General features: G+C 37.3%; 6 protein-coding genes across 7 annotated transcripts; all 6 read right to left on the bottom strand.

Annotated features, from left to right (window-relative positions):
- Positions 1-22,790: 22,790 nt before the first annotated feature.
- On the bottom strand, positions 22,791-23,720 carry LOC127665918 (olfactory receptor 186). The gene has a single exon (XM_052158541.1). It carries the CDS (start codon positions 23,718-23,720, stop codon positions 22,791-22,793), a length of 930 nt encoding a protein of 309 aa, XP_052014501.1.
- Positions 23,721-32,716: 8,996 nt separating this feature from the next.
- On the bottom strand, positions 32,717-33,643 carry LOC127665933 (olfactory receptor 187). The gene has a single exon (XM_052158564.1). It carries the CDS (start codon positions 33,641-33,643, stop codon positions 32,717-32,719), a length of 927 nt encoding a protein of 308 aa, XP_052014524.1.
- A 13,084-nt stretch (positions 33,644-46,727) lies between these two features.
- LOC127665978 (olfactory receptor 186-like) lies at positions 46,728-47,651 on the bottom strand. Its single transcript, XM_052158621.1, has one exon. It carries the CDS (start codon positions 47,649-47,651, stop codon positions 46,728-46,730), a length of 924 nt encoding a protein of 307 aa, XP_052014581.1.
- A 15,852-nt stretch (positions 47,652-63,503) lies between these two features.
- LOC127665985 (olfactory receptor 187-like) lies at positions 63,504-70,291 on the bottom strand. Of its 2 annotated transcripts, XM_052158632.1 has the most exons (2): positions 69,410-70,291; positions 63,504-63,539 (listed from the first exon to the last, which is right to left on the bottom strand). In XM_052158632.1, the coding sequence occupies exons 1-2, from the start codon at positions 70,289-70,291 to the stop codon at positions 63,504-63,506; spliced, it is 918 nt and encodes a 305-aa protein (XP_052014592.1). The 2 variants fall into 2 exon arrangements, with proteins under 2 accessions (XP_052014592.1, XP_052014591.1); XM_052158631.1 differs by lacking the exon at positions 63,504-63,539 and having other exon boundaries at positions 69,368-70,291.
- Positions 70,292-93,538: 23,247 nt separating this feature from the next.
- On the bottom strand, positions 93,539-94,457 carry LOC127666000 (olfactory receptor 187-like). Its single transcript, XM_052158666.1, is given in 2 exon segments — positions 93,539-94,076; positions 94,078-94,457. Coding segments are annotated over 2 exon segments (918 nt in total).
- Positions 94,458-118,859: 24,402 nt separating this feature from the next.
- On the bottom strand, positions 118,860-119,789 carry LOC127665982 (olfactory receptor 187-like). The gene has a single exon (XM_052158628.1). The coding sequence runs from the start codon at positions 119,787-119,789 to the stop codon at positions 118,860-118,862; it is 930 nt and encodes a 309-aa protein (XP_052014588.1).
- Positions 119,790-141,850: the final 22,061 nt, after the last annotated feature.

Here is a 141,850-nt window from a genome sequence, read left to right as displayed (position 1 = left end):
AGAGACATCAGAAGGAAATATTTTCATTCTTCCCTTAATAACTGTATAAAACCAAACCCTGAGCTCACAAAGCACATTTGTTGATATGCCTTGTACAGACAGATACCTCTGAACAAAAGGTAGTTAAATTCAAATAGTGGTCAGATGATTTGATGCCATAGCATCTGTTGTTTGGCTGGGAATAAAAAGTCCTGGATAGTAGGGATATTTTATCCAGGTTTCTTACGTATAAGAAATGATCAACCTACAGATCTAAACTTACTATCCATCTGCGCTAAACGATATTACACACATTTTCATATTAAAGCTGATATTCTTGTCCTAAAGGTCACTTTATTTAGAAATAAAGAGGGGTAAGCATGAGGAAAGAAATGAGTGATTAAACTTTTACAGACACAGTGAGAGATGTCAGTAGACAGGAATTGACTGGACTTTGTGCAAAAAGCTAGAAACTTTGGAGCATTCAGTTCAAGATGAAATGTTTTCCTTAGACCCCTCCTCTCACAGTTCAGGAATCTATACAGAAGGGAAAGCAGACACTTGTAAGAGCTAGAGGCTGTGGATGATTCCAGGAAGATAGTGTCTTTAATATAAGAGATCTGGTTCACCACTCTGGAAATCAGTTTGGTGATTTCTCAGAAAATTAGACATAGTATTACCTGAGGATCCAGATATACCACTCTTGGACATATACCCAGAAGATGCTACAACAAATAATAAGGACACATGCTCCACTATGTTCATATAAGCCTTATTTATAATAGCCAGAATCTGGAAAGAACCCAGATGTCCATCAATAGAGGAATGGATACCGAAACTGTAATATATATATATTACATATATATATATTGTATATATATATACATATATATGTATATATATACAATGGAGTACTATTCAGCTATTAAAGACAATGAATTCATGAAATTCTTAGGCAAATGAATGGAACTAGAAAGTGTCATCCTGAGTGAAGTAACCCAATCACAAAAGAACGCACATGGTACGCACTCACTGATAAGTGGATGTTAACCTAAAAGCTCGAAATAAACAAGTTACAATTCATAGAACACAGGAAGCTCAAGAAGGAGAACTGAAGTGAGAGTGCTTTGGTTCCTCTGAGAAATGGAACAAAATACTCACAGGAGCAATAAAGGTGACAAAGTGTGGAGCAGAGACTGAAGTAAAGGCCACCCAGAGACTGCCCTCCCTGGCGATTCATACTATAAATACTCACCAAACCCCTGACACTATTATGGATGACAAGAAGTACATACCAAAAGGAGCATTCCATGGTTGCTTCCGAATGGGCCCTGCCAGAGCCTTAGATATAGAGGTATATGATAGCAGCCAACCATTGGTCTGGGCATAGGGTCCCCATGGGGGAGTTGGAGGGTGGTCTTGAGGAGCTGAAGGGGTCTATAGCCCCATGGGAAGAACAGCAATGTAGGCCACCCAGATACCTCAGGACTCCCAGGGAGTAAACCATCAACCAAGGGATACACATGGTCCCAGCCAAAAATGTGGCAGATGAATGGCTTGTTGGGCATCAGTGGGAGGAGTGGTCCTTGGCCAGGTGAAGGCTCAATAGATGCCACAACAAAGAAAAATCGAGGGATGGGGGAGGTGGGAGTGGGTTTGGTGGAGGGGCATATACTTGGAGGCAGGGGGTAGGAAGAGGGGTTGGGGGTTTTCAGGGAGGGGAGAAACCAGGAAAGGTTTTACCATTTGAAATGTAATAAAGATTATATTAAATATATATATATATATATATATATATATATATATATATATATATATATATATATAGAGAGAGAGAGAGAGAGAGAGAGAGAGAGAGAGAAGGTTCACATATGACATATGAACTCACAGAGACTGTGGCAGTAAGCACAAGACCTGCACAGGCTCAGACCAGATGGGCTCCCAGTACTGAGGGGGGCAGCTGCCTCTGGGTCACACTCATAATCAAGAAGTTATGTGCAACTGATAACCATTGGCAAAGTACTCTTCTCCCATAGAGTCTCATTGTCCATCTCAATCACGTTCCAGGATAGGCCCCGTGCTCAAGAGTAGTTGTCCAACACAAAAGGAACTCAGTGATATTTTGGAGGACAGTTTTTGTTTCCTTTTTTATTTATTTAGACATTTTTGTGTCTTATTGTTCATTATCTGCAAGGTATTGGTTTGTAGATATAGCACCTTATCATTTGGTATAATTTTATTGCTATATTTTTTTTTTTACCAATGTTTGCCGTTGGTGTCTTACTGGATATATAAATCATAATCCAGGCCAAGCCTCATGCCCAGAAGTAGTTGGCCAACCCAAAAGGAACCACAATGGCATTTTTGTGGACCTTTTGCTTTCTTTATCCTTTATTATGGCATATTTGTGTCTTACTGGGTTTTGTTGTAGTTGTTTAGTTGTTTGGTTGGTTGGCCGGTTGGTTGGTTTGGTTTTGGCTGGTTCGTGTGTGTGTGTGTGTGTGTGTGTGTGTGTGTGTGTGTGTATGCATGTGTGTGTGTGTGTGTGTGTGTGTTTATGTGGAGGGTTGTGTCTCTTCATTTTTGTTTTGTTTTATTTTGTTTATTTTTTTTCTTGTTTTGTTTGAAAGCTGTTTCCTGTATAAAGGAAATACAGGGACAAAAAAATGGAGCAGAGACTGAAAGAAAGGCCATCCAGAGACCACCCCACATAGGGATCCATTCCATCTGCAGACACCAAATCCAGATACTTTTACTGATACCAAGAAACATTCCTGACAGGAGCCTGGTATAGCTGTCCCCTGAGAGGCTCTGCCAGCACCTGACCTATACAGATCCAGATGAGCACAGCCAACCACTGGACTGAGCACAGGAACACTGAGGGGAGTGTTAGGGTAAGGACTGAAGGAGCTGAAGGGGCTGCAACCCCATAGGAAGAACAACAATATCAGCTAACCAGACCCCTGAGAATTCCTAGGGATTAAACCAGTAACCAAAGAGTACACATGGAGGGATCCATGGCTCTAGCTGCATATGTAGCAGAGGATGGCCTTGTCAGGTATCAATGGGCAGGGAGGGCCTTTGTCCTGTGGAAACCTGATGCTTCAGTGTAGGGGGATGCTAGGGAAGTAAGGCAGGAGTGGGTTGGTGGCTGGGTAAGCATCATCTTAGATGCAGAGGGAAGGAGGGTAAGATGGGGTTTTGAGTAGGAGAAACTAGGATGGGGGACAACTTTTGAACTGTAAATAAATAAAATAACCAATAAAAAGGAAAGCTAGAAAGTAAAAGAGAAAAAATTTATGTTGGGGGTTAGTAGGAAAGTAGAGAAGATCTGGGAAGAATTTCAGGAAAGAAAATAATTTTCTTTTAGTTTCCCATTAAATCATTATAGTTTGCACTGGATACTTAATTAATTTTTATTATATGTTTTGGAGGGTATATAGAAATAACGGAATTAGCTAGGTACTGATGATAAGTCAGAAACGTGAGGACTATTTTTGAAAAAAAATTCAACATACATCAAAAAATATCCAGATTAAACTTACCTAAATGTGTCCATTGTGTTAAATAGAAAGTATTTTATAAGATATAAAGTATTATTCTCATTGAATCTATGATTTGCTTTTTTGAAGACTGTAGATAATTGTGTTCAACATAGGAACTATGACAGTGTAAAATAAGGAGTCAATCTTCTTCTCAGCATCTGTTTATCTAGAGGCAAGGTGTACATACATGAAGGGAGACATAATACAAGCACGCACGTAGGAGATGGGCTCTACACATAGAGAAGGCATTTTTATGCCCTCAAAACACTTACTTTATAAGACTGTAAAGAGAATACATGGATAAAAGACTATAACAGTCACTATGGTGGATAATCAAATTGAACCAGCTAAACCAAACATCAACAGAAAGCTAATAGAAGCGTCAGAACAGAAAAATCTTTTTTAAAAAGCATAAGGTCACAATAAAGTGATGTATTGCATTGGAATTACAGAAAGTTTGTCTGAATATAAATCTCTCAGAAGTTAAGACATGACGAAAACCACCCTCAAATGACAAAATCACTAGGTGGAAACATTGGCTATTGGTCAAGATTATTGGATAAAGTAAAGGTTTGCATATAGCTATAAAACATTATGTCTGGTATTCAGAGAGAGAGAGGCAGAGACAGAGACAGAGACAGACAGAGAGACAGAGGGATGGAGGAAGGGAGAGATAGAGAATGTTGTGGTCTCAAATGACAAGGTGATCAATAAACCAGAAGACAACCAACTATCCATAAAGGTTGAATTGCTGAGGAATAAGTACATGGGTCTGTGAAGGTAAGTATCACCCTGAAGTTGATCAGACTGAAATACCCTGAAGTAGAGATGAGGTTGAATGCCAGGAAGAAAGGATTTCCCCTGTGGTTGATGTGTGAATTCAAAGTTAAACTGTCAGCAGTGTTACATTTTCCATTTCCATGATCTTCTGAGTTATCTACCAAAATAAATACAAAAGAAAGTTCATTATTTACAGAGTGAAAACTGTTGGAGGGGACGTGAAATAAAAGTATCCATTTATATCAATACACTAAGTATTATTATATGATAATTTATGAAAATTAGGGAGAGTTGAGTGAATACCCTGTTTCCATGTGTCAGACAAAAGATTTTTTAATATACTCTATAATTGTCATAAAGCTAGCATATGCTGGGGTTGACTGAGATCATTGAGCTAAGATAATTTTGTTTTTCATCCAATAATTTTCTTTTAGAAAAGTACTTTAAGTGTGTCAGGATGGCCGATTGGTCTAAGGTGCCAGAAAAGTACTTTAAATAATTTTTCAAAGCCAAGAATATAAGTAGCAGAAATAAACAGTAATTGCAGTGATTAAGTATGTTTTAGTTTGGCTGGTCTTCGTCCTAGGCAGTACCAAAATACAACATAATTATTCTCAATTCTATTTTTGGTCATAACAATAGGAACAGTAACAGAAATATTATCTGTGTATTTTCTGTTACACAGGTACATGTGTGTGTTTCTGTGACATAATTATTATTAGCAATGGATACAAAACTTAAGATCCAACTCTTGACTTGTGTATTCTGTTTTTGTTTAAATATGCAGTCAATTGAAAGAAAATAAATTTTTTACATAGAATCAATCAAGAGGTGTATTCTATAGGAAAATTACAAGTATCTTTTTAAACAATGTTTTAAATTAATATTCTGGTTTTCCATAAATTACCTTGTGAGGTCTTCACACATAGGTTCACAGATAATTAAAACTCCTTTCAAGAGACAATTACAACTGAATTAACCATGAAAACTGTGGTTTTAAACTATGGGCCTACAACTAACATCACTAGTTTAAATTGAAATCTAATGAGCAATTAAATTAAGTGAAGGTCATGGAAAAAGAGAACAGCAAAAATAAAAACAAAAGACCTCCATGAGAGGTGGAGAACTTTATGCCCCAACTTAAATGCCTTTAAGATCCCATGACACTTTGAGAAATGCTGAATTCCTTTCAGTAACTAGGGGCTCAGGAATCTTGCTTTGTGGAATAGTGGTCCTGCGTACAGTTGCCAAACAGCCATAATTCAAAAGCTTTGAACATTGCTAAAACTACAAGTTGTAAAATATAACGTAATTTAACTCTGCTTCTGTGTGTGTTTGTGTGTGTGTGTGCATATTGAAAGAGATATAGAAAGAGAGATGTGTGTGTGTATAAAACATAAATATTAGTGAAAGTGATATAGCACAGTCAGTGACTATCATGTCACTGTGGGGCCCACTTATCACTTTACATCACTGGTTTGTTTTTTGTTGGTTTTTTTAAGTGTAGATTTCCTGCTTGGTTTGGATTCTACTGTCTTGGATTATGGTTTCCATTCATTTTATTTCTAGTCTGTATATATCTTTTCATGTGAAGTGAGTTTCTGGCTGAGAGCAGTTTGTTAGGTATATTTACTGGGCAGTGCCTGTCCTTGAAGTGGAGGTCATGTTCATTTTCTTTATTATTATAAGCAGTTTACTCATTCCCCTTGTGTTGTTTTCCTTCTGATTGTTTTGAGTAATTTGCATTTTTATTTTCCTCCCCCCACCTCTTCGTCCACACTCATCCCAGAGGTATACTTGTATGCTGATTGATCACAGCTGGTTCTTTCCTAATTTTTCAATTTGTTCTCCTAGTAAGACATTTGTTTCTTTCCTGTGTTGTTATGATAATATCTGTAATATTTCTTTATCCCTTTGTAGAACTGCTTTAAAGAGGTCAGCTCAGAATCATTGGAAAATTCCATCACACCCCTCCCCTCCTAGAAGGGACAGGACAGAGAGCATGAAGACATCCCTCACTTCCTGAAAGACCACTTGGGGCGACTGACCATGTGCCAACTCTTGCTACCTCATTCTCTAAGGACCAATCAGTTTAAAAGTCACACTGTTCTGCCAATCACATTCTACCAAATGACTGCTGCTCTGTACAAAACTGGCCAAATGGGCAGCTCAGGGGTTGCTGCCTCTCCTTCAGGTGCAGGACGACCCCAAAGCTGGAACAATAAATTCTTTTGCATAGAAGTGTTATTCACTTGGAGGTCCGCAGTAAGCTAAGGCTCATCAGAGTCTTATATTTGGTGCATTGGCTGGGAATCACCAGTGGTGAATCAGAGGTCTCAAGTAGGTACCATGGTGGTTCTTGTTTGTCTTGCTGTTAATTAAAGTCTGAGTCTGTAAGTCTGTTTAAACTTTTAGTTTGCTTGAAAGCAGCTCAGGGTTCAGAGAGCCCATGGTCTTTGGGGCAGTCAAGAATAATGGGCAGACATGCCTTAATGTTGAGACCACAGGGAACATGGAGGATCCTCCAGATCCCCTGAAAGGAGTTGGAAAGACTTCCCTTCATTAGACCTGGATTCTTCTTCCCCTGACAGAGGCAATTTGTCTACATCTTGATTGTCTTTCTGTGTGTTCTTGGACTGGGACTAACCACATTTTTTGGACATGGGACAGCAACATTCCACTATCCTGGGGATTGTCCTGAATCATTGGGATGATTTTCAGCATTGGGCATGTAACCTGTCACTGGAACTAAAGAAAAAGAATCTACAGATGTTGTGCTCATCAGAATGACCCATCCAGTGGAATGTCTTTAGGGCTGGGTCTGCTATCCATCCAAGTCCGGTGCCCTATATTGTGGTCTGGAGGGACTTATTAACTGACCCTCCCTCTTGGATTCAGGGTTTCTTCCCAGCAGGATTCTGGCGCTCCAGGCACAGACTGTGCTGTCCTCAGAGCTGGACCAGAAGAAGGAGGTTCTCCAGGATCCAGGGACATCAGACCTTCTCCTTTTTGATCCTCCTCCTCCTCTGTATCTCACTGCCCTTGCCCCTAGTGCTCCCTTGACACCCCAGTCAGATGCTTCTTTATAGGTCCCATCTGCATAGGCCATCTACCCCTCACTTCCATGAACAGAGGGGGATCCAGGTCCCACCATGGGTACCCAGAGCAAGAGAGCAACCCTACCAGAGACAACAGTGGCCTTCCCCCTCCAAGCCTACGGTCCCATAGATAAGGATGGGCATCAGGTTACTCAGTATTGGACTTTCTCTTTGGCTGACCTGTATAACTGGAAGGCTCAGCACTCCTCTTTCTCAGACAACCCTAAAATATTGATTATTCTTTTGAGACTGTCTTGATTACTCATCAGCCCACTTGGGATGGTATCCAGCAACTCATAAGAGTGCTTTTTACAACTGAAGAGCTGAAGAGAACCATCAGGAAGCCAGGAAATATGTCCCATTGGCTACAGGGGCACCCTCAATTGACCAGGCTATCATCGATAGTAGGTTCCCTTTGACTAGACCAGACTGGGATTTTAACAAGACTGTAAGTAAGAAGCATCTTAATGTCTACTGCAAGGCTCTATTGGCAGGTCCCAAGGGCACTTCAAAGCAACCCACCAATTTGACCAAGGTACAGGAGGTATGACAGGACTAAAGTGTGTCACCCTTGGCTTCCTTGAGTGGCTCATGGAGGTATTTTGCTAATATATACCCTATGATGCCAGTACCAAAGAGCACAAGGTCACTGTGACTATGGCATTCATAGATCAGACTCCAAGAGACATTAAGAAGAAAGAGAGCAGAGGGATTGCAAGATAAGTTTTTGAGAGAGTTAGTGCAGGTAGCAGAGAAGGTATATCTTAATAGCAAACTGAAGAAGAAAAGGAGAAAAGAAAGCAAAAAGAGGCAGAACAGAAAGAAAGAACTTAGAGAAAAGCATCAAGACAAGAAACTCCAGAGAAATGTAGTAACAGTAGTCAGGGGAAACAGAGGAAACCACAGGCTAGAAGACAGAGGCCCCCACCTGAGAAAGACAAATGTGTTTTCTATAAAGAGCCATTGGGCCCAGAATTCCAAAAACAACAACAAAACAAAAACAACAAAAACAAACAAACAAAAACTTGGAAGAAAAGTTCCAAGAAGGTGTTAGCCCTAGGCAAAGAGAGGCATGTGTCCTCTGGCTCCCATAAATATGCCAGGATTAATGTGTATCCACAGTCATATACATGGACATGCATCATTTACACAAACATACTATACATATATATATATACATGTAAAAAGTACCACTTTGGGAGGCAAATAATGAGTAGTCAGTAAAAAAATTATGGGGAGCATGCCACAAAACTACATTGTTATGAATCCACTATTGAGGAATGAATGCTATAGAAAAATCATCATTGAGATTAGAATATATCCAAGTGGTTATGAGCAAAACATTGGTAGAAGTTTAGCTGATAAATTTGGTTGTGATGATTTTGTAGACAGAAATGGGAAACATATTGCTGGAGAGCAAAGGGAATATGACTGCTATTTAACACTGAGGCCCACAACTGCCTGTGTCCTACTGTTTGTGAAATGAAGACACAACAATGAACTGAAGTATTTGTGTAATACATTTCTAAGAAACATGTTAATGCACAGTAGGGCCTTTTCTATGTACATAGTAGGTACAAAGAAATGGACAATTTCTATTTAGAATTTGTAATTAAACAGGAAGCAGAACTTAAAAATTTGGCATATTCTCTTTGGCCTGTATATATTAAACTTTGTCAGAACATGCATTCATCAGAGCCATAGACGGCCATAGCCAAAAGCCAGTCTCAAAAGGCAATTAAATATTTGATTATCTATGCAGAATTCAGATTCTAGTTTTCAGGGGAGAAAGCAGTGAAGCATTTCCTTTTATGAGATGTCCAGAGTGCAGTAACCTTGAGGGGAGAACAGTTTAAAGAATCTACACCTATTTTCTATACAGAATGCACATGCCCTGTGGGAAGCTACGGAGATGTGGCTGCTTCTACATAGATATCACAGGACTCTTATAAATATTTACCTGGCAGAAAACTGATTCACTTCTATTCACTGTATGGAGTTCCTCATTGGTACAGAGATCAACCACAGAGATTCCTAACTTTAACCGGATGTATGTGCCCAGGCAAACACTATTACATAGCAAAGTTGCTGCCCAGAGACTCAAATATGTTATTTCCAGGCAGAGTCATTCTGGTAGACCATGGTTGATACCTCTAACTGCTACGTAAAGTCATTGATATGTGACTGAAGCCTGGGAAGGCCACCAGCACCCACGCACAATCCCTGATATCTATTATCAGTGGTGTTATGGACACAGGAACAGTGAAATCCTGAAACCTCCAATCTATAAACCATAGTATCTAGAAGACAAAGTATAGAGAAAGGTGTCTGCTTTTTTTCCATTAAGTTTTTTAAATTCTATTTTTGTGTGTATATATGTCTGTACATGTGGTGAATATGTGTGGTATATGTATATGTGTGTGCTGGTGTGTGTAGACACCAGAAAAGAATGTCCATCTTCTACTTTTTTATTGGTTATTTTATTTACATTTCAAATGCTGTCACCCACCCTACCCAGCCTCCCTTCCACAGAATCCCCATCCCATCACCCATCCTCTTTGCCTCTAAGAAGATGCTAGCCCACCCACCTACCCACTTCCTGCATCACCTCCCTAGCATCCCCCCATTGCTGGGGTTACAAGCCTCTACAGGACCAAGAACCTCCACTCCCACAGACGCCAGATAAGGCACTCCCCTGCTGCATTTGTAGCAGGAGCCGCAGACCAGCCCACATATGCTCTTTGGTTGGTGGTTTAAGTCCCTGTGAGCTCTGGGTGGTCTGGTTAGTTGATATTTTCATTCCTATGAGGTTGCAGTCTCCTTCAGTCCTTCACTATCTCTTCCATTAGGGTTCACAAGCTTGGCTTCTTCTTCTGCTTTTTATTAATCAGCTTCTGCCCTTTCTTTGGGGGAAGGTGCCTTTCTTCAATCCAGAGCTCACAGTTTTTCTGACTAGGTACCTATTGTCTTCCTATTCCCTTGCCCCGAGAACTGAATTTACATGCACAGATGAGATGCTTATCTTGTCACATGGGTCTTGAGATCTCAACTCTGCTTCTCATGCCTGGCAGCATGAGCTGTTGAGTAATGAGAGATAGCCTGGAAATAAATTGAGGATTTCAATTCTGACTCTCCAAATGTCAAAAATATGATAGATAAATAACCACTGTTTATAAACCCTTTATTGTATAGTATTTTTATTATGTTAAATTGAAAAGACTAAGACCTCTGCTTATTGTATTTGTATGGAGACTAACACTTATGTAAGTCTAGGTTTAGAGATGGTGAGTTGACTAAAGAAGCAAGTTGGGAGCTAATTTTATGTCAGTTGCATTGGGCCACAGGATTCCCAGGATGGTACATAATATTTCTAGATGAATCCATGAGACTTTGATTTTTTTTATAGAGATCAATATTTAAATTCCTGGATTGAATGGAGAAAATGACTGTCCAATTTGTATGGGGATTTTATTTTTTGTGGGATAGAATGATAGGTTGAGTTTATATTACACTTCATTCTGAGCTAAATTGTGAATCATCTGTTTCACCTAGCACTTAATGGTTGTCTGTTCTTTCGACTTATACTATAATTCACTGAAAATGTATACCATTCTGAATAAGCAGACCAAAGATTAGCAGGTTATAGGATAAAGATGGAATATCTCTGCTTCCATGAAAATCTGAGCCAAGGTCTTATGATAATACCATTGTAGAGATGAAGGTAAGCAGATAGATATAGGTATATGAATGGGTGGAAATACACACACACACACACACACACATTTCCACACACACATATGCACACATTCTCTCTCACACATACAATCTCACACATGTATATAAAGGAATGGGGAGAAGATAGAGTTATATTTTATTCTTTTTTTCTTAAAAACCTTCACAAACATGACATTTCAATGCAAATTTATTAACCTTCTTTCTGTCAAAAATAGCCACAAATAATATCACCACTATTTGTTGTTCCTAAGTAAGTTTCATGTGGATGGTAGCTTCTCAAAAATGATAACTAAATTACTTATATGGTTTATATAATTCATATTATATGTTTATAATTTATAATTTTATAATATAAATATAATTTATAATTATATATTTACATATAATTATATAATTTAATTGAAAATAATTTTCCAAAAGTTGAGACATCTAGCTTCTTTAGAGAATTTGTTTTATGAGAACAAAGATTCCTAGGATCAGCCTAATTTAATGGAAGAAAAGGATTTATTGGATTTTTATAGGACAACTTATATTTCTGAAGAAAAAATGCTTTTAAATAAGCAACTAGTTCATCCTTTGGGGTAGATGCCTTAATCCTATATGCAACACTTACTGCAAAATGGAAGGCAAACACAAAAGAGAAAGTAGAAATCTTCAGAGTATTCACAGGTGCTGTTTAAGTGAGAGATATGTGACAAATACAATTAAAATACACATAGGCTTATAAATGTTGTTTCTCCAATTGTTTTAAACCACGATCTTCTCTGTGTGCTCTCTCAGAAGCATTGGCATGTCTCAGTCAGAAAGAAGCCAGTGCCAGAGCTCATTCGTGTTAGCTCCAACATGCTCTATGGATGGTTCAAAAACTGGTTAGAATGAGAATTTTAATAGAAGACCCTAATGCTTTTATTAAATCAGTCTTAGCATGTGGTTAATATTCATCATGGGTAGTTCACAAATTAGAATTTAAGAAGCTCTGCTTTAATTTTATTGAAAAATTTTCATATGATATATTCTGATGACAATGTTTCCTCTTAAAACTCCTCCCAGTTCCTTCCCACCCTTCTACCCACTCATCTTCATACCCCCTATCTCCTTCTATTATCTTTCTAGAAAGTAAGGAAACAGGCAAACAAAAGAAACAAACAAATCAGATTTTTAAAAAGATAAAACAATAAAACACACACACACACACACATGAACACACACACCACAAAGACACAAAATCAAAAACCCTAATACACAAGCAAAACCAGCAAAACAAAACAAAAACAAAAAATGATAACAGAAAAACCCAAACAAAGCAATGTGAGACAATGCCTACAAAAATATAATTGAATTAATTTTTTGCTGGCCATCTAATGTTGGGCATGTGTGAAAGATGCTCCTTTAATGTGGTTTGTTTTTGTTTTCCTTGCACATTCATTGATTTTACCTAAATCATTTTAATTAAATTATTTTAGGTATATTCCAAAGGTACCCTCTTTCCTGTCCTGCCTTCCTGAGTTCTTCACCCCTGGTGCTCCACCACCTGCCCACCTGCCTGCCCACCTACTCCCACTTTACCCCCACTAGCATCCCTCTTCCCTGGGGCATCAAGTTTCCACAAAATTAAGCACTTGCTTCCTCCCCGACAAGGCTGTCCTCTGCTACACATGTGCCTGGGGCCATGGACCAGCCCACGTATGTTCCTGGGTTTTTGGCTTAGTCTCTGGGAGCTCTGACATGTCCCTGTTAGTTGACACTGTCTAAAGGGTTTCAATCCCCATCTGTTTCTTCTGTCCTTCCCCTAACTCTTCCATATGGGTCCCTGACATCAAGCCAATGTCTAGCTGAAAGTATCTGCATCTTTCTTAGTAAGTTGCTGGTAGAGCATTTCAGAGGGCAGCCATGTTAGTCTCCTGTTTGCATGCACAAAATGGCATCAGTAATAGTGTCAGGATTTAGTGGACATGATGGATACCAATGTGGGCTGCTCAGTGGTCAATGGATAATCTTTCTTTTAGTCTCTACTCTGTTTTTGCCCCTGCATTTCCTTTAAACAGGAATATTTCTGTGTTAACATTTTCGAAGATGGCCTCTGCCTCAACTGGGGGCCATGTCTATCTACTGGAGGTGGTCTCTTCAAGTTCCATCTCCTCACTGTTGGGCATTTCAGCTAATGCCATCCCCATTAAGTCCTGGTAGCTTCCAGGTCTCTGGAACATTCTAGAGGTTCCCCCTGCCCCTTAACCCCCACTGATGCATATTTTGATTCCTTCTCCTGACCCTCTAGGTGCCCCTTCGTCCCTTTTGTCACTCCCCATACTTCTTGCTGCCCCAACTTTTCTACTCTCCCATCCAGTTTCTTCCCTCTATCTGCCTCCAATGATTATTTTGTTCCCATTCTAAGAGGGTTTCCGGTATCCATACTTGGCCCTTCCTTTTTGTAAAATACACTATAGTTTGTGAGTTGTATCACGGCTATTCTGAATTTTTTTTTGGCTAATAGGTACTTATCAGTGAGTACATACCACATATGTCCATTTGGGTCTGAGTTACCTCACTTAGGATGATATTTTCTAGTTCCAGCCATTTGCCTGCAAAATTCATGATGTCCTCATTTTTAATGGCTGAATAAGTACTCCAATGTATAAATGAACCACATTTTCTGTACCCATATTTTGGCTGAGGGATATCTGGGTTGTTTCCGGTTTCTGAATATTACAAAAAAAAAGGCACCTATAAACACAGTGGAGTATGTGTCCTTGTGGTATGGTGGGACAACTTTTAGATATATGCCCAGGAGTGGTAGAGCTGGATCTTCAGGAAGAACTATCTCTAATTTTCTGAGGAACCACCAGATTGATTTTCAGAGTGGTTGTACTAGTTTGTAATGCTACTAACAATGCTTGTCTTTTTCCACATCCTCAACAGCATGTATGGTCACTTGAGTTTTTGATCTTAGACATTCCAATTGGTGTAAGGTGGAATCTCAGAATCGTTTTGATTTGCATTTCCCTGATTATTACGGATTTCCTTAAGTGCTTCTCATACATTTGAATTTCCTTTTTTAATAATTCTTTGTTAAGCTCTGTGCTCCATTTTAAAATGGGGTTATTTGGTTTTTTTTAAGTCTAATTTCTTGAGTTCTTTGTATATTTTGGATGTGGATAGAGGGAGTTTGAGTAGTGTTGGTATTAGTTATTCTTTGAGGGTCTTGTGGAATTTTGCACTAAAACCATCTGGCCCAAGGTTTATGTTAGGAGACTTATAATGACTGGTTGTATTTCCTTAGAGTTTATAGGGCTATTTAAATCATTTCTCTATCTTGATTTAACTTTGGTAACTGGTATCTGTCTAGAAAATCATACATTTCATTAGGATTTTGTGGGGTACAGGTTATTGAAGTAAGACCTAATGATTCTTTGAATTTCCTCAGAGTCTGTTGTTATATCTCCCTTTTCAGCTCTGATTTTGTTTGTTTGGATACTGTCTCTTTGTCTTTTAGTTAGTTTGCCTAAGGTTTTGTCTATCTTGTTGATTTTCTTAAAGAACCAGCTCTTGATTTCATTGATATTTGTATTGTTTACTTTGTTTCTAATTGGTTGATTCGCACCCCGAGTTTGATTATTTCCTCCCTTCTACTCCTCTTGAGTGTGTTTGCTTTTTTTCCTAGATATTTACAGTGTACTTTTAAATAATGGTATTCAAATTTTCTAATTTCTTTATGGAGGTACTTAGTGCTATGAACTATCCTCTTAACACTACTCTCATAGTGTCCTTAAATTTGGGTATGTTGTGCCTTCATTGCCATTGATTTCTAGGAAGCCTATAATTTTGTTTTGCTTATGTATTCCTTGACCTAGAATTTATTGAGTAGGAAATTTCTCAGTTTCAATGATTATGTAGGTTTTCTGTTGTTTTCATTATTGTTGAAGACCAGCTTTAATCCGTGGTGGTCTGATAAGATACAAGGCATTATTTCAGTTTTCTTATACTTGTTGAGGCTTGCTTTGTGATTATTTATATGCCCATTTTGAAGAAGGTTCTATGAGGTGGTAAGAAGTTATATTCTTTTGCATTTGTGTAAAATACTTTGTAGTTACATCCATTTGATTGATAATGTTGGATATTTCTCTGGTGTGTGTGTGTGTATGTGTGTCTGTGTGTGTGTGTGTGTGTGTGTATTTAACCTGTCAATTGGTAAGAGTCTGGTAATGAAGTCTCCTACTATAAATGTGTGAGATTTGATGCACAATTTAACCTTTAGCAATGTTTCTTTTTCAAATGTATGTGCCCTTGTGTTTGGGGCATAGATGTTCAGAATTAAGACATCAACTTGGTAGATTTTCCTTTTATTAGTGCAAAGTGTCTTTCCCTGACTCTTTTGATTACTTTTGGTTGAAATTCTATTTTATTAAATACTAGAATGGCTATTCTAGCTTGTTTCTTGGGTCTGTATGCTTGGAGTAATTTTTTCCAGCCTTTTACTGGGAGGTAATGTCTATCTTTATAGCTGAGGTGTGTTTCTTGTATATAGCTGAATGACTGATCCTGGTTTTGTATTAGCACATCTGTTACCATGTGTCTTTTTATTAGAGGAATTGGTTCCATTGATGTTGACAGAGATATTGATAACCAGTAATTGTTACTTCCTGTTTTTTTTTCATGTTGGTGGTATCTGTGTGTGTGCGTGTGTGTGTGTGTGTGTGTGTCCCTTGGTTATGCTGATATGTAATTACTTATTTCCTGTGATTTCTTGGATGTAGTTATCCTCCTTTGGTGGAATTTTTTTCCTTCTAGTATTATATGTAGGGCTGGATTTGTGGGAAGTTATTGTTTAAATTTGAGTTGTTTTGAAATATCTTATTTTCTCCATTTATGGTGATTGAGAGTTTTCCTGGGTTCAGTAGTCTATCTTGGCTGCCATCTGTGGCTTTTTAGAGACTGCAAATTATCTGTCCAGACCCTTCTAGCTTTTAGAGTATCTATTGAGAAATTGGGTGTAATCCTGATAAGTCTCCTTTTAAACATTATTTTGTCTTTTTCCCTCAATATTTTAATATTCTTTTTTCAGTAAGGGAGTCTCACATACTCGTATCTTAATATTCAAATTCTCATTCAGGAACAGTTCAATTAGGGAAGTAAAAATGGCAGAAATGCAAACCATTTATCTTTATCGCTAGTGTAGTATTTGGGTTATAACAACTTTACCTTTATTAATATGTACCTTTTATTAAAAAACGTAAACAAATGCCATTATCAGATCTAAACATTTCCTTTTAATGACTTTTATTAGATAATTGGATTTAATACAGGAATGATGTCTGTGTCAAATACAGGATCCATCATGTCTAATCATCTCCTTGTAGAGATTCAGTATGCACAAACATAAAAAGAAGGGAGTTATAAAATAAAGGCAAAGATACAAGGTATGTGGAGAAGGCTTTTTTTTTTTTAAAGATAGTTCACTAACCAGAGGGAGATTAAATACATAAAATCTAGAGTCTGTCCTGGTGTTCAGCACGAAAGCAAATCTGTGTAAAATATGGAGCTACTGGCAAAAAAGTGATGTGATATATGTGATTCTTTGAACTACAAAGTCACAGGAGATGAGGGAAAGGTAGAGCTGTCATGCAGAGACAAAGCTTCTCCTTTTTTCTTTCTTTTTTTAATTGGATATTTTCTTTATTTACATTTCAAATATTTTCCCCTTTCCAGGTCTCCCCTTCTGAAACTCATTATCCCATCTCCCCTTCCCCTGGCTCTATGAGTGTGTTCTCACCTCCCCATCCCCCGCCCCAATCCTGTCTTGCCTCCCTGGCATTCCCCTACACTGGGGCATCGAAAACCCTCAGACCCAAGGGCCTCTTCTCCCACTGATGTCCAACAAGGTTATCCTCTGCCACATATGTGCCCAGAGCCATGGGTCCTTCCATGTATATTCTTTGGTTGGTAGTCTAGTGTCCAGGAGCTCTGGGTGTCTGGCCAGTTGACACTGTTGCTCCCTCCATGGGGCTGCAACCCCTGCCCCCCCCAGCTCCTTCAGTCTCTTCTCCAACTCCTCTATCTGAGACCCCCACATTCAGTCCAATGTTTGGCTGCAAGCATCTGCCCCTGTATTTGTCAGGTTCTAGCAGAGCCTCCCAGAAGACAGCTATGTCAAGCTCCTGTCGGTCAGCATTTCTTGGCATCCACAATAGTGTCTGGGTGTTGGGAACCAGAGAGCTTGGCTCAACGCCCCCAGCTGAGGTGTTTGCACAGGTTTCTTGAGAGCAAAACATCCGTAGCTTAGCTTGATTCCTGCCTTCCTGCCTGGTGTGGTAGGGACTTTCCAGGTGCCTGACCTATGACTATAATTGTTTTCTCCTGTTCCTTCCCTGGCCTCCAGTATATATATTGCTGGTCTCTCAGTAAGGGGGGGGGGGCATTCTCCTTGCAGAATGACTTGTGTCTGTGTTTTTTTTTAATCCCCCTGGGAATAAACTACTTGAAGAAGATCTTCCTGCGTTGCGTCATTGTCATTCCTTGCTGGCGAGGGTGGTCGCGACATCTGGGTTTGGTGTCCATATTTGGGATGGATTCCCCAGGTGGGGCAGTTTCTGGATGGCCTTTCCTTCAGCCTCTGGTCCACAGTTAGATTCTATATTTCCTCCTGTAAGTTCGTTGCTCACTGAGAGAAGGCTTTCTTTATCTCCTTGAAAGACTTTCTTTTTATGATGGTAAATTTAATACATGTATAAGAGACTAGAACTGTCACAATGATGACTACAAGGACAGAACCAAGCAAGATAAAGAGCAGTACAAAACTAATGGAAGGAACAGAATAGGGACTCTTCAACAATGGCATAAAATCACAATAAACGTGATGTATTACAGAAATTTAACTTCAATAAAAAAAATCTCATGAATTAAGGAATGAAGAAAGCCACCTACAAATGAAATAATGACAAGCCAGAAACATAATCTATTGTTAATAATCGCTAGATAGATGTCTGCAGATAAAAACAAAACAACCATATGCCATTTCAATCAAGAGAAAACATTTCGTTTTGCACTGACGGCAAAGGAAAAGAATTGTTTTAGGCATTCTGAGAGAAGGAGATCTTTATGTTTTGGAATAACAACCTGTATTTTGGGTAACATAGTGGATGATACAAGTATCTACAAAAGCTAAACTACCAAGTAATAAATACATAGGTATCTGAAAGTGAGGATCTTTCCAGGTGGGAGTGCTCAACATTTCCCAGGACTATAATGAGATACATCACAAAACAACTAAGAAAAGCAGGATTTCCCCACTGACCTTGTTATGTAAAACTGAGGCAAATTCTGTCAGCAGTTTTGCATGCTCCCTTTCCATGGCTTGACCAGACTTTCCCTGAGGTGAAAAGCAGCGAGCCTAAAGAAATTTAAGTATTAGAAAGAGTAAAAAAAAAAAAAAAAAATAGGTAATAGGAAAGAGCCAGAAACTTTCTATCAAGATCTTTGTAGATACATAGTTCATTTACAGATGCAAAGAGTTAGCTGTGAGTTACATTCAAATTTTAGTTTCCTTTTAACTTCTGAACTGAATCAAAATTTATTTTAAGTTTTAATTACAAACTTTGTGTTGTTCATACATATAGTACCAGTAGCCAAATGTTCTCTACATGTTTTTATCTTTCCTTACTTTGGCTGTTATACAAATTGGAACCAAATTACTAAAAGCATCCTGTTAAATTTTGAAACATAAAGATAAAGTAGGCAATCAAGTGACCAAACATTTGGACCATGCAGAATGGTTGATAAATAGCCTTATATCCACACACAACTTGGGAACAAAATAACAAATGGAACAATTTTCCAAAACCCTCTAAAACTAAAGAGATTTTAGAGTAGTCAGTTTGTTATTGACCTGAAGTTCTACAGGATTTGCAGATAATTTTAATCTCTTGCTAGTTCCTGAGTCCTATATCCATCCTGATTATTTTCAAAAAATTGTTTTAGCAAATATGCCTCTTTTTGTGTCTGTAGGTCTATTATCTATCTATCTGTCTATCTATCTATCTATCTATCTATCTTTCTATTTATCATCTATCATATTTCTATTTATTTATTTTGACACAGTGTGTGTCTCACCATGAAGCTCTTCTTGACTTTAAACACACAAAGATTCATCCACCTTTGGTTCTCTCCTGAATGGTAGTCTTAAAGTTATATGCCACCATGCCTCACCCTCTTTTTCTTGGAATCTGTGTTTTCTAATCTACAAACATAATGTACCCAAGTAATACTACATTTCTTGATTTGCGACATTACTGAAGAATCTTTTCATCTCCAACACTTCTTTAGAAAGAATAATGTCACGTCAAATGTAAAAGCTGAAACTAGTTCTATAAATAACCAATAATCTGAATTTGGGGTTGGATGTACTTAGTTCTATGAGTTGAAATATAAACACACTTAAATTATTATGATTAAACAAATTTTAAGTTTTTAATTAAGCAATATAACCATTATAAACATCCTTTCTTTTTTTTTTAACCAATATCTTGAAAGAAAGTCCAAGGTTTCATCAAGTCCAACCTTAACACAGACATGAGAAAAATATAGGCAACAGTGTTTCCGTGCAGATTCATTTTGAAGCTGCATTTCTCAAGCTGAGGAGAGGTTTTATGTACTAATATATTATAAAAACAAGACCTCAGCAATGGGAGAAGTATGGGCTGTTACCAAAGACAGTGTATAAAGAAATCGATTCCCTAAGAGATTCTCTGGGGAATCCCTTTAGGACAGTGACTGCTCTCCTAGGCATTGTAAAGTTGGATCATCCATAGAGAAACTCCAACAGTTCCATTGGGTTTTGCAGCCTTTGGAATCGTAAACAACATCACTGCACACCATTGTCCTTTATTTATTTTTAATGTTTATATTGGTTATTTTATTTATTTACCTTTCAAAAGTTGTCCCACATCCTGGCCTCCCCTCCACAAATCCTCCCATATCATCCCTCCTCTCTTTTGCCTCTATGAGGATGCTCCTCCACCCTCCCACTCTCTCCTGCCTCATCCCTCTATCATTGCCCCACACTGGGGCGTCAAGTTGTCACAGGACCTCCCATTGATACCAGATAAGGCAGTCCTCTGCTACATGTGTAGTTGAAGCCAAGAGTCTCTCCATGTGTACTCTTTGGTTAGTGGTTTAGTCCTTGGGAGCCCTAGGGGTTCTGACTAGTTGATATTATTGTTCTTTCTATGGGGTTGCAATCCCCTTCAGCTCCTTCAATTCTTGGATCCTTCCCCTAACTCTTCCATTGGGGTCCCTGTGCTCAGTCTGATGGTTGACTGCAAGCATCCGCATCTGTATTGGTCAGGTGCTGGCAGAGTCTCTCAGGGGGCAGCTATACCAGGCTCCTGTCAGCAAGTGCTCCTTGGCATCAGCAATAGTGTCTAGGTTTGGGGTCTGCTGATGGGATGGATCCCTAGGCAGGGCAGTCTCTGGATAGACTTTTCTTCAGTCTCTGCTCCATTTTTGTCCCTGCATTTCCCTTAGACTGGAACAATTCTGTGTTAAAATTTTTGAGATGGATGGGTAGCAATATCAACTGGGGGACATGCCTAAGATATATATTATATTAAAATTTTGTGAATTTAGAAGAAGACTTGACAAATCTCTGCATCAAGTAAATAATGGCTGGTATGTTTAGACAAATTTTCATTTATATAGAAAATATATTTCTCCTGCTTTGAGTTGTTTATCTCTGAAATAATCTAAGTGTGATTTTAGTAAGGCCAAAAAAGGTCTAGATGCTGTCCTGGTACCAACCCCAGATGGAGCTTCCAGAGAATGCTAGCTCAGATTCCAGATGGATAGCTTTACTTTAATCTAATGGGAAAGTGTACTAATGAATGTCAAGGGGATGGAGAAGAGCAAGAAAATAGACAAAGAATATCGATGGCAGGTGTTTAGAGCTCTGCCTCCCAAATGTGACTACCACCAAGCTTGTAAGAGAGCATGTTTTACAACTGCAGATTCTGTTTCAACAGTGGGGTTGGGTCTCAGGCACCTTCTTTTATTCTACAGTGATCCTGTGGACACTCGCCAAACACAGACATAGCTAGAAAGGTGTGAACACTGAGTAATCCAGTTGCAAGTGTACATTTCCAAGAAAGAGAGAAGCAGTTGAACAACTTTTCCATTGTAGGTCAATGACTACAATGCAGCTCCAGTGCAGAGGAAGATTTGGCAACATTATTGCTAGTTAATAAAAGCATCCCGGGTTCTTTCCAAATGATTAGATAGAAAGAAACCATGCCACAGCAAACAGGGCCATCTAGGTTGACCACTTTAAGTGTGTTTAATGATATAAAAGAATGATAATAAAACGTGCAGAATTTCCTGTAAACATGAAATGTAAACAAACAGCTTAATTTACTTATTTTTGCATTTACTTAAATCTGAAACTTGAATACAGGTCTAAAGCTACTAACATAGTAAAATATTGTTTGTTTAAAAAAGTCAATGACTATTTTTTTGAAGACTAATTGTTTTGAATTGCCAGATTGAGACCATTTCCTTGGTATTGTGCAACTTTTCTTTAAATCTATACAAACTTAACTCTTCCATTTTATTGGTTAGTTCCTGACATGTATGATATAATTGAAAACAACTATATGAAACCAAAAATTATGTGTGGTAAATGTGGGGAAATTTGGAGGGAGAAAACAGAGTAGATATCATACGCCCTTGTATTGCAGTATAAAATTAACAAAAACAATGAAAAATTACATAATTATATGTAATATCATTAAAATATATAAGTATATACAAATAAAGAAACCAAAACAACACAACACAAGAGGTCTCTTAAGACATCACTAACAAATAAAGGATAAGCTTCCCTTCCCTGGACAGAAATGAGGAAAGTCAAAAGAATGCTCATAGAGTTTGCCCTTGCTTTTACTGCCATTTTCTTCATGATTGCATTTCATTTTCTGTTGTTTTTTTTTCCCTATGACATATGGTATGACTTTCTATAAGCACTGAGAGTCAAAGGAATTACTCTGGGGGAAAAAAACATGTGAAGAGCTGTTCGATATCCTGGGATTTGTTTTCCTGTGCTTAAACTAAAAGAAAGCTAAGCTTACAAAGGATAAACACATGTAAAGTGTTGAACCTAGATGGCCATGTTTGCTGTGGCATGGTTTCTACCTAATCCTTTGGAAAGAACCCAGGACGCTTTTAGTAACTAGTAAATTAGAAAAGCCACACAAAAGAACACACACCCAGCGAAATGTTTCCTTTCTTTTTTATTTAGCATGTCATAAAAACTTAATGAGATCCTTTCACATTTTCAGACTAGAAATCCCAACATTTTAAGAATTTTATTAAATATGTCACCTTATCATTGTTTCAATACTTAGACTCATTTAATCAGAGTGTAAAAATGTGATAATGACAGTTTCAAAAATCTTTGAAGTTGGGCAGTGGTGGTGCACACCTTTAATTCCAGCACTTAGGAGGCAGAGGCAGGCAGTTTTCTGAGTTCAAGGCCAGCCTGGTCTACAGAGTGAGTTCCAGGACAGCCAGGGGTATACAGAGAAACTCTGTTTTGAAAAAAACAAAATAAAACAAAACAAAACAAAACAAAACATCTTTAAACATTTTCTAAAACAAAAACATACCGACACTAAACACGCCTCTCTAATCTCTTTTTCAGTGAATCTGTGACTTGCTTGTTTCTCAGGCTGTAGATAATTGGGTTTAGCACAGGAATTATGACCGTGTAAAACAAAGAGTCCATCATACCTTGCCCATCTGTTTGTTGAGATGCAGGGAGCACATACATGAACAGAAGAGGCCCATAGTATAAAGACACGGATAGGAGATGGGCTCCACATGTGGAGAAGGCCTTCTTAATACCTTGGAGAGACTTCATTTTTAAAATTGTAAACAGCACGAGTGTATACGAAACCAGGACAGTCATAATGGTGAATACCTGTATTGAACCAGACAAAATAAATACTAATAGAAGGTTAAGAGTAGGATCGGTACAGGAAATATTATATAATGGTATAATATCACAATAAAAGTGACGGATTATGTTAGATTTACAGAAGGTTAATCTGAATAAAAACAATACATGAAACAAGGAATGAAGAAAGCCACCTACAAATACTGAAACTAGTAGGCGGATGCATAGTCTATTGGTCATAATAACTGGGTAAAGTAATGGTTTGCATATGGCTACATAGCGATCATAGGCCATTGTACCCAACAGAAAGCATTCTGTGGTCCCGCCAAATGCAAAAGCAAAAAACTGTATCATGCACTCAGAAAGCGATATCATCTTGTTCTTGGATAGCAAGTCAAACAACATTTTAGGAGTCACTGCTGACGATATCCAGGTATCTACAAAAGCCAAACTCCCAAGAAAAAAGTACATAGGGATATGCAGGTGGGGGTCACTCCAGATGAGAGCAATCAGACCTAGGTTCCCCACAACAGTGATGAGATAGATCATCAAGAATAGCAGGAAGAGGGGCACCTGCAGCCCCTGATGATCCGTGAGTCCTGTGAGAACAAACTCGGTCAGCAATGTTGTATTCTCTTTTTCCATGTGCTGCTCACTGGACGCTGCCTGAAATGAAATAAAATATGTATCATGGAGCATTCGCTAATATTTTAAGGTTAACATAGGACCAGGATTTGATATGAAATTGCATATTTACCAGAACAGTCTTTTAATTTTTCAAACCTTCTGGAACTGGGATTACAGGTGACTCTGAGGCACCACTTGGGCACTTGAAATTGAAATGGGACCTCCCTGCAAGATCAGCAAGTACAACAATCTCCAACTCCTCTCTCTAGCTCCAGTTTCTCCATTTTCTATTTTAGCACCAATTTCCATTTATTTAACTCAGTTCCTACGTTAAACAAGAGCCCTACATATCCAATGGAGAGAAAGCAAGGAATGTATATCAAGCACAGTGATCAAAGAAGGCAGCAGGAGTGAACCAGAAGGCTGCATATTGTGAACAATAAAAAAAGGAGAATAAGAATAGTTCAGAAATAAAGTGCCAAGTGCAAAGACAATGTGCTAGGCCAGTGGTTCTCAACCTTCCTAATGCTGCTTTAATAGAATTCTTCATGTTGTAATAACCCCCACCCATGAAATTATTTTTGATGCTATTTTATATCTGCAATTTTGCTACTTTTTATGGATCGTGATTAAATATTTGTGTTCTCTGATGGTCTTAGGCATCCCTGGGAATGGAGTGCTCAACTCCCAGATTGAGAACTGATGTTCTATGGAAACAGGATGGGTGGGGTAAAAACGGCTAACACTGAAAATATAGAGATTGTTGGTGACTTCAGCAAGAGGACTTTCCTTTACTGAATGGAATTTAAAATCATAGAATAGCAAGATGTTAATGTAAAAGGAGTAGCATGAGAATAAAAGAAAAATAATGATACAGTACACTCCATCACGCACAGAGGGCAGTAGATCCTCTTGACTCTTGTGTAAAATATTTTAAGCAAGTTCTCAAAATGGAGAGTAGGCAGTTAAAAAGAAATTGAGATTAAACAGAGATGGAAAAAAGAGAAGAGTGATGAAAAGGCTAAATTTTTGTGGAATAAGAGAAAATGAAAGGCCGTGGAAAATGGCAAAAGTCGCAGTCAGCAGTTGATAAGTATGATAAAAGCAAACCATGGAAAGAAGGGAGAGCATGGAAGGTTCACAAGGCAGAATAGTGGGAAGAGCTCAGAGGTCTGAAGGGAACCTTTGTCCTAACCATGTGCTCATTAATACCTGCTTTATTAGAACCACTTCAGATTATTTAAGAATTCAAGTCTATTTTTATTGAATGTATTTATAATTAAGTGGCTTCAATTTGAATTTTCCTGTTTTTCATAATCATGTGACAGTGTCTGAAGGTTCATTCTATACTTCAACTTACATTTTTTTTATAAATAACAGGGGCCAAATATTGACTAGCTACAGAGTATATGAAGAATATGTTAATTATTGCTTATATAAAGTAAAATTTTATATTGGATGAGTTTGCTTACTTGCTATCTCAAATCACAAAATTATTGAAAATCCTCAAATAAAGTATGTATAGGTATCTTTCACATAACATATGTATGCACACACATATATATATATATATGTGTGTGTGTCTGGGTATACATACACATTGTCAAATATACACAATACACATTCTCCTATGAATATATAATTAATATTACACATGTTAATTATTCTCTTATAAACATCTAATTACTATTACATATAAATTACTCAACTATATTTATACAATAATTTTCCAGTTTTATCATATAATTGTTCATCTACACATAATTATATTATGAGGAGTCATAAACAAATTACTATTTAATAGGTATTTAAGAAGTAGATCTTCAATTTAAGCAGAAATAGAATTGCTCTTTATATCATAATTGTCTAATTATTTCTTTTACAAGAATCATGTCATCAATCTGAAAGCTGACTTTTGAAGCACTCATATTTTACCTCAACACAACTAATAAGGTTGTCATAAATATGGGGGGTGACAATAAAACTTGTTATATGGAATAGTTAAGCCATATTTCTTGTCAATATTTTAGTCATAAATATAAAACATACAGATTTTCAATTTTGCTTTTCAAATAAACCCCTGAAAATGTTTGCATTTTCCTTATCAATTCTAAAATTACTATAAATTTGTAGACTTTAAACATTATACATTTTTAATCTTCTTTACAAAGATTAATATTAGGAAATATTTTCAACATTACCAGTATCTTCTAAGGAATTGTAGAAATCCTTTAAAAGTGCTGGAATTTTTCAAAAGCAGAAATAACACATGACAGTGCAGATGTGAGGAGATGTGCAGTTCACTGACTCACTTGGATGGCTTCACTTACAAAGCTAAGGAAAATGCTGTTTATAGCACTGTTCATGCAACATAGAAGCATCCAATTGCACACTTGTACTTTTCTTTTTCCTGAGGAAGAAGATATGAAGAACTGAAAATCCCCTCAGAGTGCCTTAGGATTCCCTGTAGGATAAAGGGAAGGTCATCGCCTAGGCATTGATGATAGAGGTGTGTGCCAAATTCAGGTCTTCCCAGAGGCTCAATCAACATCAAATTACTCCAAGCAAATCTAGCTTGAGAAATTAAACCTATACATAATGTCATCGTGTTTCATCATCAGTGAGATGCCTGATGGCTTTATGGCCACTTTGGTTTAAATGTAGAATTAAATTCAGTTAGTCCTTTGATGTCATGATGTCTTGACTAATCAAAACATAATTAAACAGCTGTCTACATTTTCTACAAGAGAAAATATCAAAAAGTAGCATTGTTCTGCTAATGCAAGCAATATCTTACATTTGAACATGTCTTAAATTCCTTAATTGAATCATAAATTTGAAAAACAAAATTATAATAAGCCATGGAGAAAGATCAGAGGAAAAACAAAAACAAATATTATATGTTAGCAACCAATAGCCATGCTGTCCAAATAATTCCATCAATTTGAAGATGCAAAGACCAAACACTTACTTCTAGGTGATTCTGTCATCCAGAATTTATTTGAATGACCAAGCCTTTAATAGATGCCAATCACAAAAGAACACACATGGTATGTACTCGCTGATAAGTGGATAGTAACCCAAAGTTCAGAATACCCCAGATAAAATTCACAGACCACATGAAGCTCAAGAAGAAGGAAGACCAAATTGTGGATACTTTTGTCCTTTTTAGAAGGGGGATCAAAATATCCATGGCTCACAGCCAACCAATGGACTGAGCATAGGGTGCCCAATGGAAAAGCTAAAGAAAGGACCCAAGGATCTAAAAATGCTTGCAGCCCCATAAAAGGAACAATAATATGTATCAACCAGTACCCCCAGAGCTCCCAGGGACCAACCAAAGAGTACACATGGAAGGATCCATGGCTCCAGCTACATATGTAGCAGTGGATGGCCTTTTTAGACATCAATGAGAGGAGAGGCACTTGGTCCTGTGAAGGATGGATGCCCCAGTATAGGGGAAAGGCATGCCAGGAAAGTGTGGAGGGGGTTGTAAGGAGGGGCCAAGGGGATTGGTTAGGGGTTTGGGGAGGGGAAACAAAGAAAGGAGATAACATTTAAAATGTAAATAAAGCAAATCTAATAAAAATCTAATAAAAATATAATGTGTGAGTGTGTGTTTATGTGTAAATGTGTGTGTATATAATATTTATATACATACAAATGGTTTTTTTAGATATATGACAGAGGAATGTCTCATAACATCCTTTATTTCTTAAACAGATCATAAGCTCAAAAGTCATAATTTGATCCTTGATGGTTCTGAGCCATTAGTGTTACTACCTGGATAGGCTCAATAAATTATTTCATTGAATTTAATTATATGAATTTATTTATTTTTATAGACTATTTCCTAAACCATATACTACTTTTAAATTTTACTTGGTATAACTTATTATCTAGAAATCACTAAAGTTCAAAGTATCATCTATGCTCCTGGAGTACCAGCTAACCAAGAATTGAGAGGTCAAGGTTATCTGAGCAAATAGATTAGGGATAGCCTGGGCAACAGAGTGAAACTTTATTCATTTTAAAAAGTTAAAATGAATAAAGTGCAAGCGTATTTTTAATTATAATAGGTTATAATAGATTACATACAAATACAAAGACGTTCTCTGTAATGATCTTAATCATCCATATCCTTTGGTATTTAGGAAACGTCCTTGAAACAATCCTCTTCAAATATCAAGGGACAACATGACACTGATAAAAACTAGGAGTTAAGTTCCGAGTACATTTTTTTTTTTTTTTTTTTTTGGTTTTTTCGAGACAGGGTTTCTCTGTGTAGCCCTGGCTGTCCTGGAACTCACTCTGTAGACCAGGCTGGCCTCGAACTCAGAAATCCGCCTGCCTCTGCCTCCCAAGTGCTGGGATCACAGGTGTGCGCCACCACCACCCGGCCTGACTACATTTAAATAAATTTTAAATGCTTTTTTGTGATAAGCTTAACATTCTCACAGCCAGTAAGTATCTAGTGAACAATAAATAATGATACCAGCTATACGGTTTTATCTTGTGGGATAGGACTAAGTTTCGATCAAATGGTTGGTTACTTCTGTGACATTCACATCATTATTGCACTCCTGAGTGTAACCAAGCTAGCTCTCAGGTTTCACAACTGATGAAACTGATTATTATTTTCCTCCTCCAGTTGAATAGCGTCTTGCAGTACCAGGAAAAATAGCCACTAGGGATGAAATGCCCAAGTCACTACAAGCTTCTATGACAGAAGTATATTGTAGCTCAAACTATAGAGTCTTACCATGAAGGCCTAGAGGGTTAACCAGTAGCATTTACAACAGTATAAATGTTTGGGAACTCTTCAGTCAACAATTCCAAAGGAAGACACTCATTTCTGGAATCGAGACATTCTTTTTATTAACACATGATGTCCAGTGGAGACATTGTTGCCCCATTAAGGGTGATTCTATTTTATGTACTAGGAAGTGTCTATAGTGGTAGGGAGGTTTCCAAACGGCTTCTTGAGAAAATCATTTGTTCTATTTATTCCCCTTTCTGTTCTTTCATCTATCCTACCTTCCTGTCATCATTTGGTTGTGTAGAGCCAAACTCAGGACCACTGGAAGAAGAGTCAATGCTGAGCCAACTCTCCAGCCTCTCCAGTTTCAATTCTTAAGGGCTGGCAACAAGACTTTACCAGGAGAGACGTTTCACCAACTATGGACTCTGTTTTCATTAGAGAGTGACATACTCATTGCATTTTGTGTGTTTGTGAAGATCAATTTCAAAACACTTTTTATAAGCTTCAGTGATACAAACAACCAAAGGCACAGAGCAGGAGAACTTTTAGATAGCAGTCTATGAGCCAAAGCTAAGTGTCATGCAAGGCCAAGTTAGGTCCAAGAGGGGCACGTGATTAAACTCTTCTGTTTTTTTGTTGTTCTTTTTAATTCGATATATTTTTTATTTACATTTCAAATGATTTCCCCTTTCGAGCCCCCCACTCCCAGAAAGTCCTGTAAGGCCCCTTCTCTCCCCTGTCCTCCCACCCACCACTTCCCACTTCCCCATTCTGGTTTTGCTGAATACTGCTTCACTGAGTCTTTCCAGAACAAGGGGCCACTCTTCCTTTCTTCTTGTACCTCATTTGATGTGTAGATTATGTTTTGGGTATTCCAGGTTTCTAGGTTAATATCCAATTATTAGTGAGTGTATACCATGATTCACCTTTTGAGTCTGGGTTATCTCACTTAGTATGATGTTCTCTAGCTCCATCCATTTGCCTAAGAATTTCATGAATTCATTGTTTCTAATGGCTGAATAGTACTCCATTGTGTAAATGTACCACATTTTTTGCATCCACTCTTCTGTTGAGGGATACCTGGCTTCTTTCCAGCATCTGGCAATTATAAATAGGGCTGCTATGAACATAGTAGAGCATGTATCCTTATTACATGGTGGGGAATCCTCTGGGTATATGCCCAGGAGTGGTATAGCAGGATCTTCTGGAAGTGAGGTACCCAGTTTTCAGAGGAACCTCCAGACTGATTTGAGAGTGGTTGTACCAATTTGCAACCCCACCAGCAGTGGAGGAGTGTTCCTCTTTCTCCACACCCTCTCCAACACCTGCTATCTCCTGAATTTTTAATCTTAGCCATTCTGACTGGTGTAAGGTATCTTGGGGTGACTCTTACCAAACATGTGAAAGATCTGTATGACAAGAACTTCAAGACTCTGAAGAAGGAAATGGAAGAAGACCTCAAAAAATGGGAAAACCTCCCATGCTCATGGATCGGCAGAATCAATATAGTTAAAATGGCCATTTTGCCTAAAGCACTATACAGATTCAATGCAATACCCATCAAAATCCCAACTCAATTCTTCACAGAGTTAGAAAGAGCAATTATCAAATTCATCTGGAATAACAAAAAACCCAGGATAGCTAAAGCTATTCTCAGCAACAAAAGAAAGTCTGGGGGAATCAGTATCCCTGACCTCAAGCAATACTACAGAGCAATAGTGTTAAAAACTGCATGGTATTGGTACAGTGACAGGCAGGAGGATCAATGGAACAGGATTGAAGATCCAGAAATGAACCCACACACCTATGGCCACTTGATCCTCGACAAAGAGGCTGAAAACATCCAATGGAAAAAAGATAGCCTTTTCAACAAATGGTGCTGGTTCAACTGGAGGTCAGCATGCAGAAGAATGCGAATTGATCCATCCTTGTCTCCTTGTACTAAGCTCAAATCCAAATGGATCAAGGACCTCCACATAAAGCCAGATACACTGAAGCTAATAGAAAAGAAACTGGGGAAGACCCTTGAGGACATCGGTACAGGGAGAAAGTTTCTGAACAGAACACCAATAGCATGTGCTCTAAGAGCAAGAATTGACAAATAGGACCTTATAAAATTACAAAGTTTCTGTAAGGCAAAGGACACCATCAAGAGGACAAATCGGCAACCAACAAATTGGGAAAAGATCTTCACCAATCCTACATCAGATAGAGGGCTAATATCCAATATATATAAAGAACTCAAGAAGTTAGACTCCAGAAAACCAAACAACCCTATTAAAAAATGGGGTACAGAGTTAAACAAAGAATTCTCACCTGAAGAACTTCGGATGGCGGAGAAGCATCTTAAAAAATGCTCAACTTCATTAGTCATTAGGGAAATGCAAATCAAAACAACCCTGAGATTTCACCTTACACCAGTCAGAATGGCTAAGATTAAAAATTCAGGTGATTAAACTCTTCTAATGAGCGATATTTTCTGTTCTACTTGAGATTATGTGAAAGCCTTGTAGGAAAGCAATCATATGGTCAGAGATTAGTCAGACTATGAAGAAAATATACTGTTTCAATTGTAACTTAAGATGTGTCAATAATAGTAATGGCAGAACAAGGTATATCAGGGATTCTGTACAAAGAGGACTTTTGAGTGAAATCAAGCATATAAGACAGCAAAGTAGGTCCAAAAGCTTCTCAGTAATGCATTTTGGATATAACAAAATTTTCATCTAGAGAATCATAAGAGACTTAAGAGTTAGAGTAGTTTTCACTGCAAAGGATTTCAAATCACACCAGTGTGAGATAACCATGGTAAAGAAAAAATGTAAATATGTCCACATCAGCATATAAAATAGATCTCTTCAAAAATATGCAAATAATTGGATATTAATAAGGTGTGTGGAGGCAACCTTATTGTTATGAAAATACTTTAAAATATTAAAAAGGGTTTGATGCCATTTGTTTTGTTTACAAAAATTACCCCGAAACAGTATTTGCGAATGAAGAGAGTATCTGAAGGCTATAGGATATAGGAACTACAGTTTTACATAAACAGAGATGAGTAGGCTGTGTAGCAAGTGCCTCTGCTGTATCAATAGAATTGTGCATGGCATTTCAGTGATCATAAAGAAAGGCAGGGTGGAACTATAGATGGATAGCTCAGGAGGCGTGAAAACTTGTGCAGTGTGTGAAAGGCCACCTCTCTCTCTCTCTCTCTCTCTCTCTCTCTCTCTCTCTCTCTCTCTTTCACTCTCTCTCTCTCAAACATACACATATACTTGCATGCATGTATACACACACACACACACACACACACACTTATACACTCATTTGTATGTGTGTTTTCACATTTTTCATTTCCCCTAAAATTCACCTTGTTCTACAATACTATAATGTGTTACCGTTATTTAATTTGGGAATATTCCCTTGAAGATTTCACTTTTCAAATAGACATTTTAATAATTGTGTGTTACTGGATCGTTTCACTCAATAGTTTTAGTTTACTTAATATTTTAAAAATCAACACCCATTCTTCCCCATCTTGTACACTTTTCTGCACATTTCTCTCAACGTGTGCAATGTACTGTTGGCTTTTAGAACTACTATCATACAATATAAAGCAGCACTAGAAATGGCCTTATAAGGCACCCTGGACTATAGTAGTGGCCTCTGTCCACTCAGACAAGACATCTAACTCACAACATTGCCTTGCAGGTTCCCTTGCTGTCATAATTATCTCTTTGCCCTCCTTTTTTGATTATTTCTTTTTTTTTTAGATTGATTTGCTCTAAGAAGTGAAATTAAACATGTCAATAGCTAGCCATATAACATATATCTGTTTCTGTTCACTGAAATAAAAACTTGCATCCCCTACACAGGTAGATGTGGCATTTCTCAAAACTATACAGAAGTATTCGTATTCAATATATAATATTCAAGTATTTTTTAGAAGTATTACTTTTAACATTTAATATACTTGCATAGCTACACTGAAAAAGACTAAATAAAAAACTTAAACATTGACTTCATTTGTTTTCTGGTATAATTATTCCCATATGTAATAACATTTATTAGAAAACACTTATATGCTTCTAATACATTTATATTCTAAGGAGATTTTAGGCACTTATGCCTTTGTTTGTTAGAGTTTTAAGTGAGTTACAGTAGTAAAATATTTTTGTAGTGTGAACACATAGGCACATTTAACATTTGACTTTTGATTACTACCTAAATATAACAGACAGTTGCAAGAAATCTAAATGTTTCTCTTTAATAATTTTGCCAATGAATCAATGACTTGTTTATTTCTCAAACTGTAAATAATTGGATTTAACACAGGAATTATGACAGTATAAAACAGAGAGTCTATCATATCTTGATCATCTACTTCTGAAGATGCTGGGTGCACATACATGAAGAGAAGAGGCCCATAGTATAAAGACACGGAAAGGAGATGAGCCCCACAGGTGGAGAAGGCTTTCTTTATGCCTTTGGCTGATTTCTGTTTTAAGATTGTGAACAAAATAATAGTGTAAGAGATAAGGATAGTTGAAATAGTGAAAACCTGGATGGAGCCAGAGAAAATGAAAACAATTAGGTAATTAAGAGAAGGGTCAGTACAGGAAATCTTTAACAATGATATAATGTCACAATAAAAGTGATGTATTATGTTGGAATTACAGAATGTTAACCTCAATAGAAAACCTTCATGAATAAAAGCATGAATAATTCCACCTGTGAAAGACAAGACTATCAGCCACACACACAGACCATTGGTCATGACCACGGGGTAGAGTAAAGGTTTGCATATGGCAGCATAGCGATCATAGGCCATTGCTGCCAAGAGGAAACATTCTGTGGTTGCACTGATATTAAATAAGAAAAATTGTGCCATACATTCGGATAGAGTGATCACCTTGCTCTTACCAAAGAAGTTAAGAAGCATCTTTGGAACCACTATGGAAGAAATAGATGTATCTACGAAAGCCAAACTTCCAAGGAACAGATACATGGGTATGTGAAGGTGAGAATCAGTCCAGATGAGAGTGATCAGACTGACGTTTCCCACAATGGTGATGAGATAGATCACCAAGAAGACCAGGAACAGAGGGATGTTCCACAGTGGCGGGTGTCTGAGTGCTGTGAGAACAAACTCTGTCAGCAGTGTGGCATTGTTCTCCATGGCCTCAGCAGACAGTTCTGAAATAAAAGGCAGAGAATGTAAGAAAGTACTCACCAACATTTCTAGATTGAACACTGGAGATCTGGACTTGAAAGGAATGCAAACATTTATCAGAAGGCACTTTAAATTCTATTTACCATTAGATAATAAAAAATTTATTTAGATTAATATAGTAAAATCAATTTAATTTTCAAAAGCATGAGTTGAATATTATGATAAGGACTTTGAAATACTTTAAAATATTTTGTCATGCGTATGTATGTCTGAGGGGGTTGGGAGTGTGTGTGCATGAGTGTAGGTACCCATGGAGATGAGAAAGGAGTGTGGTATCCCTTGGAGCTGGAGTTATAGACATTGACAATCCCGCAAGCTGCATAAGAATTAAGCTCCAGAAACGTGGGCGGCGGCGGCGGCGGCAGCAGCAGCAGCAGTGGCTGCTCCAGCTGAAGGGCCATCAGCAGTGGAACCAAGGCGTCACAGGGACCAGTTAGGCCCTGCGCCCACGACCACTGACCTTCGCTGACCAGCCGGACAGCAAGCAGCTGCAGTTGTGCAGCGCCTTTCCTGCACGGAGGCCACTTCAGAACTCGGCCTCCCACCAGTCAGGAGAGGAGGATCCATCTTGGTTACGTACTCCAGGAATCGGACAGACTGAGGTACACAAACATAATCCGAGGCCAACACCGCGGTGGTCTGAGCCCGACGGGCGTTGGCCTGCACCCAGGCCCTGGGCGGGTCGGGGGGCCATCGGGGTGCCAACCCAACCAGGAGGTTTTTTGCCCAGGCCTGCGAGCGCGCCGCCGCCATTTTGCCTGCAGGACGACAGAGAGCTCAGGCGGGCAGACCTGTAACAGGCATAGCCTAAGGCTAACAAAGCGGGGGTCCAGGCCCCAAAAGGCACAGGACTGACCCCAAGAACTGGGCGGCTTGGTGGGCCATCTGTGAGTCAACCCGCCCAGGTGATTGTTAGCAAAGCAGACTCTCCCGGCGCTTTCAGGGAGCGCGGGCGCACACGCCCGCCATCCTAGTCACCTGGCAAACCCAATTAACAGTCAAAGCCGTAGGGGAACTTTGCTCGGAACTTGGCCTCCCAGGCTTTTGCCTGGACTCAGGGACTGGGCGGCCAGGCTAACCTTGTGTGCGATAGCCCGGTTGGCAGATCGGCTGCCCAGCGGAGTGAGCGGAACTCAGGGGAGGTCACAGTAGCATACACCGTCGGCACTCCCTGGGAGTGCACACGGGCTCCATCTGCTCCACAGACACAATCTGGGGCAAGGCCTCAGGCAGAAGCCCTTAGCTCTACTCTCTCCGCTTCCGGATCCAGATCAGTCTGGGCGGCAGCATTACATCTCCAAGTCCTGCAAGGGGCTAGCTGGGCTTCCGGGCGGCCAGCTGGGAGAAGTCAGTGTGCTCCAGTGAATCCAGCGGGCCCCAGCGGGAGCCTTCGGGTGCCTGCTTTGGGATCTGAACAGCCTGAGCAGCAGCACACTGTCTACAAGCAGTGCAGGAGGTAAGCTGTGCACCAGAGGCCAACTGGGAAGGGGCAGCTTGCACTGGTGAGTCCAGCACTGACAAGATAAACTAACACCAGTGAGATCTAGATGGCAAAAGGCAAACGCAGGAACGTCACTAACAGAAATCAAGGCAATATGGCAACATCTGAACCCAATTCTCCTCTACCAACATGTCCTGGATACCCCATCACACCAGTAAAACAAGATTTGGATTTAAAATCACTGGTCATGATGCTGGTACAGGAACACATGAAGGTCATACATAAAGAAATTCAGGAGACAATGGATCAAAAGTTAGAAGCCCTTGCAAGGGAAACACAAAAATCATTGAAAGAAATCCAGGAGAATACAAAAGCCAACAAGGAGGAAATGCAAAAAACACTTAAAGAAATACAGGAGAACTTTGCTCAACAGGCTGAGGTCATGAAAGACGAAACACAAAAATCTCTTAAAGAAATACAGGAGAACTTTGGTCAACAGGCTGAGCTCATGAAAGAGAAAACACAAAAATCTCTTAAAGAATTACAGGAAAACACAAACATGCAAGTGAAGGAGCTAAGCAAAACCATCCAGGATCTAAAATCAGAAGTAGAAACAACTAAGAAAACTCAAAGGGAGACAACTTTGGAGATAGAAAGCCTTGGGAAGAAATCAGGGGACAGAGATACAAATATCAACAACAGAATACAAGAGATAGAAGAAAGAATCTCAGATGCTGAAGATTCCATAGAAACCATGGACTCAACAGTTAAAGAAAATGCAAAATGCAAAAAGCTTGTAACCCAAAATATCCAGGAAATCCAGGACACAATGAGAAGACCAAACCTAAGGATTATAGGCATAGAGGAGAGTGAAGATTTACAACTTAAAGGGCCAGCAAATATCTTCAATAAAATTATGGAAGAAAACTTCCCTAACCTAAAGAGAGAGATGCCCATGAATATACAAGAAGCCTACAGAACTCCAAACAGACTGGACCAGAACAGAAATACTTCCCGTCACATAATAATCAAAACACCAAATGTTCTAAACAAAGAAAGAATACTAAAGGCAGTAAGAGAAAAAGGCCAAGTAACATATAAAGGAAGACCTATCAGAATCACAGCAGACTTTTCACCTGAGACTATGAAGGCTAGAAGGTCCTGGGCAGATCTCATGCAGACTCTAAGAGAACACAAATGCCAACCAAAACTACTATATCCAGCAAAACTCTCAATCACCATAGATGGAGAAACTAAGATATTTCATGACAAAACCAAGTTTACCCAATATCTATCCACAAACCCGGCCCTAAAAAGGATAATAGGAGGACAACACCAATACAAGGAGGGAAACTTCACCCTGGAAAAAGCAAGATAGTAACCTTTCATCAAACCCAAAAGAAGTTAAGCATTCAAATTTAAAAAATAACGTCAAAAATGATAGGAAGTAACAATCACTATTCCTTAATATCTCTTAACATCAATGGACTTAATGCCCCAATAAAAAGACACAGACTAACTGAATGGATACGTAAACAGGACCCTACATTTTGCTGCTTACAGGAAACCCACCTCAGGGTCAAAGACAAACACTACCTTAGAGTAAAAGGCTGGAAGACAATTTTACAAGCAAATGGTCTCAGGAAACAAGCTGGAGTAGCCATTTTAATATCAGATAAAATTGACTTTCAACCCAAAGTCATCAAAAGAGACCCTGAGGGACACTTCTTGCTGGTCAAAGGAAAAATACAAAAAGAAGAACTGACAATCCTGAACATCTATGCCCCAAATGTAAGGGCACCCTCTTTTGTAAAAGAAACTTTATTAAAACTAAAAGCACACATTGCACCTAACACAATAATTGTGGGTGACTTCAACACTGCACTTTCCTCAATGGACCGATCAGGAAAACAGAAACTAAACAGGGACACAATGAAACTAATTGAAGCTTTGGACCAATTAGATTTAACAGATATATATAGAACATTCTATCCTAAAACAAAAGAATATACCTTTTTCTCAGCACCTCATGGTACCTTCTCCAAAATCGACCATATAATTGGTCACAAGACAGACCTCAACAAATATAAGAAGATCGAACTAATCCCATGCCTCCTATCTGATCACTATGGAGTAAAAGTGGTCTTCAATAGCAACAGAAACAACAGAAAGCCCACATACACGTGGAAACTGAACAATACTCTACTCAATGATACCTTGGTCAAGGAAGAAATAAAGAAAGAAATTAAAGACTTTTTAGAACACAATGAAAATGAAAACACAACATACCCAAATCTATGGGACACAATGAAAGCAGTGCTAAGAGGAAAACTCATAGCCCTGAGTGCCTCCAAAAAAAAAATGGAGAGAGCATACATTACCAGCTTAATGACACACCTGAAAGCCCTGGAACAAAAAGAAGCTATTTCGCCCAGGAGGAGTAGAAGGCAGGAAATCATCAAACTCAGGGCCGAAATCAATCAAGTAGAAACAAAGAGAACCATACAAAAAATCAACAATACCAGGAGCTGGTTCTTTGAGAAAATCAACAAGATAGATAAACCCTTAGCCAGAATGACCAAAGGGCACAGAGAAAGTATCCAAATTAACAAACTTAGAAATGAAAAGGGAGATATAACAACGGAAACTGAGGAAATCCAAAAAATCATCACATCCTACTACAAGAGCCTATACTCAACACAACTGGAGAATCTGGAGGAAATGGACAATTTCCTTGACAGATACCAAATACCAAAATTAAATCAGGACCAACTAGACCATCTAAACAGTCCCATAATGCCTAAAGAAATAGAAGGAGTCATAGAAAGTCTTCCAACCAAAAAAAGCACAGGACCAGATGGCTTCAGTGCAGAATTCTACCAGACCTTCAAAGAAGAGTTAACACCAATACTCTTCAAACTATTCCACAAAATAGAAACAGAAGGAACACTACCCAATTCCTTCTACGAAGCCACAATTACGCTGATACCAAAGCCACACAAAGATCCAACAAAGAAAGAGAACTTCAGACCAATTTCCCTTATGAACATCGATGCAAAAATACTCAATAAAATTCTTGCCAACCGAATCCAAGAACACATCAAAACGATCATCCACCATGATCAAGTAGGCTTTATCCCAGGAATGCAGGGTTGGTTCAATATACGGAAATCCATCAATACAATCCACTACATAAACAAACTCAAAGAACAAAACCACATGGTCATTTCATTGGATGCTGAAAAAGCATTTGACAAAATTCAGCATCCCTTCATGCTTAAAGTCTTGGAGAGAACAGGAATTCAAGGCCCATACCTAAACATAGTAAAAGCAATATACAGCAAACCGGTAGCCAGCATCAAACTAAATGGAGAGAAACTTGAAGCAATCCCACTGAAATCAGGGACCAGACAAGGCTGCCCCCTTTCTCCTTATCTTTTCAATATTGTACTTGATGTACTAGCTCGGGCAATTCGACAACATAAGGAGGTCAAAGGGATACAAATTGGAAAGGAAGAAGTCAAACTATCATTATTTGCAGACGACATGATCGTCTACCTAAGTGACCCAAAGAACTCCACTAGAGAGCTCCTACAGCTGATAAACAACTTCAGCAAAGTGGCAGGTTATAAAGTCAACTCAAGCAAATCAGTGGCCTTCCTATACTCAAAGGATAAGCAGGCTGAGAAAGAAATTAGGGAAATGACCCCCTTCACAATAGCCACAAACAGTATAAAGTATCTTGGGGTGACTCTTACCAAACATGGGAAAGATCTGTATGACAAGAACTTCAAGACTCTGAAGAAGGAAATGGAAGAAGACCTCAAAAAATGGGAAAACCTCCCATGCTCATGGATCGGCAGAATCAATATAGTTAAAATGGCCATTTTGCCTAAAGCACTATACAGATTCAATGCAATACCCATCAAAATCCCAACTCAATTCTTCACAGAGCTAGAAAGAGCAATTATCAAATTCATCTGGAACAACAAAAAACCCAGGATAGCTAAAACTATTCTCAGCAACAAAAGGAAATCTGGGGGAATCAGTATCCCTGACCTCAAGCAATACTACAGAGCAATAGTGTTAAAAACTGCATGGTATTGGTACAGTGACAGACAGGAGGATCAATGGAACAGGATTGAAGATCCAGAAATGAACCCACACACCTATGGCCACTTGATCCTCGACAAAGAGGCTGAAAACATCCAATGGAAAAAAGATAGCCTTTTCAACAAATGGTGCTGGTTCAACTGGAGGTCAGCATGCAGAAGAATGCGAATTGATCCATCCTTGTCTCCTTGTACTAAGCTCAAATCCAAATGGATCAAGGACCTCCACATAAAGCCAGACACTCTGAAGCTAATAGAAAAAAAACTGGGGAAGACCCTTGAGGACATCGGTACAGGGAGAAAGTTTCTGAACAGAACACCAATAGCGTATGCTCTAAGAGCAAGAATTGACAAATGGGACCTCATAAAATTACAAAGTTTCTGTAAGGCAAAGGACACCATCAAGAGGACAAATCGGCAACCAACAAATTGGGAAAAGATCTTCACCAATCCTACATCAGATAGAGGGCTAATATCCAATATATATAAAGAACTCAAGAAGTTAGACTCCAGAAAACCAAACAACCCGATTAAAAAATGGGGTACAGAGTTAAACAAAGAATTCTCACCTGAAGAACTTCGGATGGCGGAGAAGCATCTTAAAAAATGCTCAACTTCATTAGTCATTAGGGAAATGCAAATCAAAACAACCCTAAGATTTCATCTTACACCAGTCAGAATGGCTAAGATTAAAAATTCAGGAGACAGCAGGTGTTGGAGAGGGTGTGGAGAAAGAGGAACACTCCTCCACTGCTGGTGGGGTTGCAAATTGGTACAACCACTCTGGAAATCAGTCTGGCGGTTCCTCCGAAAACTGGGCACCTCACTTCCAGAAGATCCTGCTATACCACTCCTGGGCATATACCCAGAAGACTCCCCACCATGTAATAAGGATACATGTTCTACTATGTTCATAGCAGCCCTATTTGTAATTGCCAGATGCTGGAAAGAACCCAGGTATCCCTCAACAGAAGAGTGGATGCAAAAAATGTGGTATATCTACACAATGGAGTACTATTCAGCCATTAGAAACAATGAATTCATGAAATTCTTAGGCAAATGGATGGAGCTAGAGAATATCATACTAAGTGAGGTAACCCAGACTCAAAAGGTGAATCATGGTATGCACTCACTAATAAGTGGATATTAACCTAGAAAACTGGAATACCCAAAACATAATCCACACATCAAATGAGGTACAAGAAGAAAGGAGGAGTGGCCCCTGGTTCTGGAAAGACTCAGTGAAACAGTATTCAGCAAAACCAGTACGGGGAAGTGGGAAGGGGTGGGTGGGAGGACAGGGGATGAGAAGGGGGCTTGCGGGACTTTCGGGGAGTGGGGGGGCTAGAAAAGGGGAAATCATTTGAAATGTAAATAAATTATATCGAATAATAAAAAAAAAAATAAGAATTGAAAAAAAAAAAAAAAAAAAAAAAGAATTAAGCTCCAGTCCCTTGCGATATCAGTACTGCTCTTTACCTCTGGATCATCTCACCAGTACTGGATATCAAGGATGCTAAGTTATTAGAACACATTGGCCATTTTAAAACACTCAAATGTTACAATAAGGCATAGCACTAGAAAAATTTAAGTTTTTAAATTTAAATATGTGGCGGTGGAGAAAATAGGTTGCTGGGAGGGGGGATTACTGAGAAATGTTAGCTAGCAAACTATTGTTGTTCTGAGGCTTCCAAATCACATCCTATATCTGAGTTATCTGAGAGCAACGTGCAAAATCTGGGACATACATCCATAGAAAGTGATACAGCAATATAAAAATGATGCCTAAAAGTCTGACTTCTAAAAACCTCTGGGCAATACAAATGTGTGTGTGATGATGTGACCCTGAAAATAATGAGAGAGGGACAAGAATGATTTTTAAAAATTAGTTAAATTCGAGTGTACAGTGACACAGGACTCCTGTATGAGATGGTCAGTCAAGGGCAGGGTTTGCACTTGGTGAATGTATGCGTGGGCACTTAAATGGAGATCTACAACTATGGCACAGAAGCAACAAATAGGATGGCAGGAAGGATGACAGGAGTGGCTAAGGGTGGGATTATGTGAGACTTGCCTTTGCCGAGTACACAAAGAGAAGGAAATAGAAGTACAGAAATAAATGCAAGAAGATCATGTTAAAGACATTTTATGACAGAGGCGGATTCCATTTTCTGCTAAGCACCCGAGCCTTTTTCTGCCACATAGTAGAGGCTGTCCACTGCTGTAGAAGCCAAAGTTTTTGATAATGACTTACATTCTGACAGGCCATACTGCAGATGTGTGTCCAGATGCAAATCCAGCCAGCTAGATTTGCTTTAGAATAGCAAGTGGGAGAGACATCCAGATACAGAGTATTTGTAGTACAGAGGCAGCATCCCCTGAACTCCAACAAAACAGTGCCTCCTGACTTTTGACCCACAGTGGGTTAGTTCTACCAGCAGTTACAGCCACAGTGGGTGGTGTGTTGGCTTCCTATTTTTGCTATTCAGTGACTTCCAGGATGCCTGCAGTTATTGGTCATTCAAATCGTCAAATTTTCTGAATATTCAAATACTCAAATTTGCATGTAAAAATGTGTTAATCCTTGGTCATCAAAAGCACTGGTAGCTCCCAAGAGAAGATACAGGACAAGAAAAGTGCTGGGAATGGTGGCAAGTTTAATCCCTATGCTTAAGAGTCTGAGGCAGGAGATACATTCATTGCCTACAGAGCAAGAACGTGTCTCAAAATAAATAAAACAACAACAAAAAGTAAAATCAACTAGATAGCCTACTGTATCGGTCCTTAAAACAGGATAGACACCAATGACTGCAAAATCAAGCAAAATGTCAGCAGTCAAACTGAAAACACTGGTAGGGCAAGTGCAGGGCAGGTGAAGGCAATCTGAGTGCTGAAATGAAGAATCTTCCTCAGGAGCTTTGCTGAGAAGAGCTGTATGTGAAACAGGATGTGTGAGGGATTAAAAGGAACCTGAAGGCAGCGGGATCTCCTAGAGCAAGCTGAAGAACATAGACAGTCGCCATTTGTCTCGTGATCTTACACCTTTTTTTCCTTTTGGATATTTTATTTATACCCTCCAAATGTTATCCCCTTTACCAGTTTTCGCCTCCGCAAAACCTCTATTCCATCCTCCCTCCCACTGCTTCTATGAGGGTGTTCCCCCACTTACCCACTCCTGCCTCACCACCCTCCTACTCTGGGGCATGAAGCCTTCACAGGACCAAGGGCCTCATCTCCCATTGATGCCCATCAAGAGCTGGAGCCATGGGCTCCTCTGTGTGTACTCTTTGGTTGGTGGCTTAGTCCCTGGGAGCTCTGGGGGATCTGGTTAGTTGATACTGTTCTTCCTATGGAGTTGCAAACCCCTTCAACTCTTTCAGCCCTTCCCTCAACTCCTGCATTGGGGTCCTTGTGCTCAGTCTGATGGTTGGCCGCAAGCATCCTCATCTGTATTTGGTCAGGTACTGGCAGAGACTCTCAGGGAACAGCCACACCAGGCTCCTGTCTGCAAGTGCTTCCAGGCATCAGCAATAGTGTCTGAGTTTGGTGTCTATATTTTATGTTCAGAATACCTATACAAGTTTTAAGTAAAAGGATAAGCGCAACAAGGAGTTATGAGGAAAGAACCAAGAGAGAGAACAAAAGGACAAACAGGGATGTTTGTGTGGGTAAGAAGAGAACCAATAGAGGAAAAAACATAGCACTGCAGTGACAGGTCACAAACCATGCAGAGGGACAGCCATCAATTCCAAATAAGTATCTCTAGAAATCTTTCTTATTTCATTTGAGAACATGCTCATTTTCACTTGTTTTTGGTTTTTTGGGTTTTGTTTTTGTTTTGTTTTTGTTTGTATTTTTTAGCAAAATAAGACTGAATGCTTAATTCCTTGAAGTCCCAAATAAAAAAAAATTAGAATTTCTCAAATAAATTCCTGTTTCAGTTGTAAGTGTGAGAAAGGGTAATAATGTAATGGAGTAATGTTTCCTGTTTTTTTATATGTGAATGCTTGTATAAAACAAACATACACAGAGATAACATGTAGTTTCTATACACTTTATTCTTCTCCCCGCTGTATCTGAGTACATGTTTTTAAAGTAAATCATTAGGTGGAAACAAGAATAGTCACTTTTACTGAAATTGCCATAATAGTTTGCTATGTAAAAGCAACTTAGTATTTTGGCTCATCATAACTAAATATCATAGTTATTTAACTAGGTAACAAAACATCTCTAAGCATAAGAATTCAGGTTATACTATTTTGCTTATTCTTAATCAGAAAATAAAATATACACACATTGCTCTTGCTTTTTTCCATACTGACCTAGAATCTGAAAAAGTAAATCTAAATTTATTATATATTTAATGGCATTTTAGCTCTTCATAGAAAGGATAGAGAAAAATACAGAAATCATTTCTTTCTTACCTATAGCCTGGAAGAAGCTGAAGAGATCTTTACTGAGTATTAGGCTTTCTAAAGCAGAAACAAACCCAGTCCTACAGGAAAGAGGTAACCTAGGGAGCAGTTCCTGCTACAGTAGCTCATAGCAGAATCTTTATTCTATACAAGCAGAAAATGCCTATATAATTGTCCTTTCAACACAAGAGTCAGGTGTAACCCTGCGTGCTGAAGGAGAAACAGAGAGCTAAAATTCCCACCAGGAACTCCAGCATTCCCCAGACAGAAAGTGCAGCTGATGTGCTGGGCACAGTGGACTGGACACATGTGGAGTCCAAATGATCCCATAGGGCATTGTAGGCATTTATACTATAAATATTTATTCACTGTCCATATATTGCTTTTGATATAGAAACTGCATCTTATGCCGCCATTTTTTAAAATCACAGTTGACATTTCTAAAGGGTTAGGCAAACTTTTATTTAAACAACTTTAGGTTTGCCCACAATGCTTCATCCTGTTGTCCTCATATGAATATGATTTTTCCCATTGTTCTCATTCATTCCCTTCCCATCGCCCTCAGCATGCCCCCCCCTCGTTCTACCAGCTGGTGCCCTTGCTTCTAGTTCCTCCCCATGTTAGCATTTCCACAGCATGTATTTTGTTTTCCTGTACTTCCCACTCTGAGATCACTTCTTCCTTTCTAATATCCTCTCTTCATTTTCATGACCCACAAACACACACATAAAAGTAAACACAAATCTATGTACATAGATAAATTATATGTAAGTTCTGTATATGAGAGAAAGTACAGTCTTTGTCTTTCTCATATGGCTCATTTCCCTTGGAATAAGGATTTCTAGTTGCATACATTTTCAATCAAATGTCAATATTTTATTTTTCTTTATGACTAAAAATATTTCATTATGTATAAGTGTCACATATTCATTTGTTCATGAACACCTAGTTTGGACTCATTTTCTGGCTATTGTGAAAGGTGTAGCAATAAACTGGGATGCACAAGAATCTCTGTGACATAGTGATTCAGATTCTTTAGTGTATATTTTCAACGACTGTATAGCAAAATCACATGTTATTTCCATTTTAAATTTTTTGAGGAACTCATGTTTTTTTTCTTTATAAATTTACATTCCTATGGGCAGAGACCCGAGCTTTGCTGTTTCTGCATGTCCTCCTGAGCTTTGGTGGTCATTTGATTTCTTTGTTTGTTTGTGTTTTGTTTTGTTTTTTTTTGAGACAGGGTTTCTCTGTGTAGCCCTTACTTGTTTTTTTTTTTTTTTAATTTTATTCCTGTGTAAGTGCAATCAATAATAACTACTCCACACACTCAATATTATGCTCTCTTGAAATTCCTTCCACTAAATAAATTAGCCCATTATTTTTTAACACAGCCTACATAAATTCACAAGACATAGGCAAAAAAGATATTTTGCAAAAATACAGTCCAAATGCTCATTATCCCAGTTGCTAATACAGTATTTACTTGCCTCTGAAATGCCATGAGCCAGGTCCCCACAGTACACATTACTCTCAGCACTACTGTCTTCTAGGCTGTGGACCTCAAAGTCAAAGTTAATGATATGCCTCGAAATCACTTAAGACTTATGACTGCTACCCTACAGTGTACTTGTCCTGTTTGTTACACCATGTTCTAAGAGAGTAATGTAGCTATCAACACTTAAGCCTTGTATTTCCCATCTATTCGTAGCTGTATCTTAAATTATGTACTCTTCCATATCTCTAAAGCAGAATACCTTACATTGTATCATTTGTTGAATGCAGTAAATACAGAGTTTGAAAGCAAATTTCTAAAAATCCACCATAAAGGCTAAACTAACCATTTATGAATATTTGGTTTTAAGCAATGATCTTTGTAGTACTGCTTGTTATTTCTGTCAGTTGTGATCAGTTGGAGCCACTGAGGTAAGCACTTACAAAATTCTATTAATGATTTCTATAAAATATCACTTTCCATCCTTCCACTTAAAAAATTCTATTAATTTATATAAAATATCACATTCCTTCCTGCCACTGTGTGATGGTTTCATCACTGTTGAATAAAAGAAAGAGAAGAGTCCTCTTTATGGACAGACAGACGCAGTCATACATAGTTATAGACACACACAGCAATATGCAATGGCAGACACAGACAGAGACATAAGACAACCTTCTCCAGGCAGGTACAGATTTTCAAATTCACATAATAGAGAGACAGAAGATAGAAGACACCAGGAACATGAAAGAGGGAATTCAAATCTGGACTTGCTCTTTTAAAAGACCCCAAAGTGCTTCCAATTCTTTCTATAATGTGACAGTGATGCATTATTGGGGACTCAGAGTTAATCATTAATGTGTTAAATCCAAGCACTGGGCACCTGCTATAATAACCTGCTAATCTCATTGCATTTCACCACTTTTCTATTCAAAGGTTTGAAAGTCTCACATAGTTATAAAAATGCAGATGGTCAGGTTCTTTACTTGGATACCCCGTGTCTGGCACCACCTTCTGTGTTAGTTACTTAAGTATCGCTGTGATAAAACACTATGACTAAAAGCAACGTATGGAAGAAATGGTTTACCTTGACTTATATGACTTATAGTTCCAAAGGGTCAGAGTCCATAATGACTTGGTAACCGGAAGCTGAAGCAGAAGGCTTGCTGATCACATTTTGTCAGCATGCCAGAAAACAGAAAGAACTGGAAGTAGGGTAACTTTAAAAGTACATGCCCAGTGATGTACTTCTTCCAGTAAATCTGCTGTCCTAGAGATTCCAGGATATTTACAGACAGCTTCATCAGCTGGGTACCGAAATGCTTAAATACATGAGTTTTGGGGAACGTTTCTTATTCAAACCACCCCAGACAACAATAGTTTAAGCATTTTATTAGACAAATCATCTTAAATCACAAAACATGATTGAAATTTTTATTTATCCATTGTCAAAGACAAGAAAATTAAAATTCAAAATGCTTTGAACATTTCTTTAAAGCATTAAAAAAAAACAGAGAAAAATGTGACATTTTTAATGCTAAATAAAAAAACAAGTACTTTGTGAGGTCTAAGCTTCTTTCCTTAACATTTTTTTCAGAGAATCCATGACTTGCTTGTTTCTCAAGCTATAGATAATTGGATTTAACACAGGAATTATGACAGAGTAAAGCACAGAGTCTATGATATCTTGATCATCTGCTTCTTGGGACCGAGGGAGAACATACATAAAGAGAAGAGGCCCATAGTATAAAGACACAGATAAGAGATGGGCACCGCAGGTAGAGAAAGCCTTCCTCATGCCTTGGACAGATTTCCTTTGCAAAATTGTGAACAACACTAGTGTATAGGACACAAGAACAATCACAATGGTGAAGATTTGAATTATTCCAGCAAAAACAAATATCAGTTGAAAATTAAGAGTAGAGTCAGTACAGGAAATCTTTAGCAATGGAATGATGTCACAGTAAAAGTGTTGTACTATATTGGAATTACAGAAGTTTAATGGAAATAGAAATCCCTCGTGTATTGAAGCATGAATAATTCCACCTACAAAAGACAGGACTAATAGACATATGCATAGTCTATTAGTCATAATCATTGGATAAAGTAAAGGTTTGCATATGGCTACATAGCGATCATATGCCATAGCTGCCAATAAGAAACACTCTGCAGTAACAAAGACTGCAAAGGAATAGAATTGTATCATGCATTCAGAAAAGGAAATCATCTTACTTATCTGTAAGAAATTGAGTAACATCTTTGGCGTCACTGTGGATGATAGACAAGCATCCACAAAAGCCAGATGACCAAGAAAGAAGTACATGGGGATATGTAAGTGAGGGTCATTCCAGATTAGAGCAATTAGACCAAGGTTCCCTACAATTGTGATGAGATAGATCAACAGGAAGAACAAGAACAAGGGCACCTGTAGCCCTGGAGAGCCTGTGAGCCCTGTAAGCACAAACTCTGTCAGCACAGTTGAATTTTTCATTTCTGGATCCTCAATGGATAGCCCCTGAAAGAAACACATGAAAAAGAATGCTTACCAGGACTTATAAATCAAATATTAGGAGAGTACATTTGATATAGACTAATATCCATATCAATATAGCATTTTATTTATTTTTAAAACTAGCATTTGAAGGAGTTATGTGGAAGAAGGTAAAAGTATCTATAAAACTAATTTCTTACCCATCTTGTACTTAATGGCTCTTGGCTACAGAGTGTTTGTCTTACAGATTTTTTTCATGCAATCCTTCACCTCTTAGATTTTGTTATGAAAAGATAGAAATGAAAACACATAGACCAAAACAAAGCAAACAACGAAAATAAAACTCTAAGCAAAAAACATGGAGATAGTTTAGCCCCTGCACACTGCACCTTCCAGAATGATATTCTGTAAGAGTACTAACTGCCTTCATCTATAAGGATTTGGGGTTGTAGTGTTTCCCCTTAAAAGACATTCTTGACTCTTTTTCATCTTTTCATGTCAACCAACCGTATTCTAACAATTTCTGTAACAGATTCAAGTTGGAATCCAAGGGAAGGTAAGAAAGAAAACCTCTGAGAGGCTTCACCTAGCAGCCAGTGGAAAGTGATTCAAAGATTCACAGGAAAACATTAGATGAAGCTTAGGGATTCCAACACAAGAGTTGGGAGAGAAGGGTTGAAGGGTCCTTAAGAGGACAGGGACTCAATGGGAAGACCAATGGAGTCAACTAACCTAGACCCTTGCAAGGTCTCAGATACTGAATCACCAACCAAAGAGCAAGCACAAAGCAGATTTAAGACCCCTGCATATATGTAGCACATGAGCAGCTCGGTCTTCATTCAGTTTACCCCAAAAATTGGAGCAGGGGTTGTCCCAGAGCCTGCTGCCTGCCTGCCTGCCTGCCTGCCTACCTGTGGATTTCACACCCTGAAATAGAGGATGTGCCTAGTACTGCAGCAACTTGATGTGCAGAGGTAGGGATAGGGTGAGAGTGAGGGGTGGAGGGTAACAGTGTGTAGGGTGGCACACAGAAGAGGATTCCTTGACTCAAAAAAGAAGGGGAAGGTGGAATGTGGGGGAGGACTTGCTTGAGTGGGTACTGGAAGGACAGGATGGGCTGAAAATAAAGTGAATAAATGGGTTTAAAAAAACCTGATCAAAGTCATACATACCTGTAATCCCCACACTCAAAGGATGGGAGCATGGAAATCATACCTGGGACATGTAGGAATATAGTGTCAATTTAAAAAAATAACTAATCCGAAAAACATACTATTCAAAATGCAACTAGAGTTGAGGATTGTGACTCCAAGGAAAAGACAGATATGAAGAATTAACAAAGAAAATGATACTGTCAAAAGTCAAATCCAGTGCTCTAGTGGGATAAGCAATAGAGATCCCTGATAGCTAAAATTAAGAAACCTGGGGCCTTTGCTGAGAATAGGGGTGATATCGAAGAATAGCAGCAACTGAGCAGGAGCTCCACAGTGGAGAAAGATGCTCTGCGGGAGCCAAAGATGGTGGGACAAGCTGTGGACAGCTTGTTTGCCCATTCATAATTTACAAACTGATACCAGTGGAATGTATTTAATAAATATATCAGAGGAACTAAAAGGAAGTAATCAACAGAAAAAAGTATAGGAAAATGATATGTGATATGTGAAAAGTAGAAAGAAAAATAGAGTGTCATAAAAGACAATGAAGAAAGTAAATGTGAAGCCACTAAGTAGGGCTACCAGAGCAGGGATGGAGCTGAGTGCAGGACACCTGCATGCCCGTGCTCAACGGCTGTCTGCTCTTCTGCCTGCTGCTCTTTGATTACTTGATTGCTGCCAGTTCTGAGTATTTTTTATTTTACTTTTGAAAAATTTCAAATACATTTCTCTATAAATTTGTTCTTCCAAAAGGAATTGGAGTTAAATTTTATGTCATAAATTGTGTGCTACAATAGCACACTTACATGTTTTACTGATAGTTCTTTGCGTATTTAAACCATAGTTTATGATGTTAAACCTAAAGTTAGATCCGTTTCCCTAGATAACTTTCTGGTTTTATTTGATAGCATTTTCATCTATAATAATTTATTTTTTTTCTGGCAGAGAAAGATTGTGCCAAATATTTATCCTTTATACAGCAGATACATAGGATGCCATTATCTTTAGTCATTAAATGAATAATGGTATAGGATGTGTTTCTTTACATGTCACAAATGTGTGTGTATTATATATATATATATATATATATATATATATATATATATAATTATGCATGCCTTTGTGAAACATACATCCTCTACTCTTACCTCTCCCTTATGTGTGCATCTTTCTCTGTGTGTATGTACGTGTATATATGTTCAAATACATTATTCTCAGAACTTGATAATATAGGGTAATTATATTTAAGTAACCAAAAGATTTCAATTAAATATGCAAAGTAATAATTTCTATTGGAATTAGGAGAAAAGCATTCATATATAAGAACAATAGTTACTTAGGTCTTTAAAATCAGTATCTTAGTTCAACAAAGCTGAATTTACCATTCAATGTACACTATAACATCACTAGCAAAATAAATTATTGTTAAACTATTTTGTTACTTCATATTTGTGAACAAAAACTAAAATATAGAGATAATCATTTATTTTTCTTATTTTATTTTATACCAAGCTAAGTTCTGGTAAGCTGAATATAAAACAAGCACAATTTAAATAGCATTTAACTCTTTAGACAGTAGATTCATATTATTGCATAAATCATCTCTCTTACCCATATTGTGAGAGATGTTGTAGAGGTCTTTAAAAAGTGTTGGGATTTTGAAAGCAGCTGAGAACTTAGCAGTGTAGAGCTATTGGAAGGCTGGTAGCAGTTCTTAGGACAGTGGTTTGTCTCAAAGCTTTTATTCCATAAGCACAGGGGAAAACTGCCAACTGTATACTTCCCTTTGACTCAAGGTCAACCAATGGCAGCCCTGAGAAGAGAGCTGAAAGTCCCACCTGAGATCACAAGCATTCCCTGAAGACAAAGTGCAGCACTACCTTACTGCGCACTGTGAATTGGACATAGGTGAGGAGTCCAAATGGGTCGATGAGCATCACAGTCGTTTACACTGTGAATATCCAAGCACAGTGCCCAAGCCTAGCTTGAAAAAAAAATGGAATCACCCCTCATAATACTAATTCTGATCACTAGCAACATCCTGACAAGTCTAGACAATAATTAACTTTTAAGGTCTGTATACAAATGATATGGGAATGCTGGGCTGTCTACTAGAGAGAAGGAAGCTTTCTGACCTCTTGGTGAGCCTGGTTTAGGAGTATAGGATCTTAGAAAATTCAGTGGTCTCCAAACTGCCTTGGGCTTTCAAGTTTAGGTTGAGAAAGCTCAAAGAATGAAATTCAGACACCAAAGAGCTGTGCTGCAGGGAGAAGTTTTTATTACATATTTGTAGGTGAGAGTTCATGAGGCAACTGAAGGAGGAGGAAAGAAAAGAAGTGAGGTAGACAAAGAAAGAGAAGGGAGAGGGTGAGAAAGAGGGAAGAAAGGAGGGAAAGAAGGAGAGGAGGGAGGGGAGAGGGACAGAGACAGAGGCAGACAGACCTACTGCATCCAGCACTTCCTCACATCAAAAGTACACAAAAGTCACCACTATTGTGTGCAGATAAAATAAAAATGTATAGAGCAAGCTCTACCAGCTTTACAAAGTGTGACCCTGTGACTCAGCAACTTTACTGTTACTCCAGGAAGCAATAGCTGAAGGAGGCACTATTTGAGATTACTGACAAATCTTTGTGGATGCATCAAAGTCCTGAAATCCTTGGTAGGAATAGTTAGCTTTTGGGAAATATTACTTCCACTCATCATGAGCCTTCACCAAGCCTGAGCATATTCAACATCAGGCTACCATGTGACCATGTGAGATCTGAGTTCTCTGTCATGAATTAGGGGTTATCTGACATATAGGACAATTCTCTGGACACCATAAGTTAAAATTAGGCTAAGAGATATTCAGGTTGCTGGTATTATTTATGTAAAGATCTGTGTCAATATTTACATAAAAGACAAGTATCATTGTAAGGCTATCATGAATGGTATTTATTGGTAAACCAATAAATAAATAAATGATATTTATTTATACATATATGTATATATAAGACAAAGAGACAGAGACAGAGATTTAAGGGAGTTACCCTATAATGGGGTGACAAGACTGCTACTAAACACCCTAGACTAGAAAATAAAAATTCCAGTGCCAGGAATAGTTTGCTCCTTGTTGAACAATAAGATGCCATAGATCCACAAAGATTAAAGGCAATTGTCATGACTTTTGGCTAACCCCAGAATATGGTAAGACCTAACTGCTGAAAATACCACATATCTAAATCATAGAAATGGAGCTGGTTCTCATCTGGAAGCATCACCCTTCCAGCTCATCCTCACTGTTCTACAAGATGCTATATACACTGCTATAGGAGAAAGATAATTATCAGTATTGACCAGTGAGCATTTGGAGCTATAATTATAACCAATCTAATAAGACCTGTACAATAGTGATATGGATCATTTTTTTATTGTAGATAAGGTACATTCCATAATTCCATGTGTTAAAACTTATACATGTCGTTATTACCATGCACCAAGTACCTGTGACTAGACAGATCATAGGAACTAGGCAGAGAATCTACCACTATTATTGTCCTATATTGGCATAATATTAAATTGAGTCCTAGTAACTTATTGTTATACTACAGATTAGTGCCTTTCTCAGTCCTCACCAGAAAAACTTCTTTTCTCAGTAGATGGAAAGAAACACAGAGTCACAGAACTGGTTAAGAGATAGAGAATAAAACACTACAAATTTTGCCACATTACATGCAGGTGTCTATATCGTACTTTGTCTCTGAATTCTCAGAGATTTATTGTAGGAGAGGGAGTGAAAAGATTAAATATCTAAAGGTGGTAGATGACTTAAAAGAGGCTCATTTAATTATAAGAGGAATATTATTTTATCAGTGTTTGCTGCTTTTGAATATCACAGAACTAAAGATGAGTTGATTAGAGGCATCTATGCCAGTCTGCCTGTGTTCATTACATGATAAAGACGAATAATACATCTTTACTCCATTCTTCATATGAAGCATGAATATTAATTTCATGAATTCTTCTTTAAAGTTTCTTGTTTATGAACCACCATACTGTGTGTGGCAAAAGATGGGAAGTGTTTTAAGACTTTAATCTGTAATCTAAACAAGTTTGTAGCAAAAATTAAGTATTACACAAGCTCAAATGTGATACAAGAACAATAAATAAGCTTTTAAAGACTTTAAAGTTAGTAATAATCTCAAAGTTAGTAAGTGTCATCTAAAATTTATCAAATTGGCTATTTCCTTAAAAAATTGTACAGTTTCACTTGTAAATTAGAAAGATTTCCACAAATGTTAAAAGTAAAAATAAGTCGACTCATAAAAAGAAAGGATCTATGTGCCTAAAAGTTTAGAGGTTTCTGTGTGTTATTAATTAATCCTTTCTTATCAGACTTGACACAATAGTCCACTTCCATTGGAAAACAAAACTGTTCATTTCATGTCTAAAGAAGAAAAATGGGGCAAAAGTGTGGTATCAGAGTCTCACAGTCTTTTTCTTCCACTCTACACTCTAAGAACTCTTAGATTATCCATTTACATGCTAGTTAATTCACTATTAAAAATCTCAGCTATTGATACCCTTTCCCATCTTCCACAACTACATTTCCTCAATAAAATCCCTCACATATATTTTCATAAAAACTGTTAACATTTTGATTTACTGAAACTTCCTGGATGGTGACAAGACACAGAACAGAACGAGAGAGAATGTCAAGAACAGCCCAGATGGCGAGCAAAATGAGCCTCTTTTCTCCCCCCTCCCAAGCACACTGACCACAGAGCATCCTTTGAAGCCTGCCCACTGCCTTAATCTTATACTTGCACACCTGTGTCTTCATCCTTGCTTGCAGAAAGCACAAGTAGAATTGCTGTATGAATACTCATTTACCAACAAGATTTTATAAAAGACCTTTCTTATTTTTAGCAACAATCCCAAGGTTTGCATCTGTTTACAGAAACATAACACTACCTCATCAGAACAGGAAAATGTTCTGAGTCTCCAAGTTGTCAATGACATCATATTCTTGTTATTTTCACAGGAACTACGGTACTACAGCAGCTAATACAGTTATGAAGTCATAATAAATAATGTACAAGTCTTTCCAGGACCAGGACAGGGAAGTAGGGCTTGTGAAATTTTGTCTATAACTTAAGATCTGGCCTAAAGACATCTCCAGTAGATTTTTTTTTTATTTAGGTTTGTTATAGCTAGCCTGCTAGACTTTTAGTATGTGTGTTTGTGTGTGTGTGTGTGTGTGTGTGTGTGTGTGTGTCGATAGTACCACTTTTGGAAGCAAATAATGAGTAGGTAGTAAGAAAATTGTAGGGAGCATGCCCCAAAACTACATTGTCATGAATCTACTATTGAGAGGAATGAAAGCTATAGAAAAATTGTCAATGAGATTAGAGTATATCCAAGTGATTATGATCAAGACATTGGTAGACATTTAGCTAAGAAATTTGGTTGTGATGATTTTCAGACAGAAATAGGGAGCATATTTCTGGAGAGTAAAGGGAATATGACTCTGCTATTTAACAGTGAGGACCTAGGCCCACTACTTCCTGTGACATAATGCTTGTGAAATGAAGACACAACAAACAATGAACTGAAGTATTTGTGTAATACATTTCTAAGAAACATGTTCATGCACAGCAGGGCCTTTTCTATGTGCATAGCAGGTACAAGGAAATGAACAATTTCTATTTAGAATTTCTTTTTCTTTTGCTTTTTTTTTCTTTTTTCTTTTTGGCTCTTTTGAGACAGGGTTTCTCTGTGTAGCCCTGGCTGTCCTGGAACTCACTCTGTAGACCAGGCTGGCCTCAGACTCAGAAATCTGCCTGCCTCTGCCTCCCAAGTGCTGGGATTAAAGGTGTGTGCCACCACCACCTGGCTTATTTAGACTTTCTAACTCAACAGGAAGCAGAACTTGAACATTTGGCAGATTCTCTTTGGCTTGTATATATTAAACTTTGTCAGAAAGTGCATTCATCAGAACTATAGAAGGCCATAGCCAAAAGCCAGTCTCAAAAGGCAATTAAATATTTGATTATCTAAGCAGAACTCAGAGTCTAGTTTTCAGGGGAAAAGCAGTAAAGCATTTCCTTTTAAGAGATGTCCAGAATGCATCAGCCTTAAGGGAAGACCAGTTTAAAGACTGTATCTCTTTTCCATACAGAATTCACATGCCCTGTGGGAAGCTATGGAGATGTGGCTTCTTCTACATAAATATCAAAGGATTCTCATAAATATTTAACTGGCAGAAAACTGATTCACTTTTATCCACTCTATGGAGTTTCTCATTGGTACAGAGATCAACCACAAACAGTCCCAATCTTATCAAGATGTGTGTGCCCAGGCAAAATTACTTACATGAAATTTAATTGAAAATAATTTTCCAAAAGTTGAGATATCTAACTTCGTTAAAGAATATGTTTTAAAGGAATAAAGATTCCTAGGATCAGCCTAACTGAATTGAAGAAAAGGAGTTATTGGATTTTTATACCACAACTTACATTTCTCAAGAAAAACTGCCTTTAAATCATCAAGCAGTTCATCCTTTGGGGGAGATTCCTTAATCAATCCTACATGCAATACTTATTGCAAAATGGGAGGTAAACCTAAAAGAGAAAGTAGAAATCTTCAGAATATTCCCAGGTGATATTCAAGTGAGAGATAAGTCTTCTGTGATAAATACACTTAAAATGCACATAGGCTTATGTACTGACTAGTTTTGTGTGTCAACTTGACACAGGCTGGAGTTATCACAGAGAAAGGAGCTTCATTCAGTTGGGGAAGTACTTCCATGAGATCCAGCTGTGGGGTATTTTCTCAAGTAGGGATCAAGGGGGAAGGGCCCCTGTGGTGGTACCATCTCTGGGCTAGTAGACCTGGGTTCTACAAGAGTTGAGCAAGCCAGGGTAAACAAGGTAGTGAGTAACATATCCGTGGCCTGTGCATCAGCTCCTGCTTCCTGACCTGCTTGAGTTCCAGTCCTGACTTCCTTTGGTGATCAAGTGCAATGTGGAAGGTATAAGCTGAATAAACCCTTTCCTCCCCAACTTGCTTCTTGGTCATGATGTTTGAGCAGGAAGAGAAACCCTGACTATGACAAATTGGGACCAGCATAGTGGGGTATTCCTGTGACAACCTGATCATGTTTTGGGGAGGACTGCGGAAGGGCTTGGGAACTTTGGGCTAGATGGTCCATTCAGTATTGAGACTTCTGTGGGATGTTGTATAGGAACACACATCATCCTAGAAGAAAAAATTTTCTTCCATCATCCTGAAAGAAAAAGTTGAGAACAGTGCAGAGATGGAGGCCTGGCTCGTGAAATTTCAGAGGGAAGATTAAAACCTCTTATCAAGGCCATGGTTAGATTATGAAGATTCTGTGGTTTTGGTTAGCTGGGGCTGAAAAATCAGTTGTGATTAACAGGATACCAGAACCACTAAAGCAAACCTTTGTGTTACTGGTACTATTGATGCTGGTTAGCTGGAGCTAAGAAATTAGCAGTGATTAAGAAGAAACCAGCATCACTGAAGTGAAATCTTCTGGGAAGTGTTTTCTGAGAGCACAGAGGCTGTGTTCCAGAGATAGCCAAGATTGTACTCTATATGTGAAATTTCTTCAGTGAAACAAAGAGGAAGAATTGACCAGTGAGGCATTTTGTTTGAGATCACACACAACTTATATTTTGTAAGAAAAAATGCTTTTTAATCAGCACGTACTTCATCCTTCAGGGGAGATGCCTTACTTAATCCTATATGAGATACTTACTGCAAAATGGAAGACAAACACAAAAGAGAAAGTAGAAATCTACAGAGTATTTATAGGTGTTGTTTAAGTGAGAGTTAAGTCTTCTGTGATAAACGCACTTAAAATACACATAGGCTTATACATTTTCTTTCTCTGATTGTTTAACCGAGATCTTCTCTGTGTGCTCTCTCAGCAGCATTGGCATGTCTCAGTCAGAAAGAAGCCAGTGCCAGAGCTCATTAGTGTTAGCTCCAACATGCTCTATGGATGCTACTGATGCTCAAAAACTGGTTAGAAGGAGAATTTTGATAGAAGGCCCTAATGCTTATATTAAAAAAGTCTTAGTATGTGGTTAATACTTATCATGGGTAGTTCACAAATCAGAATTTAACAAGCTCTGCTTTATTTTATTGAGAAATGTTCATATGGCATATTCTGTTGACAATGATTCCTCTCTAAACTCGTTCCAGATCTTTCCCACCCTTCTACCCACTCATCTCCATTCCTCTTCTTTCTCCCCCCACTCTCTTTCTAGAAAGCAAGGAAGCAGACAAACAAACAAAAAAATCAAATAAGTTTTTTTTATAGGTAAAACAATAAAACACACACACACACACCATGAAGACGCAAAAAAAAAAAAAACCCTAATACACAAGCAAAAGCCAGTGAAACAAAGCAAAAACAAAAACTACAACAAAAAAGCCCAAATAAATCAATGTGAGACAACAGGTCTACAAAAATATAATTTAATTAATTTTTTGCTGGCCATCTAATGTTGGCCATGTGGGAGAGACTATCCTTTAAGGTGGTTTGTTTTAGTTTTATTTGCTGATTCATTGATTTTACCTGAATCATTTTAATTAAATAACTTTATTTTATGTACATTCCAAAGGTAGTCTCTTTCATGTCCCCACTCCCTGAGTTCTTCACCCATCCTCCCCACTTCTGAGAGAGTCCTCCAACACCTACCCAGCCATTTCCACTTCACCCCCACTAGCATCTCTCTTCCCTGAGGAATCAAGTTTCCATAGAATTAAGCTCTTGCTTCCTCCCCCACAAGGATATGCTACACATGTACCTGGGCCATGAACCATCCCATGTATGCTCCTTGGTTTTTGGATTAGACTGTAGGAGCTCTGAGGTGTCCCTGTTTTTGTTTGTTTGGTTGGTTAGTTGGTTGGTCTAGTTTTGTCTTGTCTTCTTTTGTTTTGTTTTGATATATACTTCATTTACATTTCAAATGATTTCCCCTTTCCTGGTTCCCCCAACCCCTGAAAGTCACATAAGGCATCTCACCTCCCCCTGTTCCACAATCAACACCCTCCCAATTCCCTGTCCTGGTATTCCCCTATACTGCTGCATCAAGTCTTTCTAGCACCAAGGGCCTCTCCTCCCTTTGGTGTTTAACAAGGCCATCCTCTGCTGCCTATGTGTCTGGAGCCATGGGTAACTCCATGTGTACTCTTTGGTTGATGGTTTTGTATCTGGCAACTCTGGGAGTACTGGGTGGCTCATATTGCTGTTCCTCGTATGGCTATGCAACCCCTTCAGCTCCTTGGGTCCATTCTCTAGCTCCTCCACTGGGGACCCTGTGCTCAGTTCAATGGCTGGCTGAGAGTTTATCAATCTGTATTTCTCATGCACCAGCAAAGCCTCCCAGGGGACCACTATATCCGGCTCCAATCAGGAAGCACTTGTGGGCATCCACAATAGTGTCTGGGTTTTGTAACTGTATATGGGATGAATCCTTGGGTTGGGTAGTCTCTGAATGGTCTTTCCCTCAGACTCTGCTCCACCATTTGTCTCTGTATCTCCTTCTGTGGGTATTTTGTTCCTCCTTATATGAAGGACCAGAGTATCCATACTTTGTTCTTCTTCCTTTGTGGGCATCATTTGATATGTGAATTGTGTCTTGGGTATTACAAGCTTCTGGGCTAATATCCACTTATTAGTGAGTACATACCATATGCATTCTTTTGTGATTGGGTTGCCACACTCAGGGTGATCTTTTCTAGTTCCATTCATCTGTCTAAGAATTTCATGTACACATTATTTTTAATAGCTGAGTAGTACTCCATTTTGTGTGTATAACACATTTTCTGTATCCATTCCTCTGTTGAGGAACATCTGGGTTCTTTCCAGCTTTGGGCTGTTATAATTAGGGATGCTATGAACATAGTGGAGCATGTGTCCTTATTACATGCTGGAGAATCCTCTGGGTATATTCCCAGGAGTGGTATAACAGGGTCCTCCAGTAGTATTATGCCTAGTTTTCTGAGGAACCATTAAACTGATTTCCAGAGTGGATGTACCAGCTTGCAATCCCACCAGTTGTGGAGGAATGTTCCTTTTTCTCCACATCCTCACCAGCACCTGCTGTCTACTAGGTTTTTTTTATCTTGGCTATTCTGACCAGTGTGAGGTGAAATCTCAGGGTTGTTTTGATTTCTATTTCCATGATGACTAAGGATGCTGAACATTTCTTTAGTTGCTTCTCAGCCATTTGATATTCCTCAGGTGAAAATTCTTTGTTTAGCTCTGTACCCCATTTTTAATAGGGGTATTTGGTTCTCTGGAATTTAACTTCTTGAGTTTTTTGTATATATTAGAGATGTATACAATAGCCATCTGTCAGATGTAGGGTTCATAAAGATCTTTTCACAATTTGTTGGTTGTCATTTTGTCCTATTGACATTGTCCTTTGCCTTACAGAAACTTTGTAATTTTATAAGTTCCCGTTTGTAAATTCTTGATCTTAGAGCATAGGCTATTAGTGTTCTGTTCAGGAAATTTTCCCCTGTGCCCATGTGTTCAAGGCTCTTCCACAGTTTCTTTTCTATTAGGGTCAGTGTGTCTGGTTTTAGGTGGAGGTCCTTGATCCACTTGGACCTGAGCTTAGTAAAAGGAGATAAGAATGGATCAATTTGCACTCTTCTGCATGCTAGCTGCCAGTTGAGCCAGCACCATTTGTTGAAAAGGCTATCTTTTTTCAGCTGGATGGTGTTCACTCTGTTGTCAAAGATTAAGTGACCATAGGTGTGTGGGTTCATTTCTGGGCTATCATGAATGGTATTCCTTCCATGGTTTTTATTTATTTTTTGGCTTATAGAGGCATTCCAATAATAATATTTTACATAGAATTATATATAGGACATATACGATATATATCATGTTATATACATGTATGACAGAAAGAGAGAGAGAGAGAGAGAGAGAGAGAGAGAGAGAGAGAGAGAGAGAGAGAGAGAGAGAGAGAGAGAGAGAAGAGACCCTTTAAGGGAGTTACCCTATAATGGTGTGACAAAACTGCTAATAAACACCCTAGATTAGAAAATAAAAATTCCAGTGACAGGAATAGTTTACCCCTTTTAGGAGTTGTTGAACAATGAAATTCCATATATCCACAAAGATTAAAGGGTATCGTCATGACTTTTGGCTAACTCCAGAATATGGTAGGACCTAAAATACCACATATCTAAATCATAGAAATGGAGCTGGTACTCACCTGGAAGCATCACCCCTTCTAGCTTGTCTTCACTGTTCTGAAAGATAAATACATACACTGCTGTAGGAGAAAGATAATTATCAGTCTTGACCAGTGAACATTTGGAGCTACAATTATAACCAACCTAATAATACATGCATACCTGTGTAATCATGGTATAAACCACTTTTTTATTTTAGCTAAAGCACATTCAGTGATTCCATGTGTTAAAACTTATGCCTGTAATTACTACCATGTAATAAATACCTATGGCTAGACGGATTATAGGCACTAGGGGGAGAATCTACCACTATTATTTTCCTAAATTGGCATAGTATTAAACTGAGGCCTAATGTCTTATTATTATACCTAGAGATTAGTGTCTTTCACAATCCTAACCAGAAAAACTTCTGTTTTTAAAATTAGATATTTGCTTTATTTACATTTAAAATGGTATCCCCTTTCCACTTTACCCCTCTGAAAATCCCCTATCCCATACCCTCTCCCCCTGCTCACCCCCCCTCCAATTTCCTGACTTGCATTCCTCTATTCTGGGGAATTGAGCCTTCACAGCACCATGGTCTCTTTTCTCATTGATGTCTGAAATGACATCTTCTGTTACATATGTAGCTGAAGCCATGGGTCCCTCCATGTGTACTTTTTGATTGGTGGTTTAGTCCCTGGGAGCTCTGGGTGTACTGGTAGGTAAATATTATTGTTCCTCCTATAGGATTGCAAATGTCTTCAGATCCTTGGGTTCTTTCTCTAGCTGCTCCATTGGGGAGCCTATGTTCATTATATTGGTTTGACGTGAGCCATGGATATATTGACCCACTTTCCAATAAGGATCAAAGTATCCACACTTTGGTCTTCCTTCTTGTGGAAGCTTCATGTGGTCTGTGAATTGTATCTTGGGTATTCCAAGCTTTTGGGTTAATATCCACTTATCAGTAAGTCCATATCATGTGCCTTATTTTGTGATTGGGTTACCTCACTCAGAATGATATTTTCTAGCTCTATCTATTTGCCTAAGATCTTCATGAATTCATTTTTTAATAGCTGAGTAGTACTCCATTGTGTAAATGAACCAGACTTTCTGTATCCATTCCTCTGTTGAGGTACATCTGGGTTCTTTCCAGCTTCTGGCTATCATAAACAAGGCTGCTATGAACACAAAGGAGCATGTGTCCTTATTACATGTTGTAGCAATTTCTGGGTATATGCCCTGGAGTGGTATAGCTGGGTCCACAGGTAGTGCTATGTCCAATTTTCTGAGGAACCACCAAACTGATTTCCAGAGTAGTTTTACCAGCTTACAATCCCATCAGCAATGGAGGAGTGTTCCTCTTTCTCCACATCCTGGCCAGAATCTGCTGTTCCTTGAGTATTTGATCTTGGCTATTCTGACCAGTGTGAGGTGGAATCTCAGGGTTATTTTGATCTGCATTTTCCTGATGATTATGGGTGTTGAGAATTCCTCAGTTGAGAATTCTTTGTTTAGACCTGTAACCCATTTTTAATAGAGTTATTTGGTTCTCTGGAGGCTAACTTCTTAAGTTCTTTGTGTATATTGGATACTAGTCCTTTATCAGCTATAAGATTAGTAAAAATCTTTTCCCAATCTGTTGGTTGCTGTTTTGTCTTATTTACAGTGTCCTTTGCCTTACAGAAGCTTTGCAATTTTACGAGGTCCCATTTATCAATACATGATCTTAGAGCATAAGCTATTGGTGTTCTATTCAGGAAATTTTCCTCTGTGCCCATGTGCTCCAGGCTCTTCCCCACTTTCTCTTCTATCAGATTCAGTTTATCTGGTTTTATGTGGAGGTCCTTTATCCACATGGACTTAGCATTGTAGAGGAAGATAAGAATGGATCAATTTGCATCCTTCTACATTTTGACTGCCAATTTACCCAGCACCATTTGTTGAAATGTCTTTTTCCACTGGATGGCTTTAGCTTCTTTGTCAAAGATCAAGTCACCATAGGTGTGTGGGTTCATTTCTGGGTCTTCAGTTCTATTCCATCGATCTTCCTGCCTGTCTCTGTACCAATTCAATACAGTTTTTATCACTATTACTCTGTGGTGGAGCTTGAGGTCAAGGATGGTGATTCTGCCAGAAGTTCTTTTATTGTTGAGAATAGTTTTTTGCTATCCTGGGGTTTTGTTATTCCAGATAAATTTTGAATCTGCTCTTTCTAATTCTATGAAGAATTGAGTTGAAATTTTGATGGATATTGCATTGAATCTGGAGATTATAAGATGGCAATTTTTACTATATTAACCCTGCCAATCCATGAGCATGGGTGAACTTTCCATCTTCTGAAATCCTCAATTTCTTTCTTCAGAAACTTGAAGTTCTTGTCATACAGATCTTTCGCTTGCTTGGTTAGAGTCACTCCAAGGTATTTTATATTATTTGTGGCTACTGTGAAGGGTGTCATTTCCCTAATTTCTTTCTCAGCCTTTTTATTCTTTGAGTATAGAAAAGCTACTGATTTATGAGTTAATTTTATATCTAGCCACGTTGCTGAAGTTGTTTATCAGGTTTAGGGGTTCAATGGTGTTATTTTGGGGGTCACTTAAGTATACTATCATATCATCTGCAAATAGTGATAGCTTGACTTCTTACTTTCCAATGTGAATTCCTTTGACTTACTTTTGTTGTCTAAGATCTCTGGCAAGTACTTCGAGTACTATATTGAACAGGTTGGAAGAGAGTTGACAGCCTTGTCTAGTCCCTGATTTCCTTAGGAGTGCTTCAAGTTTCTCTCCATTTAGTTTGATGTTGGCTACTGGTTTGCTGTATATTGCTTTTACTGTGTTCAGTCATGGGCCTTGAATTCCTGATCTTTCTAAGAGTTTTATTATAAAGAGGTGTTGAATTTTGTCAAATGATTTCTCAGAATCTAATGATATGATCATGTGGTTTTTTCATTGAGTTTGTTTATGTAGTGGATAGCATTGATAGATTTCTGTATATTGAACCACCCCTGCATCCCTGGGATGAAACCTATTTGATCATGGTGGATGATTATTTTGACGTGTTCTTGGATTCGGTTGGCAAGAATTCTGTTGAGTATTTTTGCATTGATATTCATAAGGGAAATTGGTCTAACGTTCTCTTTCTTTGTTGGGTCTTTGTGCGGTTTGGGTATCAGAGTAATTGCAGCTTCATAAAAACAAGTTGGGTAATGCTCATTCTGTTTCTATTTTTGGAACAGTTTGAAGAGTATTGGTGTTAGGTCTTCTTTGAAGGTCTGACAGAATTCTGCACTAAAAATCATCTGGTCCAGTGCTTTTTTTTAGGGGGGGGGGAGACTATTAATGACTGCTTCTATTTCTTTAGACGATATGGGATTGTTTCTATCATTCATCTAATACTTATTTAACTTTGGTACCTGGTATCTTTCTAGAAAATTGTCCATTTTGTCTAGATTTTTCACTTTTGTTGAGTATAGGCTTTTGTATTAGGATCTGATGATTTTTTTAGATTTCCCCAGTATCTGTTGTTTTCTCTCATTTTTCCTTTCTGATTTTGCTGATTGGGATACTCTCTCTATGCCCTCTGGTCAGTTTGGCTAAGGGTTTATCTATCATGTTTGTGTTTTCAAACCAGCTCCTGGTTTGGTTGATTTTTTTGTATAGATCTTTTTGTTTTAACTTGGTTAAGTTCAGCCCTGAGTTTGATTATTTCCTACCTTCTACTCTTGTTGGGTGTATTTGCGTCTTTTTGTTCTAGAGCCTTCAGCTCTGCTGTTCAACTATTAGTATATGCTCTTTCGAGTTTCTTTTTGGAGACACTCAGAGCTATAAGTTTTCCTCTTAGCACTGCTTTCATTGTGTCCCATAAGTTTTGGTATGTTGTGCCTTCATTCTCATTAAAATTCTAAAAAGTCTTTAATTTCTTTCTTTATTTCTTCGTTGATCAACTTGTTTTTGAGTAGAGTGTTGTTCAGTTTCATGTTTATGTGGGTTTTCTGTTGTCTTTGTTGTTATTGAAGACCAACCTTAGTTTGTGATGATCTGATATGGTGCATGGAATTATTTCAATCTTCTTATATGTGGTGAGTTCTGTTTTATGACAGAGTATATGTTCAATTTAGGAGAAAGCACTGTGAGGTGCTGAGAAAAGAAGGTATATTCTTTTGTTTTAGGATAAAATGTTCTATAGATAGCTGTTAAATCCATTTGGTTCAAATCTTCATTTAGTTTCACTATTTCTCTGTTTAGTTTGTGTTTCCCTGATCTGTCCACTGATGAGAGTGGGGTTTTGTCATCTCCCACTATTATTATGTGGGGCGCAATGTGTGCTTTGAGCTTTAGTAAAGTTTCTTTTATGAAGAATGTGAGTGCCCTTTTATTTGGAGAATATATATTCAGAATTGAAAGTTCATCTTAGTACATTTTTCCTTTGATGACGATAAGTGTCCTTCCTTATGATTTTTGATTACTTTAGGTTGAAACCCGATTTTATTCAATATTGGAGTGGCAACACCAGCTTGTTTCTTGGGACCATTTGCTTGGATTTTTTTTCCAGCCTTTTACCCTGAGGTAGTATCTGTCTTTGTGCCTGAGGTAAGTTTCCTGTATGCAGCAAAATGTTGGGTCATGCTAATGTATCCAGTCTGTTAGTCTATGTCTTTTTATTGGATATTTGAGTCCATTGATATTAAGACATATTAAGGAGAAGTTATTGTTGCTTCCTATTATTTTTGTTACAAGAGGTAGAGTTATGACTTCTTTTTGGTTTGTTATAAGAAGATTAATTTCTTGCTTCTTTTAGTGTGTAGTTTCCCTCCTTTTGTTGGTGTTTTCCATTCATTATCCTTTGAAGGGCTGGATTTGTGAAAAGATATTGTGTAAATTTATTTTGTCATGGAATACCTTGGTTTCTCCATCTATGGTAATTGAAAGATTTGCTGGATATAATAGTGTGGGTTGGCATTTGTGTTCCCGTATGGTCTATAAGACATCTGCCCAGGGTCTTCTGGCTTTCATAGTCTCTGGTGAGAAGTCTGGTGTAATTCTGATAGGTCTACCTTTATATGTTATTTGACCTTTCCCCCTTTCCTCTTTTAATATTCTTTCTTTGTTTAGTGCATTTGGAATTTTAATTATTATGTGATGGGAGGTATTTCTTTTCTGGTCCAGCCTATTTAGAGTTCTGTGGGCTTCTTGTATATTCATGGGCATCTCTATTTTTAGCTCAGGGAAGTTTTCTTTGATAATTTTGTTGAAGACATTTACTGGCCATTTTAATTGGAAATCTTCACTCTCTTCTATACCTATAATACTTAGGTTTGGTTATCTCATTTTGATCTGGATTTCTGGGATGTTTTGGGGTCAGGAGCTTTTCGTATTTTGCATTTTCTTTGACTCTGGTGTCACCCATGTTTTCTATGGTATCTTCTGCATCTGAGATTTTCTCTTCAATCTCTTGTGTTCTGTTGTTGATGCTTGCATTCATAACTACTGACTTCTTTCCTAGATTTTCTGTGTCCAAAGTTGTTTCCCTTTGTGATTTCTTTATTATTTCTACCTCCATTTTTAGATCTTGGATGGTTTTGTTCAGTTTCTTCACCTATTTTGTTGTGCTTTTCTGTAATTCTTTAAGGGCTTCTACCTGTTTACCTGTGTTCTCCTATATTTCTTTAAGGGAGTTAAGTCCGTCTTGAAGCCCTCTATCAGGATCATGAGCTGTGATTTTAATTCCAAATCTTGCTTTTCTGGAGTGCTGGGGTATACAGGACTTTCTGTTGTGGGAGAATTGGGTTCAGATGGTGCCATGTTGCCTTGTTTTCTCTTGGTAGCATTCCTACCTTTGATTTCAGAATCTGTTTATCTCTGGTGTTAGTTGATCCTGCTTTCTCTGGCCAGTGATTGTCCTTCCTGTGTACCTGCAAGCCTATCTCAGCATCCCTGGGTGACCAGTTCTACCCTGGCATGGAGTGCTATATCACTGCCCAGCTCCTCAGTGCAGGTGGAGCCAGGACTGACACTGTCTCAGCTGCTCTGCCACTCCTGTCTTCCCTGTGCTCCTGGCTGGACCAGCCTGCTCAGTTGCAGGAGAGAAGATGGCTGCCTCACCTCTAAACTCAGGAGTCAAATCACTCCCTACAGAGAAATCCTCTCCTGGCAGGATCAGTGCACAGAGGGCTGTGGTGCTGCCCAGCTCCTGGGTGCTGGTGGGGCCCTGGTGGACCCTGTCCCAGTTGTCTTGGCACTCTGGTGCTCCCTGTACTTCTTACTGTACCTGCCCAATCAGTTATTGGAGAGATGATGGCTCCAGAAAAACTTCTTTCCACAGTAGATGCCAAGTATCACAGTTCTGGTTAAGGGATAGAGACAAAGATACTACAAACATTGCCATCTTACATGGTGGCATCTATATCATGCTCTACCTCTCAGTTCTCAGAGATTATTGCAGGAGAGGGAGTGAAGATATAAAAGAGCTAAAGGTGGTGGAAGACTTCAATGTTTTTTGAACACAATGAAGTTATAGACATGAACTCAGAGAAGTTTGGACCTTTATTTCCTGAGGCTCTTATTATATTAGGAATTATAAAACCTGCTCTAATCTTATAAACTTGAACTCCAAATTAAAAACAAAAATAATATTTGTTAAAATATTGTTTGAATATTAAATTTTACTATTGAATAGCTTCCTAAGACACACACACACACACACACACACACACACACACACAAAGAGGCACATTTAATTATAAGATGAATATTATTTAATCAGTGTATGCTGCTTTTGATTACAATAAGGATTAAAGCTGAGTTGTTTGGAAGCATCTATGCCGTCTGTCTATATTTTATATGGTTGTCTATATTATAGGATCAATACATTTTTACTTCATTATTCATATGAAGTATGAATATCAATTTCATAAATTCTTCTTTAAAGTTTCTTGTCTACAAACCACCATACTGTGTGTGGCAAAAGGTGGAAAGTGTTTCAAGACTGTAATATAAGCAAGTTTGTCCCCAAAATTAAGTATTATACAACTTCAAATGTGATCCAAGAAGAATAAATAAGCTTTTAAAGATTCTAAGTTAGCAATATTCTCTTTGAGATTATAGTAAGTGCTATATAAAATTTATTAAATTGTCCCTTTCCTTAAAAATATGAATAATTTCTCTTGTAAATTAGACTCAGCTTTCCACAAATGCAAAAAGAAAGGCAAAATAAGTCAACTCATAAAGAGAAAGGAACTATGTGTCTTACTGTTTAGAGGTTTCAGTATGTTATTAATTAATCCTTTCTTATGAGACTTGACATTGTGGTCTATTTGCATTTGGAAACAAATGTTCATTTCATGTCTAAGGAACAAAAATGGGGCATAAGGGTAGAATCAGGTTCTCACAATCTTTGTCAAAAGGATGCATTTATTAACAGAATCTTACACATAATCCACATGTTAAAATTCATAAAACCTGTCAATAGTTCCAAATGACAGAACCAGATATTATGTCTTATGAAAAAACCTCAAACAATTCCAGGATGAACAAACAGAGAATGTGGGAAACTAATATGCTTTAATATCTCTAAAAATACAATCATTATCTCAGGTAAGATCATATTACATATAAACTGTGAATTCACACATATTCATACAGTTGTACATCTCTGTATCTTGACATCTCCACATATATAAGCAATAAAATTCCATTAAAATTTATTCAGGAAAGATATAATCCAAAACCCACATGATAAAAAGATTTGGAAAGGAAGAGAGTTAACAACAGAAAGTTGATACATTGCAAAACGTATTTTGCAAAGTATATACATAAAGAGGAATAATGTCTGCAGTAAGGTTCTCCATAGCCAATTTCATTGTATGAATAAAAAATAGATGCAATACTGAAGATGGTTCATTTATTCTGCATTCATTATGGGCATAACTGTTTCAATCAAGATCATCTCAAATATAAAGCATGAATAATTTCCTCTTTTTCATATCTGTCCAAACCAAACAGACAAAATGAAACAAAACAAACAAACAACAACAAAAATCACAAGAGACTGTGACAAAATATCATACCATGATTTGAGCTTAGCTTATATACACTTAGAATATGGTTTCTTCAACTATGCACTCTAATAACCCTTAGATTACCCATTTAAATGCTAGTTAATTCACTATTAAAAATCTAAGCTATTGAGAACCTTTTCCCATCTTCCACTAATACATTTCCTCAATAAAATCCTTCATGGATGTATTTCATAAAAACTGTTAACATTTTGATTTACTGAAACTTCCTGGACGGTGACAAGATACACAACAGAATGAGAGAGAATGTCAAGGAAAGCCCAGATGGCGAGCAAAATGAGCCTCTTCTCTTCCCCCTCCTAAGCACACTGACCACAGAGCTTCTTTTGAAGCCGGCCCACCACCTAAATCTTGTACTTGCTCTCCTATGTCTTTATCCTTCATCGAGGAAAACACAGACAGAACTGCTGTATGAATCATCATTTCCTAAACAAATTTAATGAAAGACCTTTCATATTTTTACCAAAATCCCAAGGTTTGCATTTGTTTACAGAGACATAACACTACCTCATCAAAACAGGAAAATGTTCTATTAGTCTCCATGATGTGAATAAGATCATATTCTTGTTATTTTCACAGGAACTACACTACTACAACAGCTAATGTACTCATGAAGTCATAATAAATAACATACAAACCTGTTTAAATGTTTTAATTTAATTTCTGTTGTATTTATTTTGTTATACTAAGTCTTTGGACAATTTCAAATTAATTTCAAATATTTTTGAATTAATGGATATTTATTCAAAAGAAGAAGAAATTATTTAATGGTATCTCTGGGGGACTGGGATATGTGCAGTGGGAAAGAGCACTTGCTGCTCAAGATCAATGATAGTGGTTGCACCCCTGCAACAAGATATCCAAACATCGGAAGGAAATGGATTCCAATGAAGAACAGATCATGGTACCACACATGCTTGTAATGTCAGTGAGTTGGCGTGTGGAGAAAGAGGATTATTGTGTGGTTATCAGGTTAAATTTTTAGCTCAGGGTACAGGGAAAGAAACTCTTGCAAGAAAGTAAATAAGAGTGAAAATGCAAGGCATTTGATTTCCTCTGGCCTCTGCACAGTTTCCACGAACAAATGTAACAATTCAGGAATAAGTATGACTACATTACATACATACACATATAAAACAATAACAGCAACAACAGTACCAGTTCAAGTTTGGTAAATTTTAAAATACTTGGAAAATATAAAAATATAGCCACATTAACTTTGCACAAGTTTGAGATTTTTAATCAGGGCACAAAAGATAATAATGTGAAATCTAAGTGTTTTTCTTTAAGAATTTTTCCAGTGAATTTTTTACTTGCTTATTCCTCAAACTGTAAATAACTGGGTTCAATACAGGAATTATCACAGTGTAAAATACAGAGTCCATCATATCCTGATCATCTACTTGTGCAGATGTAGGACGCACATACATGAAGAGAAGCGGGCCATAGTACAAAGACACAGAGAGGAGATGGGCTCCACAGGTAGAGAAGGCTTTCTTTATGCTTTTGATAGATTTCTGCTTTAGGATTGAAAGCAGAACAAGTGTGTAAGAGACAAGAATAGTTGTAATAGTAAATACCTGAATGGAGCCAGAGAAAATAAAAAGCATAAGGTAATTGATAGAAGGGTCATTACAAGAAATCTTTAACAGTGGCATAATATCACAATAAAAGTGATTTATTATGTTAGAGTTACAGAAAATTAGTCTGAATAAAAATCCATCATGAATTAAAGCATGAATAAATCCACCTACTAAGGACAATATTAAAAGACGCACACAGAGTCTATTTGTCATGATCACTGGGTAGAGTAAAGGTTTACATATGGCTACATAGCGATCATAGGCCATTGATGCCAAGAGAAAGCATTCTGTTGTTGCACTCACTACAAATGAAAAAAACTGTATCAGGCATTCAGAGAAAGTGATCAGTTTACTCTTGACAAAAAAGTCTAGCAGCATCCTAGGTGTCACTGTGGATGATAACCAAGTATCCACAAGAGCTAAACTCCCAAGAAATAAGTACATAGGGATGTGAAGGTGGGGGTCATTCCAGATGAGAGTGATCAGACCCAGGTTGCCCACAATGGTGATGAGATAGATGAGCAAGAACAGCAGGAACAGGGGGATTTTCCACTGGGGCAGATAAACAAGTCCTGAGAGAACAAACTGAGTGAGCAGTGTTTTGTTCTCCATTCCTATGTCCTCACTGGATGTCCCTGAAATGAAAAATGACTGATGTCACACAGCATTCACTAAAATTTGTAAGGTAAAATGTTGAATTTAAAGTAGAATAGTAGAATTTAAAACTTAACTATGTATTTATCAGGTAGTCCACCAAATTTTATTTTTATCACTATTTATAATGGAAACTTTTCATCAAGTGAGGAAATTACTTCAATTCATTATTCCAATAAAGATCTTGAACATGATAATATATTTAAAGAGAAGTTACCTTTTAAATGTGAGTACAATGTATGAAATTATCAATTGGTTATGTGTGAAAGTACTGTATCTATGTTACACGTTCATAATCAAGGCAAGAAATGTTTTAAAAATCTAGATTAAACAATGAATTCAACTGAAGTGTCTTAATTCAAATACCATACCATACATGTAAATATCATACAATATAGTAGCTTCAAAATTTCATTCAAAATTTATTATAAAGAAGTAGAGAAAATCAGTTTCTGGTAAGAAAAACGAAGTCAGTAAGAAATTCTTAATGGACCTAGAGGTTATTACTGCAGAATAGTCTGGGAACATTTATTCTAACTGTAGATAATAAGATCATAAGTTGGCTTAGGAATTAATTTTCCCCAAGTGCTTTAAATGGAAATACAGGTATTGAAATATGTATGACTGGACCTCTCAGATGACTAGGAAGACAAAGAGATAAATTTGAAAGGACTTGTAATATCATCCCACTATTATACAGTGGCATACCACTTATGAAACTGATGTTCAATGGAATGAAAATAAAATTTGTTGGCTATGAATATGGTCTTTTCAAACTGAGTTTTACATTTAAGATATGCTATTCTATTGTCCATTATCACTAAACAAGAAAGATATTTGGTAGCATTAGTTTACTGAAGGTTTAACATTAATTCCAGGTATGACTACCTCGTTCTGTTCTTCTTGTGACCATGTTTTTCCAGCCATTACTCTGATACTCTCCAGAGTTTCTATGTTAAAACCAATGCTTTCCTGAGTCCATGTTACTTCAAAGGAAACAAAGGAGAGAGAGTAATACTACAAACCTGAACTGTATCAGATATTTGAGGGATATGTTTTTAGTGGGGGAAAAGCTAGTAAGAATAAATCAGATAAATATGGTTCAGAAGCTGAAATAAAGGCTTTTTAGGGGTAAATGGCAAGAGATTCTGAGTGTTGAGATTAAGAATATGTCAATAGCTTGATGACAGTAATTTTCTGCATGCAATCAAAATATAGCAGGCTATGATGGGAATGAGATGCCCATACAGTGATGCTCTCTGTGTTCTGAAAAGTATGGGGGAGAGTTAGCTTTTGTTTTGTGGCCATTAACTACTGTATGCTTTTACATGCAGAACATCTAAGGAAAAGCTCTTTTACAAGGTATAAACAAGTGAGAGGAGAGGAGAGGAGAGGAGAGGAAAGCACTAACAAGAGAAAGACCACAACCAACATGGAATAGGGGACTTGACTGGATTAAAAAAAATGGAGGAAGAGAAGCAAGCAATATTTAACAAAGGTAGATTTATCTACAAAAAGATAAAGAATAGAGAGGAAACAACATAGGACTGAAAACTTAGAATGACTCTCTTTATCAGTATGTATACATACATATAATATACACTTTATATATAATGCATATATACTTATATACATAAAAACACACAATATGTATAAAATATATACACATATTTAATACACACAAATATATGTAATACACACATATATACATATACATACATTCACACACATATATTAGAGACTATTTGGAGAAGGAAGAGAAAAATGATATGATATAAATATATTATAGTCTTCCAAATTAAGGGGGTGATTGGGGAATGGGTGAAAAGAAGAGAGCCTATGAGACATATGGGGAGGAGAAAACTGGGAAAGGGGAAAGCATGTAGAGTGTAAACAAAGAATATAGAAAATAAAATAAAACAAATAAATAAATGAAAGCTTATTTTTACATGTACACTTGAAATACATATAGAAAAACAGGTTTCTAATGCTTTGTTTTCAATGTTTATTTTAGCTTTGTTGTTTATTAACTATTTCAAAAATGCTTTATATAAAAATCAAAATATATTTTCTCTAGAACATACGTTTTAAGAACAGACACATTAAGTTTGAGTGCATTAACTTTTTGTCATTGATGTATTTGAATGTATGTGGTCAGTGGATGAGTTTTTTCTTGTATTTATATGATGCATTTTTGTTGTCAAAACAAATAGTAAATATTTTTCTGAAAATTTTAATGGTTTAAGAACACATATCCACATTACTCTCCAACAATTGTGTAGGTTCCATTCTATTCTTTTTTGATTACTAGAATAAAATTAATCCTGAACAATTTTGCAAACAGATATACATGATGCGATTAATTCATATTTTAGGCTAATTTTATGGGGATACTGTTTTTCATGGTGCTCAAATACACCAAGAGATGCAAATTCTTAGATTGCTTGATTTGTGGAGTTGAAACAAATCATTAATATAGGAAAGAGTAGCCAAAAATATCTTTTTCATATTCCAATATGTATTTATTAACATGTACATAAACATATATCTAGAATATATCAAGGTATATTACATGATGAAACATATTCTATACAGAAAAACAGCTCTGCATACATATATAAACTATATGTATTATATATAAATAAGTAACAATATAAGTATTGTTACAAAAAATATAACACATCTTCTACTTAAGCAACTGAACTTTAAAGACATGGGAAAGAACAGAAAGAATCGCTCTCTTACTGAAATCATCAGAATATTTGCTTATATGAGAATCATTTTCATTTCATACTGAATTTTGAGTGAACACCCTACTTCAGCATAATTTAAAAGTCATTATAGCCTGGAAATAGCCCAACTGTTAAATACCAGGGCAACAACTAAAAGTAAATTCACATAGGTAAAAAGATTTCTAAAATATATTAAAGAGAACGATTAGAACTATTTTGCTCACTTCTATTTAGTCATGAATTAACATACATAGGCATTTTAGTTGTCGCTATCATCATTTACATCAGCTATAAAAATTATTATGAATTAAAATGGCTTTTTAAATTTCTGTGGAAAGCATGGTGAATACTACATAACTTATTTGTTTCTTACCCAAGTTAAAAAAAAATGCAACGGTCCTTATAAAGTATTGAGTGTTCTAAAGCAGGAAGAAGCACAATAGCATATGGTAATAGGACCACGTGCAATGATCATCTTCATCACAATCTGTCTGGAAGTTCAGTGACTAAGCTCAGCAAACTGTGTTTATATAGCTTTTCATTCAATGCAAGAACCTTTATACCACTGCCTGATTTTTTTCATGAAGAAGGACTGAAGAACTTGAATTCCCACCAGGGCAACAAGGTTCACTAGAGGCAAAGAAGAGGTTTCCCTACTGGACACTGTAATGTTTGTAATGTAACATTTCGACAAAATTATAAATTGGCTCCACTGGGTACTGTAGATTTCAGAACCATAAGTATTTATTTACTGTAAGAGCCTAATTTTGCCACAGAAATTAGGCTTTACTGTGCTATTTCCTATTATACTTTGAGAGGATTAGCAAAACTAATATACAATTTTATATTTTTAAGACACAGAATAGTGTGCTTTCCTTGAGTCCATCAAATATGACATGATCATATCAATGACCCCATCTCTCTTTTCTCCTCCTCCTCCTCCCCTTTCTCCCTCTCCCCCTCCTCTCTCTCTGTCTCTCTGTCTCTCTCTGTCTCTTCCTCCCCCTCCCTTCCACTTCTTCCCCCTCTCCGTCCCCACCCCCCTTTCCCTCCTCTCCTCCTTCCCTTCTCCCCTCTCTCTTACAGTGTAAATTTTGATTCCTATCTGTGGCTGTGAAATATTTGGTGGTTTTCCTGGTTTTCTAAACATATAACAACCCTAAAATCCATACAAAATAAAATATGTAATGAATGTGATATAGAAACACATTGGTGCAGTTTACACTGCAATATCATTGTATTGAGCAACATAAAACTCTATTTCAAATACCTGATTCAGAGCACAAGTTACTGTGGGATATGAATTGTACTTTTTACTGTAAAAACTTTGTAGTTTTCTGTCACATAGAACATCGATTTTATTACATAAAACTAAAAGCAAAAAAATGTTGAATCATCATTTCATAGCAATATCAAGTTGCCCTGTGTTTTGATACCATTCTATTCAAATGAGGAGTTTTGGTTTTTAAAAGTTAGGCCCTGACTTCACTTTCATAAAAATTATTAAATAAAAGTTTTGCTTGGAATGATGATAAAATATCCATTAATTTCTAAAATGGTCCTAAACATACTTTGCCATTTGGTATTAAATGGTTTGGAAAGTGACATTCTTGGCATTGAAGGTGATAAGTCAAAATACTAATCAAGTCTGAAAATTGTTCAAGATGATTTCCATATTGCAGTAGGAGATATTCAGTAAAGAATTAATAGATTAAAACAAGTGAATACAACTATTCATCATTATTGAAATTTGCATTCTTTTTAATCATGTATAAAATTACATGTGTATAAATATATGTCTTAAAAACAATTCCTTTAATGGTTCATTAGTAGTTGGATGAAAAAGCTGAAACACAAAGGAAGAAAGGAAAGAGCAAGCACGAGATTGAATCAGCAAGGAATATGTCCATCATTTCCAGCATCAAAGCCTGGCATCTAACTTCCTGGTAGGCCTTGTTAAAAACACACATCTTGCTGAAGTAGTTGTGGGTGGACTGAGGAGGAATCTACTTTAGGGCAAGGTGATGCCTGAAGACACTGCTTTTTGCAAGCCATCACTGAAAGAGCAAACATATGAGAAAAAAAAATCTAAATACTCTAAATGTGAAATTTCTTCAGTGAAACAAAGAGGAAGAATTGACCAGTGAGGCAGAGTGTTTGATGTTACACAGGGCATGGAGGCTGGGTCACAACCAGTGTCCTTAACTAATTTAGAAGATTACTCTGGTGGAGGATTAATAGGACAGTAAAACATTCCAATTTTTTTCCTTTTAAAACATATTTTATTTGTTCCTTGAGAATGTTGTGCAACACAATTTTACATAGCCAACCCTTTCCCCTACCTCCTCCCAGATCCTTACCCCATTGCTATTCCCTCAACTTCATTCAATTTTGTGTCAGTTTTGTTTTTTATTTGGACCCATCAAGTCCAATTTGTGCTGCCCATATAAACTCTTGGATATGTGGTCTCTGGTCATAAAATGCCCCTGATGATGAAGGAAGACTTTGCAGAGAGTAAGAAGTAATGGAATATGGTGAATGTATCATGAACAAATGAAGAGTCTCTATAATACAGAGCATACCTACAGATTTTGATCCTCCTTGTCCTAGGTAGAAGCTGTGTACATTTATATTCCTGTACACTTTTGGCTAACCTGTGCAAATCTTGTCTGCTGGACCTAGGATCTGAGATCCTGAAAGAAAGGGGGCAGACTACAGTTTAATTTTGTAGATAATCTTATGTCAGTTTCACTGTACTTTTATACACAAATATGACAAAGAAAGTAATGACCCAAGGGAGGTGGTTTAAGTTCAGAAAAACATGATCAGAGAAACCTGTAAGTAAACATTGGTAAGCATATACTAAATGTTAACACATCAGCCCTTTCTCAGAACTTTCTCAAGACAGACCAATTTGAACACAGTTGCCTGGCACATACTTAAGATTATGGCTGGGAAAGCACAGAAGCAAGGCAGAAACCCATATCCAGATTCAGGGTACACAAATACTGAATTCTATAGCTATGATCTGGCATCCAGCAAGAATAAACAAACTTTATAAACAGACTGCAAATGTACATCATAGGGGACAGAAAATCACATCCAACAACAATCCAGGAAACTAAATGCACATGAGGTTAAAGACCCTCTGCCTTTTTTCCTGGGGCCTCCCTCACAGTTTCCCAAGGCATTGGTCACCATGGGTCAGTCCTTCGATGGTGATCCAACACATTACTACTAGCAATGAAGAAGTTTTTCTCTTTCCCTATAGCCTAGTAAACATGTGCTGCCATTTGTAATATTCATCTTGGCCATTCTGACTAGGATAAGATAAAATCTCAAAAGTATTTTTAGTTTGCATTTCTCTGAATTCTCATACAGCTAAAGATTAAACACTTAAGAATATCTAATTTGTGTTTCATCTTTAGAGAATTCTTAGTTATGTATTCCATTTTAAAATTGGGTTATTTTTCTTGGTGTCTAAAGGTTTTAGTTCTAGATACTGGTCCTATACTCAAGGTATAGTTCAGAAAGATCCTCTCTGTGTCTGAAGGCTATAATTTTGCTTTAAATGATGGTGTCCATCATTGTAAGGAGGTTTCCAGCTTCACAAAGTTTCCTTTATGAATTGATGATCTTAATTCTATTGCAATCAATGTTCTGCTCATAAAGCCCTTTCTTTTTTTTTATTTATTTTTTTATTTTTTTAGTGTTTTTTTTTATTATTCGATATAATTTATTTACATTTCAAATGATTTCCCCTTTTCTACCCCCCCACTCCCCGAAAGTCCCGCAAGCCCCCTTCTCTTCCCCTGTCCTCCCACCCACAACTTCCCACTTCCCCGTTCTGGTTTTGCTGAATACTGTTTCACTGAGTCTTTCCAGAACCAGGGGCCACTCCTCCTTTCTTCTTGTACCTCATTTGATGTGTGGATTATGTTTTGGGTATTCCAGTTTTCTAGGTTAATATCCACTTATTAGTGAGTGCATACCATGATTCACCTTTTGAGTCTGGGTTACCTCACTTAGTATGATATTCTCTAGCTCCATCCATTTGCCTAAGAATTTCATGAATTCATTGTTTCTAATGGCTGAATAGTACTCCATTGTGTAGATATACCACATTTTTTGCATCCACTCTTCTGTTGAGGGATACCTGGGTTCTTTCCAGCATCTGGCAATTACAAATAGGGCTGCTATGAACATAGTAGAACATGTATCCTTATTACATGGTGGGGAGTCTTCTGGGTATATGCCCAGGAGTGGTATAGCAGGATCTTCTGGAAGTGAGGTGCCCAGTTTTTGGAGGAACCGCCAGACTGATTTCCAGAGTGGTTGTACCAATTTGCAACCCCACCAGCAGTGGAGGAGTGTTCCTCTTTCTCCACACCCTCTCCAACACCTGCTGCCTCCTGAATTTTTAATCTTAGCCATTCTGACTTGTGTAAGATGAAATCTTAGGGTTGTTTTGATTTGCATTTCCCTAATGACTAATAAAGTTGAGCATTTTTTAAGATGCTTCTCCGCTATCCGAAGTTCTTCAGGTGAGAATTCTTTGTTTAACTCTGTACCCCATTTTTTAATAGGGTTGTTTGGTTTTCTGGAGTCTAACTTCTTGAGTTCTTTATATATATTGGATATTAGCCCTCTATCTGATGTAGGATTGGTGAAGATCTTTTCCCAATTTGTTGGTTGCCGATTTGTCCTCTTGATGGTGTCCTTTGCCTTACAGAAACTTTGTAATTTTATGAGGTCCCATGTGTCAATTCTTGCTCTTAGAGCATACGCTATTGGTGTTCTGTTCAGAAACTTTCTCCCTGTACCGATGTCCTCAAGGGTCTTCCCCAGTTTCTTTTCTATTAGCTTCAGAGTGTCTGGCTTTATGTGGAGGTCCTTGATCCATTTGGATTTGAGCTTAGTACAAGGAGACAAGGATGGATCAATTCGCATTCTTCTGCATGCTGACCTCCAGTTGAACCAGCACCATTTGTTGAAAAGGCTATCTTTTTTCCATTGGATGTTTTCAGCCTCTTTGTCGAGGATCAAGTGGCCATAGGTGTGTGGGTTCATTTCTGGATCTTCAATCCTGTTCCATTGATCCTCCTGCCTGTCACTGTACCAATACCATGCAGTTTTTAACACTATTGCTCTGTAGTATTGCTTGAGGTCAGGGATACTGATTCCCCCAGATTTTCTTTTGTTGCTGAGAATAGTTTTAGCTATCCTGGGTTTTTTGTTGTTCCAGATGAATTTGATAATTGCTCTTTCTAACTCTGTGAAGAATTGAGTTGGGATTTTGATGGGTATTGCATTGAATCTGTATAGTGCTTTAGGCAAAATGGCCATTTTAACTATATTGATTCTACCGATCCATGAGCATGGGAGGTTTTCCCATTTTTTGAGGTCTTCTTCCATTTCCTTCTTCAGAGTCTTGAAGTTCTTGTCATACAGATCTTTCACATGTTTGGTAAGAGTCTCCCCAAGATACTTTATACTGTTTGTGGCTATTGTGAAGGGGGTCATTTCCCTAATTTCTTTCTCAGCCTGCTTATCCTTTGAGTATAGGAAGGCCACTGATTTGCTTGAGTTGATTTTATAACCTGCCACTTTGCTGAAGTTGTTTATCAGCTGTAGGAGCTCTCTAGTGGAGTTCTTTGGGTCACTTATGTCGTCTGCAAATAATGATAGTTTGACTTCTTCCTTTCCAATTTGTATCCCTTTGACCTCCTTATGTTGTCGAATTGCCCGAGCTAGTACCTCAAGTACAATATTGAAAAGATAAGGTGAAAGGGGGCAGCCTTGTCTGGTCCCTGATTTCAGTGGGATTGCTTCAAGTTTCTCTCCATTTAGTTTGATGCTGGCTACCGGTTTGCTGTATATTGCTCATAAAGCCCTTTCTTGCGCCAATGATGTCATATTCTCTTTTTATTCTATCAGATTCTTGATATCTAGTCTTATATTAAGGTATTATATCTGCTTGGATTTTAGTGTTATGTAGGATTATAGAATTGAATCTATTTTCATTCTGTTTCTTTTGTTTTTGTTTGTTTGTTTTTGTTTTTTCAAGAAAGGGTTTCTCTGTGTAGCCCTGGCTGTCCTGGAACTCACTCTGTAGATCAGGCTAGCCTCGAACTCAGAAATCCACCTGCCTCTGCCTTCCAATTGCTGGGATTAAAGGCATGTGCCACATCGCCTGGCTTCTATTTTCATTCTGAAGGAAGTTATCCAGATTGACCAGTAATATTTGCTTAGAATTCTATTTTGCCAGTGTGTATTTTTAACATCTTTATCATGAACCAGATATCTTTGGGTGTGAGAAATTTTGTCAACAACTTAAGATCTGGCATGATGACATCTCCAGTAGTTCTTTTATTATTTAGGTTTCTTATACCTAGCCTGCTAGCCTTTTAGTGTGTGTGTGTGTGTGTGTGGTGTGTGTGTGTGTTTCAATAATACAACTTTTGGAAGCAAATAATGAGTAGGTAGTAACAAAATTTTGGGGAGCATGCCACAAAACTACATTGTCATGAATCCACTATTGAGAGGAATGAAAGCTATAGAAAAATTGTCAATGAGATTAGAGTATATCCAAGTGGTTATGAGCAAAGCATTGGTAAACATTTAGCTGATAAATTTGGTTGTGATGATTTTCAAACAGAAATGGGGAACATATTCCTGGAGAGCAAAGGTAATATGACTCTGCTATTTAACAGAGGATCTAGGCCCACTACTGCCTGTGTCATAATGCTTGTGAAATGAAGACACAACAAACAATAAACTGAAGTATTTGTGTAATACATTTCTAAGAAATGTGTTAATACAAGCAGCGCCTTTTCTATGTGCATAGCAGGTACGAAGAAATGGACAATTTCTATTTAGAATTTCTTTTTCTTTTCTTTTTTTTTTTTCCTTTTTTGGGCTCTTTTGAGACAGGGTTTTTCTGTGTAGCCCTGGCTGTCCTGGAACTCACTCTGTAGACCAGGCTGGCCTCAGACTCAGAAATCTGCCTGCCTCTGCCTCCCAAGTGCTGGGATTAAAGGTGTGTGCCACCACCGCCTGGCTTATTTAGAATTTCTAACTCAACAGGAAGCAGAACTTGAACATTTGGCAGATTCTCTTTGGCTTGTATATATTAAACTTTGTCAGAAAGTGCATTCATCAGAACTATAGAAGGCCATAGCCAAAAGCCAGTCTCAAAAGGCAATTAAATATTTGATTATCTAAGCAGAACTCAGAGTCTAGTTTTCAGGGGAAAAGCAGTAAAGCATTTCCTTTTATGAGATGTCCAGAATGCAGCAGCCTTAAGGGAAGACCAGTTTGAAGACTGTATCTCTTTTCCATACAGAATTCACATGCCCTGTGGGAAGCTATGGAGATGTGGCTTCTTCTACATAAATATCAAAGGATTCTCATAAATATTTAACTGGCAGAAAACTGATTCACTTTTTTCCACTCTATGGAGTTTCTCATTGGTATAGAGATCAACCACAGACAGTCCTAATCTTATCAAGATGTGTGTGCCCAGGCAAAATTACTTACATGAAATTTAATTGAAAATAATTTTCCAAAAGTTAAGACATCTAACTTCATTAGCGAATTTGTTTTAAAGGAATAAAGATTCCTAGGATCAGCCTAACTGAATTGAAGAAAAGGACTTAATTGGATTTTCACACCATAACTTATATTTCTCAAGAAAAATTGCTTTTAAATCATCAAGCAGTTCATCCTTTAGGGGAGATGCCTTAATCAATCCTACATGCAATACTTACTGCAAAATGGAAGGCAAACATAAAAGAGAAAGTAGAAATCTTCAGAATATTCACAGGTGTTATTAAAGTGAGAGATAAATTTTCTGTGATAAATACACTTAAAATGCATATAGGCTTATGTACTGGCTAGTTTTGTGTGTCAACTTGACACAGGCTGGAGTTATCACAGAGAAAGGAGCTTCAGTTGGGGAATTACCTCCATGAGATCCAGCTGTGGAGCATTTTCTCAATTAGTGATCAAGGCAGGGCCCCCTGTGTAAGGTACCATCCCTGGGCTGGTATTCTTGAGTTCTGTAAGAGAGCAGGCTGAGTAAGCCAGGAGAAGCAAGCCAGTAAGTAACATCTGTCCATGGCCTCTGCATCAGCTCCTGCTTCCTGACCAGCCTGAGTTCTAATTCTGACTTCCTTTGGTGATCAACAGCAATGTGGAAGGTGTAGGCTGTATAAACCCTTTCCTTCCCAACTTGCTTCTTGGTCATGATGTTTGTGCAGGAATAGAAACCCTGACTAAGACAAATTGGGACCAGCATAGTGGGGCATTCCTGTGACAACCTGACCATTTTGGGGGGAGGACTGTGGAAGGGCTTTGGAACTTTGGGCTAGATGGTCCATTCAGTGTTGAGACCTCTGTGGGATGTTGTGTAGGAGCTTGGAAGAAAAAGTTGAGAACAGTGCAGAGATGAAGGCCTGGCTTGTGAAATTTCAAAGGGAAGAATAAAGACTCTTATCGGGCTCATGGGTTGATTATGAAGATTCTATGGTTTTGGTTAGCTGGGGCTGAAAAATCAGCTGTGATTAACACTAAATCCAACCTTTGTGTTACTGAGACTATTGATGCTGGTTAGCTGGAGATAAGAAATTAGCAGTGATTAAGAAAAAACCAGTATCGCTGAGGTGAAATCTTCTGGGAAGTGATTTCTGAGAGCACAGAGGCTGTGTTTCAAAGATAGCCAAGGTTATAACTCGTGCTGTAGCAGGACTTGGAACTGTGTGTCACCCAGATGGTACTAATTTTGAAAGCATGAAGGGGTCATGAAGAGCAGCTGAGGCTCTTGGCACTGTGAGAGGCTGCAGAAGGCCATTGGTGAAGGTGCAGCCTCAGTTGCAATTGATGGCTCAGGACTTGAAGGGGTCATGCAAAGGAGCTGGGGCTTGGAACCATGAAGAGAGCCTATGAGAGGCTATTGGTGAAGCCTAGTTACAGGGGAAGATAGCAGTGTTTTGGAGATGCCAGTACCATGAGATGACCACCAAGAACAGCAGCAGCAGTGGAGTACAGGCAGCTGGAACCTAGAAGACCAGGTGTGTGCTACAAAGGGCAGAGCAGGAGAAGCGACCCAAGCCCTTGAAGGAGCCCAGAAGATCGTGAGTTGGATCCCAGACATTGAATCATTGGAGTTTGAGTTTTGCTTTTGATTGTGACTGTGCCCTGATATTTTTACCTCTTGAAGGAAGAAAATATTTTAGCGGAGTCCACAGTTAAGAGACTTTGAATTTTTAAAAGACTTTGAATTTTAAAAGATCTTGGACCTTTTAATGGGATTGAATTTTTAATATATAAAGACTGTGGGACTTTTAAAGTTATTTAGATCTTGGGGATGAATAAGAAATGGTGATGTGTTTGTGTATCAAGATGACAAGTGGTCAATTGTACTGGCTGGTTTTGTATGTCAACTTGATACAGGCTGGATTTATCATAGAAAAAGGAGTTTCAGTTGGGGAAGTGCCTCCATGATATCCAACTATGGAGCATTTTCTCAATTAGTGATCAAGGCAGGAAGGTCCCCTGTGGGTGGTACCATCCCTGGGCTTGTATTCTTGGGTTCTACAAGAGAGCAGGCTGAGCAAGCCAGGCGAAGCAAGCCAGTAAATTACATTCCACCATGGCTTCTACATCATCTCCTGCTTCCTGACTTGCTTGAGTTCCAGTCCTGAATTCCTTTGGTGATGAACAGCTGTGTGGAAGTGTAAACTGAATAAACCCTTTCCTCCCCAACTTGCTTCTTGGTCTTGATGTTTGTGCAGGAGGAGAAGCCCTGACTAAAACAGCTTGTAAATGTTCTTTCTCTGATTGTTTAACCAGGATCTTCTCTGTGTGCTCTCTCAGCAGCATTGGCATGTCTCAGTCAGAAAGAAGCCAGTGCCAGAGCTCATTCGTGTTAGCTCCAACATGCTCTATGGATGCTACTGACGCTGAAAAACTGGTTAGAATGAGAATTTTAATAGAAGACCCTAATGCTTATATTAAATCAGTCTTAGTATGTGGTCAATACTCATCATGGGTAGTCCACAGATTGGAATTTAAGAAGCTCCATTTTATTTTATTGAGAAATGTTCATATGACATATTCTGATGACAATGTTTCCTCTTTAAACTCCTCCCAGCTCTTCCCACCCTTCCACCTACTCATCTCCATGGCTCCCTCTTTCTCCCCCCACTCTCTTTCTAGACAGCAAGGAAACAGGTAAACAAGACAAAAAATAAGATTTTTATAAAGGTAAAACACACACACACACACACACACACACACACACACACACACGCACACACGCACACACCATGAAGACACAAAACAAAAAACTCTAATACACAAGCAAAAAACAATAAAACAAAACAAAAACAAAAAAGGACAGCAAAAAGTCCCAAACAAAGCAATGTGAGACAAAAAAAAAAAAAAGTCTACAAAAATACAATTGAATTATTTTTTTGCTGGCCATCTAATGTTGGGCATGTGAGTGATTACCCTTTAATGTGGTTTGTTATAATTTTACTTGCACATTCATTGATTTTACCTAGAGCATTTTAATTAAATTATTTTATTTATGTACATTCCAAAGGTACCCTCCTTCCTGTCCCCCCTTGCTGAGTTCCTCACCCCTTCCCCCAACTTCTGAGAAGGTGCTCCACCACCTGCCTACCTGCCTGCCCACCCACTCCCACTTCAGCCTCACTAGCATCCCTCTTCCCTGGGGCAGCAAGTTTCTACAGAATTAAGCACTTGCTTCCTCCCCACAAGGCGGTCCTCTCCTACACATGTGCCTGGGGCCATGAAACAGCCCATGTATGCTCCGTGGTTTTTGGATTAGACTGCAGGAGCTCTGAGGTGTCCCTGGTTTTTGTTTTGTTTTGTTTTGTTTGTTTTGTTTTTAAAATATATTCTTTATTTACATTTCAGATAAAATCCCACCTAAAGTCCCATAAGGCATTTCCCCTCCCACAATTCCCCAATCAACCCCCTCCCACTTCCCTGTCCTGGTATTCACCTACACAGCTACATCAAGTCTTTCCAGAACCAAGGGCCTCTCCTCCATTTGGTGTCTAACAAGGCCATCCTCTGCTGCCTATGTGTCTGGAGCTATGGGTAACTCCATGTGTACTCTTTGGTTGATGGTTCTGTCCCTGGGAGCTCTGGGAGTACTTGGTGATTCTTATTATTGTTCTTCCTATGGCACTGCATACCCCTTAACTCCTTGGGTCCTTTCTCTAGCTCCTCCATTGGGGACTTGGTGTTCAGTTCAATGGTTGGCTGAGAAGGTCCCCTTCTGTATTTCTCATGCAACAGCAGAGTCTCCCAAGTGACAGCTATTTCAGACTATGGTCAGCAAGTACTTGTGGGCATGGATAATAGTGTCTGGGTTTTGTAATTATATATGGGATGAATCCTTAGGTTGAGTAGTCTTTGAATGGTCTTTCCCTCAGACTGCTCCACCCTTTGTCTTTGCATCTCCTACTATGGGTATTTTGTTCTCCTTTCTATGAAGAACCAAAGTATCCATATTTTGTTCTTCCTCCTTCTTGGGCATCAGTTGATATGTGAAATGTGTCTTGGGTATTCCAAGCTTCTGGCTAATATCCACTTATCAGTGAGTACATACCATGTGTATTCTTTTGTGATTGGATTGCATCACTCAGAATGATATTTTCCAGTTCCTCCATTTGTCTAAGAATTTCATGAATACATTACTTTTAATAGTTGAGTAGTACTCCATTGTGTATATATACCACATTTTCTGTATCCATTCCTCTGTTGGGGAACATCTGGGTTCTTTCCAGCTTCTGGCTATTATAAATAGGGCTGCTATGAATATAGTGGAGCATGTATCCTTAATACATGCTAGAGAATACTCTGGGTATATTGTTGTATTCCATAGCTGCCTGCAACTACTACGAACTGGGTTGCTGGAACAGAAGCTGAGGGATAGATGGGGAAGGGGTGAAAAGAAAGAAGGCCAGAACAATATTCTACTGACTGAGGACCTAACTTTAATGTCAGTCAGATCTTTTAACAGTTTGGGCAAATCCCCCCTCCCCACCAGACTCTGGATTGAGTTCCAGGAAAGTCTTCTGGTAGTTCTTGGATCCACTGCTCAGTCAGCTGGGTGGGTCACCTGCTTAATTCAGGAATTCCTAGACCTGGAGGAACAATGAGCTTAACCTTCACTCTGAGCTTCTCTACCCTAGGATAAAAATTCCTGCTGTAACCTACTTCCCTATAGTTCTACCTTCAGATTTCTGCCCGAAGCCAGGGATTGTACTTGGCCATTGTCAAGTTCCTACCATGTGGTATGACTCCCCAATATGGCTCTGTACAGTATATGCCCAGGAGTGGTATAAATGGGGCCTCCATTAGTATTATGCACAGTTTTCTGAGGAACTGCCAAACTGATTTCCAGAGTGGTTGTACCAGCTTGCAATCCCACCAGCAGTGGAGGAGTGTTCCTCTTTCTCCACATACTTTCCTGCACCTGCTGTCTCTTGAGTTTTTTATCTTGGCTATTCTGACCAGTGTGAGGTGAAATCTAAGCATTGTTTTGATTTGCATTTCCCTGATGACTAAGGATGTTAAACATTTATTTTTTTAAGTTCTTCTCTGACATTCAATATTCCTCAGGTGAAAATTCTTTGTTTAGCTCTGTACCCCATTTTTAATAGGGTTATTTGGTTCTCTGGAGTCTAACTTCTTGAGTTGTTAGTATATATTGGATATTAGCATCTGTCTGCTGTGAGGTTGGTAAATTTCCCAATTTGCTGGTTTCCGTTTTGTCCTATTGACAGTGTCCTTTGCCTTACAGAAATGTTGTAATTTTATAAGGTCCCATTTGTCAATTCTTGAGCTTAGTACAAAGGCTATTGGTGTTCTGTTCAGGAAATTTTCCCCTGTGCCCATGTGTTCAAGGCTCTTCCACAGTTTCTTTTCTATTAGTTTCAGTGTATCTGGTTTTATGTGGAGGTCCTTGATTCACTTGGACTTGAGCTTAGTACAAGGAGATAAGAATGGATCAATTTTCATTCTTCTGCCTGCTCGCTGCCAGTTGATCCAGCACCATTTGTTGAAAAGGCTATCTTTTTTACCACTGTATGGTTTTAGCTCCTTTGTCAAAGATCAAATGACCATAGGTGTGTGGGTTCATTTCTGGGCTATCATGAATGGTATTCCTTGCATGGTTTTTATTTATTTATTGGCTTATAGAAGCATTGCAATAATAATAATTATATTTTACATAGAATTATATATATACATATATATATACATACATATATGATAGGGAGACAGAGAGAGTCTCTTTAAGGGAGTTACCCTATAATGGACAAAACTGCTATTAAACACTCTAAACTAGAAAATAAAAATTCCAGTGCCAGGAATAGTTTGCCCCTTTTTGAACAATGAGATGCCATAGATCCACAAAGATTAAAGGCAATTGTCATGACTTTTGGCTAACCCCAGAATGTGGTAAAACCTAACTGCTGAAAATACCACATATCTAAATCATAGAAATGGAGCTGGTTCTCACCTGGAAGCATCACCCTTCCAGGTTGTCTTCACTGTTCTGAGCGATACTACATACACTGCTGTAGGAGAAAGATAATTATCAGTCTTGACCAGTGAACATTTGGAGCTACAATTATAAACAATAAGACATGCACACCTGTGCAATAGTGGTATAGATCATTTTTGTATTTTAGCTAAAGTACATTAAATGATTCCATGTGTTAAAACTTAGACCTGTCATTATTACCATGCACCAAGTACCTATAGCTAGACAGATTGTAGGTACTAGGGGGAGAATCTACCACTATTATTTTCTTAATTGGCATAGTATTAAACTGAGGCCTAGTCACTTATTGTTGTATGTAGAAATTAGTGCCTTTCTCAATCCTCACCAGAAAAACATCTTCATTTTATTAGATATTTGTTTTATTTACATTTCAAATGGTATCCCCTTTCCATGTTACCCCTCTGAAAATCCCTTATCCCATCCCCCTTCCCCCGCATGTTTCCCTCCCCCACCAATTTCCTTACTTGCATTCCCTATTCTGAGGAATGGAGCCTTCACAGCACCAATGGTCTCTGCTCTCATTGACGTCTGAAATGGTCATTTTCTGCTACATATGTAGTTGGAGCCATGGGTCCCTCCATATGTACTCTTTGGTTGGTGGTTTAGTCCGTGGGAACTCTGGGGGTACTGGTTGGTACATATTATTGTTCCTTCTGAAGGGCTGCAAACCTCTTAAGCTCCTTGGGTCCTTTCTCTAGCTGCTTCATTGGTAACCCTATGTTCATTCTATTGGTTGCCTGTGAGCCATGAGAATCTTGATCCATTTTCAATAAGGATCAAAATATCCACACTGTGGTATACCTTCTTCTTGAGCTACATGTGAGTTGTATCTTGGGTATTCCAAGCTTTGGGCTAATATCCAATTATCACCGAGTTCATGCCATGTGTGCTCTTTTGTGATTGGCTTACCTCTCTCAGGTTGATATTTTCTAGCTCCATCCACTTGCCTAAGAATTTCATGAATTTATTGTTTTTAATAGCTGAGTAGTAGTCCATTGTGTAAATATATCACATTTTCTGTATCCTTTCCTCTGTTGAGGAAAATCTAGTTTCTTTCTAGCTTCTGGCTATTATAAATAAGGCTGCTATGAACATAGTGGAGCATGAGTCCTTATTACATGTTGGAGCATCTTCTGGGTATATGTCCAGGAATGGTATAGCTTGGACTTCAGCTATACCATGTCCAATTTTCTGAGAAACTGCCAGACTGATTTCCAGAGTGGTTATACCAGCTTGCAATCCCACCAGCAATGGAGAAGTCTTCCTTTTTCACCGCATCATCTCCAGAATCTGCAGTCCCCTGAGTTTTTGACCTTAGCCATTCTGACTGGTGTGAGGTGGAATCTCAGGGTTGTTTTGGTTTGCATTCCCTGATAATTAAGGATGTTGAACATTTCTTTAGGTGTTTCTCTGCCATCCAGTATTACTCAGTTGAGAATTCTTTGTTTAGATCTGTACCCCATTTTTAATAGGATTATTTGGTTCTCTGGAGTCTAACTTCTCCAGTTCTTTGTATATATCGGATATTAGCCCTCTATCAGATGTAGGATTGGTAAAGATCTTTTTCCAATATTTTGGTTGCCATTTTGTCTTATTAACAGTGTACTTTACCTTACAAAAGCTTTGCAATTTTATGAGGTCCCATTTGTTAATCCTTGATCTTAGAGCATAAGCTATTGGTGTTCTAATCAGGAAAATTTCCCCTGTGCCCACCTGCTCCATGTTCTTCACCACTTTCTCTTGTATTAGATTCAGTGTATGTGGTTTTATATGGAGGTCCTTTATCTGCTTGGACTTGAGCTATGTACAGGGAGATAAGAATGGATCAATTTGCATCCTTCTACATGTTGACTGCCAGTTGACCCAGCACCATTTGTGGAAAATGCTGTCTTTTGTCCACTGGATGGTTTTAGCTCCTTTGTCAAAGATCAAGTGACCATAGGTATGTGGGTTCATTTCTGGGTCTTCAGTTCTATTCCATTGATCTTCCTGCCTGTCTCTGTACCAATCCAGTATGGTTTTTATCACTATTGCTCTGTAGTGAGCCTGAGATCAGGGATGGTGATTCCGCCAGAAGTTCTTTTATTATTGAGAATAGTATTTTGCTATCCTGGGTTTTTTGTTATTCCAGATGAATTTGAGAATTGCTCTTTCTAACTCTATGAAGAATTGAGTTGGAATTTTGATGGGGATTACATTGAATTTGTATATTGCTTCAGGCAAGATGACCATTTTTACCATATTAACCCTGCCAATCCATGAGCATGGGCGAACTTTTCATCTTCTGAGGTCTTCTTCAACTTCTTTCTTCAGAGACTTGAAGGTTTTGTCTGTCAAACAGATCTTTCACTTGCTTGGTTAGAGTCACACCAATGTATGCAATAATATTTGTGGCTATTGTCAAGGGTGTCATTTCCCTAATTTCTTTCTTAACCTTTTTATCCTTTGAGTATAGAAAGGCTACTGATTTGTGAGTTAATTTTATATCCAGCTGATTTGCTGAAGTTATGTATTAGGTTTGGGAGTTCTCTGGTAGAATTTTTGAGCTCGCTTAAGTATATAATCATATGATCTGAAAATAATGACACTTTGATGTCTTCCATTCCAATTAGAATCCCTTTGACCTCCTTTGTTGTCTAATTGTTTTGGTTAGGACTTCAAGTACTATATTGTACAGGTAGGGAGAGAGTAGACAGCCTTGTCTAGTCCCTGATTTCAGTATTATTGCTTCAAGTTTCTCTCCATTTTGTTTGATGTTGGCCACTGGTTTGCTGTATATTTCTTTTACTATGTTTAGTTATGAGACTTGATTTCCTGATCTTTCCAAGGCTTTTATCATGAAGAGGTGTTGGATTTTGTCAAATACTTTCTTAGCATTTAATTAAATGATCATGTGTTTTTTTTTTTCCTTTGAGTTTTCTTATATAGTCGATTACATTGTTAGATTTCTGTATATTGAACCATCCCTGCATCCATGGGATGAAGCCTACTTGATCATGGTAGATGATCATTTTGATGGGTTCTTGGATTCAGTTAGCAAGAATTCTATTCAGTTTTTTTGTATTGATATTCATAAGGGAATACTTCATACTTTCCTACTTTGCCTTTTGCCATCTGGTTATATATGGTGTTAGTTGATCCTGCTGTCTCTGACTGTTACTTGTCCCTCCTGTGATCCTGCAGACCTGTCTCAGCAACCCTGGATATCTGGCCCTCCCCTGGTACAGAGTGTTGTGTCACTGCCCAGCTCTTGGGTGCAGGTGGGCCCTGTGGACCCTGTCCCAGCTGTTCTGGCACTCAAGTGTTCCCCGCACTCCTGGCTGTATCCACCTACTCAATCACCAGAGAGAAGATGACTCCAGAAATCTTTTTTTCACAGTGGATGCCAAATATCACAGAGATACAGAACTGGTTCAGGGATAGAGAGTATGACACTACAAATCTTGTCACCTTATATGGGGCATCTATATCATACTCTGCCTTTTAATTCTCAGAGATTATTGCAGGAGAGAGACTGAAGAGATTAAAGAGCTAAAGGTGGTGGATGACTTCAAAATAACAATGTTTTCTGGACACAATACTGAAGTTATACTCATGAACTCAAAGAAGTTTGGACATTCATTTCCTGAAGCTCTTCTTATATTAGAAATTACAAAACCTTCTCTAATCTTATAAACTTGAACTCCAAATTAAAAACAAAAATAGTATTTGTTAAAATATTGTTTTATTATTCAAATTTTATTAAATTGAATAGCTTCCTGCTATATATATATATATAGATATCTATATATATCTATATATATATATATATCTATATATCTATATATATAGATTATTTATATATATATATATATATATATAAATAATCTATATACAATGAGGAACATTTAATTATAAGATGAATATTATTTTATCAGTGTATGCTGCTTTTGGTTACCATAAGGACTAAAGATGAGTTGAAGCATCTATGCTTGGAAACATCTATGCCAAGTCTGTCTATGTTCATTATACAATTAAGAGGATCAATACATCTTTACTTCATTCTTCATATGAAGTATGAATATTAATTGGATAAATTCTTCTTTAAAGTTCTGTGTCTACAAACCACCATAGTATGTGTGGCAAAAGATAGAAAGTGTTTTACAACTTTAACCTGTAACATAAACAAGTTTGTGCCCAAAGTTAAGTATTATACAAGGTCAAACATTACCCAAAAAGAATAAGTAAGCTCTTAAAGATTTTAAATTAGTAATATTCTCTTTGAGATTATAGTGTTATATAAAATTTATCGAATTGACCATTTTCTTAAAAATTTTGTAAATAAGACCTGCTTTCCACAAATACAAAAAGAGGACCAAACTAAGTCAACTCATAAAGAAAAAAGATCTATATGTCTTACTGTTTAGAGGTTTCAGTATGTTATTAATTAATCCTTTCTCATAGAGCTGACACCATGGCTGACTTGCATTGTGAAACAAATGTTCATTTCATGTCTATGGAACCAAAATGGGGCAAAAGCGTGGGATCAGACTCTCACAATCGTTTTTGAAAGGATGCATTTATGAACAAAATCTTACACATAAACCACATGGTAAAGTTCATCAAACCTGTCAGTAGTTCCAGTGGCAGAACCAGATATCATGTCTTATGTAAAAACCTCAAATAATTCCAGGATGAACAAAGAAAGGACGTGGAAAACTAATATGCTTTAATATGTCCAAAAATATAATAATCATGGTCTCATATAAGATTGCATCACCTATAAACTCTGAGTTCACACAAATTCATACATATGTACATCTCTGGATTTTGACATCTCCACATATATAAGCAATAAAATTCCACTAAAATTTATTCAGGAAAAATTTAATGCAAAACCCACATGGAAAATGATTTGGAAAGGAAGAGAGTTAACAACAGAAGGTTGATACATATTTTGCAAAGCATATACATAAGGGGAGTAATCTCTGCATGAAGGTTCTCCATAGCCGATTTCAGTGTATGGATAAAAACATAGATGTGATACTAAAGATGGTTCATTTATTCTGCATTCATGATGGGCATGACATTTTTTTTAATTTATTGATATATTTATTTACATTTCAAATGATTTCCCTTTTTGGACCCCCAACTCCCCGAAAGTCCCATCAGTTCCCTTCCCTCCCCTTGTTTTCCCACCCAACCCTTCCCACTTCCCTGTTCTGATTTTTCTCTATACTGCTTCACTGAGTCTTTTCAGAACAAGGGGCCACTCCTCCGTTCTTCTTGTACCTCATTTGATGTGTGGATTATGTTTTGGGTATTCCAGTTTTCTAGGTTAATATCCACTTATTAGTGATTGCATAAATAAAAAGCATGGTTAATTTCCTCTTTTTCATATCTATCCAAAACAAACAGACAAAAACAAAATGAAACAAAACAAACAACAGCAAAAATCACTAGAGACTATGACATCATACCATACCACTATTTGAGCTTAGCTTATATACATTTAGAATATGATTTCTTCAACTATACAGTCTAAGAACTCTTAGATTATCCATTTAAATGCTAGGTAATTCACTGTTTAAAATCTAAGCTATTGAGAACCTTTTCCTATCTTCCACCACTACATTTCCTCAATAAAATCCCTCATGTATATGTTTCATAAAAACTTAACATTTTGATTTACTGAAACTTCCTGGATGGTGACAAGACACAGAACAGAACGAGAGAGAAAGTCAAGAACAGCCCAGATGGCGAGCAAAATGAGCCTCTTCTCTTTCCCCTCCCAAGCACACTGACCAAAGAGCACCCTTTGAAGCCTTCTCACCACCTTAATTTCATACATGCACTCCTGTGTCTTCATCCTTGCTTGAGGAAAACACAAGTAGAATTGCTGTATGAATCATCATTTCCTAACAAAATTTAATGAAAGACCTTTCATATTTTCAGCAACAATGCCAAGGATTGCATCTGTTTAGAGACATAACACTACCTTATCAGAACAGGAAAATGTTCTCTGAGTCTCCATGTTGTCAGTGACATTATATTCTTGTTATTTTCACAGGAAGTACACTACTAATAAGCTAATTTACTTATGATGTCATAATAAATAACATACAAACTTGTTAAAAAGCTTTTACTTAATTTCTGTTGTATTTAATTTATTATACTAAGTCTTTGAACAATTTCAAACTCATTTCAAATATTTTTAATGAAATGGATATGTAAACAAGAAATTATTTAATGGTATTTCTGGGGCACTGTGATATGTGCAGAGGGAAAGAGCACTTGCTGCTCAAGATCAATAATAGTGGGATGCAACCTACTATTTTGGGTGGTTGTTTTACATGTGTATGTATGTAATGTAGTCATACTTATTCATGAATTGTTCCTTGTGTTCATGGAAACTTGTGCAGAGGCCAGAGGAAATGATTGTGGTTACATCCCTAGCAACCTGATACCCAAATGTCAGTAGGAAAGGGCTTCCAATGAAGAATTGATCATGGTTCCACACGTGCTTGTAATTTCAGTGATGTGAAGGGTGGAAAAAGATGACTACTGTGGTTAGCAGGTGAAAATTTTAGCTCAGGATTCAGTGAAGGACACTCTTTCAAGAATGTAAATAAGAGTGAAAATGCAAGACGTTTGATCTCCTCTGGCCTCTGCACAAGTTCCCGTGACCAAATGTAACAATTCATGAATAAGCATGCCTACATCACATACATACACAAACAAAAAAACATCAACAACAATAATTCTAGGTTGGATTCATTTTGAAAATATTTTGACAATGTATGACACTAGATTTGACAATATAGCCATATTAAGTCTATACAAGTTTGCCATGTTTTAATAATGGCACAACAGATAATAATATATAACCTAAGTATTTCTCTTTAAACATTTTGCCAGTGAATTTTTTACTTGCTTATTCCTCAAACTGTAGACAACTGGGTTCAATACAGGAATTATCACAGTGTAAAATACAGAGTCCATCATATCCTGATCATCTACTTGTGCAGATGCAGGACGCACATACATGAAGAGAAGAGAGCCATAGTACAAAGACACAGAGAGGAGATGGGCTCCACAGGTGGAGAAGGCTTTCTTTATGCTTTTTATAGATTTCTGCTTTAGGATTGAAAACAGAACAAGTGTGTAAGAGATAAGAATAGTCAAAATACTAAATACCTGTATCGAGCCAGAGAAAATAAAAACCATCAGGTAATTGAGAAAAGGGTCATTACAGGAAATCTTTAACAATGGCATAATATCACAATAAAAGTGATTTATTGTGTTAGAGTTGCAGAAAGTTAGTCTGAATAAAAAACCTTCATGAATTAAAGCATGAATAAATCCACCTACAAAGGACAATATTAAAAGACGCACACAGAGACTATTTGTCATGATCACTGGGTAAAGGTTTGCATATGGCTACATAGCGATCATAGGCCATTGCTGCTAAGAGAAAACATTCTGTGGTTGCAGTCACTACAAACGAAAAAAACTGTATCATGCATTCAGAGAAAGAGATCAGTTTACTCTTGGCAAAAAAGTCTAGCAGCATCCTAGGTGTCACTGTGGATGATAACCAAGTATCCACAAAAGCTAAACTCCCAAGAAATAAGTACATAGGAATGTGAAGGTGTGGGTCATTCCAGATGAGAGTGATCAGACCCAGGTTGCCCACAATGGTGATGAGATAGATGAGCAAGAAGAACAGGAACAGGGGGATTTTCCACTGGGGCAGATGACGGAGTCCTGTGAGAACAAACTGAATGAGCAGTGTTTTGTTCTCCATTCCTATGTCCTCATTGGATGTCCCTGAAATGAAAAATGAGTGATGTTACACGACATTCACTAAAATTTGTAGAGAAAAATGTTAGCTCATAGAATTTAAAACACAACTTTGTTGTTACCAGGTTGACTACCAAATTTCATTCACATCACTACATATGACAAAAACTTTTCTTCAGAGTGAAAAGGTGCTTCAATTTGTTATTCCAATAAAGATTTGAGCACATTAATATATTTAAATAAAATAGACCTTTCAAATTTGTGTGCAATGCATGAAATTATAAATTGGCTAGGTGTAGAAGTTCTGTCTCTATGTTGCAGGTTCATAATCAAGGCAAGAAATGTTTTAAGGATCTAGATTATACAATGAATTCAACTGTAGGGTCTTAATCATTTCAAATACTTAATTTAATAAACTGAAATCTTACAACATATAGTAACTTGAAAGTTTCTTTCAAAATTTATTATAAGGAAGTGGAGAAATCAGGTTCTGGTAAGGAAAACAATAGTCAATAATATAGAAAACTTAATATACCTAGAGGCCCCTATGTACTGCAAAGTTGTCTGGGAACATTTATTCAAACTGTAGATTGTAAGTTCATAAGTTGATTTAGGAATTAATAAAAAAGAATCTAATGGCCAATCTTTATAAAATGTCCCCAGTTGCTAATAAATGCAAATGCAGGTGTTGAAATATATGTGACTGGACCTCACGGATGACTAGAAAATCAGAGAGACAAATTTGAAAGGACTTGTAAAATCAACTCAATATTATACAGTGACATATGAACCTGATGTTCAATGGAATAAAAATAACATGTATTAACTATGAATATGATCTTTTCAAAATAGGTTTCACAGTTAAGATACACTATTTCGTTGACCATTATCACTGAACCTGAATGGTTCATTTAGTAGTATTAGTTTACCGAAGGTTTAGCACTAGTGACCAGGTATGACTACATAACTCTGTTCTTCTGACCATGTTTTTCTAGCCAATTACTCTGATACCCCCAGAATTTCTATGTCAAAACCAATCATTTCCAGAGTCCATTTACTGCAAAGTAAACACAGGAAAGACACAGTAATAATACAAACCAGAACTGGACCAGATATTTGAGGGTTATAGTTTTAATGGGGAGAAAGTGAATTGAATAAAACAGATAAATATGATGTCAAAAGACAAAATAATGGATCTTTAGGCAAGAGATCCCTGAGTATTGAGATTAAGAAAACGCTAATGGCTTGGTGAAAGTAGTTTTCTGCATGTAATCCAAAAGTATCAGGAAATGACGGAGATGAGCAGGCCACACAGAAAGGCTCTGTGTTCTGAAAAGTTATGGGGAGCATTGGCATTTGTTTGTGGCCCTATCTTTTACCTGTAGACTATTTAAGGAAAAGCTTTTATACAAAGTATAAAAAGGGGAGAGGAGAGAAGAAGAAAGCACTAACAAGAGAAAAACCATAACTGACATGGAATGAGAAACTTGGATGGATAAAAAGAAATAAAATGGAGGAAGAGAAGCAGGCAGTGCTTAACAAAGATGGATTTGTCTAGAAAAAAGGAGAGAAAGAATAGAGAGGAAGCAACAAAGGATTGTAAATTTAGAATGCCTTTCTCTTTAATAGCACATGCACACACACACACACACACACACACACACATATATATATAATATACACACATATATACATATAAATACATACACTATATAATGTACACACACATACATATATACATTATACACACACACACACACACATACATATATATATATATATATATATATATATATATATATATATATCCTTAGATACATGAGACCATATGGATAGAGAACATGAGACTATTTGGAGAAAGAAGAGAAAGAGAAATGATATAAATATACTATAGTTCTCCAAATTAAAAATAAATAAGTAAATAAAAGCTTATTTAAATGCAGTTTAAATGCATACAGAAAAACAAGGTTCTGATGCTTCATTTTCAATGTTTGTTTTAGCTTTGTTGTTTATTATCATGGATCTTGCAAAATCAGTTTTTATAAAAATAAAAATATATTTTCTTTAGAGCATACATTTTAAAGACAAACACATTAAGTTTGAGTTCATTAACTTTTTTGTAATTGGTGTGTTTGAATGTATATGTTCAGTGTATGAGGCTTTTATCCTGTATTTAAATGATGCATTTTTGATGTAAAAACAAATAGAAAATATTTTTTGGCAAATCTTAATATTTTGATTTAAGAACACATATTCACTTTGCTCTCCAACAATTGTGTAGGTTCTATTCTATTCTTTATTGATTAATATGATTAAAATTAATCCAGATCAATTTTATATACAGATGATATACACAAAGCCAATAATTCATATTTTAGGGTAATTTTATGGGGATAGTGTTTCTTTCATGGAGCTCAAACACACCAAAAGATGCAAATTCTCAGATTGCTTGATATGTGGATTTGAAACAAATCATTAATACAGGAAACAGTAGCCAAAAATATCTTTGTCATATTTCAATATGTATTTATTAATATATACATAAACATATATCTAGAATATATCAAGGTATACTATACAATGAAACATATTCTATATGGAAAGTCTGCTCTGCATACATTTACAAATTATATGTATTATGCATAAATAAGTAGTAAGTATTTTTGTTATAAGTAGAAGATGTAACTTAAATCTCCTACTTAAGTAACTGAACTTTAAAGACATAGGAAGGAACAGAACTAAAGAATGGTTCTCTTTCTGAAATCATCAGAATAATTGCTTATATAAAAATCATTTTGAATTCATACTGAACTTTGAATTAACACCCTACTTTAGAAGAATTTAAAAGTCATTATAGTCAGGAAAGATAGCCCAGCCCTTAAATACCAGGGTCACAGCTAAAAGTAAGTTTAGTTAGGTAAAAACATTTCTAAAATATATTAAAGAGAAGAACAATTAGAGCTATTTTGCCTATTTATATTTAGTCATGAATTTAAATATATAAGCAATTTTTAGTTGTTGCTATCATCATTTATACCAACTATATAAAATTATTATGAATTAAAGTGGATTCTTAAATTTCTATGGAAAGCATGGTGAATACTATACAACTTATTTGTTTCTTACCCTTTTCAAATAAAAAACAATGCAAAGGTCCTTATAAAGTGCTGAGGTTCTAAAACAGGAAAAAAACACAATAGTACAAGACAATAGGACCATGTTAAATGATCATCTTCATCACAATTTCTCTGGAGGTTTCGTGACTAAGCACAGCAAACTGTGTTTAGATGACTTTTCATTCAAGGCAAGAACCTTTATACCACTGCCTGATTTTTTTCATGAAGGAGGATTGAAGAACAAGAATTCCCACCAGGGCAACAGGGTTCACTGGAGGCAAAGAAAAGGTTTTCCTACTAGACACTGTAGGTTTGGACAGAATTCTAAACTGGCTCCACTGGGCACTGTAGATTTCAAAACCATAAATATTCATTTACTGTTAGAGACTAATTTTGCCACAGAAATTATGTTTTACTGTGATATTTCCTGTCATGCTGTGCCAGGTTTAGCCAAACAAATATACAATTTTATATTTTTAAGATATAGAATAATGTGTTTTTCTTGAGTTCATCATATATGACCTGATCATGACAGTGATCACATCTCTTTCCTCCTCCTCCCACTCTTCTTCCTTCTCCTCCTTCTCCTATTTCTCCTCTTCCTCCTCTTCTTCTGCTTTCTCTCTCTCCCTCTCCCTTTCCCTCCTCTCCTCCTCTCTCTGTCTTACAGTGTGAATTTTGATTCATATTTGGGGCTGTGAAATATTTGGCAGTTGTACTGTTTTTCTACATGTATAACAACCCTAAAAGCCATCCAAAATAAAATATGTAATGAATGTGACAGCAAAATACAGGTGCAGTTTGCACGGCGATGTCATTGTATTGGGCAAAATAAAATTCTATTCAAATGCCTGATTCAGAGTACAGGTTACTGTGGGATAGGAATTATAATTTTTACTGTAAAAAAGATATACTTTTCTGTTACATGGAACAACATTTTTATTACATGAAACTAAAATAAGAAAAGGCATCATCATTTCATAGCAATATCAAGTTGCCCTGTGATTTGACACCATTCTATTCAAATGAGAAGTTTTGGTTTTTAAAATAGAGTCCCTGACTTGACTTTCATAAAAATTATTAAATGGAGTTTGCTTGGAATTATGATAGAATTTCCATCAATTTCTAAAATGATCCTAAACGTACCTGCCATTTTGTATTAAATGGTTTTGGAAAGTGACATTCTTGGCATTGAAGGTGATATAGTCAAAATAGTAATCAAGTCTGAAAATTGCTCAAGATGATTTCCATATTGCAGTAGTAAATATTCATCCAAGACTTAATAAATAAATTAATCCAAGTAATTACAACTATTCATTATTATTGAAATTTCCTTTTTTCTTTAATCATGTATAAAATTACATGTGTATCAAAATATGTCTTAAAAACAATTCCATTAATGGTTCATTAGTAATTGCATGAAAAAGCTGAATCACGAAGGAAGCAAGGAAACTGCAAGCACAGGATTGAAGTAGAGAGGAATACATCCATCATTTCCAGGCATCAAAGCCTGGCATCTAAATTCCTTGTAGGCCTTGTTACAGTGCACATCCTGTTGAAGCAGGTGTGGGTGGACTAAGGAGGAGTCTACTTTAGGGCAAGGTGATCTTGAAGACACTGCTGTCAGCAAGCCATCACTGAAAGAGCAAAATCATGAGAAACAAAAGCTAAATACTCTATATGTGAAATTTCTTCAGTGAAAGAACCAAAGAAAAGGAAGAATTGACCAGTGAGGCAAGGTGTTTGAGATTAACTAGAAACTGAAGGCTGGGTCACAAACAGTGTCCTTTACTAATTTGGAAGATTACTCTGGTGGAGGATTAATAGGACAGTAAAACATTTCAATTTTTCCCTTTTAAATATATTTTATTAGTTCCTTGAGAATGCTGTGCAACACATTTGTCGTCATAGGCAACCCATTCCCCTACCTCCTCCCAGATCCTTGCCCCATTGCTATTCACTCAACTTCATTCAATTTTGTTTTTGCTTTGTGGACACAAAATGTGTGGACCCATCAAGTCCAATTTATGCTGCCTACATATACTGTTGGATATATGGTCTCTGGTCATAAAATGCCCCTTATGATGAAGGAAGACTTTTCAGAGAGTAAGAAGTAATGGAATACGGTGAGTGTATCATGAACAAATGAAGAGTCTCTATAATACAGAGCATACCTATGGATTCTGATCCTCCTTGTCCTAGGTAGAAGCTGTACACATTTATATTTCTGTACACTTTTGGCTAACCTGTACAGATCTTGTCTGCTGGACCTGGGATACGAGAACCTGAAAGAAAGGGGACAGACTACAGTTTAATTCTGTAGATAATCTTACTTCAGTGTCAATGTACTTTTATACACAAATATGACAAAAAAAGTAATCACTCAAGGAAGGTGGTTTAAGTTCAGAAAAACATGATCAAAGAAACTTGTAAGTAAACATTGGTAAGCATATGCTAAATGTATCATCATTTATACATCAGCCCTGTATACATCAGCCCTTTCTCAGACAAACCAATTTGAACACAGTTGCCTGGAAGATACTTTAGGTTATGGCTGGGAAAGCACAGAAGAAAGGCAGAAGCCCATATCCAGATTCAGGGTACACAGAGTAGATTGAGTTCTATAGCTATGATCTGGCATCCAGCAAGAATAAACAAACTTTATAAACAGACTGCAGATGTACATCATAGGGGGCAGAAAATCACATCCAACAACAATCCAGGAAACTAAATGCACCTGAGGTAAAAGGCCCTCTGCCTTTTTTCCTGGAGCCTCCCTCACAGTTCCCCAAGGCATTGTTCACCATGGATCATTCATTTGATGGTGATCCAACACATTACTACTGGCAATGAAGAAGTTTTTCTCTTTCCCTATAGCCTAGCAAACATGTGCTGCCATTTGTAATATTCATCTTGGCCATTCTGACTAGGATAAGATAAAATCTCAAAAGTATTTTTAGTTTGCATTTCTCTGAATTCTCATACAATTAAGATTTAAACAATAATATCTAATTTGCATTTCATCTTTTGAGAATTCTTAGTTCTGTATTCCATCTTAAAATTGGGTTATTTTTCCTGGTGTCTGAATATTTAAGTTCTTTATACATTCTAGATACTATACTCAAGTTATAATTCAGAAAGATCCTTTCTGTGTCTGTAGGCTATAATTTTGCTTTTAATGATGGTGTCCATTGTTATAAGGAGCTTTCCAGTTTCACAAATTTCCTTTTATGATTTGATGGTCTATTGCAATCAGTGTTCTGTTCAGAAAGCCCTTTCCTGTGCCAATGATGTCAAGAATATCCTCCTCTTTTTCTTCTATGAGATTCTGGATATCTAATTGTTGCTGCTAGCAGCTACTGTGAACTGGGTTTCTGGAACAGAAGCTGGGGATATATGTGGGGACGGTGAGTAAGAAATTATATCAGGACAATATTGCTGTTCGAAATGTAACGTTTAATCGGGGTCTCACAATATATATGGCTTTTAATGGCAAGTCCCTTCCCCAAAACTCAGTGGGTGTTGGCTTCAATGTTTCACACTGCTCAGAGGGTAGCCTGCTCAATTCAGGAAACTGTAGTTATGGCAGATCAAAGGATTTCCCTATCTCTTCCCTTACAGGTCCCCAAACTCATCTTCTTTTATTCTTTTTTGTTAATATTAATCAGTTTCTGACCTTTTTTGGAGGGAAGGACCCATTCTTCAATTCAGAGCTCACAGTTTTTCTGACTAGGTACCAATTGTCTTCTTGTCCCCTTGCCCTGAATACCGAATTTACAGACAGAAGAGAAGCTTATCTTGTCACTTGGGTCTTGACATCTGAACTCTACTTCTCATCTTGACAGCCTGTGCTTTTTAGTGACAAGAGATAGCCTGGAAAAAATTGGGGATTTCAATCCTGACTCTCCAAATGTCAAAGATATGACAGATAAATACCTGCTGTTTATAAACCCTTTAGTATATAGTATTTTTACTATGTTAAAATGAAAAGACTAAGACCTCTGCTTATTGTATTTGTATGGAGACTAACACTTATGTAAGTCTAGGTTTAGAGATGTTGAGTTGACTAAAGAAGCAAGTTGGGAGCTAATTTTATGTCAGTTGTATTGGGCCACAGGATTCCCAGGATGATAAATAATATTTCTAGATGAATCCATGAGACTTATTTTTATAGAGATTAATATTATTTAAATTTAAATTTGCTGTCCAATTTGTATGGAGATTTTATCTTTTGTGAGTTTGAATGATAAAAGTAAAATTTTAAACAAGGTTGAATTTATATTACACTTCATTCTGAAATAAATCATGAATCATCTGTTTCACCTCGCACTTAAAGGTTGTCTGGTCTTTGGACTTGTACTGTAATTCATTGAAAATGTATACAATTCTGAATAGACGGACCAAAGATTAGCAGGTTAAACTCTAAAGATGGAATATTTCTGTTTCCATTAAAATCTGAGCCAAGGACTTATGATAATACCATTGTAGAGAGGGAGGTAGGCAGATAAATACAGGTATATGAATGGGTGGAAATACACACACACACACACACACACACACACACCACATTCTCTCTCTCTCTCTCTCTCTCTCTCTTTCTCTCTCTCATACACACACATACACAAAGTTTTACTCATACATATACATAAAGGGATGGGTAGAAGATAGAGTTATATTTTATTCTTTTTTTCTTAGAAGGCTTCTCAAACATGAGATTTCAATGCAAAAATATCAACCTTTCTGTCAAATATAGCCACATATAATATTAGCACTATTTATTGTTCTTAAGTAAGTTTCGTGTGGATGGTAGCTTCTCAAATATTTAAATTTGTGGGCTTTAAGATACCTAAAGTACTTACATGAAATTTAATTGAAAATAATTTTCCAAAAGTTGAGACATCTGATTTCATTAGAAAATTTGTTTTAAAAGAACAAAGATTTCTAGGATCAGCCTAATTGAATTGAAGAAAAGGAGTTATTGCATTTTTACAGCAAAACTTATATTTCTCAAGAAAAATTGCTTTTTAATCAGCAAGAAGTTCATCCTTTGGGGGAGATACCTTTGGAGGAGATACCCTCCTACATGGGATACTTACTGCAAATAGAAGGCAAATACAAAAGAGAAAGTAGAAATCTTCAGAGTATTCCCAGGTGCTGTTAAAGTGAGAGATAAGTCTTCTTTGATAAATACACTTAAAATACACATAGGCTTATAAATGTTGTTTTTCTGATTGGATCTTCTCTGTGTGCTCTCTCAGTAGCATTGGCATGTCTCAGTCAGAAAGAAACCAGTGCCAGAGCTCATTCGTGTTAGCTCCAACATGCTCTATGGATGGTTCTGATGCTCAAGAACTGGTTAGAAGGAGAATTGTAATAGAAGACCCTAATTCTTATATTAAACCAGTCTTAGTATGTGGTTAATACTCATCATGGGTAGTTAGTTCACAAATTGGAATTTAAGAAGATCTGTTTTATTTTATTGAGAAATGTTCATATGGCATATTCTGATGACAATGTTTCCTCTTCAAACTCATCCCAGATCCTTCCCACCCTTCTACCTACACATCTCCCCTCCCACCTTGTCCCCCCTCTTTCTAGAAAGCAAGGAAACAGGCAAACAATACAAACAAACAAATAAGATTTTTATAAAAGTAAAACAATCACACACACACACACACACACACACACACACATACATACCATGAAGACACAAAACAAAAAAGCCTACACAAGCACAAACCAGTAAAACCAAACAAAAACAAAAACAACAAAAAAATCCCAAACAAAGCAATGTGAGACAAAAAGTCTAAAACAATAAAATTGAATTAGTTTTTTGCTGGCCATCTAATGTTGGGCATGTGTGAGAGACTATCCTTTACCATGGCTTTTTGTTTGTTTGTTTGTTTACTTTTACTTGCTGATTCATTGATTTTACCTGAATCATTTTAATTAAATTAGTTTATGTACATTCCAAAGGTACCCTCCTTCCTGTCCCCCCTCCCTGAGTCTTCACCCCTTTCCCCCATTTCTGAGAGGGTGCTCCACCACCTGCCCACCTTTCTAATCATCCATTCTCATTTCAGCCCGACTAGCATCCCTCTTCTCTGGGGAATCAAGTTTCCACAGAATTAAGCACTTGCTTCCTCTCCCACACTGCTGTCCTCTGCTACACATGTGCCTGGAGCCACAAACCAGCCCATATATGCTCCTGGGTTTTGGATTAGACTATAGGAGCTCTGAGGTGTCCCTGGTTTGTTGTTGTTGTTGGTTTTTGTTGTTGTTGTTGTTTTAGATATATGCTTTATTTACATTTCAAATGATTTCCCCTTTCCTGGTTCTCCAACTCCAGAAGTCCCATAAGGCATCTCCCCTCCCTCTGTTCCCCAATCAGTCCCCTCCCACTTCTCTGTCCTGTTATTCCCCTACACTGCTGCATCTAGTCTTTTCAGGACTAAGGGCCTCTCCTCCCTTTGGTGTCTAACAAGGCCATCCTCTGCTGCCTATGTGTCTGGAGGGATGGGTTACTCCATATGTACTCTTTGGATGATGGTTTTGTCCCTGGGAGCTCTGGGGGTACTGGGTGACTCATATTGTTGTTCCTGCTAAGGTGCAGCAAACCCCTTCAGCTCCTTGGGTCCTTTCTCTAGCTCCTCCATTGGGGACCCTGTGCTTAGTTCAATGGCTGGTTGAGAGTGTCCCCCTCTGTATTTCTCATGCATTTAGCAGAGCCTCCCAGGGAACAGCTATATCTGGCTCCAGTCAGCAAGTGCTTGTGGACATCAAAAATAGGGTCTGGGTTTTTTAACTCTATATGAGATGAATCCCTGGGTGGGGCAGTCTCTGAATGGTCTTCCCTCAGACTCTGTTCCACACTTTTTCTCTGTATCTCCTTTTGTGGGTATTTTGTTCCACCTTCTATGAAGAACCAGTGTATCCATACTTTGTTCTTCCTCCTTCCGGAGCATCATTGGATATGTGAAAAGTGTCTTGGGTATTCCAAGTTTCTGGGCTAATATCCACTTTCAGTGAGTACATACCATGTGTATTTTTTTATGGTTGGGTTGCCTCACTCAGGATGATGTTTTTCCAGTTCCATCCATTTGTCTAAGAATTTCATGAATACATTATTTTAATAGCTGAATAGTAGTGTATATATAACACATTTTCTGTATATACAGAAAATGTGTTATATATACCACATATATACATATAAATATAAATGTGGTATATATACCACATATATATTATGTATATATACCACATTTTCTATATTCTTTCCTCTGTTGAGAGACATCTGGGTTCTTTCCAGCTTCTGGATATTATAAATTGGACTGCTATGAACATAGTGGAGCATGTGTCCTTATTGCATGCCGGAGAATTCTCTGGGTATATGCCTGGAGTGGTATAACAGGATCCTTTGCTAGTATTATGTCCAGTTTTCTGAGGAACCACAAAACTGATTCCCAGTTTGAAATCCCACTAGTAGTGGAGGAGTGTTCTTCTTTCTCCACATCATCTCAAGCACCTGCTGTCTCCTGAATTTTTTGTCTTGGCCATTCTGACCAGTATGAGGTGAAATCTCAGGGTTGTTTTGATTTGCATTTCCCTGATGACTAGGGAGATTGAACATTTCTTTAGGTGCTTCTGAGCCATCCTATATTCCTCAGGTGAGAGTTCCCTGTTTAGCTCTGTACCCTATTTTTAATAAGATTGTTTGGCTCTCTGGAGTCTAACTTATTGAGTTCTTTGTATATCTTGGATATTAGCCTATTGTCAGATATAGGGTTGATAAGGATCTTTTCCTAATTTGTTGGTTGCCATTTTGGCCTACTGACAATGTCCTTTGCCTTACAGAAACTTTGTAATTTTATGAGGTCCCATTTGTCAATTCTTGATCTTAGAGTATAGGCTATTGCTGTTCTGTTTAGGAAATTTTACCCTGTGCCCAAGTGCTCAAGGCTCTTCTCCAGTTTTTTTTTTTTTTCTATTAGTTTCAGTGTGTCTGGTTTTATGTGGAGGTCCTAGACCTACTTGGACTTGAGTTTACTACAAGGAGTTAAAAATGTATCAATTTGCATTCTTCAGCCTTCTAGCTGCCAGTTGAGCCAGCACCATTTGTTGAAAAGGCTATTATTTTCCACTGGATTGTTGTAGCTCCTTTGTCAAAGGACAGGTAACCATAGGTGTGTGGGTTCATTTCTGGGTCCTCTTTTCTATTCTGTAAATCTTTCTGCCTGTCACTGTATCAATATCATGCAGTTTTTAACACTATTGCTCTGTAGTACTGCTTGAGGACCCAGATTCCCCAACAAGTTCTTTTACTGTTGAGAATATATTTAGCGATGCTGGCTTTTTGTTATTCTAGGTGAATTTGAGAATTGCTCGTTCTAACTCTATGAAGAATTGAGTTGGGATTTTGATGGGGGATTGCCTTGAATCTGTGTATTGCTTTTGGGTAGATGGCCATTTTTACTATATTAATCCTGCCAATTCAAGAGCATGGAAGATTTTTCCATCTTATGAGGTTTTCCGATTTCTTTTTTCGGAGACTTGACATTCTGGTCATACAGATATTTCACTTGTCTAGCTAGAGTAACATCAAGATATTTTATATTGTTTGTAGCTATTGTGAAGAGTGTCATTTCTTTCTCAGCCTATTTATCCTTTGAGTATAGGAAGGCTACTTATTTGCTTGTGTTAATTTTATATCCAGTCACTTTGCTGAAGTTGTTTATCAACTGTAGAAGTTCTCTGGTTGAGTATTTGGGGTTGCTTAAGTATACTATCATATCATCTGCAAATAGTGATAGTTTGACTTCTTCCTTTCCAATTTTTATCCCTTTGACCTTCCTTTGTTGTCTAATTGCTCTAGCTAGAACTTCAAGTACTATATTGAATATATATGGAGAGAGAGGGAAGCCTTGTCTACTCCCCATTTTAGTGGGATTGCTTCAAGTTTCTTTCCATTTAGTTTGATGTTAGCTACTGGTTTGCTATATATTGCTTTTATTGTGTTTAGGTATGGGCCTTGAATTTCTGTTCTTTCCAAGACCTTTAACATGAAAGGATTCTGAGTTTTTTCAAATGATTTTTCAGCATATAATGAAATGACCATGTGTTTTTTTTTTCTTTGAGTTTGTTTATGTAGTGAATTACATTGATGGATTTCTGTATATTGAGTCATCCCTGCATCCCTGGGATGAATCCTACTTGATCGTGGTGAATGATCGTTTTGATGTGTTCTTGGATTCGGTGGGCAAGAATTTTATTGTGTATTTGTGCATCGATATTCATAAGGGAAATTGGTCTAAAGATCTATTTCTTTGTTGGATTTCTGTATGGTTTTGGTATCAGCAAAATTGTGGCTTCATAGAACAAGTTGGGTAGTTTTCCTTTGGTTTCTACTTTGTGGAATAGTTTGAAGAGTATTTATGTTAGGTCTTCTTTGAAGGTCTGATAGAATTCTGCACTAAAACCCTCTGGTCCTGTGCTTTTTTTGGTTAGAAGACTGTCAAAGACCACTTGTATCTTTTTTTAGGGGTTATGAGAACATTTAGATGGTCTATCTGATCCTGATTTAACTTTGGTACCTGGTATCTGTCTAGAAAGTTGTCCATTTCATTTAGAGTTTTCACTTTTGTTGAGTATAGGCTTTTGTAGTAGGATCTGATGATTCTTTGAATTTCTTCAGTTTCTGTTCTTATTTCTCCCTTTTCCTTTCTGATTTTGTTAATTTGGAATCTCTCTCTGTGCCCTCTGGTCAGTTTGGCAAAGGGTTTATCTGTCTTGGTTTTTTTCAAAGAACTGCCTGGTTTAGTTGATTTTTTGTATAGTTCTTTTTGTTTCTACTTAGCTGATTTCAACCCTGAGTTTGATGATTTCCTACTGTCTACTCCTCTTGGGTGTATTAGCTTTTTTTTTGTTCTAAAGCTATCAGGTATGCTGTTAAGCTGTTAAGCTTCTTTTTGGAGGCACTCAGAGCTATGAGTTTTCCTCTTAATTCTGCTTTCATTGTGTCCCATAATTTAGGTATGCTGTACCCTCATTCTCACTAAATTCTAAAAAGTCTTTAATATCTTTCTTTATTTCCTTCTTGACCAAGTTATTGTTGAGTAGAGTGTTTTTCAGTTGCCATTTGTATGTAGGCTTTCTGTTGTTTTTGTTGTTATTGAAAAACAGCCTTAGGCAGTGGTGATCTGATAGGGTACATGGAATTATTTCAATCTTCTTATATCTGTTGAGATCTGTTTTGTGACTGAGTATACGGTCAGTTTTGGAGAAGGTACCATGAGGTGCTAAAAAGAAGGTATATTCCTTTGATTTAGGTTGAAATGTTCTATAGATATTTATTAAATCCATTTGTTCTAAATCTTCTGTTTCATAGTGTCTCTGTTTAGTTTGGGTCCCCCTGATCTGTCCATTGAGAAGAGTGAGGTGTTGAAGTCACCCACAATTATTGTGTGGGGTGCAATGTGGGCTTTAAGCTTTAGTAAAGTTTATTTTATGAAGAATGTGGGTGCCCTTGCATTTGGAGAATATATGTTCAGAATTGAAAGTTCATCTTGGTAGATTTTTCCTTTGATGAGTATGAAGTATCCCTCCTTCCCTTTTTTGATTACTTTACGTTGAAACTCAATTTTATTCAACATTAGGATGGCTACATGAGCTTGTTTCTTGGGAACATTTGCTTGGAAAATTGTTTTCCAGCCTTTTACTCTGAAGTAGTATCTGTCTTTGTGCCTGAGGTGGGTTTCCTGTATGCAGCAAAATGTTGGGTCCTGCTTATGTATCCAGTGTGTTAGTCTATATTTTTTATTGGAGAATTGAATCCATTGATATTAAGAGATTTTAAGGAGAAATGATTGTTGCTTCCTGTTATTTTTATTATTATAGGTGGAGTTATGTTTATGTGGCTCTCTTCTTTTTGGTTTGTTATAAGGAGATTAATTTCTTGCTGTTTTTAGTGTGTAGTTTCCCTCCTTTTGTTGGTATTTTCCATTCATTATCCTTTGAAGGGCTAGATTTGTGGAAAGATATTGTATAAATTTGTTTTTGTCATGGAATATGTTGATTTCGCCATCTATGGTAATTGAGAGACTTGCTGGGTATAGTAGCGTGGATTGGCATTTGTTTTCCCGTAGGGTCTATAAGACATTTGCCCAGAATCTTTGGGCTTTCATAGTCTCTGGTGAGAAGTCTGGTGCAATTCTAATAGGTCTACCTTTATATGTTATTTGACCTTATTCCCTTACTGCTTTTAATATTTTTTCCTTGTTTAGTGCATTTGGGATATTAGTTATTATGTGAAGGGAGGAATTTCTTTTCTGGTCCAATCTATTTGGAGTCCTGTATGCTTCTTGTATATTCAGAGGCATCTCTTTCTTTAGCTTAGGAAAGTTTCTTCGATAATTTTGTTGAAGACATTTACTGGCCATTTTAGTTGGAAATCTTCACTCTCTTCTATACCTATAATCCTTAGGTTTGGTTATCTCATTTTGTCCTGAATTTCCTGAATGTTTTGAGGTCAAGAGATTTTCATATTTTGCATTTTCTTTGACTGTTGTATCAATGTATCTTCTGCATCTGAGATGATTTTATCTTCTGTCTCTTGTATTCTGTTGTTGATGCTTGCATTCATGACTCTGACTCCTGACTTCTGAATATTATTTTATCAGTGTATGCTGCTTTTGGTTACCATAAGCACTAAAGATGAGTTGATTGGAAGCATCTATGCAAGTCTGCCTATATTCATTATATGATTAAGAGGAACAATACATCTTTACTTCATTCTTCATATGAAGTATGAATATTAATTTCATGAATTCTTCTTTAAAGTTTCTTGTCTACAAACCACCATACTGTGTATGGCAAAAGGTAGAAAATGTTTTAAGACTACAAACTGTAATCTAAACAAGTTTGTCCCCAAAATGATTTATTATACAAGGCCAAATGTGATCCAAGAAGAATAAATAAGCTCTTAAAGATTCTAAGTTAGCAATATTCTCTTTGAGATTATAGTAAGTGCTATATAAAATTTATCAAATTGGCCATTTCCTTAAAAAATATGTATAATTTCACTTGTAAATTAGACCCAGCTTTCCACAAATGTAAAAAGAAAGCCAAAATAAGTCAACTCATAAAGATAAAAGGCCTATGTGTCTTAATGTTTAGAGGTTTCAATATGTTATTAATTAATCCTTTCTTATGAGACTTGACACCACAGCCCAGTTTCATTGGGAAACAAATGTTCATTTCATGTCTAAGAAAGAAACATGGGGCAAAAGGGTAGGATCAGAGTCTCGCAATCTTTTTCAAAAGTATACATTTTTTAATAAAATTATATATATAACCCCTATGTTAAAATGTATAAAACCTGTTAATAGTTCCAAATGGCAAAAAGAGATATTATATCTTATGAAAAAACCTCAAACAATTCCAGGATGAACATACAAAGAATGTGGGAAACTAATATGCTTTAATATGTCTAAAACTACAAACATTATCTCAGATAAGATCATATTACTTATAAACTCTGAATTCACACAAATTCATACAGCTGTACATCTCTATATCTTGATATCTCCACATATATAAGCAATAAAATTCCATTAAAATTTATTCAGGAAAGAGTTAATCCAAAACCCACATGATAAAGAGATTTGGAAAGGAAGAGAGTTAACAACAGAAAATTGATACATTGCAAAACATATTTTGCAAAGAATATACAGAAGAGGAATAATGTCTGCATGAAGGTTCTCCATAGCCAATTTCAGTGTATGGATTAAAAAATAGATGTGGCTCTCCGCTTCCGGATCCAGATCAGCCTGGGCGGCAACACCACATCTCCAGGTCCTGCAAGAGGCAAGAGGGGCTTCCGGGCAGCCAGCGGGGAGAAGTCGGTATGCTCCAGTGAATCCAGCCAGCCCCAGCAGGAGCCTTCAGGTGCCTGCGTTGGGATCTGAACAGCCTGGGCCACAGCACTTGGTCTCCAGGAAGTGCAGGAGGTAAGATGTGCACCAGAGGCCACATCTGGGAAGGGGCAGCTTGCACTGGTGAGTCCAGCATTGACAAGACCAACTAACACCAGTGAGAACTAGATGGCAAAAGGCAAATGCAGGAATGTCACTAACAGAAATCAAGGCAATATGGCAACATCTGAACCCAATTCTCCTTTACCAGCATGTCCTGGATACCCCATCACACCAGTAAAACAAGATTTGGATTTAAAATCACTGGTCATGATGCTGGTACAGGAACACATGAAGGATATACTTAAATAAATTCAGGAGAAAATGGATCAAAAGTTAGAAGCCCTTGCAAGGGAAACACAAAAATCACTGAAAGAAAGCCAGGAGAATACAAAAGCCAATAATGAGGAAACGCAAAAAACACTTAAAGAAATACAGGAGAACTTTGGTCAACAGGCTGAGGTCATGAAAGAAGAAACACAAAAATCTCTTAAAGAATTACAGGAAAGCATAAACAAGCAAGTGAAGGAGCTAAGCAAAACCATCCAGGATCCAAAATCAGAAGTAGAAACAACTAAGAAAACTCAAAGGGAGACAACTTTGGAGATAGAAAGCCTTGGGAAGAAATCAGGGGACATAGATGCAAATATCAACAACAGAATACAAGAGATAGAAGAAAGAATCTCAGATGCTGAAGATTCCATATAAACCATGGACTCAACAGTTAAAGAAAATGCAAAATGCAAAAAGCTTGTAACCCAAAATATCCAGGAAATCCAGGACACAATGAGAAGACCAAACCTAAGGATTATAGGCATATATGAGAGTGCAGATTTACAACTTAAAGGTCCAGCAAATATCTTCAATAAAATTATGGAAGAAAACTTCCCTAACCTAAAGAGAGAGATGCCCATGAATATACAAGAAGCCTACAGAACTCCAAACAGACTGGACCAGAACAGAAATACTTCCCGTCACATAATAATCAAAACACCAAATGTACTAAACAAAGAAAGAATATTAAAGGCAGTAAGAGAAAAAGGCCAAGTAACATATAAAGGAAGACCAATCAGAATCACAGCAGACTTTTCACCTGAGACTATGAAGGCTAGAAGATCTTGGGCAGATCTCACGCAGACTCTAAGAGAACACAAATGCCAGCTGAAACTACTATATCCAGCAAAACTCTCAATCACCATTGATGGAGAAACTAAGATATTCCATGACAAAACCAAGTTTACTCAATATCTATCCACAAACCCAGCCCTACAAAGGATAATAGGAGGAATACACCAATACAAGGAGGGAAGCTTCACCCTGGAAAAAGCAAGATAGTAACCTTTCATCAAACCCAAAAGAAGTTAACCAATCAAATTTAAAAAATAACGTCAAAAATGACAGGAAGTAACAATTACTATTCCTTAATATCTCTTAACATCAATGGACTCAATGCCCCAATAAAAAGACATAGACTAACTGACTGGATACATAAATAGGACCCTACATTTTGCTGCTTACAGGAAACACACCTCAGGGTCAAAGACAAACACTACCTTAGAGTAAAAGGCTGGAAGACAATTTTACAAGCAAATGGTCTCAGGAAACAAGCTGGAGTAGCCATTAATATCAGATAAAATTGACTTTCAACCCAAAGTCATCAAAAGAGACTCTGAGGGACACTTCTTGCTGGTCAAAGGTAAAATACAACAAGAAGAACTCTCAATCCTGAACATCTATGCTCCAAATGCAAGGGCATCCTCTTTCGTAAAAGAAACTTTATTAAAGCTCAAAACACACATTGCAACTAACACAATAATTGTGGGTGACTTCAACACTGCACTTTCCTCAATGGACCGATCAGGAAAACAAAAACTAAACAGGGACACAATGAAACAAATTGAAGCTTTGGACCTATTCGATTTAACAGATATATATATATATATATATATATATATATATATATATATATATAGAACATTCTATCCTAAAGCAAAAGAATATACCTTTTTCTCAGCACCTCATGGTACCTTCTCCAAAATCGACCATATAATTGGTCACAAGACAAGACCTCAACAAATATAAGAAGATCGAACTAATCCCATGCCTCCTATCAGATCACTATGGAGTAAAAGTGGTCTTCAATAGCAACAAAAACAATAGAAAACCCACATACACGTGGAAACTGAACAATATTCTACTCAATGACACCTTGCTCAAGGAAGAAATAAAGAAAGAAATTAAAGACTATTTAGAACACAATGGAAATGAAGACACAACATACCCAAATCTATGGGACACAATGAAAGCAGTGCTTAGAGGAAAACTCATAGCCCTGAGTGCCTCCAAAAAGAAAATGGAGAGAGCATACATTACCAGCTTAATGACACACCTGAAAGCCCTGGAACAAAAAGAAGCTATTTCACCCAGGAGGAGTAGAAGACAGGAAATCATCAAACTCAGGGCTGAAATCAATCAAGTAAAAACAAAGAAACCATACAAAGAATCAAGAAAACCAGGAGCTGGTTCTTTGAGAAAATCAACAACATAGATAAACCCTTAGCCAAATTGACCAAAGGGCACAGAGAAAGTATCCAAATCAACAAACTTAGAAATGAAAAGGGAGATATAACAACAGAAACTGAGGAAATCCAAAAAATCATCAGATCCTACTACAAGAGCCTGTACTCAACACAACTGGAGAATCTGGAGGAAATGGACAATTTCCTTGGCAGATACCAAATACCAAAATTAAATCAGGACCAAATAGATCATCTAAACAGTCCCATAACGCCTAAAGAAATAGAAGGAGTCATAGAAAATCTTCCAACCAAAAAAAGCACAGGATCAGATGGTTTCAGTGCAGAATTCTATCAGACCTTCAAAGAAGAGTTAACACCAATACTCTTCAAATTATTCCACAAAATAGAAACAGAAGGAACACTACCCAATTCCTTCTACAAAGCCATAATTACACTGATACCAAAACCACACAAAGATCCAACAAAGAAAGAGAACTTCAGACCAATTTCCCTTATGAACATCGATGCAAAAATACTCAATAAAATTCTTGCCCACTGAATCCAAGAACACATCAAAATGATCATCCACCATGATCAAGTAGGCTTTATCCCGGGAATGCAGGGTTGGTTCAATATACGGAAATCCATCAATGCAATCCACTACATAAACAAACTCAAAGAAAAAAAAACACATGGTCATTTCATTGGATGCTGAAAAAGCATTTGACAAAATTCAGCATCCCTTCATGCTTAAAGTCTTGGAAAGAACAGGAATTCAAGGCCCATACCTAAACATAGTAAAAGCAATATACAGCAAACCGGTAGCCAGCATCAAACTAAATGGAGAGAAACTTGAAGCAATCCCACTAAAATCAGGGACTAGATAGGGCTGCCCCCTTTCTCCTTATCTTTTCAGTATTGTACTTGAGGTACTAGCTCGAGCAATTCGACAACATAAGGAGGTCAAAGTGATACAAATTGGAAAGGAAGAAGTAAAACTATCATTATTTGCAGATGACATGATAGTCTACCTAAGTGACCCAAAATACTCCACTAGAGAACTCCTATAGCTGATAAACAACTTCAGCAAAGTGGCAGGTTATAAAATCAACTCAAGCAAATCAGTTGCCTTACTATACTTAAAGGATAAGCAGGCTGAGAAAGAAATTAGGGAAATGACCCCCTTCACAATAGCCACAAACAGTATAAAGTATCTTGGGGTGACTCTTACCAAACATGTGAAAGATCTGTATGACAAGAACTTCAAGACTCTGAAGAAGGAAATGGAAGAAGACCTCAAAAAATGGGAAAACCTCCCATGCTCATGGATCGGTAGAATCAATATAGTTAAAATGGCCATCTTGCCAAAAGCAATATACAGATTCAATGCAATACCCATCAAAATCCCAACTCAATTCTTCACAGAGTTAGAAAGAGCAATTACCAAATTAATCTGGAATAACAAAAAACTCAGGATAGCTAAAACTATTCTCAGCAACAAAAGAAAGTCTGGGGATCATCAGTATCCCTGACCTCAAGCAATACTACTGAGCAATAGTGTTAAAAACTGCATGGTATTGGAACAGTGACAGGCACGAGGATCAATGGAACAGGATTGAAGATCCTGAAATGAACCCATACACCTATGGCCACTTGATCCTTGCCAAAGAGGCTGAAAACAGCCTTTTCAACAAATGGTGCTGGTTCAACTGGAGGTCAGCATGCAGAAGAATGCGAATTGATCCATCCTTGTCTCCTTGTACTAAGCTCAAATCCAAATGGATCAAGGACCTCCACATAAAGCCAGACACTCTGAAGCTAATAGAAAAGAAACTGGGGAAGACCCTTGAGGACATCGGTACAGGGAGAAAGTTTCTGAACAGAACACCAATAGCATATGCTCTAAGAGCAAGAATTGACAATTGGGACCTCATAAAATTACAAAGTTTCTGTAAGGCAAAGGACACCATCAAGAGGACAAATCGGCAACCAACAAATTGGGAAAAGATCTTCACCAATCCTACATCAGATAGAGGGCTAATATCCAATATATATAAAGAACTCAAGAAGTTAGACTCCAGAAAACCAAACAACCCTATTAAAAAATGGGGTACAGAGTTAAACAAAGAATTCTCACCTGAAGTACCTCAGATGGCAGAGAAGCATCTTAAAAAATGCTCAACTTCATTAGTCATCAGGGAAATGCAAATAAAAACAACCCTGAGATTTCATCTTACACCAGTCAGAATGGCTAAGATTAAAAATTCAGGAGACAGCAGGTGTTGGAGAGGATGTGGAGAAAGAGGAACACTCCTCCACTTCTGGTGGGGTTGCAAATTTGTACAACCACTCTGGAATCAGTCTGGCGGTTCCTCAGAAAACTGGGCACCTCACTTCCAGAAGATCCTGCTATACCACTCCTGAGCATATACCCAGAGGATTCCCCACTATGTACTAAGGATACATGCTCTACTATGTTCATAGCAGCCCTATTTATAATTGCCAGATGCTGGAAAGAACCCAGGTATCCCTCAACAGAAGAGTGGATACAAAAAATGTGATATATATACACAATGGAGTACTATTCAGCCATTAGAAACAATGAATTCATGAAATTCTTAGGCAAATGGATGGAGCTAGAGAACATCATACTAAGTGAGGTAACCCAGACTCAAAAGGTGAATCATGGTATGCACTCACTAATAAGTGGATATTAACCTAGAAAACGGGAATACCCAAAACATAATCTACACATCAAATGAGGTACAAGAAGAAAGGAGGAGTAGCCACTTTTTCTGGAAAGACTCAGTTAAGCTGTATTCGGCAAAACCAGAACGGGGAAGTGGGAAGGGGTAGGTTGGAGGACAGGGGGAGAGAAGGGGGCTTACGGGACTTTCGGGGAGTGGAGGGCTAGAAAAGTGGAAATCATTTGAAATGTAAATAAAAAATATATCGAATAAAAAAATAGATGTGATTCTGAAGATGGTTCATTTATTCTACATTCATCATGGGCATGGCATTTTCAGTCAAGATGATCTCAAATATAAAGCATGAATAATTTCCTCTTTTTTATATCTGTCCAAAACAAACAGACAAAAACAAAATGAAACAAAACAAACAAACAACAACAAATATCACTAGAGACTATGACATTATATCGTATCACTATTTGAGGTTAGCTTATATACATTTAGAATATGGTTTCTTCAACTATACTTCTAATAAATTTTAGATTGCCCATTTAATTGCTAGTTAGTTCACTATTAAAAATCTCAGCTACTAAGACCCTTTTCCCATCTTCCACCACTACATTTCCTCAATAAAATCTGTACCCCATTTTTAATAAGATTATTTGGCTCTCTGGAATCTAACTTTTTGAGTTCTATTTATATCTTGGATTGTCACTACCAAATCTGTCCAGCCGAATAATGGAGATGACACGGGAGACTCTTCTCAATGCAGTTAATTCAGGAACATTACTTCAGGAAGCCCCCCCCCCCCCCATCCTAGCCCGTTGCCCCAGTTATGTGACTTGGCAACCAGCCCAGGCGCCATTTTAGACTGGCCTCCATGCCTGCTTCCCACACTGGATATTAGGCCTCTGTTGGAGGAGGGGTTGGTAAAGATTTTTTCCCAATTTGTTGGTTGCTGTTTTGTCCTTTTGACAGTGTCCTTTGCCTTACAGAATCTTTGTAAGTTTATGAGGTCCCATTTGTCAATTTTTGATCTTAGAGCATAAAGTATTAATGTTCTGTTTAGAAAATTTCCCCCTGTGCCCATTTACTCAAGGGTCTTCCCCAGATTCTTTTCCATTAGTTTCAGTGTGTCTGGTTTTAAATGGAGGTCCTTGATCCATTTGGACTTAAGCTTAGTACAAGGAGATAAGAATGGATCAATTTGCATTCTTCTGCATACTGACCTCCAGTTGAACCAGCACCATTTGTTGAAGAGGCTATCTTTTTTTCCACTGATCTTCCTGCCTGTCATTGTACCAATACCATGCAGTTTTTAATACTATTTCTCTGTAGTACTACTTGAGGTCGGGGATACTGATTCCCCCAGTTCTTTTACTGTTGAGAATAGTTTAAGCTATCCTGGGTTTTTTGTTATTCCAGGTGAATTTGTGAATTGTTCTTTCTTTTTTTTTTTATTTTATTTATTTATTTATTTATTTATTTTTTGCTTTGGAGGATGGTGTTAATCTTTTTTTTTATTCGATATAATTTTTTATTTACATTTCAAATGATTTCCCCTTTTCTAGCCCCCCACTCCCCGAAAATCCCATAAGCCCCTTTCTCTTCCCCTGTCCTCCCACCCACCCCTTCCCACTTCCCCGTTCTGGTTTTGCCAAATACTGCTTCACCTTTTGAGTCTGGGTTACCTCACTTAGTATGGAGATAGAAAGCCTTGGGAAGAAATCAGGGGACAGAGATACAAATACCTACAACAGAATACAAGAGATAGAAGAAAGAATCTCAGATGCTGAAGATTCCATAGAAACCATGGACTCAACAGTTAAAGAAAATGCAAAATGCAAAAAGTTTGTAACCCAAACTATCCAGGAAATCCAGGACACAATGAGAAGACCAAACCTAAGGATTATAGGCATAGATGAGACTGAAGAATTGTTCTTTCTAACTCTAAGAAGAATTGAGTTGAGATTTTGATTGGGATTACATTGAATCTGTATATTGCTATTGGCAAGATGACCATTTTTATTATATTAATCCCTCACATATATATTTCACAAAAACTGTTAGCATCTTGATTTACTGAAACTTCCTGGAGTGTGACAAGACAAAGAAGAAAACTAGAGAGAATGTCAAGAACAGTCCAGAAGGTGTGCAAAATGAGCCTCTTCTCTTCACCCTCCCAAAGCACACTGATCACAGAGCATCCTTTGAAGTCTGCCCACTGTCTTAATATACTTGCACACCTTTGTCTTTATCCTTCCTCGAGGAAAACACAAGTAGAATTGCTATTTGAATCATTTCCCAACAAAATTTAATGAAAGACCTTTCATATTTTTAGCAACAATCCCAAGTTTACAACTGTTTACTACCTCATAAGAACAGAGAAATGTTCTGAGTTTCCAAGTTGTAAATGATATCATATTCGTGTTATTTTCACAGGAACACTATTACTACAGCTAATATACTAATGAACTCATAACAAATAACATACAAACCTGTTAAATAGTTTCAATTTAATTAATGTATTTATTTTGTTATACTAAGTCTTTGGCCAATTTAAAATTCATTTCAAATAGTTTTAAAATTGTGGATACATAAACAAGAGTATATTTAATGGTAGCTCTGGGGGACTTGGATATATACAGTGGAAAAGAACACTTCCTGCTCAAGATCAACAATTGTGGTTGAATCCCTAGTAACATGATGTTCAAATGTTGGAAGGAAAGGACTTCCAATGAAGAAGAGATCAGGTTCTACACATGCTTGTAATGTCATTGAGTTGGTGTGTGGAGAAAGAGGATTATTGTGGTTAGCGGGTTAAAATTATAGTTCAGGTTTCAGAGAAAGACACTCTTTCAAGATAGTAAGTAAGAGTGAATATGAAGGACATTTGACCTCCTCTGAATTCTGCTCAAGTTTCCATGAACACATGTAATAATTTATGAATAAGTATGACTACATTACATACATACACATATTAAACAACAATGATAACAGTTCAAGGTTGGGTTCAATTTAAAATATTTGAAAAATGTACAAAATATAGCCACATTAAGTCTACACAAGTTTGCCATGTTTTAATAAGGGCACAGCAGATAATAATGTGAAATCTAAGTATTTCTCTTTAAAAAATTTTCCAGTGATTTTTTTACTTGCTTATTCCTCAAGCTATAGATAATTGGATTCAGTACAGGAATTATTACAGTATAAAACACAGAGTCCATCATATCCTGATCATCTACTTGTGGAGATGCAGGACGCACATACATGAAGAGAAGAGGGCCATAGTACAAAGACACAGAGAGGAGGTGGGCTCCACAGGTGGAGAAGGCTTTCTTTATGCTTTTGATAGATTTCTGCTTTAGGATTGAAAGCAGAACAAGTGTGTAAGAGACAAGAATAGTTGTAATAGTGAATACCTGAATGGAACCAGAGAAAATAAAAAGCATAAGGTAATTGAGAGAAGGGTCATTACAGGAAATCTTTAACAGTGGCACAATATCACAATAAAAGTGATTTATTTTGTTAGAGTTACAGAAAATTAGTCTGAATAAAAAGCCTTCATGAATTAAAGCATGAATAAATCCACCTACAAAGGACAATATTAAAAGACACACACAGAGTCTATTTGTCATGATCACTGGGTAGAGTAAAGGTTTGCATATGGCTACATAGCGATCATAGGCCATTGATGCCAAGAGAAAACATTCTGTGGTTGCACTTACTGCAAATGAAAAAAATTGTATCATGCATTCAGAGAAAGAGATCAGTTTACTCTTGGCAAAAAAGTCTAGCAGCATCCTAGGTGTCACTGTGGATGATAACCAAGTATCCACAAGAGCTAAACTCCCAAGAAATAAGTACATAGGGATGTGAAGGTGGGGGTCATTCCAGATGAGAGTGATCAGACCCAGGTTGCCCACAATGGTGATGAGATAGATGAGCAAGAAGAACAGGAACAGGGGGATTTTCCACTGTGGAAGATAAACAAGTCCTGAGAGAACAAACTGAGTGAGCAGTGTTTTGTTCTCCATTCCCATGTCCTCACTGGATGTCTCTGAAATGAAAAATGACTGATGTCACACAGCATTCACTAAAATTTGTAAGGTAAAATGTTGAATTTAAAGTAGAATAGTAGAATTTAAAATTAAACTATGTACTTATCAGGTTAACCACCAAATTTAATTTCATATCACTATTTATAGTGGAAACATTTCATCAAGAGAAGAAATTACTTCAATTCATCATTCCAATAAAGATCTTGAACATGTTAACATATTTAAAGAGAAGATATCTTTTAAATTTATGTTAAAGGTATGAAATTATCAGTTGGTTAGGTGAGAAAGTTCTGTATTTATTTTACATGTTCATAATCAAGGCAACAAATGTTTTAAATATCTAGATTATACAATGAATTCAACTGCAGTGTCTTAATCAATTCAAATACTTTAATTTAGTAAAATAAAATCATACAATATAGTAGCTTCAAAATTTCTTCCAAAATTTATTATAAAGAAGTGGAGAAAATCAGTTCTGGTAAGAAAAACAAAAGTCAGTATTAAAATCTTAATTGGACTAGAGGCTATATACTGCAGAGTTGTCTGGGAACATTTATTCTAACTGTAGATTATAAGATCATAAATTTGCTTAGGGGTTTATAAACAAGAATCTAATGGCCACCTTTATAAAATTTCCCCAGGTGCTCTAAATGCAAATACAGGTATACAAATATGTGTGACTGGATATGACAGATGACTAGGAAGGAAAAGAGATAAATTTGATAGGACTTGTAATATTAACCCACTATTATACAGTGACATACGACTTATGATCCTGATGTTCAATGGAATGAAAATAAGAATTGTTGGATATGAATAAGTCTTTGCAAACTGAGTTTTACAGTTAAGATGCACTGCTCTATTGGCCATTATCACTAAACATGAAAGGTATGTTTAGTAGCATTAATTTACTAAAGGTTTACCATTAATGGCCAGGAATGACTACCTCACTCTGTTCTTCTTGTGACCATGCTTTTCCAGCCATTACTCTGATACCCCTCAGAGTCTCTATATTAAAACCAATGCTTTCCAGAGTCCATGATACTTCAAAGTAAACAAAGGAAAGAGACAGTAATACTACAAACCTGAACTGAATCAGATATTTGAGGGATATGGCTTTAGTGGGGGAAAAGCTAGTAAGAACAAGACAGATAAATACGGTGTACGAAGGCAAAATAAAGGATATTTAGGGGTAAATGACAAGAGATTCTGAGTTGTTGAGATTAAGAACATGTTAATAGCTTGATGAAAGTAGTTTTGTGCATGCAATCAAAATATAGCAGGCTATGATGGGAATGAGATGCCCACACAGTGACGCTCTCTGTGTTCTGAAAAGTATGGGGGAGAGTTAGCCTTTGTTTTGTGGCCATTAACTACTGTATGCTTTTACCTGTAGAACATCTAAGGAAAAGCTCTTTTACAAAGTATAAACAAGTGAAAGGAGAGGAGAGGAAAGCACTAACAAGAGAAAGACCACAACCAACATGGAATAGGGGACTTGGATGGATTAAAAAAATTAGAGGAAGAGAAGCAAGCAATATTTAACAAAGGTGGATTTATCTACAAAACGATAAAGAATAGAGAGGAAACAACATAGGACTGAAAACTTAGAATGATTCTTTCTCATTATTAGTATGTATACATACATACACACACATAATATACACATTTATACATAATACACATGTATACTTATATACATATAAACACACAGTATATATAACACATACACATACACATTTAATACACACATATATGTAATGGACACAAACATGCATATACACACACATTCACACACATATATTAGAGACTATTTGGAGAAAGAAGAAAAAAATGGAAATGATATAAATATAATATAGTCTTCCAAATTACAAATAAATCAATAAATAAAAGCTTATTTTTAAATGCACAGTGTAAATACATATAGAAAAACAAGTTTCTAATGCTTCGTTTTCAATGTTTGTCTTAGCTTTGTTGTTTATTAACTATTATTGATCTTGCAAAAATACTTTTTATAAAAATCAAAATATATTTTCTCTAGAACATACGTTTTAAGAACAAACACATTAAGTTTGAATTCATTAGCTTTCGTAGTTGATGTATTTGAATGCATATGGGCAGTGGATGAGTTTTTTCTGTATATGACGCATTTTTGTTGTCAAAACAAATAGAAAATATTTTTCTGCAAATCTTAATAGTTTAAGAACACATATGCACATTACTCTACAACAACTGTGTAGGTTCTATTCTATTCTTTTTTGATTAATAGAATAAAATCAATCCAGATCAATTTTGCAAACAGATATACACCATGCCAGTAATTCATATTTTAGGTTAATTTTATGGGGATAGTGTTTCTTTCATGGAGCTCAAATACACCAAAAGATGCAAATTCTCAGATCGCTTGCTATGTGGATTTGAAGCAAATCATTAATACAGGAAAGAGTAGCCAAAATATCTTTGTTATATTCCAAAATGTATTTATTAATATGTACATAAACATATATTTAGAATATATCAAGGTATACTACATGATGAAACATATTCTATATGGAAAGACAGCTCTGCATATATTTATAAATTATATGTATATGTATAAATAAGTAATAATATAAGTATTTTTACAAGTAGGTATAACTAAATCTTCTACTTATGTAGCTGAACTTTAAAGATATAGTAAAGAACAGAACTAAAGAATGGCTCTCTTTCCAAAATCATCAGAATAATTGCTCATATGAGAATCATTTTGATTTCATACTGAATTTTGAGTTAGCACCCTACTTCAGGAGAATTTAAAAGTTATTATAGTCAGGAAATATAGCCCAGCTGTTAAATACCAGGGTCACAGCTAAAAGTAAATTTGCTTAGGTAAAGAGATTTCTAAAATATATTAAAAACAACAATTAGAATTATTTTGTCCATTTATATTTAGTCATGAATTAAAATATATAGGCATTTTAGCTATTGCTATCAACATTTACACCAGCTATATAAAATTATTATGAATGAAATTGACTTTTTAAATTTCTATGGAAAGCATGGTGAATACTACACAACTTATTTGTTTCTTACCCATTTCAAGAAAAAAAAAATCAAAGGTCCTTATAAAGTGTTGAGTGTTTTAAAGCAGGACAAAGCACAATAGTACAAGATAATAAGATCATGTGCAATGATCATCTTCATAGCAATCTGTCCTGAAGTTTTGTGACTAAGCACAGCAAACTGTGTTTAGATGACTTTTCATTCAAGGCAAGAACCTTTATACCATTGCCTGATTGTTTTTTTCATGGAGAAGGATTGAAGAACTAGAATTCCCACCAGGCAACAGGGTTCACTGGAGGCAAAGAAGAGGTTTCCCTACTGGACACTATAGGTTTGGACAGAATTAAAAGTTGGCTCCATTGAGCACTGTAAATTTTAAAACCATAAATATTTATTTACTGTAAGACACTAATTTTGCCACAGAAATTATGCTTTACTTGCTATTTCCTATCATGCTGTGACAGGTTTATCTAAACTAATATATAATTTTATATTTTTAAGTCATAGAACACTGTGCTTTGAGTTCATCAAACATGACATGATCATGTCAATGATCACATCTCTCTCTTCCTTTCTCTCTCTCTCTCTCTCTCTCTCTCTCTCTCTCTCATCTCTGTCTCACTCTCTGTCTCTGTCTCTGTTCTTGTCTCTCTCTTACAGTGTAGACTGTGATTCATATGTGGGGCTGTGAAATATTTGGTGGTTTTACTGCTTTTCTAAATGTATAACAACCCTAAAATCCATTCAAAATAAAATATATAATGAATCTGAGGAAGCAGTGGCAGTATTTAATCCTATTGCACTGGGTTTTCACTACAACTTTGTTAAACACACTGGCACAGTTTGCACTACAAATGTCATTGTATTAAGCAACATAAAACTCTATTTCAAATGCCTGATTCAGAGTAAAGATTACTGTGGTATATGAATTGTAAATTTTACTATACACACAATGTATTTTATTCTGTTATATAGAACATTGATTTTATTATATAAAACCAAAAACCAAAAAATTTTCATATCATCATTTCATAGCAATATCAAATTGCCCTGTGTTTTGATACCATTCTATTTAAATGAGGAAGTTTTGGTTTTAAAATTTGAGTCCCTGGATTGACTTTCATAAAAATTATTAAATGAAGTTTTGCTTGGAATTATGATAGAATTTCCATGAATGTCTAAAATGGTCCTAAACATACTTTGCCATTTTGTATTGAATGGTTTTGGAAAGTGACATTCTTGACAGTAAAGGTGATATATCAAAATAGTAATCAAGTCTGAAAATTGTTCAAGATGATTTCCATATTTGGCCAAAAATTAATACATTAAAACTAGTACAACTATCCATCATTATTGAAATTTTCTTTCTTCTTTAATCTTGTATAAAATTAAATGTGTATCACATTATATCTTAAAAGCAATTCAATTAATGGTTCATCAGTAATTGCCTGACAAAGCTGAGACACAAAAGAAGAATAGAAACTGCAAGCACAGGATTGAAGTAGAGAGATATATACCCATCATTTCCAGACATCAAAGCCTGGCATCTAAATTCCTTGTAGGCATTGTTAAAATGCACATCCTGCTGAAATAGTTGTGGGTGGACTAAGAAGGAGTCTACTTTAGGGCAAGGTGATGCCTGAAGGCACTGTTGGAAGCAAGCCATCACTGAAAGAGCAAAATTAACAGAAAAAAAAAATCTAAATACTCTATATGTGAAATTTCTTCAGTGAAACAAACAAAGAAGAGGCTCTATCAGAGCTTTACACATACAGAGGCAGATGCTAGCATCCAAGCATTGGACTGAGCTCAGGGTCCCCAATGGAGGAGTTGGAGGGAAGACTGAAGGAGCTGAAGGGGTTTGCAGCCCCATGGGAAGAAGGACGATGCCAGCCAACCAGACCCCCCAGGGCTCCCAAGGACTAAGCCATCAACCAAGAGGTGCACATTTTCAGCCGCAATTGTGGCAGAGGAATGCCTTGTTGGGCATCTGTGGTAGGAGAGGTCCCTAGTCCTATGAAGGCTCAATAGATGTCCCAGTGTGCAGAAATCAAGGGGAAGTAGGTGGGAGTAGGTTGGGCAGAAGCGCATCTTCTTGGAGGCAGTGGGTGGGAAGATGGGTTGGGGGTTTTCTGAGAAAGGGGAAAACAGGAAAGGGTATAACAATTGAAATATAAGTTAAGAATATATTTAATAAATATATTCAATAATAAAAATACATTCAATAATAAAATTTTTTTAAAAAAAGAAAAAAAAAAAAGAAACAAAGAAGAGGAAGAATTGACCAGTGAGGCAGTGTGTCTGAGATTACACAGGACTTGCAGGCTGGGTCACAACCAGTGTACTTTACTAATTTAGAAGATTACTCCAGTAGAGGATTAACAGGGCAGTAAACATTCCAATTTTCCCTCCCTAAAATATTTTATTAGTTCTTTGAGAATATTGTACAACACATTTGTAATCATAGCCAACCGTTTCCCGTACCTCCTCCCAGATCCTTGCCCCATTGCTATACATTCAACTTCATTCAATTTTGTGTCAGTTTTCTTTGATTTGGACCTATCAAGTGAAATTTGTGCTGCCCACATATACTCTTGGATATGGGGGGTCATAAAATACCCCCAATGATGAAGGAAGAATTTTCAGATAGTAAGGAATATTGGAATATGGCGAATGTATCATGAACAAATGAAGAGTCTCTGTAATACAGAGCATACCAACGGATTCTGATCTTTCTTGTCCTAGGTAGAAGCTGTACACATTTATATTCCTGTACACTTTGGCTAACCTGTGCAGACCTTTTCTGCTGAATCTGGGATCTGAGAACCTGAAAGAAAGGGGGCAAACTACACTTATTATCTGTAGATAATTTTACTTCAGGTTCAATGTACTTTTATACACAAATATGACATAGAAAGTAATGACCCAAGGAAGGTGGTTTAAGTTCAGAAAAACATGATCAGAGAAACTTGTATGAAAACATGGGTAAGCAAATACTAAATATTAACACATCAGCCCTTTCCCAGGACTTTCTCAAGACAAACCAATTTGAACACATTTGCCTGGCATATACTTTAGATTGTATCTGGGAAAGCACAGAAGAAAGACAGAAGCCCATATCCAGATTCAGGGTACACAGAGAAGTACCCTGAGTTCTATAGTTATGATCTGGCATCCAGCAAGAATAAACAAACTTTATAAACAGAATACAAATATACATCACAGGAGGCAGAAAATCACATCCAACAAAAATCCAGGAAACTAAATGCACCTGAGGTTAAAGACCCTCTGCCTTTTTTCCTGGAGCCTCCCTCACAGTTCCCCAAGGTATTGTTTACCATGTGTCATGCCTTCAATGGTGATCCAACACATTACTACTAGCAATGAAGAAGCGTTTCTCTTTCCCTATAACCTAGCAAACATGTGCTGTCAATTGTAATATTCATCTTGTCCATTCTGACTAAGGTAAGATAAAATCTCAAAAGTATTTTTAGTTTGCATTTCTCTGATTTCTCATACAGCTAAACATTTGAACACTTAAGCATACTTATTTTTGTTTCAGTTTTAGAAAACTCTTAGTTCTGTATTCCATTTTAAATTTGGGTTATTTTTCTTGGTGTCCAAGTGTTTAAGTTCTTTATACATTCTAGATACTAGTCTTCTACTCAAGGTATAATTCAGAAAGATCTTTTCTGTGTCTGTAGGCTATAATTTTGCTTTAAGTGATGATATCCATTGTTATAAGGATCTTTTCAGTGTAACAAAGTCCCCTTTACAAATTGATGGTCTTAATTCCGTTGTTATAAATGTTCTGTTCAGAAAGCCCTTTCCTGTTCCAACAATGTCAAGCATATTCTCCTCTTTTTCTTCTATCAGATTCTGGATATGTGATCCAGAATTTATGTGATCCAGAATTTTAGTGTTATATGATTATAGAACTGAATCTATTTTCATTCTGAATGAAGTTATCCAGATTGAACAGTAACATTTGCTTAAGATACTATTGTTCCAGTGTGCTTTTTTTACCTCTTTATCGTGAACATTTGGGTGTGTGAAATTGTGTCTACAACTTAAGATATGGCATGACTCAACAGAAGAATGGATGCAAAAAATGTGGTATATATACACAATGGAGTACTATTCAGCCATTAGAAACAATGAATTCATGAAATTCTTAGGCAAATGGATGGAGCTGGAGAACATCATACTAAGTGAGGTAACCCAGTCTCAAAAGCTCAGTCATGGTATGCACTCACTAATAAGTGGATATTAGCCTAGAAAACTGGAATACCTAAAACATAACCACACATCAAATGAGGTACAAGAAGAATGGAGGAGTGGCCCCTTGTTCTGGAAAGACTCAGTATAGCAGTATAGGGCAACAACCAACAATGAGAACAGGGAAGTGGAAAGGGGTGGATGGGAAAACAGGAGAAGGGAAGGGGGCTTATGGGACTTTCAGTGAGTGGGGGACCAGAAAAGGGGAAATCATTTGAAATGTAAATAAAAAATATATTGAAGAAAAAAAAGAAAAAAAAGGGAAAAAAAGATATGGCATGACATCTCCAGTAGTTCTTTTATTATTTAGGTTTGTCATAGATAGCTTGCTAACCTTTTTAATGTGTGTGTGTGTGTGTGTGTGTGTGTGTGTGTGTGTGTGCATGTTTCTATATGAAGCTGAAAAGAATTTTTCGGTTTCTGTGAAAAAATGAGTTACATCATGATGAATCAGTGGCCAAAGAAAACCCATAGACTCCCTCATCCCTGGCAATTATTACAGAACATTGTCAATGTTATTGGTGACCCTCCAAAATCTGATTCAAGGCCCTATTGCCAAAAATACTACTTTCTTAAATCATCGAATATGGAAAAATCGAGCTGCTTCCCAACTAGAAGTTTTAACCCTCCTAACTAGTATTCATGGTGCTGGAGGTAATAAAAATGCTATGTATGTCAAAAACAATCATCAGCCTCAACAAGGTATGAATCCTGTGACCTAATATTACCTCACTACAAGATTCAGATATACTGGTAGCATAGTGGTACAAATGCTATGGGAAAAAAACAAGCATGTTTTGTTTAGAATTAAGAACCACTCCATAGGATGGAACAAACAAAGGACACAGTTAATGATGCCAAATACTTGAGACTAGATAGGCCATGGGCCCTAGGGGGAAATTTACTACTGTTAATATGCTAAGAGATCATAGAAAAATGGCTCCTCATGATACATTGCCATTTTCATAGATCAGTGCATCACTCAACACTCATTAAAAAAGCTTCTTGCAATAGATGATAATTGACACAGAGACCAACAAGTGGAGACCATCCAGGCAGTGAGAAACCTTGGAGCACTCAGCCCAAAATAGAATGTTTTTAATCAAATTTCTACTCACAATCAAGTTCCTCCTTTCAAGATTCAGGAATATACAAGATGGGAAGGCTGTAAGAGGCAGAGGTGGTATTTGATTACAAGAAAAGAGTGTCTTCTATACACAAGAGGGCTGCTATATTTTCACACACACACACACACACCACACACACACACACACACACACACACACACACACAGAGAGAGAGAGAGAGAGAGAGAGAGAGAGAGAGAGAGATTATGACAGCATGTAGAGGACCTTCATCAATTTAAGCAAAATCAAATACCATGGAATGAATTGCAAGCTGGACCAATCACTGGTTGTTCATTTATTAAGTGTTTGATTAATTTTTGTCCCTGCATTACTTTTAGACAGAAACAATGAAACAATTTGGGGTCAAATATTTTAAAAGTGGGTTGGTGTAACCAATTTTCCACGAAGGGTCCTATCTAACCACTAGAGGTGGTCTCTTCAGGTTCTATATTCTCACTATTGGGCATCTCACCTAATGCGCCCACATTGACTCCTGGGAGACTCCCAAGTCTCTGGGACTTTCCAGAGGCTCCCCCAACTCCCACTCCCAATAGATATTTCCATTCATTCTCCTGACCATCTGAGCTTCTCTCCAGTCTCATTCACATACCTGATCCTTCCTCCATTTTCCCCTCCATCTACCATCTCCCACCCAGTTTCTTCCTTTCCTCTGCCCCCATGGTTATTTTGCTCCCCGTTTTAAGAGGGATTGAAGCATTCTCACTTGTGCCTTCCTTCTTATTTAATTCACAGGGTCTTTTGGTTTGATTCTGAGCTTTTTAAGCTAATATTCACTGATAGTGAGCACATATCATGCATGTCCTTTTGAGTATGGGATACCTCACTTCAGATGATATATTCTAGTTCTATTCAATTGCCTGTGAAATTTATGATGTCCTTGTTTTTGATAGCTGAATAGAATTTCATAGTGTAAATAAACCACCTTTTCTATAACCATTCTTCAATTTAGGGACATCTGGGCTACTTCCAGTTCTGGCTATTATAAATAAGGCTGCTATGGACATACTAGAGCATATGTACTTGTGAATTGTGGAGCAACATTTGCTGTGTACACTCAGAAGCAGTATAGTTTTCAGGTAGTACTATTTGCAGTTTTCTGAGAAAATGCCATATTGATTTCCAGAGTGGTTGTACCAAGTTGCAATCACACCAACTATGCAGAAGAGCTCCCTTTTCTCCATAGCCTTACCAGCATGTGCTGTCTCTTGAGTTTTTTATCTTAGTCATTCTGATTGGTGCGAGGTAGAATCTAAGGGACATTTTGATTTGCATTTCTCTCCTGACTAAGGATATTGAATATTTAAGTGTTTCTTGAGATTCCACTATTTATACAGGCGGTAGTGGCACTCGCCTATAATCCCAGCACTTGGGAGGCAGAGGCAGGTGGATTTCTGAGTTCAAGGCCACCCTGGTCTACAGAGTGAGTTCCAGCACAGCCAGGGCTACACAGAGAAACCCTGTCTCGGGAAAACAAAAAACAAAAAAACAAAAATCAGAAAACAAAACAAAAAAAAAAAACAAAAAACAACAAAAAGAGATTCCACTATTTAGAATTGTCTGTTTAGCTCTGTTCTCCATTTTTTAAATGTGTTATTTGGTTTTATGGAATCTGAGTTCTTCAGTTTTTTTTTATGTATTTTAGATATTAGCCCTCTATATGATATAGGGTTGGTGAAAATATTTTTTCAATCTGTAGATTGTCATTTTATCCTATTGACAGTGTTCTTTACATTTCAGTAGCTTTTCGGTTTTTAGAGGTTTCATTTATCAATTGTTGATCTCAGAGTCTGCGCTATGGTGTTCTATTCAGGAAAATTTCCCCTTTACCAATGTGTTTGAGAATATTTCCCACTTTCTCTTCTGTTAAATTTAGTGTATCTGGTTTTATGTTGACAGCTTTGATTAATTTGAACTTGAGCTTTGTGTATGGTGATAAAATCAATTTGCAGTTTTCTACATGAAGACCACCAGTTAGACCAGCAACATTTTTTGAAGATGATGCTTTTTACCCACTGTAGGATTTTGACTTCTTTGTCAAAGATCAAGTGCTCATAGGTGTGTGGGTTTATTTCTGGGTCTTCAATTCTACTCCATTGATCAACCTGTGTGTCTCTGTAACAATACCATGTGGTTTTCTATTTTTAATTAATATTGTGGTACAGCTTAAGGTCACAGATGACAATTCCTCCAGACATTTTTTTTTTATTGTTCTGAATAGTTTTAGCTATTCTGCATTTTTTGTTTGTTTGTTTTTGTTTTTGTTTTGTTTATTTTCTCAAATGAAGTTTATATTTATTCTTTTCATGTCCATGAAAAATCATTTTGGAATTTTGATGGGAATTACATTGAATCTTCAGATTGCTTTTGGTAAGATGGTCATTTTAACTATGTTAATAATACCAATCCAGGAGCCTAGGAGGTCTTTTCATATTCTGAGGTCTTCTTTGATTTCATTCTTCAGGGACTTAAAGTTCTTGTCATACAGATGTTTCACTTGCTTAGTTACAGTTTCACCAAGATATTTTATATTATTTGCAGCCATTATGAAGGGTGTTGTTTCTTGATTTCTTTCTCTGTCTTTTATCATTTGTATAAAGGAATAAACAATGCCCTGTGGTCACTGTTTCTAGAGGATTACCAGGATGACTAAGATAAAATGGAATACCACATATTCCCTGGTAGTGTTTATCTTGAGCTTTGAATTGGCCCAAATGTAAATATACTTATCTGAGCCTACTTCTTTGTTCTAGCCCAAAGTCAAATGCTTGCCAAATTCCTAGAAGGCACAAAGAGCTTTCCACAGAAGGGTCTATAATTCTATCATGTCATCTTGAAATTCTTATCATGAAGGTCTTTCACTTGCTTGGCTAGAATTTCAGCAAGATATTTCATATTTTTGTGGCTATTGTGAAGAGTGCCATTTCTGTAATTGCTGAGTCCTTGTTGGTCTTATGGAAGGGATGTGTAACAAGATTTCCTGCTCCTGAAACAGAGCCAGGAGGATGTGAGCATCCATGAATGTTGAAGGTTGCTATGCTTAAGTCTTGTTTATATATTTTACTTTATGTTCTTCCTTCAGGGAAATGTCTTCTCTGCTAGGTGGTCAGGGTATTTCTACTGTCTTAGCAAAATGGAAGAATGCTGTGACTTAAGGACAGCCCTTAATGCTGTGAGAAAGAACTCTGAAAACATGAGTTCAAAAATATATAATTTTGCAACTAGACAAAATATAAAGTTGCAATATGAATTATTTGAGTGGTTTTGGGGAACCTAGAGAAAGGCAACTGCACTATATGTGACCTTGTCAAAAACAGGCACATTCCTGAGTTTAAGGTAAGTCTGGTACAGAGCTAATTAAAGTTCTGGTGTGATTGGAACGGTAATTGCAGGACAGGATCCCACCCAGCTAAGTTTATTCCTTGTGATTATAAAGGCAGGAAGATCTTTGAGTTCATTTGCAATTCTAAAAATATATACTGGCTGTCCTTTTTCTAAAAGACATGGGGCTGAGGTCAGGGAATGCTGATTAGTTAGATGGTCAAAAGGGAACCTAGAATGAATGACTGAATTGATAAGTAAATAAAAGACTGGGCTATTGGTCTGTATGAGGTGAGCTATCCAAGTAATAGCAGTTCACTTTTAGAATATTTTTTTCTTTCAAGAGCTGAGCTGTCTAGAGACCTCTGGAGATGAAACACATCTTTTAGAATTTTATTCTAACAGGATTTCTAACTTTGGTGGGAAAAATTTGTGGAGAGAGAACACATATATTTAAAAACTTTTTAGAGATCTTTTAGAATTATTTTTCTGGAAAATTCAAGAATTTTCTATAGCAGCTTTTCTAACTCTGGTCAGAAAACCCATGAGCTATTCAGAAAGCTTTTAGAAAAAATTTCTAGCAAGAGAGAGATGTCTCAACCAAACAAAACTATCGCAAGTATTGGGTTGTATTGAACAGAAAGCTATCTCTAGCATACTACAGAGCCAAGAGCTATTACAGAGAGCTTTGTAGCGATCCATATCTAGCAGACTATAAGGCTTGTACTCATGATTTGACTTATTTTGATGTTGTTGGTGTTTTGTTGTTTTTTGTTTGTTTGATTGTTCTGCTGGCATAATGGTTTTTTTATTTCCTGTGTTTTCTTTTTTTATTTCCTGTGTTACTCTCCTTGTGTTGCAATTTTTCTTCTAGTACCTTCTGTAGGCCTGAGTTTTGGGGTAGAAACTTTTTAATTAGTCTTTGTCATGGAATATCTTGTTTTATCTACTCATAGTGTTTGGTGTTTGCAATTTTTGCTATATTATTCTAGGTGGACATCAGTAGTCTCTTAGACTCTACAAGAGATCTGCACAGATATTAAGAACCAAGTTCCTCTTGGAGGCAGGATTCCTGAGGAAGGAATGTAAGGGAGCAGCAAAAGAAATGATTTAATATCAATCATTGGTAGAAGCTGATAGCTCTCTGCTTGAGCTGGTTCTCCAGATAGCTCTCTCCACTAGAAACAACTTTCTGTTCAAGACAACTCTCTTCTGGAGACAGCTCTCTGCTCAACACTGTTCTCTCTTGCTAAAAAACATTTTCTAAAAGCTCTATGGATAGCTCTTTTTTTTTCTCTGACCAAAGTCAGAAAACCTGCTAGATGAAATTTTTGGGTTTTCCAACCAAAGTAAGGAAAGCTACTAGAAAAAAGTTCTTGGATTTTCTAACTAAAGTTAGAAAGCCTGCCAGACAGATTCCAAAAAGAAAACTGCAACAGCTCTCCAGAGAGCTAATCTCTTGTAGACCAATGCCCAGTCTTATTTGCTTATCAATTCAGTCATTTAGCGTACATTCCATTTTGATTATCCAATGAATCAGCATTTTATGATCTTTATTTTTTTTTATTTTCTTTATTCTTTGTTTACATTCCAAATGATTTTCCCTTTTCCGGATCTCCCCTCCCCATAAGTCCCATTCCCCAATCAACCCCTTCCCCCTTCTCTGTCCTGGTAATCCCCTACATTGCTGCATCGAGCCTTTCCAGGACCAGGGCCCTCTCCTTTCTTCTTCTTGGGAATCATTTGATATGTGAATTGTGTCTGGGGTATTACCCCTTATTTCTTTAAAACTTAAAAGACAGTGAGTACATTTTTTTTAATATAGCAAATGAATTCAGAGATTTGTCTGCCTTTATAGGCACTGGTTGGGATCCTATCCTGAGATTGTCATTCTCACTATGCCTGGACATAAACTTGCTCTGTTCCAGGCTGACTCTGAACTTGGGAATCTACCTGCCTTTATAAGCACAGACAATAAGCTAACTGAGTGGGATCCAGCTGTGAGTTCACCATTCTCACCAAACGTGGACCTAAAATTCAATCTGTCCTAGGCTGACCTTGAACTCAGAAGGCTGTCTTCTAGCCATCTGGGTTTCCTTGTTACTAAAGTTTTAGTTACTGACATCTCAGTTTATCTTTGTTGGATGAGTGTCTCTTGGATTGATTTTGACAGTAGTCATTATAACGTGAGTTCCTTTAAATAAAAGAATAGTAAAAAGTTACATTGAAATCTGTATTGTCACTTTATTTTAATTTCTTTCTAGTCTGGTGGCAAGGTAAAGTGTGTCTAGACCTAGTAGTAGCTCTAGAAAAGTGAGACCTGTATCCTGATTTTTACATATGAAGAGGACTGAGAATGTAGCAGAAGCCTTGGTTGCTGCTGTTAAATTAGCAGATCTATCACCAGCCTAGTTGTCAACAACATCAGAAATCTGACAAGGAAAATTTTCACTGTTCAAAGCAGGAAGTACAGACCAAGCAGCTTCTGCATCTATTAACATGACAGAAACTTACTGGCTACCTGCACATCACTCAAGGTTCTTCTGTGGCCATTGAGGGCAGAGGTTTTAGAGCAGCATCAGTCTATGGCTGGAAGGCCCAGAAGATCTGACAGACATGTCTGTGAAGCAGGAACTTATGGGTACTGGTCTTCCCTGCCCAGGCAAAGCAGGGCAACAAACTCTTCAGTGTCCTGCTGGTCCACATTTAAAGCAATCTCCACCTGGAGGCCATTCTGTGCCCATCATCTTCTTTGGAAGATATTAGGGATACTTCCAGGAGTTTACACTTTTCACTATCACAAAAAGCTTTTAACACACACACACACACACACACACACACACACACACACACACACACAAAGCCTCTTTTTATTTTGTAGGCAAATAGATGGAACTACAAAGTATAATCCTGAGTGAGGTAACCCAGACCAAAAAGCCTGTGAAAACAAGCTTCTACTCCATCCTTCTATTCCACCCATGAAATACACCTTAATATCAATATAAAACAAAAACAGAATAAAAGAACTGCTAGAAGTCCCACTATTTTCCATTTTGAGTTTGTAGTTTAGTGTTATAGTAATAAAACCATATAGTATTTGGTTGGAAAATAGACACATCATTGGTATCAAATAAAACTCCCAGGCATAAATACACACAGCTATAGATACCTAATTTTTCTTTATAAAGAAGCCAGAAATATACACTGGGAAAAGACAGTATCTTTAACAAATGGTGCTGGTCAAATGGGATGCTTGCATGCAGCTGAATGCAGATGGATCCACAACTATCACCCTGCACAAAACTCAAGTCCAAGGTAGGTAAAAATCCTCAGCACATATCCATATACACTGAACCTGATAAAAGAGAAAGCAGATAATAGAATACATTGGCACAGGAGACAACTTTTTGAACAGGACACTGATAACATAGTGTTAAAAAATGAGACCTCATGAAACAGAAAAGCAATGGATAAGGTGATGGATACCATCATTTGGACAAAAATAGGGGAAACATTTTTCTAACCAACTTTACATCCAACAGAGGAGTAATATAAAAAGTATGTACAATATTCAAGATACTAGATATAAAAAAAACAAATTGAAGTGTGGATTACAGACATAAATAAAAACAGGATATTCTTAATAGAGAAATCTTAAATGGCCAAGAAACAAACAAGTGGTCAATTTTCTTAGCCATTGGTGAAATGCAAATCAAAACTATTTTGGATTTCCATCTTATTCCTGTGAGAATGGCTAACTTCAATAACACAAGGGACATCTCATTCTGGTAAAGATGTAGACCTGGTGAGAATGAAAATTTGAACAACCACTATGTAAGTCAACATGGCGTATCTTCAGAAAATTTGGAATCAATCTACTTCAAGATCAAGCTATACCACTTTTGTGCATGTACTCAAAGAATGCCTTAATCCTACCACAAAGACACATGATCAGCCATGTTCATTGGGGCTTTATTCACAATAGCCCCAAACAGGAAAAAGCCTAGATATCCCCCAATAGAATAATGAAAAAAGAAAATGTGACATATTTGTACAATTTAGTGTTACTCCGCTATTTTAAAATGACATTATGAAAATTGCAGGCAAATTGATAGGAAAAAATCATCCTGAGATAACCCAGATACAGAAAGATAAATATACTATGTCACCTATAAGGTTGTACTATCCATTAAAGAAGTATTAACAATACTATTCTCTGGGCTGGAGAGATGACTCAGAGGGAAAGAGCACCAGCTGTTCTTGAAGAGGCCCTAAATTCAATTCTCAGCCATCACCTGGAAACTCATACTTATCTATTCCAAAATCCAGTGCCCTCTTCTGGCATGAAGGCATACATACAAGCAGAACACATAATAAATAAATACATCTAAAAAAAGAAAAAGACTCTGTAATCTGTAGAACTGGAGTGTCAGGAAAAGAGGAGGGCTCTAGGGGGAGACATGGATCTCTGTGAGAAGGGGAAATAGATTCTAACTTAAGGGTGGTTGAGGTATGAGGTACAGGAATGAGAAGGAACATGTGTGCATGGGGCACATGGGTTGGAGGGAGACAGTGTGAAGAGAGTCATCTGGAATTGTGTGGCATTTGGTATGTGGTGTAGAAACCTAGTACAGTGGAAACTTCCTAGAATCTATTAATGTGATCCTAAAGAGGACTCTTACTAAGGAATGATATAGAGTTTCAAATGATGATCTCTTGAAACTAGGCAAAGCTTACAGTAGAGGGACTGAGTTGCATCCAATTATGCTGCTGGCCAGATGGATCCCATGAATATCCCCAAGCAACCCAGGCTGCTTCTAAGACAAAAGTTTCCTCTCTGCAAACAGACAGCAAAGTCACATTGCTGAGAACAACATACAAACAACTCATAGAACATGAAGAAGTTGACCTGGTGACTACATGGGTTCTCCACACCTACATTTACCCATCTTTGGTGTGGGAACGTACTCTGTAGGGTATCAAAAGAGAAGCCTGGATATCAACTCAGCCACAAACACTTTGAACCACAATCTGTTCTGCCTGTCAAATATGCTAGTGTAATGGTGACACAGAAGCTGTGAGAGTAGCCAATCAAAATTTTACTCAACTTAAGGCCAGCTCCTGAGGTAAAACCCACACTTAACACCACTTGGATAACCAAGAACCAGAGACTAGATAGACCAGAGACCTAGGGTAAAACCAAATATGACCAGTAAAAAACCAAAAACAAAAATCAAGCAATAATATAATTCCTAATGATATGCTGTTATACTCAAAGATCCTATGAGTTATTGTCAGAGAGGTTTCCTCCTCTGGAAGCAGATGGAAATAAATGCAGAGACTCATAGGCAGATATGAGGAGGAGGAGTTTACAGTGGAAGTCCCTATAAATTCCTCCCATCAGAGTTCAGGGCATCTTGTGGACCAGGATGTCTACAATGCCTCTAAATTCATATGAGTCATGAGGATGCAAAGAGAACATGACCCTCTGATTTAATAAGCCAGGCACATATGAGCTCACAGGCACAGAAGCAGAAATCACAGGGCCTATGTGGGTCTGCACTAGGTTCTCTGAATATATATTGTAGCTATTAGCTTAGTATTTTTATGGAACTCCTAACTATGAAAATGAGTGTGTCTCTGATGCTTTTGCCTACTCTTGAGACTCCTTTCCTTTTGTTGGGTTGCTGTGTTCAAAATCAATATGGAAGTCTTTTCTTCATCTTACTATATTTTATTTTGTCAAGTTGGCTGCTATCTCTTAGAAGCCTTTTCTTTTCTAACAAGAGACAAAATGGTGTGGATCTGGGGAAGAGGGGAGGTGAAGAAAAACTTGGAAGAGTGGAAGGAATGGAGAACCGTTATCATGATGTGAAAAGACTATTTTCAATAAAAATAAGAAAATAGGACTATCAAATGCAGAAAGAAATACAAAAAAGTTGCATATGAAACATATTTTTATGATAATATACTAAAAGCAAACAGATTTTTGTGCTCTATTCGTCTATGGTATGGATTATTTGAAAATCAATGAGTAGACTTTATCTAAGTGCCACCAGAACATGAGTAAAAAAGTCTTATTGTTAAATTTGTATGTTTCCTACATGATTAAAACTTTCCTTAGTCAAACTGTTATTGCTTTAGCAGTAAAAGCTATTATGCTCAGAACAGTTATTCCTACTTAAAGAATCCTTTCTAAATTATATATATTTGAGTGCTTTCTTTGTTATTGTTTTCCTCTTGTTTTTGTGAGAGAAAAACATGAAGTTGAGTAGCTATGGAGGTAAGGAATATCTTGGAAATGTTGGAGAATATGTGACAGAAATGTGGACATTTCCAAAAGTCCCATTAAACCTCACATAAATAGTCATTTTAGGGCTGGAAAGATGGATCAGTGGGTAAAATGGTTTGCTGTGCAAACATGAGAACCTGAGTTTAAATCCATAGTCTTCATGTAAAAAGTCAGGATCAGGGAGAAGCAAGCCTGGGATGAGATGATCCCCATATAGTGCCATAGAGGCCCAAGCAGGCAGGGAATTCTAGTTGAGACAACCCCAGATGACTACAAGTCCCATGCCAAGCAGGCCAAGGTGGAAAGAGCACGCCCAAGATGTTCTTGCCTTGTGCTGCACTGCATGAGCAGGACACAACATTCTTGTCCTGAGTCAACCTCAGACACCCAGAGACCCCAGGAAATACTAAGATGTGTAAATAACTGGTAGAGAAATGAAAGATTAAAAAGAAGCAGAAGGATGCATGCATAATAAAGAGATGCAGAACTGGAGGTTTGAAGGTACTGAGGAACGGCCTGAGGTGAGTAGTTGGTGATGTCAACTATGGCCTTGGTGAGGTCCTGGCCTGCACTGCTGCTGAAGGCCATGTGTGTGTCTGTGGCTCTGCAGCAATGGCGGCCTGATATCACCAAAACCCAGGCAGGTGTTCTTGATCTGAGCTTCTACCCAGGGCCATGTGGCTGTCAGAGGGCTGTGAAAAATTTGTTCAACCCCTCACCTAGACATTATGGAAGAGCTGGTTCTGAATGCAAGAGAGCACGAGAACTGGCCCAGCCCTTTACCAGCTGTTGTACTAGGGAAAGAAGATCCTTCCCTCACTTGCTGCAACAACACTCAGAAGAGCAAGCCCTTCATCTCTCCAGAGCAGCTCAGTAGACCTGACCCTGGTGGCAGGGTGAATAGCGACAGACCTGAAGGGGTAAGCATTCAAGGTTTAGAAAGAAGAAACTGGCCCTGCAACTTGTCTGGTGTATGCTATATTGGAAGAGGAAGAGAAATTTTCCCTTCATCACCCTCTCCTACCTTTTACCATCTTCACCACATATGGCAGCCAGAGGAGATGGCCCTAGGATCATGAGAGTGGGAGCCCTGACCCTGTCTCTTACTGACTTCAACACTCAAGAGAGTGAGCCCTGCACCTTACCTGGGCAGGAAAATAGAGCTTGCCCTTGTTGTCCAGGTTGCAGATGTGCCACCTCCAGGGACATCAGAGAGGGAGAGCTTTCCTAGTGCATTGTTTGCAGAAACACTCAGGAAAGTGGGCCAGCAACTCTCCTGGGCAGCACAATGGCTCTGCTGACATGGGTATGGGTGAACTGGCTCCAGGATATTAAAGATGCAGACCTGGCTATGTCCCCTTACTGGCTGCAGCTTTGTAGGATATAGCAGAGCTAGTGCTAGAGAGCTTCACCTGGTAGTATGGGTTCAGGAGAGGTGGTGAGCTAATCAGGTAAGGTACCTCCCAGGGTCAGAATAAGGGATTTGAATTGATCCACCCCACCAGTGAACTGAAGGCTTACCAAAACCTACTTTAATAAGAGTTCTTAAATGTTTCAACCAAAGGTTTGCTCTGACCAAAGGTAGGGTAGGAAAATGGCTAATAGGACAAGAGAAATAAGTTTAGAAGTAGTTCTTTGGGACGATTCCAAACTTCACTCTCAGGATATCAGCAGTCCAGTTCAACAGTGCCACCATACATGAAGCAGCAGCAGAGGCTCAATTCAGAAGAAACCACAAGACTCTGTAAGTCCAAGGAAGTGGCAAGAAATAGCCATAATACCTTCAGAAGTTCTTTGGTGAACTTTTCTCTACAAAATCATGAAGAGTGAAGATCATCAAAGACCAGTGAAGACCAGCGAAGTATTGCAAAGCCGATCAAGGCAAGAACATTATCAGTGAAGATCAGTGAAATATTGCAAAGTGAACCAATGCAAGAACATCCTCATATTGTCTGTGAGGCTATATTTATATTCTTTCTAAACATCATGTACCCTCTCAAATGTTATCAAAACATCACATGTCCTTTTACAAGAGAGCCTCCAACAAAACACCACTTGTTTTGTCAACCAAAGCATCCTTTCACATGTCTGCTTTAGCAAAGCATCCTCTCACAAAGGAGCTTCCAAAAATAAATCACATCACACAACTGAGTCTCCAAAGAAACCAAAATATCCCCCTCTCTGTTAAAAAGTGGTGTTTTCTCTAACATTACCAATCTACAGAAAACAGTTATAAGAACCAAAAAGCTAGAACTTTACATCACATTTTAAATAAATGACTTATGTACAATATAGTCAAACAGAAACAGTCTTAATTTTCTATCAACATAGAATAATTAAATAAAACAATCTTAAATTTCTACCAATATACAATAATTCAAGCAAAACAACCTTACATCCCTGATCACAACCAATAATGGTTGTCTACTACCCTAGACAAGAACTACAACACATCAAATGACCAAACCATTCACCCCAACCTAAGGGACTGGGACATATCTTTTTATAATTGTTTCTTGCTGAATTGGAACAAAGAATTCCTGTTTGGTGCCCAAGTAGAAAATATTCTGAAAAAGGCAGCTATAGCATTCATTGTCCAATCTTTGTGTTGTCTAGTCTCTATGTTGTCTGCCCTGTTTATGTGTTGTCCAGTCTCTCTTTTCTGTATAATCTATGCATTGTCCAGTCTTTCTGTGATCAATCATTTGGGCTAGCACTTTTGAAGGTGATTTGAATGCATATTTTGCAGAAATAAGAAACTGAGATAATCTGTGAATGTGAATTACTTGGGCTTTTTGTTTTGTGAAGACATTCATGTCTCAGCTGATAAGAGTTTCCCTGGTCATATCTTATCTTTGTAAGTTTTGGTGGTAGTCATACTTTTTAATTTCCTATAAATGCATGAACATAACCACATCTTCATCTTAAAACTACCGGAGATTCCCAATCTATGTCAATACACCCTTGTATTCGGCCTTGGTTGGCCTGATTCCTTAGGAATTTTTTGTGTTGTTTTGTTTTTCTGACTACCCAGTGTCACTCAGCTGCTGTTGTTCCTTTTTCACCAACATTGAGAAAATTTAGAGTTAAAAGTATTATTTAGTCTGTCCCTAGGGGTTTTTACCCTTTTTTGCATAATAAGCATCACTTTTAAAGTATGATTGGTCTTTCTCTAACTACATGTCTATGGCATTGTATGGTATACCAGTACCATGTTTTATAATGTATTATGCAAGGAATTATTTCATTTTATTAGATATATATGCAGGAGCATTATCAGTTTTAATTTGTGAAGGTATCCTTAAAATTGCCATCATTTCCAATTAAATGTGTAATTAAACAATCAGTCTTCCCAGAACTTAAAGCAGTTGACCATTGAAACCCTGAGTACATGACGATGGGATGTTGTATATACCTTTGTTTTCCAAATTCTGCAAAATGAAAAACATTCATCTGCCAGATGTCATTCCTTTTAATATACTTAAGGTTGCTACCAGCAGGTACTTTAAACAAAGTATTTATACAAATATAGAATTTCTTTAGAGAATGAATATTTGAAGCACTATTAAAAATTATATATATTACATACAAAATTTATTTTAAAAGACCAGAGTTTGTTTATATAACAGACATTCAATTAGCTGATTTAATTTTAATATATCATGAATTTATAATAACAAATAATTAAAAACCGCCATTAAAAGTGCACATTTATGATTTAAAATCCTGTTTATTTTTATTTATTTATTTTTTATTTTTATTTTTTTTTTTTTGCTTTTTAGAGACAGGGTTTCTCTGAATAGCGCTGGCTGTCCTAGAACTCATTCTATAGACCAATCTGGCCTTGAATTCAGAAATCCACCTGCCTCTGCCTCCTGAGTACTGGGATTAAAGGCATATGCCACCACTGCCAAGCTATGATTTAAAATTCTTATTTCTGTGCCAATTATACAAACTAAAGATTA

The sequence above is a fragment of the Apodemus sylvaticus genome, chromosome 15 (assembly GCF_947179515.1).
Source record: "Apodemus sylvaticus chromosome 15, mApoSyl1.1, whole genome shotgun sequence".
Classification (NCBI taxonomy): Eukaryota; Metazoa; Chordata; class Mammalia; order Rodentia; family Muridae; genus Apodemus; species Apodemus sylvaticus.
This window is presented reverse-complemented; position numbering and strand designations above follow the sequence as displayed.

What these genes read in the sequence shown, in the direction of transcription:
- LOC127665982 (XM_052158628.1), bottom strand. Translation starts at nt 119,789, where the DNA reads ATGGGAATGGAGAACAAAACACTGCTCACTCAGTTTGTTCTCTCAGGA.
- LOC127665985 (XM_052158631.1), bottom strand. Translation starts at nt 70,291, where the DNA reads ATGGAGAACAAAACACTGCTCACTCAGTTTGTTCTCTCAGGACTTGTT.
- LOC127665918 (XM_052158541.1), bottom strand. Translation starts at nt 23,720, where the DNA reads ATGGAAAAAGAGAATACAACATTGCTGACCGAGTTTGTTCTCACAGGA.
- LOC127665978 (XM_052158621.1), bottom strand. Translation starts at nt 47,651, where the DNA reads ATGAAAAATTCAACTGTGCTGACAGAGTTTGTGCTTACAGGGCTCACA.
- LOC127665933 (XM_052158564.1), bottom strand. Translation starts at nt 33,643, where the DNA reads ATGGAGAACAATGCCACACTGCTGACAGAGTTTGTTCTCACAGCACTC.